Genomic DNA, 138,232 nt, shown 5'->3' with positions numbered 1-138,232 from the left:
GATAGTTTTGTTGCTGTTGCAGTACGGGGTGAGAAGATAAACATGGCACTGTTGGTTTACTTCAGAACCACACCTACGACTATGATGCAACTTTAATGCTTTTTGTAGAAAATGTCTCTCCCCTCCCCCAACTCATCTGAAAATCAACCCCTTGTTGCTGTGGGCTTCTTTCTTCTATAGATTGTTTGACTTGCTTCTAAGTCACTTCTTCTTTGAACGCACTTCATAAACATTACCATTATAATAGAAATCGTGCAGGATCTATTTACAGATGTATACATTTAAAAGGATATATTCTTGGAACGTCACACTGGGTTTCAGGTCTTTTCCCGTTTTGCTTCTTCATTTTTTCCATTACTGTACATTACTCTTATCACATCCTCCACTCTTTCATTCGACCTGCTGTTTCCATTGACCTTATTGGTATGCAATTGAATCGGAAAATGTCCATTTTCGAAACGGCCACTGGCATTCCAAATATGTCATGACTGATCGATTGTTTGATCTGAAAACATGCTATGGCCAAAAAATATAATTTTCAGAAATAACGAAAAATGCGAGCCACGTTTCCTTGTCCCTCTTCTCTGCTCCTAGTTTTCTTTTATTTTAATGTTTTTTCCTGTTTCCATTTCCCCTCCTCCTCCGTGTGTGTGTGTCAGATGGAGCAGCCGTCCATGGACCAGAAGGGCCACGCCAACGTGCCGTGGATTGTGGAGCCGGGTCAGGAGGCCAAGAGAGGAGTCAACACCAAGTACGAGACCACTATTTTCTAACATACACCCGCCTTGTCCACTCCTGTGTGTGTGTGCCTTTCAGAGGTTGCCCTGTACCGGGGCCCCGCCCCGGAGTTGGGCTCAAGCGACGCACGCTGCCGTGTCACCTCGCCGGCTGAAACATAAAAAACGAAACATCCTGCCACGCCCCCATTAGCCGAGCCTGTCCACTGCATGATGACGTTTGGCGCTGCACTGTCTCTTCTTTCTCCTGTCTCTGCTCTCCCCCTCTCTGGCCCGCGCCCTATCTTCTTGCCTGCAGGGCTGGCGCATGACCTTTGAATCCAGGGGTGTGGTGCACTTCTGTCTCCACCTGTAGGGGGAATGGTCAGCTCCGTTTTTCCACTTCCTGTTTGTCGGTCAGTCAGCCAGTTGGTTGGTCTGCTTTTTGTTTTTGCTTCCTGTTGACGGGTGAAACCCTCTCGAGTCGTCTCTCTCCTCCTGCCTCCATCCCTTGCTTTTATCTACATTTCAGCCCCGACAACTTGAAAGATTTGAAACCAGAATACTGCTAAGAGCCGTAACAGTGTTTTAGCTGTATGTTGAGCCGAGTGTGGGAGCTGACAATGTGGAGGGATGTTGTCTTACATGACAACTGGAGGAAAGCTCAGACTTTTTTTAATCAAAGAGGAGGTGATGTAGCACAGTCTAACTCTGACTGGTTCATCCAGCAGGCTACCAGAATGTATTTCAACTTTTTTATTCTTTATCTTTATTATTCTTTATCTTTATTTTTTTTGAATACTAACAAACTATGACAACTAATTTCTTTGATAAACAGCTTTAAACTTTGACAGGAAGATGTTGGTGATTTTGGGCTTTTATTGTACGTATGTTCAGAATTATTTTAACCACATTTTTTTCACCCCCTGGTCATAAACATAATTTTATTTTGGGGGAAAAAATCTTGTATGTTAAAGGTTTTAGCATGTGGCTTGTGAGACGCATGGTGGCCATTTTGGTTTTCCTAAGCAGGTGGGCCGGTGGAGAGGCAGGGTGTGAGGGCTCTCTCGATAAGTGATGTCATCTCATTTGCAGGGCAATGCCGGACGCTCATGTCTATTACTGTGGAATACAAAGAATGTAGCCAGCCCTAAACAAGGACCTTGTCACACATACAATGCAAAAAGGACTACAACGGACTACAAACATGGACGCTCCAGTGTTTAAGGTTGACTACAAACAAAATTTACATCCATCATTCACATGATGCTCGACACAGTAAACGTTGGACCAATAGACACACACTCACAGGACTGCCTGCTCTGAATGTACACTTATCTGAAGCAGCCTCAACTTTCTGCAACTACAGCAGCATCTGTTTTATGCAGCCAGCTGGGAGGCATGACCATTGAACTTTTGGAGAGGTTAGAGGGCATCGGTTGGTAATATACAATGGGCTCTTTAAGGGCACCACTGGGCATGTCAATATTGGAATGGGAATGTGTTGGAGGATGTCTGGCTGGCTCTTTTTGTTTTCTTTACAGTCAGAAAATAAGAGATATATGCACAAGCGTGTAAATGTGATTGGACTAGCTGCAACACGCTTCAACCGCAACAGGTGCGTCGTCGTAACTGACGATGAACCTATGTGAACAAAACTGCATCTGTTTAAAAAAAGTATTCTATTCGTATTGCCCGACATTTTAATGTTTAATATGAGAGTATTATCTGATGATTATGTTTATTCTTGTGCAATTCTTGTCTACTGTTGTCTTAATGTTACATTATTTTTCTATGATATGCTGAGATGAAAACTGTTGAGCTTGAGAATGATGGCCATCCTTTAAAAAAAATAATAATCTCAAAGTAGATGATAGTCCTTGAGTGAATGTTACAGGTGGCTCGCTAACTCGTCAGGTCAACCCTCCGTCATTTCTCATGGGGCTCTACTCTTATCTAACAGATCTACTATTTTAAACGCAGTATTACTGTATCATTTGGATGACATGTCATCCAGTTATAAAATGTACATAGATATTTTGCCAACTCATTGTTCATATGTGTAATGTAAAAGAATAAAGGATTTGCAGTACATGGCACTGGAAACAAGGTACCAAAATAAAGGTTGAAGATAAAAAACAAAAGAGAAGTGTTAGATTGTATTTTGAGTGAAAACTGAAATGGGTTACATGGTGACATCACTGCTGACCAACTAATGTACATAGGCTTGGGCTTCCAGCACACTGATTTTTGTAATTTTGGCCATTATTTATATCCTTGTAAAGCACATGAAATAAAATACAACTTGTACAACCATTATTTATCCTCGAGATAAAGTTGTCATCAGTTATTTTCTTTCCTCCGCCAATACATAAAAAAGGTCTTATAAACTAGAGTTTTTTAAGGGAATCTTGAAAGGATCTTTTCTACCAAAGTAATTGCAGAAATCTGCAACCATGTCACCTTGACTGTAAACGGAGCTGAACGGTTGTAAACTAGGCCTGCGACTTAACGCTTAATCATTTTAGTTGATAAAATATATCCATCCTAGTTTTTCTGAATACAAGGTGAACGACTTCAAAAGTCTTGTTTTGTCAGCTTCACGAGCCATGTAATGACAAACAAACCTTACTTTCAACAGTGTATGAAGGGATGTTGTGAGTGTCACATACCTCATGTTAAGTTTGACACTGATGACTCCTCGACTCGCTATCCCAGCTCCTTGGGAGAAAATCTTCACAAAGAGAAAGAGACAAAAAGGTTAAAAATAATTAATTTCTACTGCTCACATCAAATCATTAAGGATCTGACATTAAACTCTTTTCTCAGAAGTTTCCTCCGAACCTGTAGGTGTGTATTTGTACCGCTGTGAGGACACGTTTCTTCTTTTCACCTAAACTGACATGACAGAGACATCAGTGGTAAAACTTTGTGACAAGCTTTACACACTGCTGCCATACAGCTAATATGAGGTTTTATGGTAAAAAAAAATGTCTGTGATTAGTTTAAGGAGTATTTATCTATAGGATGTCTACACAATATATATAATGAACTGATGAAGTAAAACCTCACACACAGCAGTACAATTTGCGACTTAATACTCTTTTACAGTTGGACAGCTCAGGAGTACATGGACTCTGACGGAGAGGTCTCCACAGGGTCAGCCTTCTTGTTCGCTCAATCAACTCTCTCCACTGGCCACCAGACAGCTCGACTGATACTTTTCATACCCGTGGTAATGAAACCTGGTGCTAGTTTCCATGGCGACCAAATCCCTGCACGGTTTGACCCATAGGCCTCTACGTGACATTGAATAAAGCACAAACATACATCGACGCTGCCATTATAAATAACAGCAGACCATCACAACAGCCATTTATTGACCATATACGAAACAAAACAACCCCAATCTCAATCTGTTCCACTGAACAGGCAGATAATATTACGCTTTTTCGAACACTGCACCTGAATCGACTCATGTTATTAATATCACAATAGTATGTCATCACGAATCCAACTTCCATTGCTCATCGTTCCTCTATGCTTTGTAAATCTGACACTAAAGCACACAGGTGTGAAATGAACCAAAGGTGCAACACAAATGTATGAATGAAATATTAAATGAGTTTAAGCTTCAGATGAAAGCTCACATATGAACATTTAATCAGTTATCAACAAACATTAGCCAACTGAATGGATCTGTTTATGCAATTAAAGGAAAAGAAAAAAAATAATCAAACAAAGCTTAGCCATGCAGGATTTGATTAAACAAACATGAAGAGGCTGGCAGCGTTTGGGAGCCGCAGCCCCTCTGGCTCTTCTCACCACACGGTCCGCCCGGATTTGACTGACGGGGCTTCCAGCCAGATAATAAACCCAAACATGTTCATAGTTTAAAAGGATCCACAATGGCAAGTGGAAAAAGTTAAGAGCATGTCAGGTCAACAGAGGCTGCTACAGTCATTTAGAATGTTTTCATGTCATCAGAAATGTATATTAATTTATCCTCCATTAGTTACTATGGGGCCAGGTTCTGTTAGAACTGTGTTCCTGGTTTGCATTTTTACTGAGCTCTAAGGAATCTCTTTCCAAACCATTTAATGAATCCTACTTCTTTGTATTTTTTCCCCACTTAGACTGGTTACAATGAAAAACATATGAGCGTAAACAAATTTATACCAATTCCATCAAGGTTCCATCGAGGATTAAACTTGAATGGGGCTGCGACTTCAGTTTAATTGATACTTGATTAATTGTTTTAAGTAAAAATGTATTTTTCCCTCTGCTTTTTACTCAAATCAGAAGACGTCTAGTTTTGACTAACCCTTTAAAAGCCAGAGATATGATATATTTTGTTCATGATCATTTTAAGACGTGGAGGCCAAAGAGAGTCTGAAATTTGCCTTTTTTTTTCTTGAACAATTAATTGTCTAATCATTGCAGCTCTCAACTTAACTGTGGTATGGTTAATGTGTTCAGAGTTTTTACTTAATTTCAAGTGGAGTTACTCAAGACACTAATTAAAAGCTAAACCTAATTTTAATCACCCTAATTAACCTACTGTCTAATTAAACTACACTATGCTACACAAATATCTCTGGTTTAAACTGGTTTCTCTCCACAACAACTCTGGTGTTACTGGAGGAGACACACCATCACCATATTTCACCAAGCCAGAATAAAAAAACTGATCACGTGTGGCAGTGAGGACGAGCGCCTGTGGTTGAGTGTCTACTAAACTACAGTGGGCTGACATTAACAGTGAGTATCTGAACGGCTGAACAAGCATTTGTCATGAACCATAAACCACCGAATGAAAAGACTCGTGATCCGTTTTGCGGGCCGGACAGTTACAATCTGCAGCCAATGGAAACGACCACGAGGCTGTTTTCTGAGATTGGAGGAGGAAGGCTGCGGTTTGGTGCATTGTGTAGAGAACTGACAAAATATTATACTGTTGGAAAAGAGCAGACCACTGCGGGACGGGAGTGGGAGGTAATTCAAGACATTATTTCTGGAAGATTAGACCACAAGTGCAGAGTGGTCCAGCGGCTGCTGTATTTAGACTCCCCCAAAGCTCCAACAGCTCGATTTTATTTTGAGTGCTGGCAGAGGTGGAGCGCAGGACTTAACAAAGCAAAGAGAGGGGGGGCACAGTGAGGAGGGAAGACGTGAATACATGCAGAAAAGCTGCAGCGCCGTGAAAAGACAACAACTGGCATCGGCATGATGGTGGTGTGTGAACAGATTTCTAGTGTCTGCAGTACACGCTTTGTCTCTCCTAGTCAGACTGCGAGAGACGGGCCAAACTTCCAGATGGTGTGCGCTGGCCATGGCTACCGGCAAAACGAGACAGCTATGCAGAAAACTGCTCATGTAGCGACAACAGTAATAATCATAATAATAATAATAATAATTGCCATTCATTCAATAGGGAAAGCTTCAATCAGAGAGCTACTAACTACTTAACACATTTGAGGGTAAAAGCAGCTGTTCTGTGATCACATTTAGATTCAGGTTCATGCTGTTCCTCCTGTGTACACTCCCACATCATATTCCTGTTATACACAAACAGGGACAAGAGATGGGAGGAGGATCTGCACCGAAAAACCCTGTTTTACATAAAGACAATTTGCTGCATTTGGTAATTGAGTGGCTGAACAACAAAACACTGTATTTGCACCTGGCAGATGTGGTGCAACAGCTCTCGCATTATCATAATGTACTGAACGAGTCCAACGTGAAAAGTGACTGGCCGGAAAGTGGGTGATCGAGGAAGAAACTGCCTCTGCAAAAGACTTGGAACAAAAGGTAGGCGGGCACACACACATACTGCTGGGCTTGGCTCACAATGTGCAAAAAATAATAAAAGTTATAGACATAAACACTTGGGCATACTCACACTCGCAGTACAGATTTTTATCCCTGGACAAAATAATTCTGCACTGTCCTCCAAAAAGAAACTGAGACACACGCTTGGTTACTGCAACAATTCATTGATCGATGAGTAATTGACTATTAAATTAATCACCAACTACTTTGATAATATATTAATCAGTGTAAGTAGTTTTTTTATGAGGAAAAAAACTCAAAAACAAAATGTTTCACTATTTAATGACATTTTATGGAGCAAAAAACGAATCGATTAATCAAGAAAATAATCGATAATGAAAATAATCGCTCAACAGTCATAGCAACAGAAAGATCTGCAGCGGACAAACAAAGAAATTGTTCATCAATAGTCTGTGACAAAACTGCTCCAACTTCCAAGTCCAATATCTGTAACTCCGCTTAAAACCTGAGGCAACAAAGAGGAAATAACCTCAGCTGAAGCATCACCACACACACCAGCAACTAGTCCCTTCAACCCAGCAACCTCCAGGAAATTCCCCAGTTCCCCTCTGCACTGACTTCCACTGTGGCTCCAGCTGCGTGACTCTGAACGTTTAAATAAGGACAACTAGCGCTTCTGGCCTGCGTTCAAACCCACGGAGAATTGGTCGAAATAGAGTTGGAACGAGGGTGGAAACTGAAAATCACCTCAGATGTGCGTCAAGTTTTTTATTCACTGATTGTGCACATTTGTACAGAAAGCCTGCATCAAACAGAATTTAAGTCTGTTTGCCCAGGTCTGCTCAGAGTGCCAAATGAGACGGGGGATAAGCGTGTAGGTTAAGTGCTGCAGCAAAATGAGATTTGACAGCACTGCAAAAAAGGCTCAGAGGAGGCATTTTACATAACGGCAATTTGCTGCATTTTGTGTAGCTGAATGCAGTGCGGAAATGTAAAGGTGGGTGGTGTTACAGCATGTGGGAAAGCTGCATGATCATCTAACCTGGAGAACACAGAAACTTCAACTGGCATGACTGCGATAAGAGCTGACGGGCTCTCGCCAGCCGTCCTGGTCCAAAACACCTCGAGCTAAGACGACGCTGCAGGCTCATGGCGAGTCGTCTTCCAGCAGTCACCCAATGTGACAGTGGTGAAGCCGAGCCGTCGCATAAAGCTGCTTATGTCACCTTCCCGGTCGGTACGCAAGAATCACCAAGGCAGAGATCACAAACAACTTATGAAGAGAAAACGCAGATCAAATATTAATGCCAAAGAAGAAGAGCAGAAGCTTAAGCTGCATTACGAAAGATGTTAATATAAAAAACACTCATCTTTTTAGCCTTAATTGCAACAGAGAACAGCATCCTACCTGTTTTGCTACACAGTTTACTTTTCCATTTGTTTCACTCTGAATTAAAATGTATAAAAGAGAAAATAGCTTTCGGCTAAACACATTTCTTTTTCCCACGCTGCAACATTTAACCGTCCTGTCGCACCATGAATACAAACAAATACAAAAGCTCATGTCAAATAATAAAATGGAAGAGAAAAGCAAGGACACACATGATCCAGGTAAAAGTTGATCTCAGCATCATCATCTACTTATGTCGTCCCCTTGCTGATGAGCATTATAAAAAACATACAGTTTGTAGTTTTCTGAGTATTTACATGTTAATAAAACCACAAATTGTACACTACAGATGTTCAGCTGATCTTCTCATCTACCGCTAAGCTACAGCATTTTTTTATTTTACAAAAAACACCACTGCTCTGTGTCCGACAGGCCACAGTCCGCTGACCACAGCAGTGCCTGCTTCAAACTCAATGGCACATTATTGTGCTCTGCTTAAAGAGCAACCTTCATTGAAAAGACAGAGTAGCGTCTTAGATCAGAGCCATTAGGCCAAATTAAGCCATCTGTTGTCAAAAATGGTTAAATCTGAAGACACGAGAGAAAAACATCACCGACTTTTCCTCCCAGTCTCTAGTTTCCGTGTGCATGTGGCTGAACAAATATTCTTTTTGTTGGTGTTTTTTTATTCCTTTTTAAGAGGAACATGGAAGATAAGCAGATAAACTGCATGAACGCACAGACACAGACGCTTCCTGAGGCGAGACAGACTACGCCGCTCATCAGCCTGCTCCAGATCTGTCTGCCTGCGTCTGAGCGCAGCAGCACTAATTGTTTGGGACAAACAATGTTTAATGTTAAATGGTGCAAGAGCGCAGGCACAAGTTATTACAATAGTGGCTTCCTCACAAAACCATGTTTTAAAATTTAAAAAATGACTGTTTGTTGCTTGGTCGAAATGAAAGGCGGCAGAGAGACAGCCTTGAAGTGGGGACCTATAATTAGCTTTTTTTGTAATGTTATATAAAGCAATTCATTTGTGATGTTTTAATTTTGCTACAAACCAAAATGTGTCCACAGGAGCAGTCAGCTCCTGATTAAAATCACAAATTTGCAACGTCTGTGACATCCATCAAGTTTCTACTGTTCAGGAACTAAACAAACATTTTGAATTATTTTATAGCACCTGAGGTTTATGTTTTTTTATATTTTATGGTGGTAACCACAGCAGCATCAATGGCTTTACCAATTTCTGAGGAAAAAAAAATAAAAAATATATTGCTTTAGTGTTGGTGCTGCATCAGGGTTAACATTGAAAAAAGTTAAAACAATACCAACGCCTGGATGTGAGCTATTATACACAAAATACCCTCCACTCACTGATATGTCCTCATGTACAGTATAATACAATATTGTTTAATTAACACGAACACAAGGAACAACAGCAGCACCAACTCTCAGTTCCATTAAAACAAGCCTGTATGCCGTTATGTGAGGTGCAGCGAGACTCCGTAGGTCCACAATATGTCATTAAAAATGAAGACTCCAGTTCAAATCTGCCCCACAGCAAAAAACTACCTCAGACAGCAGCTCCCCCATAGCAACATTAACAAGACGCAGGTCAACAACACCAAACCATCTCCTCGGAAACTTTACTGAGTTTGCTTGGATTGGATTCGGAGTTCCATCTTCATGAAATCGAGTACAAAAGCCTTCAGAAAGGCCGAAAGTCCAATCGTGCGTTGCTACATTCATAAAAACTAATCTTGCAGGCTGCCAGTGTGCCCACAGGCAGTGGAGTCGTTCCAATGAAAGTCTCTTATGGCCCCACGAACAGACGTTTGGCTCTATTGATTCTAGCCTTCTAAATAATTAGAATTAAATGTCCCAAGACAAAAGACCGTATTAGATTTATTCCAGACTGAAATCCAATTTGTACAGGCCCCGTCGACCAGAGTGATGGCACAGGGAGTAATGACGTCAACCCCTTAAATGCATATCAAGGGTCTTGAGGATCCAGGATCATATTGTCAAAATGCTTTATGAAACTAAGCCCACAAAAAATAGTTTTTCATAATAATTTTCTTGAAAAGGTATTTGCACAGGCTACACGTTTTCCTACGATAGCCAGTTCCCTTTCAGATGCAGCTGTCGAAAATACCTGGATTTACTATGAAACAAATGACTTTTACTCCTAATCCACCTTTTTTTAAGAACAAAGACAAATGTGCCCTTAATGTCAGAAGCTTCTCCTTCATAGGATCCATTAAAATGCCGAACGTTGCCAGAGCTAGATTAGTAGTTTTTTGCGTGCTTCATAATTCACCTTTAACCTCATCCTTTAAGTTCCTCTGAGATGATTTTTATCTTCCCCCCGAGAGCTCTTATATAACTACGATGAAGAACTCAAAAAGCCAGGATTTTATATTAAAGTGTAGTTTTGCTAAGCTCTCCGTAAGACGACACGTGTGCTAAACATTAGGAAATGCATCTTGGGACCTTATAATCTGATCAGTGCACAAATATGCATATCCCAGCCATAATGTCGGTAAGACAGAACTGACCATCAGCCCACTGAGCACTAAGAGGCTTTTAAAAGTGCTGCTGAACTTTTCGGTAGCCTGCACTTTCCCTGCCGCCACGAATATTGTTTACGGGTACAAAACCAGATTAAAGCATAGCGCTCTGTCTGGAGGAGTTTGTGTGTGTGTGTGTGTGTGTGTGTGTGTGTGTGTGTGTGTGTGTGTGTATCTGTGCATTTAAAGTTTATCTGTTGGGAGCAGCAGCACCTTGCGTCATCCTCAAAGCTGCTGCCGTGATGGTTTGTGTGATTCAAGGTTCATAATTCTTCAAGCGCATCTGAGCCGACGTGTGTTTGGTGCCGTACTGTGGCCTGATCAGCCACAGTGACTGTGTGATTGAAGAGGCTGATGGGACACAATGCGGACAAATTACTTGTCAAGCAAGACATAATTGCAACTATTAACTATTATTTGCAATTATTTTTCTTTTAGTCAACTAACTGATTTTTCGAGTTATAGATTCAGCTCAACTCTACATTAACACCTCTTGATGATTTTACTGTAACATTATTGTACTATTAGAAATAGACAACAGGAATAAAAATGTTTTGTATATTGTGTTGGCAAGTTCGAACGCATGCAACCACATTGTTTCTAGATTATTCAATGGACGTGGACATTATCTATTCCATTCATTTATTCCGTCCGGCTGGACAGATGAAGACGAGGTAAGCCATCACCCCGTCTTCCTGTGGCGTGTCAGTGTGGGAGCTGCTGGCCTGACTGGGTGAGCTACAGGACGAGGTGAGACACGGGTGACCACATGCAACACCCGCTCTTTACTGGGCCTCCTTCCACTTTCATTTCCACTACACTTCCTCCATCTCCCATGGCGATAAGTGGAGTTTTTGTTTTGCCAGTTCTCACTCCGGCTCCGTGTGACGTAGCCCAGGCTGCGTTACCTACACGGACCCCAAACCATCTGGGCAGATGGGTGTGGGAAGGGAAGGTGAAGCGGCAAAGGAGAAATGGGAAACGACTCAACCTGGAATGAGTTCTGGCTTCCAGCCTTCTGGCACGACGAGGAAAAGCAATAAAGGTGGCGCGCAGCTGAGCCAACAGCTGACAGGAACAGAATCCAATGTTTGGCCAAGGTCAAGGGAAACGGTGCACACACACAGACAGACACACAATCCACATGGGGTGAGGATGTAACATCAGAACACGGTCAAAGGACACAGAGGAATGATATTGTGGCGACCTGCTACTCAAGGGGTGTCAGAGACTCACTCTCTCTCGCACGCGCACACACGCGCACACACACACACACACACACACACACACACACACACACACACACACACACACACACACACACACACACACACACACACACACACACACACACACACACACACACACACACACACACACACACACACACACACACACACACACACACACACACACACACACACACACACACACACACAGGCCTTTTTCAGTTTGCCTGGTTCAATCAGTTCTTTTCTTGCCCACTGCTCCTTTAACGTATACCTTTGTCTTTCTGTGGGACAAAAATAAGAACTAGGACTGAAAAGTGAGTGTTTCTCATTGATTACCTATATTGTGGCAGTGGACTATATAATTCGATTTGCCACAGTTTCATAATGAAATCTTTTTCACACCAACTCTCATTCCGCCTCTCCGTCTCCTCCTCTCTCTCTCTCTCTCTCTCTCGACAGTGCCGGGATAAATCCCGCCGTGTCGGTGGGCCATCAAAACATCCATAAAGCTTTTTATCGTCCTCGCAGGAAGCCAGACCTCGTCCTTGTTTCAGCGGTAGCTGTAAGCGTTCCCGTGAGGGGCGAGCGGTTCTCAGCAGGCGGGCAGTCATTCAGGCTCTGTTGCGCCTGAGAGGGAAACGCGTGCCGTCGTGCAACACATGGGAGAGAGAGAGAGCACATACACACAAACCCATTTGAGGAGAGAAAGGACTTTTTTCTCTCTGTCATGGGAGTGGGACAGTTCAGGAGTATTCTTATGGGAGTGGGATGGGACAGGAATGAAAATCCTCAATTTTACAAATACTATCATGCTGTAAGTATGAAAATATGAATCCATAGGTGAAAAGAGTCCCAAGAAAATGCACTACTTTCTTCTGTTTGAGGAATGTTTGCTTAAAAACTAAAGAGATCAACTGTTTCAGGAAATTATCAAGCCATTTTTTTAAATGAAACTAGATATTGTGACCTGGTTTTTACAGACTTACGTTTTCAGCAGAGGACTGAAAGGAAAAGACTCGGCCAGGGAGTCAGAAATAGGTCAGAGACTAAAAAGAATATGGGATTTGGGACAAAGATGAACATATAGAATAACGCCAGGCTGATTCATTTTCAGGGAAAACTAACAAACACTTATTCTTAAATAACCGCCGCCGTATTACTCCTCAAATATCAATTTCAGCCATCTCTAATCTCTACCATGCAAACAGAATCACACTTACACTCCCTTTTAAGGACAAGCTGACAATCATATCATATTCACGGCCCCTCACTTTTTTATAATGTGTGCCAACGCGTTCGCGTTGCTATACCTGAGAACCTGCACATCTGCATGCGCACTGCGTAGCCACCAGCTTGCAAAAGAGAGAGGTGAAAATCTAATGAGAGGAAAGAAAGAAGAGAGAGAAAAGAGCAGAGAGAGGGAGAGAATGAAAACAAAAAGAAAGTCCTAGACAGCAGACAGAAAAGCCGGAGGGGAGCTTAGTTCTTTTGAAACAGAACCTTTCTCTTTTTTTTTTAAATCTCCTGGGAGTCCACATGCGACCGCAGACCTCTGACTGGGAGACTGTAAAGGCTTAAATATCAGGCTCGCATTAGCTTGCACTTCACTTTTCAATTCAGGACGTTATCTCTTACTGCGACTTCATTTTTTGCAATATTCACCACAACAATTCACTATTCTTAAATCAACACTGAGGCTCAGATAAACACATCTGAAAACAAAACAAAGAGTATTTTCTTTAAGGCAGAGAATATAGAGGAGTTCAAAGGACAAATCCTCATGGCATTTTTCTTTTCTTTTTTTTTTACTCCCGGCCACGCCGGGTTGAATTAGCGCGTACAGTATGACAGACATCAGAGACTGCGGGAGAGGAAATCCTGCAGCCGAGAGGGGAAGGTGGTGTCAGACAGTGTGTAGACACTCAGACAGCCAGATAGCTGTAATTACTCCAGCAGCAGACAAAGATTAATTAAGTAGGAGAGAGCAGAATTAATGAGGTTAGTGCACACCTTTAAAAACTTCACACCATCCCTGTGGAGGCTGCAGGGTGTGTGTGTGTGTGTGTGTGTGTGTGTGTGTGTGTGTGTGTGTGTGTGTGAGCGCGTGCAGTGATGGAGATGCACTGGAAAAGAAGTGGAAACAAGTCGTCAAAGTCAATAGTTCCCCGTTTTTCATTTGAAAAAGCCACATGGGAGATGTTGTTACACATCTGCACTCAGAGGAAAAGAAAGATTTTTTTAAAGCAAACAAATCCAGACGATTTGGCCGTTTCAGACCAAACCAGATACTTGAGACTAATCCCACCTTCAAGCACTGAAAGTATCAGATATGTTTAGTTTTCACTCGAAGGCAAACGGATCGCAGCTAATTAATCTGAAACTTGGCAAAGCCGTGTGCACAGGTGGGAATTTTTGGAAACGGATGAAATCGGCAACAACTTAAGATACTCATTCCTTCCGCACATAGGCCCACGGCTAAAAGCATCTTTAAATAAGACAGCAGAGCTTTCTTTGCGTTTATGCAAATGTGTGTGTGTGTGTGTGTGTAATCCGAGCTGGAACATGCCTAAATCCTCCACTCAGCAGACATTCAATCCTCCACCTATGAAAGACAACACCCTAAATTTGACACAATCTTTTCTCTCCTCTTGTTTCCAGCGAATGGAGAATATACAACCCAATACACAGGCTTGTGCAACAGAAAAATACAGGCTGTTTTTCACGTCAGCCACTGAACGACAACATATAAATAGAATGTACTGAAGTCCGGCGGACGGCTGGCAACGCTGCATTACTGTCATATGTCATATGGCTGCTCGGAAGTCTTGCACCACGATTGGACCACTTCCACAATCTGACTGGCAGCCACGATGCTCTGCGGCGCCCAGTATGTCTGAAAGACCCTGAAACAAACGCTTTCAAGTTTACTGTCAGAGGATAAGTAGTTAATGTCGTGCTGTTCTGGCCAGATAACAAGGCCCCTTGTTGTGCGTGCTGCAGCACACCATTATTCTAAAGTAATATAAAGGGACAGTTTTACCGCCGGTATTCAAAGCTGGTCCTCAAGATGACGAGCAGGTGGGGAGATCATGAAAGCCATATTTTACCCGGGGAAGATCTTGGGTAAAGATGGAGGGGGGTTAGTACTGGAAGCTCTACTGCGATACTACACTTCCTTCAGGAGGACGTGGTGACTCTTCTGACAGCCGGCAAATCTCTCGTTCGTCCTCCACACCTGCCTGTCATCGCGTAGAAATCTCATTATTTACGCGCTGATGAATCACATTACAGCTTCATCAATCACCGCTGCAACACAAACCTGGGCTGAAAAAGTGACTAAATCAAGTTTTTACTGATAAAACACGATTTTTTCAGCAGACCAGATGTTCACAGATCTACGTTCAATGGTGCACGACTTTACAGGCGAGGCCGTTGCAGGGTGAGAACCGTCCGACAATGTGTCCAGTAGTCCAATAACAAAACTTATCGGAAACTATTTTGACTATCCATTCATTTAGTTCAACTAAAAAGTTTAAAGTCGTTTGCTTGTGTTTGCCTCTCAAGTGTGAGGACTTCCTCTGTGACACATTTTATAGACAACAACAAATAAAATAAAAAGTCAGGAAAATATTATTTTTCTTTAGCCTAATTAATAGATTAATTCATCATAAATGATGAGCACTAAGCCAGTGTTAAGTAATACTATAACGTATTCTTTGACCATCTGCTCACAGGCTCACTCCAATAATAAGCACCTACATGCATGAATACAGGCATACAGTCAAATTTAAAGCCAGCCACAGAGGAACAACAGCAGATTGCATCGCCACGGAACTTCTTCACTGTGCTGGTGACTTCGTCGGATGACGAGCTTCTGTTTACACTTCAGTTTAAACCATGAACATTAAGGTAACTGGCCAAAGACGTCTTACCTTGAAACCAGGTGTTTGTTCTGGGTCTTCCTCTGGTCCACCAGTGCCACCAGGGCACATTCAATCCTTTCTTCTTCTTTTTTTCACACAGTAAAAGTATCTGTTGGTTTGTGTTTGTGTCTTTTTTCTTCTTCTTCTTCTTCTTCTTCTTCTTCTTCTCAGTTCGGAACAGGAGCGCTCACGCAGGTGTCCACAGGTGAGCTAATTGCCGCCCAGCGGACCAGGTTAGCTTCACCTGAGCTAGCTTGGCTAGCATCAACACTTTCACAGTTAACAGGTCTTCCGTGTTGCCCGCCGTCTTCCCCCGCCTCCACGTTGTCCTCGGAATGTATGTCCACCTCATTTGAGCTTTCCGTTTTTTCACCTGCGTCTCGTATTTTTCCAAGATGTGAGACGTATTTATCTATTAGCCTGTATTTCTTCTTGCGATCCCACCGGAACAGGCGCTATGAGCGACAGTGCCCCCCTGCGGCAGGGAGAGGAAAGGCAAGAGGATGTGGCGCTCATTATATAACACGCACTCTGTGTTCATCTTATTTGCCAATGAAGTGCCAGCATATAATTTATTATTTGAATGTATTTTAAAAACACATTTTATTACTGCCTTTTGTTATCTGATATTTTCTGCGTCTACAATCATCAAATTTCCCTGCGCTAAAAATAAACAGCCCTGTGTTTTTTCCCACTTTGTGGCAAAAAATTGCATATTTTGCCTAAGACGCAGGGAAACACAAAGAAATGCTAATACTTCAGCTCTTTAAAAAATTTGAAATAAATAACTATTTATTAATTAGTATAAAAATTTGAGAAATACTGGAACCAACTGATAAAATGTCCACCAATGTTCAGCGTAAACTCCCAAGATCGACCTCAAAACCCACAGCAAAAATAAATTGGGGCACGATGTCAGTGGTGACTGTATGGCTCTGATTAAGATTGAGTGCGCACTGATTAAGTGAAATAAGCACCGATGACTCACACGACACTTTTATCAGTCAACACATAACTAATCCATAGCTGAGGTCAGAACTGGATATCTGTATTCTTCAAGTTTAATGAAATTCTGCTGATGGATGTGACGACAGAGAGACATTAGACCAGAGACATAAATCTGCAACATTACCTCATTCACCGTGAACGTCATTATGAATTGTGGTCCACGCCGTCCTCCTCCCTTGTGTGTAAATCATTGCATCGAATGCTACGTATGCTGTACGACAAACAAGAGGCCTGCTGTGTCTTTACTTTCAAGAGAGGAAAGTCACTCTCCAATTTGAATGTGATTTGAATATATGAATCTGTCAGATACTGTGGACTAAACAGGAGAATGGCAGCTGTCAGAACTGTGAAATGAGCTTGATTGATCCAGATGTTTTGATTTATTTCTGTCTGCGTCACATAATTCACATCGTTTGGCTCGTCTCGATTGAAACAACTAACCTTTTGATCTGTAGTGTCAGATTTAGACAACAAAACAAAAGAGGAGAATATAAAGTTTTATTTCCATCTGGATTATTTTTTTTTAAGTAGATATTTTTGTCACCTAACTGGAAATAGCTTAGTGGTTCAAAGAGTGGAACAAATTACGAGGATGAAAACAGAGACAAGTTTAATCTTGTTGTCATGGAACTGCTTATATCAAAGCAATATGTTTTTAAAACTACTTTACAGTACACTAGCACAATTCCACAAACGAAATATTTATTTTAATAATTTGATCACTTACTGAAAACATTTAATACCCATATGCAAACAGCTCTGAAAATCTTTTCTCTATTCAGGTTATCGAACATTATGTAACACATTTGTCTCGACAACACTCACTTCAATCCCAGGCGTGAAGAAATGTTCCCAGGCGCTGGGTGACATCTGGAGTGAAAACTGGAGGTGATGCAGGACACGTTGGAGATTCAAATTAACGTAGAGCAGCAGCCAAATCACTGCAGGAAGAGGAAGAGGAAGAGGAGGAGGAGGGAGGAGGGAGGATGTCTGCTAGTGCAAGACAGTTAAATTCACTACCATTACACAAAGACGGCGTCATAAGAGAAATGTAATCGCTAAAAGTTGGGGAGGTTACCAGATGAAGACATGTATGTACGTATGCAATTTAATTTGAAATTACACTCACATTGTACCAAACCGTACAACAGCATCAATACATCCTGAGCAAACATCGATATCTCAACAATTACGTGTGACAGACACCTCCAACACAGGGAGGGAAATCTGTTGATTGAATTCATGCCAGTCTTTAAAAAGCACCAGTCAGGGGAGGGCACGATGTGAAAGTGGCAACAGCGTTGTTTATAAATGTTGAAACGCGTCCTTGCTTTTGTCCATTTATTGCCCCCTGTCCTTGCATGCTAATCACTCTGGAGCTGGAGATTGCATTATCACAAATAGGCGTGAAGAGGGAGGAACACACATTTGTGTTGTCAAATAAGTAAGACTCAGTTTTTTAAATGAAGCCATATTTCCAAAAGCTTCATTAAAGATCGCACTCCTGCTTCAAAGTGCACAGAACAGGAAAAGGCTCAGTAGTGAGACAATGTGCAGATAAAACTGTGTAAAAAAAAGAAAAAAGGTGGTATATAGAGCATTAAAAAAAAAAGAACTGGTACAATTTTTTTTTAACAATTAACAAAAAGCACAAAAAGTACCTCTTAACATGAGCAAGTAGAAATTTGATATAAATTATACATCACATTGTGCGAATTTTTCTTTTATAGAAAACGCTTACCTTTGATTAAAGTTCAAAAGTACAAAGGGTTCACATTTACAAATAGACTCTCAGGCTTTTCAGGAGATTTTGGATTCAATTTTAAATGAGTACTCATTAAAACTTAACCATGCTACTAAATTTTTAATGCATTTCAAAGTGCCCCAGACTCCCATGCCAGTGGACTGGAAAAGGCGTAAGAGCATTGAGAGAGAAAACGTACACATCCTGCAGTACCAACAGTATTCTCACTCAGGCTCAGAGCAGTTTTCACAGTTTTACAACAAAGAAACTGACCCTCACGCACAAATATATCTTTTTAGAAAAAAACATCACAGCACGGACGAGTCAAATGCACTCCACGGCTCCTCGTGGATCGCCAGACATGCACGATAGCATATATCGATCACGAACAGTGGAGCGGAAAAAAACCCTCGCGTCACACGCTCGCTCGTTCAGCACCAATGAAAATATGGATTAACACACATTTGAATTGACGCAAGAATCCCACGTCTTTAGCCTGTAGATATTTACCTCTTCATTAGCAATGAATGATTCAGAAGTTCTACGCGAGAAGACACGGTCGATGGGTTCTGCTGGCTTTTGTTGTAAGTAAACATGTGGTTTTTTATAAGACATTTTTCTCTTGTTTTGAGTACAAAAAGCACATTTGCATCTTCTCTTCAAGTGTAAAAAAAAAATGAGAGACTGGAGTAGGAATCTTTACACCACAGTTGTGTTTAAGGCTGGTAGAAACAGGTGAAGTGAAGTTAGCAGAATCATTTGACTTTAAAGAACCGAAAGAGTATGTTTGTAATCATCTATTGTATTGCTGTTCGCTGTTCAAGTGTAGAAAGGTGTGCAGTGGTAAATTGTGTGATTCTGGGATGTCACAGCTGACATTCTCCCCTCTGTCGGTATCGTTAATCCAACAAACACTCTAATGTAGTGTTTGATCGCTTTGTTTCTGTCGTGTTGTCGGCGTCGCTGTCGCCCTCATACCACCCTCTGGAGGACGTAGAGGATGCCACTGCTGTCGATGGTGACGAAGGTGGAGAAGTCCGCTGACACGTGGATTCTCTTCAGGGCGCTTCCAGTCGGATGGAAGGTCTGCAGGGCCTCGCCTCGCTCCACATCCCACCACTGGATATGATACAGAGACAGAGGGAGTGTTTTAAAAGCTCTAAGCAAATGTCATGCTGTGTGGTGTGTGTCTGCGCGAAAACAAACAAAGCCAAACTGGAGATAATCTTGTGTTCAAACTCACAGATGCACAGTGCAAACGTAAGACACTGAAATGTCTGTTTTTTTTCTCGTGACAGATCAACTCTCCCAAAATTATAAAATGACATTTCTTGGCAAAACTAATATTAATATTTTATTTACAGTTTGAGTGAAAAGTCACTGTGTGTCTGTGTGACACGTCATCCTGTTGCACTGTCATTGGTTGCTGCTTATTCAGGGTTTCACACTTAAAACCCGCTGACATGTCTGTGACAGCTGCTAATGAGTTCACAATGTGTATGATGAGCCACTGTAACAAGCGATTAAGTTCTAATTTCATGCCGACCTGAGGGAGTTTGTCTCAGATCTCAACATTTTCTATGGGATGGATGAATCACCACAAAATTCAAGCAGTGCGCACTTGGCTTAATCTGAATCTGAATCCGACCCATACACAAACTGGTTTGCAGGAAGAACCAGATGGGATTTAATATGAAGTATAATATTATCAGACTCAGTCAAACCCCCCACCCAAACACTTTCTCTGAGTGATTCTGTTTAATCTCAGTTTATAACGATGACATTTTCCTCTGAAGGTCCATCTCACTGGGATGAACCGTCAAAGGCAAATCAAGTCAATTATTTATAGCCTGGCAGGGCAGGAGTGTGTGTTTGTGTGAGCGCCTTCAACTTTGACGGTATAATATAATAAAATATGAAAGACGACATGAAATTAATAGGTTGACTCCTTAGCGGTGTGTCTCTTTGTCATTAAAGCACGCTTGTGTGTGTTTGGGAAGAGGAAGCAGGCCAACATCTCAGTCTCTCAGCAGACAGGCAGACAGACACACAGTGACAAAAGGTGGAGGAAACAGATGTCGAGCTTATAGAAGAATCCCAACACACACACACACTTTTTTTGATTTGCCCAGATTGTCGTGCTGAACTGTAGATGTACTGCTGGGTGTCTACGTGTGTGTGTGTGGGTATGTCTGTGCCTCAGAGTACACTGAACACTGAATATTTCTGTTGCTGCAGGCAGGGGGTAGGCTACGCTCACTGGACCCCCTCCCCATGAAAAAGTTAGTTTGGACTGGGAAGAAAAGTCTAAAAAAATCTAATTTGGTGGAGGGATCAACAGAAACTGAGGCATCTACGAAACAATGATCTTTATGTATACATAAGTAGATTAAAAGATGGCTACTGAAATAGAATGTGATTGGATGGCTAACCTTTGCTCTAATACTCAAACAATGCTATTTTTTGTCTAATGTTCGCGTCAACTTATTTATTTTCTTTCCCCTGTTCAAAATAAGTCTGTCGTTATTCTCCAGGAATTGCAAAAGAAAAAAAAAGAAAAAAGAAAAAGTTAACAGTTAACTGGAGTTTCCTGGAGACACCATGATGATTTCATTATTGTCGCTCCATTTGCTGCTTCTCTCACTCCTGCTAATCAGCAGTGAGCTTACATTGATTTCCACCCTCACTCAGGTAACTGTCCTGTGAAGAATTTGGCGTGGACCGGTTTCTACAGGTGATGGATCTAAGACCCTTTTTCTTGCCTTTGACATTTTGACACAGGTCAGATCCAACAATAAACCCATTTGAAATGTTCTGTAGAAAAAAACAAAACAAAAAGGCTGTAAGTAACTGAAGAACTCAAAGGCCGGCTGACCCATTATTAATAATTCACTGTGTAAAGGGAAATCATTTCACTCCTCGTACAAGAGTCTTTCTCCGGCCGCCTGCCTAGAATCACCCGCGGAATCCGAGTGGAAAATATCCTACACCACATGCTACTAAAAATACTTCACAACCAGGAAACATTAAATTGACTGTAACTAATTCAAAATAAAGTGGCTTTACATAAGGGCTATCTTTGTTCTCTTTGTGTATACAACACCATGATGAAGCCGCAATGATATTTAATTTGCTGCTGCCCTCAAGGACAAATGTGGCCAGAGAGTGAACGTGACATTTCAGCACAAATTAATTTTTGTGTTTCTGTAAATACAAACATACAGAGACGGAATAACAGGGACTAAATGTACTATAACATAAAATATACACAAATCACTGTTTGGTACACAAACAGATGCAAAACAGCTGCGCGGTAGAATTTATAATCACAGGGACTAGCTCCCGTTTTCTCTCTGCAAACTCAGGCAGCAACTATACAAGCATACATAAATGAATACATGCATATAAATGAATTTACCATATCATGGTTTGCTCCTCCTGCTCTGACTGATTATTGCATAAATAAACAAATTGCAGGATCGATCAGTCCGTCTCCTGCTGAGCTGGATCACACACATCCGGATGCGACTCAACTCGTTTTCCGTTTAGTAATAAGATGATGGTTTCAACAGTTTTTCACTTACATAAGACCTTCTATAGTTTTTCTTCCAGGTACTTAACAACTGTAGCAGTTAACACTTATAATTAACACTAAATTTGCGTAGGCCTGTGTGGAAAAAACATGAAATTCAGTTAAATATCAGTAATTTTTTAGGAGCGTTTCCAGGAAATTAGTTGGATAATACAAGGCCTGTAAAATAAAGTGTTGCCAACTCAAATTAAATTAAATTTTGCCGGAAGGAATAATGGGCGGGTTTTTTTTCATACCAGAGCCACCTACAGTAAGATATCACCCACAGTTAAAAAAAAAAAAAAAACGAAATGAAGAGAACATCAAAGTCTGTGACGTACATTCTTTTTGTGCAGATCATTCATTAGAAAATGAAATCTGTATTTTTTTTGTCCAGGGATGAGGAGAGAAAGACAGAGAGACGCATGGCTGGATGAAGAAAGACAGACGAGATGGAAGGTGGGATCAATAGACAGGTGGAGGGATGAAACAAGGATACGGTGCAGATATCAGACGGGGGAACGAGACTCTTGGTTAGCGCGTGATTGCATCTGAATGGAAGGAAATGTGGCTGCTGGCAGCCAAAGAACTGACAGCTCAAACAAATAAATAATACCTGAACACACACACACACACACACACACACACACACGCACACGTACGTACGTATGTAAAAATACAATACGCATGAAAAGTCCACTAAACAAAAGGAACAAATGCAGATTAAAGATGCTGTAAATTGGTCAAAAATAAAAGACATTCATCATAACAACAGCGAGTCTGTTTCCATAAGGCTTTGTGTCCCTTATGGGAATACACACACAGAAAGTGTCTGGTATGTGAAACAGTGTCCACGTCCTCAGAGCAGATGGCTGATGTGCTGATATCAACAGCATCACTATGGGACCATTGATTTATGGGGGGAGCTGGTGAAGCACGTAGCAGCTAAATGACTGTACAGCAATACACCGCCGGCGAGAGGACAATACCCCCGGGTGTGTTTACTGCGCGTGTCTGTGGGACCATCTTGGGTTTTCTTTGCGGTGGCCTGAGAGATATTTCCAAATGCCCAACGCAGCATCCTCGCTTTCCTCTGTGCTGAGGCGGCTGAAATTAACTTGAAGAATGGTTGGAAAACAGAGGGGGGGTTGCCACAACGTCAGCTGCACATTACATGAATACTAATGCTGAAGCAACAGACACAGTGGGGCCAAGAGGAAATATGTTGAGGATCAAGACGTGAATGAATTAGCATTAAAATGACACACTCTTGTATTCAGTGTGTAGGTTACATTAATCTAAAATTCATACGGAAAATGTATGTTCTGTACTGTAGAAATTACTCCACACAAAAGCTAATGGATTACCCCGCATGAAATGTATATAGATAGAAATAAAAATAGATAGACAAGATATCATTTAATGTTTCCATTTATCAATTTTCAGATAAATGTAGTGTAGTGTTATTAACAACAAATTTAAAAAATGTAAGATTTTGTTTTACAGTTGCAAAGACTCTAAGACCTGCAATAACTTCACTTTCCGAACTTGGTGACTACATCTATTTTTATATACAGTCTATGGCTAAAGCACAACATAAGACCGACAGCATAAAAGGAGGAAAATTATAATAATACAAATAATATAATTATAATGCAAAAACCCAATCAACAAGGGATTATCTCTGTGTGTCTACGATAAAAGAGAGAGAAAAATAATAAAAAGGACAAAACAGCAACACAAAGCCCGAAGGTAACATGACGGAGCTGATCAGTCATCAGTCGGCCGATGAACATACGTAATAAAACTTTAATTTACGACAGAGCCTAACAACAGGGACAGTGCCGGCAGAACTACCAGAGTAAAGGGAATAAAAGAGCCGAGACACCAATCAATCCAAATACTGGGTTGTAGATTTTGGCTACTCGAGCAAGTGAAATACTGTACCTGACAAATCCAGAAGCTAAAGAGAAAGCTGCTATATTAATTCAAAATCGTTAAGATGGACAAATCAAATGAAGGCAGGACTGTTTTCACCCTCAGCATGGTGAAAAAAAAAAAAGACCAGAAACTTGATGATACAGAACAACAAGGGGCCACATGCGCCCTTATCTGTAAAGCCACACTACTCTGGGTGTTCAGATAAGCTTCCTCTCAGCGTCCCACTCACATACACAGGGGTCAAAATCTCTTCTGGGGATGTCGGAATAGCTGCCATACATGTATGTGTATGTGTGTGTGTGTGTGTGTGTGTGTGTGAGAGAGTGTAACCCCAATTCATTTCAGCTAACAGCGGAGGGTCACCAAATCTCCCCCGACAGGCCCTCGGCGGTAGCTCTGGTGAGGCTTAACAGGTTCTTCTTATTGAGACTACACCTAATGCAAAGTCAGCACCCGTTAGCAGCGCTTACATAACGGAGACAATACCGGGGGGGGGGGGATGATGACTGTGTGTGAGTGAGCGCACAGTCGCATCTTTCAGCAGGGGGTGGAGGGGAGTAATTAATCTTCCTCTTACATAAATAGCTCACGTACAGAGTCCAGGGGGAAAAGGTACGGTTTTCAAAGAAATGACAACAACAACAAAAAAGTCATAGAGACTCGACCAACAACCAGCAGGATGCACACAAAGGCAGGAGGGGGATTAAAGAAAGAAGGGAGACCAGCTGGAGCAGATTTGGGCGAGTTTGTAAGACCACCTCAATTTCACAAAGTAAAAGCAAGGGGATTGTGTATGTGTGTGTGTGTGTGTGTGTGTGTGTGTGTGTGTGTGTGTGTGTGTGTGTGTGTGTGTGTGTGTGTGTGTTAGTGTGCATGTGCATGTGTGTCTCAGACCAGGCCAAGAGTCTTGCTGAGAGGGAAACAGTGTGACACCGAGTTTGAATTATTCATCCAAGGTGTCGTCCACTGAAATATTGATGCTCCGACAATCCACTACACATTTATCGCTCACACACAGTTTCTTTTTTCTTTCTTTCTACTAATACTTAGATATACTATGTGCTTGGATAGGGGCAAATCATTCCACTTTCCATTTATTTATCTTGCTCTCACACACACCTTTCTTTTCTGTCAGTCCCACAGCATGCAAGAAAGTGGAAGATCCGCGAAGAGAAAAAGACATTTGAAAGAGGAAAACAGAACAGAGAGAGGACAAGAGACGTCAGAAGAGAAAGTGAGAGAGAGAAAAAATCAGCTGGTGGTGGAAAAAAAGAGGAGCTGGGAGGAGTAAGAAAAAGAGACAAGAAAAATCTAAAAAGAGGAGGAAAATGATGCAAAGAGCAAAAAGGACATTGAAGTACAGAGGAGTATTTTGTCTTTTTCAAAACCCAGATGAAGATCAAAAGATGAACTCCTCTCAAACCACTCGTGATCCACTCAGTTTTCAGTCTAACTCTGGTGATTTTGTTTGCAAAGTCTTTACAACCACGGGAAGGGAAACACATGTCATGACTTAAATCGTGGCATAAAAGCATTAAGGATACATTTTGCGCTCATAAGGTTGTGGGAAAGGTTGCTCACTTTATATTTTACTGTTACACTGAACAGGTGGTTTGTTCCCTGCAGAGTTTATAGTTGTCCATTACTCCTGCATACATCAAAATGATTAAATACACAAATTGTTCGGAGAAAAGGGTTTTACCTCATGGAAAGTCTACGTGAATGCAGTGAACAGCATAGTTACTGTGTGTATGTGTGTGTGTATATCCATACACTTTACATCTCCCATCTGCCTCATTCCATCTCCATGTGGAACACACACACACACGCACACACGCACACACACACACACACACACACACACACACACACACACACACACACACACACACACACACACACACACACACACACACACACACACACACACACACACACACACACACACACACACACACACACACACACACACACACACACACACACACACACACACACACACACACACAGGCCCTGCTTCTTCAGCGAGAGAGACAATTAACCCCGGCTTAATGAGCAGCGCAGGGGAAAGAACTGCCTCACAGAGACAGATAAATATTTCACCAGTCTGTGTTTATACCCCAAGCCTCACAACAAGAGCAGTGAAACCAGGCCAAGTTCGTTCCCGAGCTCGACTCTTTCAAAGTTCTCCATGCTTTGTCTCGCGCGCGTGAGGGAGAAAAATGCAAATACAAGTCAAGGACGTACAGGAAACGATATCTACTCTGGATGTACTTTGCCCACATGAAGAAGAACTTGTGCTATGAAAAAAAAGACCTCTGAAAAAGGAAAAAGAGAAGATGGTGGAAAAATAGAAGAATGGATTATGAAAAAAATGTAGATGCACTTTCAGGGGCTGTTTTGCATCTTATGAGAGTGTGCAGTTATTTTTAGAGGTAGGTCTGCTGCTACGCCAGAACAGCACTGCAGGGTGCCTACTTCTGAAAGAGCAAGAAGAAAGTAAAGTGCTGAATGAAATCAAAACTGCGAACGCCGCCTGAACCGACGCGGTGGCCTGTTCCACCGGCTCGTACACGCACATGTCCTCTGAGAAGAGCGCCGTCGTCAGAGTTGTGTTATTTCCATCAACTTTGAAGGGGGAGCAGTGAGCCTGTAAACCAACGTACTGTGCAGTTGCAATAATATCCGAGGTAAAAATGCAACAGGATCAATGTGCAGAAAATTGCTGCAGGAAATCGATTGAAGTTTGAATTGTACATGCAGTTTTTCTCGTATAGGTGTGTTTGTCCTGAGAGAAGGTCTGTGTCCTCTTTTTCTCTTTCCTGATTTTTTCCCCACCTTTTCCTCCTTGTCAACGTCTTTTTGAGGAATTTTTCCGCAGTCAAATTGAGACTCTAGGCTTAGAGGGTGTCACATGGGCTGCACATGGCCCTTTGAAACTGGGGATTATGGGCGATTTGAATAAAAATGCAGTTGACTATGTCATTCTTCAAGAATAAAAAATGAGCAGCTCATGGCTTCTAAAGGCCATTGATACCAAGGGACTGATTTGGAGAAAGAGTGTAGGGTCCAAATTATCAGGGATATCGCCTATAAGAAAAACCCCAACGGCAATTTAATACATTGCAGGAAAGTCGCAGGTCATTAGCTCTGTTCTGAGTTTTTTGATATCAGATCTTACCTCACGCACAAGCTGTCGCTAATTCCGTGATACGTGGTTTCAAAAATACTCTCTACTTACATAAGCTGGTGTGTTGTTTTTTCCAGCAATAAGAACCTGCATTTGCGGAAAAAATATATATTTATGACTTCTGAAATAAAAACAGACCTCAGGCAAAGGCACCTGCAGGCAACATAACTTTAACCTGAGAAATAAAAAATAAGTACTTGGACTAACTGATGTTTCCCCTTGATAGAAAGCCTGAACATCTGCTCTGCCGGCGAAGGAAAACGGAGACACGTTTACTTATGGCTCAGCCAGTGTCGTTTATACAAAAATCTTGACAGCTTGATTAATCCATCCCGTCAGGGAGATGGCTGCGTTTTCTCCACACCCTCCTTTTTCCTCACTGCTCCTCCGCTAACCGACCGCTTCTTGATCTTTGACAGATTGGCCGTCCATCAAACGTCTCCTAAGAGAAGGTCAGGGCAACTTTCTGCTCCTTCATTTCATCTTCGTCTCCCTGCCCTCCTCCTCTTTCCCCCCGGCGGCTTCGTTTTGAGACTCTTGCTTAGCGTGATGACAGGCTGTAATGGTTCATTGCCCGCCGAGGCCTCATTAGGACGGACTAAACGACGATGCCTCAGGCTGAGAAAGCAGGAGGGAGGCCGACTCAAAACCAGTTGGGTGAAAGCAATGTCCTCTGATCTGAGGAAGCAACATTTGCGGACATTTGCGTAAAGGTTCAAGAAAATGTCCGGACTTCAGTGCATGTTCAAAAGCAGCTCATGTCAGATATACTACAAAAAGTGAGCACCGTTACACACACAAAAACAGCACTGGAGTGCACAGGGAGTGAAAACTGAGCGAGTTTGCGAGTGTGAGCTCGCACCGAGGGAGGAGGGCTTCAAACATGAGGTCACCAAAGTGGACCGATGAAGAAATTGACAGCAGTAAGAAAAGAATAAAAATATAAGGTGTGAAACATAGAGATAACAACGAGGGAGAAGATGGAAGGTGGAGGTCCGGTGGGAAATGCAGAGGCAGGAATGAATGCGGCGAGGAGGGGGTGAGAAGGTGAGATAAGGTGAAATTGTTTCTCTCTTTCTCTTCCATCTCAGGCTCGGCTGATAAGTGATGTCTGACAACACTGGTGGCAGGGGAGGACTGTCATATAAAACACTCCCATCCATCTGGGGATACACTGCCTCGGAAGAGTGTGTGTGTACTACAAATGTCAGTGTTTGAACATTGGGGGGTGTTAAAGTAAGTGCGTGTGTGTGTGTGCATGACAGCGTACGAGACAAAGAACAACAATGAAAGAGAACAGGAAACTAAGTGTTGTTACAGTCCTGTTCTCGTTAAGAGTCATTTTGTTTTCTGGGTATTGGCCGTGGAAATTCAGTCAAAATTAAAATAACTTGAAACAAAGTATTTTCTGTTTCAAATGCTACTGTGATCAAGCCTTTACACTGATCAACAGTTGGTCTCCAACAAACATAGAATTGCACACACACACACACATTTGTAGTCACACAGTTATATCCAGGTAACTTCCATGTTCTATGGATTTATGGATAGAGAATATCTGTGTACTCCGGTGTAGAAGTTGATCAGTCGCTCCAGTCCCGTGTGACAATACAAATAAAGTAGACTGACACATATGACACAATGTTTGTAGTTTCATGCTTTGAAATGAAGAACGAAGCTCCCCCTGGATGTCACATGCTAGATCTGAATCTGAATTTACAACTGAGAGCTGCCCGAGCACAGAGGTGGGTTCAGTTCCCATGTTTTTCTCAAGGCTACCTACTCAAATCAGTGGTCTGTGTTTAGCGGTGTTCGCTCTTCGAATTTTTTCCCCCCATGGTTAAAAGAACTCACCAGTCAACAGCCGTGTAATGGATGTATCAGTGAGTCAGATCCAACTGAAACAGGAGGATTTACAGATCAGAAATGATGCCTGCTGATGAGATAGCCCCTCAGTTCGGCTTCTGACAGCTGGCTCAGTGAAATAGACCTGGGAGATATTGATTAAGGATAAGTAAGGACACTTTGGAATTCATAACTGTTCATAAGATTAAAAAGAGGTACAATTAGGAAGATCTGAGACAGTATTAATAGAGAGCCGTGCTTGTTTTTTGGGTTTTTTTCGTGACAGTTTGGTGTGAATTATTCTGGGCTGCTGGGCCTGTGGGTGTCTGGGTGTCTGGGTGTCTGGGTGTCTGGGTGTGTGTGTGCGTGTGTGTGAGTGTGTGTGTGTGTGTTTGTGAGTGTGTGTGTGTGGGGGTTCTTGCAGTAGGGATGAGCCTTTTCGCACCTGCCGCCTCCCTCTTGGATCATGGCACTGTGACAGATCGACTCATCGGCATTGGTGACTGTGTGTGTGTGTGTGTGTGTGTGTGTGTGTGTGTGTGTGTGTGTGTGTGTGTGTGTGTGTGTGTGTGTGTGTGTGTGTGTGTGTGTGTGTGTGTGTGTGTGTGTGTGTGTGTGTGTGTGTGTGTGTGTGTGTGTGTGTGTGTGTGCGCGCGCATCAAGGCCAGGTGTGAGTCAGGTACAGCATATCCTAGCAAGATCCGGAGCGATGGGAAATGGTGTAGGATGTAACAGCCTCTTTCAGAAGACTGGACGGCACCACTTCATCACACACTACACTACACAACAAAAAAAAACACGTTTATCTATCTTGTCACAAGCTTTAGGCTTTAGGCTTACCTAACTGAACAAGCGCGTAGGTTATGTTTTTATAATGTGAAGTAAAACGTTGGTGATAAGGAGCACAAGAAATGTTTAATTATACACTCTACACAGGTAAGTGCCTACAACGGGGGATTGGGCAAGCACATCCCCTCCCCAACACACAATAGCCCGCTGCCTTTAATTACATTCACACCATTCAGCCGACCATGCAGAGACAGAGGGAGTGAAAAACAAAGGAGAAGCTTGAGAGCTGATTAAGGCAGAAGTACTGACAGAGATGAGTAAAAAAAAACACTGGGAGAAACAAGAAAACATATTTCTGTAAGGGGAGCGAAAGACACAAATAGAAAGCGGCAAACGTTATACGCTACAAGCCTCGCGTTGCATCATTTTCAACTGATTGACTCGGCGAGAACCATGGGAGACATCGCCCGCTGTCACTTCTGCCGCTCTTATCCGACCAATAACAACATCATCGCGTTTAGCAACAGCAACACACTGAGTCATTGTGTGCAAAGAAGCCTCTGATGTTCAGAGTTGTGCTCGGAAAGAGGATCTGAGAGCTGACAACTCCCCGACGAATCATATCACGATAAGAAAAAAAAACATGCCTTCCCTGCTCCGTTCGGCCTATTTTTTTATTTGTTTTCCCAGTGATTCTCTTCCAGCAACACTGTCACAGCAATGGCAGTCAGATTATACTTAATAGAAACCATACAATCTGTTTTATCTGCATAAGGAACTGCTCTATGTATGATAAATTAAATTATCAGCGTGGTAATTACAACAACAATGCTTAGAGAGGGCCGTGTTTGTGTTATTACATAATCCATATTATTCTTATCTTGCCAGTATTCACCAAGGGATTCGTGACAGCCTTTAAATTCTTGTTGTTGTCCCGTATGTGCAAAACAAATTTCTGGAGCTTGAGAGCTGTGGATGACTAATGCCGTGCTGTCTAATAAAGTTGGGCTTAAATCCTCCATTCACATCACCGGAAAATAGTAAACAATAGTAAACTTGAACCATATTCATATGAAACATCACTACAACTGGATGAGTAAAGAAATCTGCAATTTCTCATTTGTCAAATTAAATAACAGCTGGAAAAATGTTGGAAACATAGTGTGAGTCTCAACAATTTCAGCCCATACAATATGTCAGTGGTTCTATTAAATTATGAGTCTGTAACTGTGACATGAATATGAGCACCAATCAATTATAAATCTACTATAATCATGTTTAATGATGCTTTGTTCATGTTTTAACTTCATTTTCAAACATGACCGAATATTTTATTATCAAGTTATGTGATTATGTGATTTTTTTTTTTACCACCCAGTAACGCCCTTGTTCGGAGCTTGTATAGTATCCAAGCCAAACTTCAATATCATCTATGACTCAAATACACATTATACACAATCCCACTGATCCTTCGTAGTGAAATCTCTACCTTTCGCCAGCTGAGGATGAAGACAAAACCAAATACCGTTATGAGTGTGTTCAGATGTTTGCCAAGATCCATCATTTGTTTTTAAGATGTCAGTAAATCATTTATTTGACCACACTGGTATTCCTGCTTCACATTTATAAGGAAACTCCACTCACTCTTTCATTGTCAGAAGTATGGGAGAGCTAACTAGTCAGTTCAGAGTGCGAAGTTGCCAAGTTTTCCTTTCAAGACATTTGCTAATTGTAAATCGGGCGAGCACGGAGACACGCCCTGCCAACGATCTATCAAATCAGATAGACAGTTAGATTATGATTGTGCTGCCTCACTCTGCGGGCTATGTTATCTGTCATTAGGGGTACACACTCTGTCATGGTAATTACTGTGACGGACAAGATGGCCTCTCATAGCTGCCCGAACGACACACAGTACAATTAATCAATCAAAGCTCCCGACTCAGGGGTTCATCCTTTTGGACAGGCATAATAATCCATCACAGCTCCGCACCATCCCCATGCCGATCCATCAAGTCAACATGTTTGACTGAGGGTCTGTGAAACGGAAGAATGGAGTGATCTGGAAGCCAATTCCCTGAATAATTATGATGACAGCAATGGTAATTTGAGTGTTGCACCCCTTCGATCAGAGCAGACCTGAGTATCAAGTTCCTATTGGCGATCAATACAAATCTTTATCATGTTTTATGTTCACAATTTTCTGCTTGGAAACAATCTTTGGGGTAATTCTATATATTTTGGATAATATGCTCATTGGCTTTTTCGCTGTGAGATAGATGTTAAAACTGAAACCACTCTCAAGTCTGTGGGCTAACGATGAACTCTGAAACAGCAAGTGATTATCTTATTTTAGCGTGAATGGATTAAACATATGAGATACATGTTAATTTGGTAAATGTAGACAAGCTGGTAGGTTGATTTTTAAAAAATGAAAACATACATAATTTTCTGTTCAAAAAGCCAGGAGAGGCAGGGCGACTTGATGTGCATCTTTTTACAATGATTTTACTCATTTGGTAAAAAATATATATATATTGAAAATGATTATGTGGCACTCAATATTAATATTGTTCATTATGAAACTGTAGCAGGTCAGAGGACGTCAGACTTCGTATGTGGACCACAACGCATTTGCATTCACACAAAAGTAGGAGGCCACATGCGTCCCAGTCCGACTCCAAATGTGAAATATTGACTTGATTAATTTTAATTTGTTATATGATGTATATATACATATTTACTGTATAATTACTGTGATACATTTCTTTTACCATATCACCCAGCCCCTATTAACAGAAAATCCAAAATCTGGAATACAGCCCAGAGTGGCATCGATTATCTAAATCCTCAGTAATTCCTTGTTTCCTTCGCATTGATTCACGTTAACTTTTACCCTGTTTCCTATTAGAAAAGCAGTGAAATCCACCCTCAGGTTTATATTCTCATATTTCACGCCATACTTCTGTGTCTGGTCTTCTTTCCAGCACTGAGATCTTTTATGCCGCCCTATAAACTGCATGTGCTATCTGTATGTTGAGGAAAAGACTTTGGGTCTGACAGCTGAGTTTTCTGAAAATCTTCACATACAACTAAGAAATATATAAACACTAAAGTTATAAAGTAAAAGAAACTCATGCGTGGCTCTCGTTGGGTTTGTTTGATAAACAGAAATCAGCTGTGGGGAGATTTGAATGTCTTTTTGTCCATCAGAATAGCATCCACTGCCTTTAACAGTAACATCTCTGTCGACCCACACAGGCAGGTATACACAAAGGCGCGCGTGCACGCACACACTCACGCGCACACACACAACACACACAACACAACCCCACACACGGTATCAGGAGTGATCTGAGATATAAAGCCTCATCGATCAGAAACGACTCTCTCTTGAGGATTACATCATTGCCCGGCAAATAGCCAATCAGAGCCCAGCTGAGACTGCCCGCTCTGTGACCCCATCCCCTGTAAAAGTAAAGGCAATAAGAGGCACACACGCACATGCACGCACATGCACACAGTATTCTGGTCACGTCACAAGGAGGCATTTATATCATTCTCCAAGGTATTGAGCATTTTTATATAAACCTGAGCCACTACAGTTCAGTCCTCCAGTTAATGTAACACTGGTGCATGATCTCCTCAAGCTCAGGTTCCTCCCATTACTCCTGATCATCACCGGGATGTTTCTACACCTCCAACTGTGGTAAATTCAATTGACTGGACGTGAAGTGGAAAGCCGCACTTCTGTCTATATAAGGTCTCTGCGAAAAACCTATACGTGAGGTCCAAGGAAACTGGCATCAAATCTCAGAGACTGTGGACTGTGTCGAGGCACAGATCTGGGAAAGGCTACAAACTTTTCTGGTTCCCAAGAGTCACAGCTGCCTCCATAATACTTTCCCATTCTGGGAATCGCTCATTCACTTTGATTCCAGCCATGGAGCTATGTCACAAAATATACCCATCAAAATATTTAAAACTAAAACTGTATGTCTTGCAGTTCACTGTAATTACTTGTGATGAACACATTGTGGCACTGGGTAAACATTATGACTCCCATGTGTTATCTTACCTTGATGTAGCCGCCAGTCGAGACCAGGAGAGAGTTGTCTGGGGAGAAGTGCAGGTCGGTCACCCAGCCGCCGTGGAGCGAATCCATGCCGTCTTTACCGTCCCGCGAACAGATCTTGAGCAAAGAGCCGTCTTTGACGCTCCACAGCTGTGATGGACAGCCAAACGTTAGAAAGCATGCAAAAAGTAAACATTTTAAGTTTGTCTGTAAGAGACAAATAAAGGTTTTGGTCAAATGAATAAATTCCTTTTGCAGGGTCCACGAACTTGAATTTTCATCTTGTGGCCTGTATCAGTGGATGGAATTTTCTCTGTTGCCAGGGAGATAGGTTAGCTGTCAACATCATGTGATTAAAGTTTTTTTGATCACTTGATATAGGATGTCATGTATGAGAGGACATTCTGACCCATGTCCCTGTTCAAGGAAGGTGCAATACCATTTGGTCACATACCTTTATGTAATATCGAAACCATCCCAATGGCAACTGAGAAAACGCCATTGGTTTATGAAATTCGTGCGATATGGCTGAAAGCTCCAGAAAGACACCAAGTAAGTCAAGGCTGAACCTTTTAGCTCATTAAAAAGAAAAATAAAGGGGCATTTCCACAGTTATTTAGAGTGTGAATCTAAACAAGAAATTGCCCAAAGTGATGGTTTGTGATCACCGCATCGTGTCTATTGCAGCTGTTACACAAGTGTTCAAATGCCATGATCCTTTGACAATGACACATCACATGTACAGCTATTTTTAACTCTTGGCGTGCTTTTGTGCCGAATGACTCAGATATGTTTCCATAGAAACAGGGGTGAGATTTCAGTGCGGTTTATGTAATTGGATCTGAGGGATCGGGGCCATTTCTGGATAATGGAGCTGGTTCAGCCCAGAGGCCACTCAAGGGCATTAACCCCTCGCTCACTGACGTGGTGCCACTGTTTGTCGATAAAGGTTGAACTGCGCTCAATGACTTCTCCTTGTCTCCCTCACGCAGTCTAACTTTTCATTAACTTTGTGTTTGTGTGCGCGTGCGCTTGCACGTGCGCTTGTAGACGAACTGTGCCAATTCCAAAACCTCTGGGATCCAATTTGGCAGCCCGAGTCCTTTCCTTCGCCTCCCACTGTCAGACATCTCCTCCTTCTTCCTGATCCCTTCATCTCGACTCCTTGCAAAAAACCTGCACCTCCTCCAGCAGCCGCAGCCCTGCCACCTTCCTCTCATCCCAGCCCTCCTCTGTGCACTGCAGCAATAATGATGCATTACGGAGCAGTTCATCGAAATGAGTGATGACATGTAACGATGGGAATTGCGTTTTTGTGTGTGTTGCACAGCAGCATTGATAAGTTGAAGGCATTTGAACTGGTTCTCATTCTAGTAGCAAAAATGACATCTGGTGTGTGAACACACTGACGCGAGTATCTTGAGGCAGGTTGCTCTGTAGGAAGTTTTTCATCTGCAGCCTTTTTTCTTTCAAATCACTTTTCTCTTTGCTACCTCATTTTCCACCTAAATCCCTAAACATTTTTTGCATTTAGGTAGTCATTTTGCTGGGTAGTGATTTCATTCAAACAGCAAAACAAGCCCAATGAGCCTCGCAAAAGTAACCTAAAAAATCTAATGAAAAATACAGTAAACGGCTGGTTTGCTTTGAACACACACCCGGATCTCTCCATTGTCGTCTCCAGTCGCGAGGCGTCGGCCGTCCCAGGAGAATCGGCAGCTTCGGACACAGTCTTGGTGGCCCCTCAGTGTGTGGACACACTGCCAGGACTCACAGTGCCACAACTAAGAGAGCAGAAGGTCATGCATCAAGAACACGGAAAAACATAAATCTGTATATCATTAGGGGGGGGGATTAAAAATATTAAGACAAATGTGCATATTCTGACATGGTTCATTTTTACACTCCACTAGAAGTGAAGTGAGTGACTCATCCGTGTTTACTCAAGAGTAACCCATTTAGAAGAAGATTTCTATTTCTGTGTGACACAGAGCATCTAAACTGGGTGAACTTTGCTTGACGCATTGCACTGTAGATGAAACATAATCAGAAAAATCAACATAGCAGTGTTTACCTGGGAAATAACAGATAACAAAAATAATCATCACTCATGCAGTGGAGTAATGAAGACATATAATCATGCCAAAGGCAGAGTTAATGTTGTTTAGCGCTGCATAACAACGATGCAACTGTTCTCTCCGCTCTCTCTCACTCTCTGCTGTTTTATTTCTGTCTCTAATCATTTGTTTTCTTTTCATTCCTTCCTTCTTTTCTCTTCCCATCCTAGTCTTTGTCTCTGTTCTTCTTCCTTTACCCCGGCTGCATCCTGTGCTGCACAGAAAATAACACAGCTCATAATTAGACACTTCGTTTGGCAGCCGGCTAACTGTGTCTGCACACAAAGTCCCATTCATCTGGAGGTCAGGAGAAAAAGAAAGAGAAAAGGGGACGGACGGAGAGAGCGAGGTGGAGGAAAAGGAAGAAGCGGAACAGCACACCGTCTCTATTTTTGTGGCCTTCAACAAAGACACTCATGGCCAAGCCTTCTGGTTTGACCTCTAGTTAGATGGAGTTTGATGTTTGATGTTTGTTTTGAGCTACCAAAGCCCCTCGGTCTGTGGAGCAAGGACTATGTGGCTGGCTGCTGACCAGCCACACAACACACACACACACACCAATTATCATCTTTGCCAAATCCACAAAACACACATTCTCTCTCTCATTACCATCCACTGACAGAAGCCAGGTTGGCTGGCAACCCCAGTGGCTGCAGTCTACAGGAAGTGTCGACCAAACCCAAATTCCCGTGTGAAACTCTACGGCAGTGGCTCTAGATGAACTGCTTTGACAAATGCCAGAGAGAGGGGCTTTGCGTTGTTTCTTGTGCCGGACCCTCAGAAACAACAGTTGGTATCCATGATGCCATAACAGCACGCTGAAACTGCAGTAATTTAGGATCCAAGAAAATGAATGACACTGAAAAGAAGCCAGATTCAAAGAGCGTACAGTCGCAGTGCAGCTCAACTTGTGCTGTGCTGCGCAGTTCACGATGAGAAGGAAAACCAATGATTTAAGAGCAGCTTGGGAGAAAAAAAACACGCAATATCCAGCCTACTGAGTCAGTGAAAGTCGGGCCAAAGTCAAGCACAGCGGTGTAGGTAAATGGCAGCCTGGCAAAAACTACATCCAGACAGGACAGTGGTTCAGTGTGCAAGTCAGCCTCCCTTTGCCTGCCAGGCCGGTGGTTCAGCGGGTCCACGGGCCGCCATATAGTCAGATTCAAAGATCACTGAACGTGGGTGTGTGGGACCAGCAGCTAACTCACCAGGCCTGAGGCAAGCTAGTCTCTATGGTCCCTTGCCTCCCTACTGGAGAAACTCTGAGTGGAAGGATATCACCCGCAGCAATGCGTCCATGTGCTATGTGCTGTAAGTAATAAGTTTGAAAGGAGGCTAGAGGGAGGATGCTGATGTGTAATAGGTCAACTTGTTACTGGCAGCACAAACACTTATGTCTCATCCTATGAAAATGACTATTACAGCACGTGTGGGTGTGTGTGTGTGTGTGTGTGTGTTGAACCTTAGCAGTTTTGTCAGCAGAGGTGGTGGCGAAGAAGCAACCCTCTGGTGAGACGTGACAGGACAGAATGGCTCCCCGGTGAGCCTCGATGTCCTGTAGCTTCTCTCCACTCTCAGTGTCCCACACCTTACAGTTAGAAAGGGAAGGACGAGAACAAGAAAAATCGCTTGATATTTGATTTCATGCCGCTGTCAGCTGTGTTTTTTCGTTATCTGTGTGTTACGAGCGTCACCTTGACGGTACCGTCGAAGGACCAGGACAGCAGTCTTGTGTCGGCCGCTGAGTCGGAGAGCAGAGAGAAGCATCTGACCTGCTCTTTGTGACCCTGAAGTACTTTACCCTCCCCAAACTGCCACCTCCACACCTACAGGGGGCAGCGGAGGCAACAAAAACAAACAAGGATTAGGAATTTCTCCGCCACTGTTGCTTTTCACTTCAGAAATGTACTACCCAATGAGTTCAAATAAGTGCTTAAGGACGCACATGTAGACTTTTTCAAGAACTTGTTGCATTATTTTCCTAAACATTTCCCCCTTATATTTCACCATCCTAGTAGGGGCCTCACACTTTACAGTGTGCTTGACAGAAATCCTGCTGTCTTCGTAACACGATGTGATGCCTGTGCTGTTCTATTCCTCAAACACAAAGTTAAGCCTGTGCATCTTTTCTCTTTCATTCCATACTTGCATTATCACTTGCAATTTGCGCTTGTAAAATTATCTAAAGTCTGCAAGGGTTCAGTGCTCAGAACTTGGCGTGGACAACTTCTGTGTTCATCCAGCAGTCGAGGATTACAGTTTTCTTTTACGTTTTAAGTTTGAGGAGCTGAAAAATCTTTCAAACACGGTTTACGTTTGGATCAAGGGCTTTGTGAAATCACCTTTGCAGGTAAGACATGATTAGTTTGGGGCCAGGTCACAAGAGATATTGAACAAAAATCCTGTAATTTTTTAATCCGTGTGTGTCTCTTTTCTCCCAATAGTAAATTTTTACTGTGGTTGGTGGTACCTTTGCACTTATCACCTTCTCTGTGGATATTCAGGTAACACAAGTTTACTATAAATCATGTAGATAGGACATGGAAAAAAAACATGAAAAACAAGATCCTAAAAAAAAGAAAATCTGCTGTCCAACAGGCCTTTTTCTTTTGCAGAAGAATGTAGAAACCACCATGCTGCAGTTCAGTGGCACATATATAGGTATGTAATAAATCGATGAGCTTCTGAAAGCAACTGTACAACACTGCTGATGATACAGCAGATCACAGTATTTCATTTAGTTCTTTTCAGATTTTTGCTTTTACATCTTTTGGATGTCCTGAGTTTATACTAATGCACAACTGTCTACATTGATATCAGTGTGCAGGCAGGTGAACGAGTAGAGACAGGAGTTCAACTGAGCTCAATGAGGGCAGGACAGACAGCATCATCCAGATCATCCTATCATGGTGCAGTGTTGCACCTTGTTTCTTCTGTCATGGATCCAAAGGTTACAATCCATCACCAGCTAACATCAGCGTCATTAGACTGCTTTACATTCACTCCGTGTCTGCATTAACATCTAAATACACACTTCCACTTCCTGGCGAGCGCATGTCAAACAGCATCAATTTGAAAAGCTTCCGAATAAGCAGCGAACGGTCCAAGAAATGTGATGCTGTAGGAAGCTGCAGCATGAATACGGAACTAGGCGCTGCACTGTCGGAGAGAGGAGCAAGTGCTGCAGTGGACAGGTCTGTCGGCAAAAAAAAAAAAGATGAAGGAGGAGGAGATGAGATGGGGAGAAGAGGAAAGGGGAAATGAGCAACAGAGCATGAAGGGTGGGGGTTCAGAGAAGGTAATGGCCCGGAATACACACACATACCCACACATAAACACAGATAGTTTGCACACGGTCATCACAAGAGAAGCAGGGAGATAAAGAGTTATCGAGAGCGGCAGAGCCGAAGGCAAGGAGAAGGGAGAAGAGGGAGACGAGACGAAAGAGGGGGATACGAAATGAGGAGGTGAAGAGGCCGAATAGGAAGATGGAAGAGTGTAACAGGTAGGGGAAGGTGAAAACACCACGAGAACCGAAGCACTGTGAGGTTGGGCGAATTTAGCAGAGCAGACAGTTTTACCCAAGGTGAGGAATGGGGATGAGGGAGAAGAATAATCAATACTAGCAGAGAAGAAAAATGGGAGGCGGGTTGAAGGAGGAGGTGAAAGAACGCGCCATGAATTAAGCAAGAAAAGGTAGCGTGGTACGAGGGAGAGAGCGTGATGAATGGGGGGAAGCAGGAGCATTAAAAACCAAGAGGACGGAGAGAAACAAAAAGCATAAACTGAGGAAAGGAGGAGATGCAGACCCTAATGGTGGTGTCCTCTGAGGAAGTGATCAGTGTTTGGCCGTTCTGGCTGAACTGGCAGTGCAGCACCGTCTTAGTATGTCCAAGCAGAGTGGCCAAGAGCCTCCCAGAGGGTACCTCCAACACCTGGAGGGAAGAAACAAAGAAACATTACAGACACAAATATTCAAGTCATTGGGAGAACTACGTCTCAGTTTCTTGGTCACAAAAAAAGGGCTCCACTGTTAAGTCACATAAGGTTCATCACTGCCCAGAACATCAAGCCTCGAATGATGGCTGAGTTTGCCGAGATTTACTCAGGGAGGAAATCTGTCCCTAAAGATTTCCTGAAAATAAAAATCCTTAAGTCACAATGTCAGGGAGTACTTGAGGAGGAGAGAGGTGAGGTGCCGCCGCCGCCGCTGCTGCTGGCTTGATGGTGATAAGCACATCAAAAGGAAAGTGGAGTTGGTGGAGGAAAGGTTTGAGCTTTGAGCGTGACCGTTCAGTCCAGGCAGCTGAGGGTCTGACACCCCAGCAGACGATACTGTGGGGGTTCGAGAACAAAACAGCTTTGATGCTCACAAGATCCAGCTGGAAGTAAAACAAAAAAAACGTCATCATGCGTTCTGACTTGGGATGCTGCTTCTGCATATAACCCTGTTATAATAAGACCTTGAGAACCTTTCACAGGCTTATTTTGACCACCGACAATGAGGTCAAAATAAGTAGAGGACAACATTATCTTCACTCCAGCAGAGCACCTGTATTTTGTAAAGTGTAAAAGAAGATCCTGTGACGCTTAAAATATTTACATCTCAGTGGACAGGGGTTAAAATGTGTGAGCAGAACAAGCCTTAGGGCACGGCAACCATGTTTCCTGAAGCCTTGAGCACTGAGACGTGTGATTCAAAGCCCGAGAGGGAAAACGTTTTGGCGAGCTTCACACATGCAGCTCAAAGTTTTCTGGGACGGTGCGGTGAGGAAGATCCTGAGGATGTTGGACAAAAAATATTTATGTTTGTATATATACATATATACATTTAAAAATAGATAAAAAAGTAGATTAATGTCTTAAATACCACTGTCAATGTGCATACTTTCCCACTCACACAGAGACTTTCTGTTGTCTCTTGCACATCTGTCATGAAGACGTCGACATCTACATGAGCAGAATAAAGGCGGTATGTCAGAGCTGTGAGTGAGTCCTGCGCTGATGAATTATTAGTTAATTTTTTTAAGTAAACTGGTGGTAAATAAGAGCAGATGAGGGAAGGGGAAATTAATGCCTTCCACTGCAGCACTAGCTCCAAATAGCACCACGGCTCCCTCTGGAGTTAGCTAAGGGGGACTACAACAGCAAAAGACAAATTAAGATATATCTGAAAAAAGGATGTGAATTATTGCTTAGAATTTGTATTGCAATGATAAAATGCAGCAAAACAATTTTAATTGGGACAAACACTTTCTTATTACCTAAATTTAAAAAAAATGTTCTGATTTCAGAGGTTTTTCCTGGGGAAATGAAAACATGTTTTTGTACACATCCAATTCTTCATTCAACAAAAAGGAGCCTTCATTGTCAAATATTGTCTAAACACAGGAAAACATGCAAGAACCTTTCATATGTAAAATTGTCTGAAAATTATATTGAATAATATATTACTGACTGCAGGAAAACCTCACAAAATACTATGAGTACTTCAAGCCTTTGTGCGCTATAAACCTTCCCTCTCAAATCTCTGGGTCCAGGAGACAAGACAAGAGGCCGATGAAGGGCCACAGAAGAGCTGTAATTAAAATCATTAACCGTGTATTCATTAAGACTGCGGGACCTTTTGAATTAATTAGAGCTGCTCTCTGATGTAGAGGGGAGGCCCCGGCCACAGCACAGATGTGTCAGGGGACTGAGAGTGAGCAGGTCTAAGTAAGTAAGGGACGTCCTCTGCCATTGACGCATGTGCTTATCATGCAACAGGCACATAGGTTCACCAACACACCCGCCATGACACACACACACACACACACACACACACACACACACACACACACACACACACACACACACACACACACACACACACACACACACACACACACACACACACACACACACACACACACACACACACACACACACACACACACACACACACACACACACACACAAGGAGTAGAGGAGCACAGAGAGCTGGGGGACAGACAGAACACAGGGAGTAAGAAAGATAAACAAAACAAAGGGGTGAAGAAAGAAAGAGCAGTAAGTGAAAGAGACGTGAGAGCAGGAGTGAAGACAATGGGGGAACAAATCACAGGGAGAAAGAAAAAGAAGAGAGGAGCGTGTATAGAAAGTGAGATGAAAGAGCTGACCTGCTTTGCAGCTGACAGGACAGATAAGAAAAGGGTGACAGTGCTCATGTCAGATCTCATGACTCAACATGCCCTGACAAACACGTCCTCCAGCAACGTGGGCCGGTGTTTCACTCAGATAAACATGCAAACCTGCTGTCACACACACATTTTGGAAAATTCTCTTTTTTTTTCAGACAACCAGCAAATGCACAGCATTTTCCCTATGAAGTAACCGTTTCTTTTTCATTGATTGATTCATGTATTAACTGATGACTCCTTTCAGCAAAGGATCGTCATGTTTAGATAAGGTAAAATAAAGAACAGAACAGGAAACCCAAACACTGTATTTAACATGTACAGTAACAGGTGTTCTCTACCTGCGTGGTGCCGTCCTCTTGGCCCAGAGCCACTGCAGAGGGCTGCCTGCACAAACAGGTACACCGGATCCTGGACGACATCTCTTCTGACTGGAACAGCACTGATCCCGTCCTGCCATCACGAACCTAATTAAGAAACAATCCAGCCTTAACATTCCTGCTTCAACCAGCCAACTGCCCAAGTTCATTCAAACCCTCTCCTCTGTTATTCTCACCTGCAGCCTGTTGCAGTTGTCTGCAGCTGATACAGTGATTTCTTCATCACCGAACAGAACGTCGGAGTCTCTCTTCAGGCAGACGGCAGAGGTGGTGTGAACCTTGTTGGTCTCCCATAACTACAAAACAAGAAACACAAGACATGCTGAGTTTTAGTAGAGAATCTCTTGTGCACTTGCAGCAAAAACAAGCATTACAAAAACGAAAAATTTTGCTCTCATAATACTTTTTTTTAACCTGAATTTACACCGAAGGATGGTTTTCATCTTGAGTGGGGAAAGTTAGTTTACTGGGAATAACCGCGGCAATAGCTGAGTCATCATAAACTGTATATTGATCCCAATAATTTCTGGTTATTCTGGGCAAGGTCACACGCCGATGCAGCTTTTTAATCACACACATTTCTTCAGTCTTACCCTGACAGTCTGGTCATCGGAGCACGAGAGCAGCTGCGAGCCGTCAGGGGAGAACTGAACACGCTGGACCCAACTCAGGTGCCCACTGCAATCAGCCATCTTTTTATTGGCCTCCAAGTCCCACAGCTGAAGGACACACACACACACACACACACACACACACACACACACACACACACACACACACACACACACACACACACACACACACACACACACACACACACACACACACACAAAAATACGAAAGAAATGCTAAATCTGCAATCAAGTATGATCAGTTGTTTACTCTTTTACTGTGGGTATATGATTTTAACACACCAGAACAAACAAAAAAAAGACACTAATTGTGTATGTGAAAAGAGAAATGTGTTGTACCTCCACGGCGTAGTTTGAGAATGCGATGGCCAGCAGGTTACTGGTAGGACAGGCGTGACAGTATTGCACGCTGCTCAGGCGATTTGTTCTGATCTCCAACAACATGTCCGATGTCTCCACATCAAACACCTGAGAAACGGCGACAGACAGACAACAGATCACTGTCTACACTGCCTTTGCACTTGGTAAATGTATCTTGTTTTGATTACGAAAAGAAGTATCGTCTGGTGCCTAAACATTAAAAAAACCTGAATGCAAATGTGCATCATCAGCCTCCTCTTCCTCTCCCTAAAGCCAGAGAAACAAGCTCAGAAATCCCCTGCGGCGCTTGCGGCGTTTCGAATGAATGAAGGCGTAGAGGACGCAGACAGACTGATGACGGGACAAGACTGACTGATTTTGGAAAGCTCGGGAGAGGGAGGGGGGGGGGGGGGGGGCTGCTCACATTGTCAACCAGGACACACACTCTCCAGACTCTCCAAAATACAAACTGACATGCAGACTCTCGACCCCGTCTTCTTCACTCAAATGGCACGACAACAGCGAGGCCAGGGAGGACGAACTGAACCTTTTCCACCCTCTTCGTCACACAGTTAACAATACCATGCGTCTCTGCTCTATAAAATATGAAAAAACCCCTGTCAATAAATATTCACATTCCAAAACGCTTACCAGGACAGCATTCCTCGCTGCACATATGATACGTTTGCCATCTGCTGTCCAGGTGCTGCACTTGACGAGGACGGCCTCATCGCTCTCCGCAAACACGCCACTCACATTGATCGTCTTCCACTCATTGGCGGATGACACCTGAAATAGCTGCATTCACACAACAACACACAGACGTTGGAGCATGTCAGCAGAAAATAAGAGCTGTGAACACAGACAACAACAATATCATGTATATTGTTCAGAAATATGGTATAATTTTGAACAGAGTTTAGGGAAAGTGCAGGTTTGGATTCCAGGTCCACAGCAGATTCCTGGTGAGGTGTCAAGATGCTTTCACAATATCTCATCAACAAGCACAAACCAAAGACATTAACATATAAGTTTATTCATTTTTGTTTTTTTTAGTTGTGTGGATCATATAATGGATTCACAGGTTTTGCACATCATCCTTGTGTGGATTTAGTGGCTGCAAAACAAATTGACCTCCAGGGACAATTAGTAATATTTTTTATACATATATCAGTCAGATGTAGAATAAAGACAGTAACTAGGCAAACTCCAAATTGTGCTATGGTGATATAGCTTTAATTGTCCTAGACATGTTTTAAAAAAAAAAGCTCTTATAATCATATAAGACTATATCATCTCCATTCAATATTCCAAAGAAAAGAGGTGTTTTAAAGTTTGTATAAGTATCCAAACAGCAGAATCCATGACTTCAGTACTGAACACTTTTTTGCACTGATGTTACATCAGAGGCAAATAAGGTAGGGTGCATCCAACTCTCATAAATGATGCACTGGTTAGAGAAGTACAGCTTTGCATTAGAAGAGAACAGCTTTACAAGTATCTTGTTAATAGCACTTGCCTTCACAGTGCCGTCATTGGAAGAAGTGGACAGATAGGTGTCGTCGGGGGAGAAACAACAGTGGTTGACTGGCTCAAAGTGGCCAAACATGGTGTTCTGGGAGGATGGCCTGTTGAGGTTCCACACCTACAGACATGGGGAGATTCAATGAGGAAGAGAACAGATCACACGAAGAAGGAAAGGTCACAAGACAGGCAAAAAAAAAAAACACACACTCACTCACTCACACACTCACTCACTCACTCACTTACCTTGACATTCATGAACTTGTCATTGGAGCAGGTGGCCAGCAGGAGTCGTCGTCTCGTGTTTGTAAACTGACAGTGGTTGACCTGCTCTTCGTGCTCCTCCGCAAACACCCTGAGCAGCATCGCTCGCTCCACATTCCAAACCTTGTTTCAGAAATGTTACGATAAAATTACGAAAAAGACATGTTCTACTTCCGCATTGCTACGTATTTTTTTCGTTGCTATAATCAATCGTCAAGGGGAAATTTGTCCGGTGTCGTCTTACCTTTACTTTCCTGTCGCTAGAGCAGGTTGCTAGGAGACGGTCGTCCGGGGAGAAGGCACAGCAGAGCACCTCGTCGTCGTGGGCCTGGATCTCCGTCAGCTTCTCGCCTGTGGTGCTTTTGAACACCTGAGCACACAGGTATGGTTAAAGCAGCCCCGTGACATTACATGAACGCAGAAAAAAGTAAAACGTCATCATTAGGAACAACAACTTCTGGACACGGTTTGGAACCTTTTCTGTTAAACTGGTGAATTTCGGAGTGAATGTGCAGATAAATACTTGAATCATGTTATTTTTTACAAAGACAATTCAGCTGCATTTTAATTTGTTTAATAAACAGATTTCTGGCCTTAAAAGTGTATCGCTCTTCATATTTTCCAGTTTTTTGTCACCATGGAAACAATTTGCCATTCACAATATCTCTCTCTCACACACACGTGTATATATATATATATAAATTCACAAAGCAACATGTCTGCTTTGATACCTTGAGTGTCTTACTGGCTCCACAGGTGGCGATCTTGGCTCCGTCGTGGGAGAAGCAGGCCGAGTAGATGGAGCCCTGGTGGGGGTGGATCACCAGACGGGACAGACTCTCTACACTGCTCTTATTCCTGAACAAAACACACACGCACAAAAACACACAAAAAACAGTCCAAACGACATTACACAGATATACAGAAATCTGACATAGGGAATTATAATATAACTGATCCAACGATGCAAAAAAATGCTCAATGCATTACTTGATTTTAACTTCATCATTTGAACATATACACGTCAAAACACCATGTAAAAAAATTGTTTGCTCGCGTGCATACAGCCAGTCAAAGTAGAGTTTCCCTGTGCGGGCGCGGTCCTGTGCCTGCATCAGAGCCTGTCTGTAGACCTCGGAGGCGAGCGGCTGAGACAGAGCGAGCTGCACCACGTCGGGGAAAGGACGCTGCTCCAGGTGGTGGCCGTTAAGAGACAGGAACTCCTGGAACTGACTGCGCACCTCGCTGTTCTGGGAGGACATAAAAAAAATCCTTACGCTCAATTTAAACTAGGAGTCATTTCTGATGCTGTTTGAGGATTTTCTTTTGCATAAACAAAATCCGAAAAAGACACCTTTCTCCTTTTTTTACATCCATAAATCCAATTTGTATGTGGTCTGTATTTAATGTTTAACTGCCCAATTTTTTGTAGAGAAGCACTTTGTCGCTCTTGAATAGTGCTATACAAAAAAACTCACTTATCTACGGTGGTATGGAGGACGTAGAACTCTTGGCATTATACACACTAATTGGACACAGGAATAAATGACTGTTGTCTCAAAGCAGAGCAATGCCTTCTTACAATGCATGTCCCAGTTAATCAGGTGTGTAGCCCCATGCGTCCCCACTTGCGTCTGATAAACCATTATCAAATCTTCTCTCTTGCAGTGATGGAAATTGGAAAGGGACCGGGGGACAGCCAAAACGTGGAAGGGCAAAAACACTTATCTTTGTAAAGGAGATAATCAAAAACAACTTCAGGGGGAAAATGACAGATGGACACACTTTTTTAATCTAATTCACAAAGTTTCATGGAGAGGGCAAGAAGGACACATGGACTTCTAAACTTGTATTTCCCCGAAGGGCTGTAAATCATATACAGTTCACATTTTAATGAAGGAGAATGACTGACACGCTTTGTTTCATACATAGTAAAGTTTAAGTTTCTTCTGACCTCTTTGTCCAGAATTGGTCCATACTCCACGTAGTCGTTAATGAGGTGTGCTGGACCCATTATCTGGGCCTTGATGCTGACCCAGTCCAGAGAAAACAAGAGGGAGTAGAGCTCCTAGACAGAAAGGAGCAAGACACCACAGTGTGTATTAAAAGATTCCTTTGAAAATCATATATCAGTGTGAGTGTGTGTGTGTGTGTGTGTGTGTGTGTGTGTGTGTGTGTGTGTGTGTGTGTGTGTGTGTGTGTGTGTGTGTGTGTGTGTGTGTGTGTGTGTGTGTGTGTGTGTGTGTGTGTGTGTTACCTGCGAAAGGTTGGCTTTAGCCATGTGGAAAGTCAAAAACCGGATCCAATAGAGACACTCTTCGTCTCCCGAGATAGGAGGACCATCTCTGTAGTGCTGCTGATACTGACGCACCACTTTAGTGTGGAGGCTCTGAAATTGATGAAACTATTAATTAATGACTTGTTATCTTCCCCTGGTTCGATTACACCCACTTCATATTATGCTCACCAACACATCTTAGCTGTCATGAGGCCACGTCTGTACATCAGCTGACGTGGCATCTCAAAGGTTCAACATAACAAACAAACAGATTGAAACCCAACTGCTTTTAGAGCTCACCTCCAGCTGGGTGCGGTTCTGCTCCACCAGGAAGTCCAGCTGAAGGTCATGGAGGTAATATAGACAGGGTTTATTGTGACCGTCCACGAAGAGCAGAGACTTGTTGACAAACTCCTCGAGAATGTCCTCCACCTCCTCCGGCTCCAGGTCCCACAGAACGGACAGCACCTGGATGAAGGAATAACATTTTATCCCTTGTTTTTTAGTGGGATCTTTTTTTGCAAAAGGTTGAATTCCACTCCTGTGGTGTAGCCAAACCTTAGCAGGGATTTTAATGTCCTTCTCCAGAACTGTGAGATCCTTGTAGAGCTCTCGATGTTCGTCGGGCAGGACCTCAATGCTCGCAGCCATGGCCTGGTCCAAGGCGTCGTAGTCATAAGACGATGACTTCCGTATACGCTTGAACTGCTTCTGCTGCAGCTGGCGAAGGTAGTAACGCCAGCGGTCAGGTTTCTCCTTGAGCAGAGCTCCAATCAAGGACACCACCAGAGGGGAACCTGTGATGGTGGCCACAGAGGATTAAAAAAATATATATGTGTTTGTTACGGCACAATTTGTAAGCAAAAGCAAAGGAAGAACACAACACAACAGTTATTCTTTCACAACACCAACACTTGTAAATAACTAAATCAGGTTTTTGCATTCCTTTATAATCCTCTATGAAACGCTCATATATTTTGAATATATATGCCAAATTGAATATGTAACAAAATCTGTAATTTCATTTGTGAAGGTTCACAGACCTTTACATTCTCTCACGATGCTGCGAGCCTCCTCGGGCAGTCCTGTGAGTTCAGTTTTGGTGTACAGAGCGAGTATCTCCATTCCCTTGTTTTCATCCAGACCGCTCTCCACTTCCACCTCATATTTAGCACCTACCAAAAAATAAGAGCATAAGAGTGGCGGTGTCCACATTTTGTAAGCACCACACTGTGAAGTCAATCACAGAAGGTTTTAATTGGTTCGAGTTTGCATATGTGTAGCGACCAGTGTAAAACATTAGGCTGCATACCGCTGACAGAATCAGTGAGGCTTCTATTTCTGGTGGTCAGAAGTATCCGACAGTGGATATCAAACGCCTTGAGCACTGTACTGTCCCAGATGTCATCTAGAATCAGCAGAGATCTAAAAAACCAAGGAGTGATCAGAGACAGAAGACAATGGAAAGTGTTTACCACAGCATCTATGAAGAGCAATTATTAGACTAAAGAAAGTAAACACTTTTATATGTTTAAATGTATAACCTGGCCTTCTTGTAGTTAGTAAGTCAATTAACACCTACAGTGACTTACAACAATAAAAAAATATATTTTTATTGGAACCCTTGAAATTTATTCAGCTCAGTAAATGGATACATTTATATATTTTATATTCTGACTATTTATTTGGACTAATGTCATCCATATGTAAATGTTTCTTATCCTTTCTATCACTTTTTTAAATTTGTTTTTAATCTTAACACATTTGGTTGTATCATTATTCAAATCCACTGTAATTTCACATTATTACATTTTTGAATATGTATCTTAGTCCTAACACGGCAAATAGTTTTTGTTTCAGCGTTTATCCTTTTTTACGACAAATTCTGCTGAAAACACAAATAATTACATACTTTTGCTTGTGGAGTTGTATTAGGTATTTATTGCTGTTCTTCAAATAGGTTATTTTGTTAAATATTTCTTTATCTGGGATTTACAGCAGATAGATATCAACAGTAATATTTAGCTAACTGAAAAGTTCATCAGGATTATTTGAGCATGACAACCTCGGGTATCTGCGGAGCATGAGGAAGCGTAGTCGCTCCTTGACTTCGTCCAGAGAGTTTGGGGGCCGGTGGAGAGACTGGGAATCCAGGTTCTGCTCCAGGCGGAAACACAATGACTGGATCTTCACCAGCAGGTCTGGTTTGTCTAACTGGCCGATGGACAACCAGTGGACACCTCCAGGGAAGCACTCTGTAGAGGGAGGCGGGAGAAGGGGTAGGGAAACCGTGAGAATGAAAATCAGTCCATGATTTCTTAAGATTTGTTAAATTTCTGAAAGTTCTTTTCTCTCTGTTATCTTGCTTCAAAGTGAAGTACGCTGATAGATAGCGTCAGTCAAAGATAATTCACCTTCAATGACCCCCTGGTGTCTGACGGCCTCTGCGGCCAGGACAGATTTACCCGAGCCAGCCATCCCGAAGACAGTGACCCAGCCAGGCTCACTCTTCAGCCGGTAGAGTTTCTCTCTGACCTGGTTCAGAAGCTCCAGTCGGCTGACAAACACCACAGGCCTCTGTGGTACACCACCTTCACTTAGCACTGTCTGGACTGTTACACAAACAGGAAGGAGATCTTTATTAAAGGAGTAACTTTCCCACATGAATACGATACCACGTATGTGTTTAAGAATAAGAACATTTAGCAGACGTGTAAACAAAACAACAAGGTCACACGACCAGCACTTACTACACATTAAATTTATTCTCCCACACACTTACAAACCTCCATTCTCTCCACCCACGACTTCCCCATTCCTCACCATAAGGCGTGCAGCCATCAGAGGAGCTCTTCAGTGCATTTGGTGAGATCTGCGGTAGGTCGTCATGAAGCATGTTGGCCAAATCATAATATAACTCCTTGACCAGGGCGTTGTAGAAGGAGATATAGGCACGGTTGTCCTTCCTTAGCAGCAGCTCCAGCAGAGCCGCAGCCTGATCCTTTCTGGTGGGCTGGCAGGACAGAGATAGCAGAGATTAGACGTGGACGTCGGTATAATATATATTTTACATTCCGCTATTTCGAAGGGTTCTCATTTGAGCTTGTGAAAAGTTTCATGATTAGCATAACTAAAATAAGTATTCTTTTAAACGATATGGATAAAAATCAAAAGAACAATCTTAACATTTTCTTCAACAAGCCGCCAACAATAACTCTGCTGAATCCTCATAACATCACGCTGGTGAAGTGTCTGCTAGGGATTAAAACTTAATCTGAGAGCGGCACCAGGTTAGGAACAAGTTGATGAGACTTGTATCCAAAACTTGATGTAAAATAAATTCCCCTTCAGCAGCAGCTCACCTGAGACATGATCCTCCCCTCCTCATCGCCACTCATCACATCGTCACTGATCATGTGGTCCATCAAGTACTGGGGCTTGATATCTTCTTCCAGTCTGTGGCGAAAGCGCATCAGACAGCTCCGCGCCCCTTCCTCCAGCGCCATCTCGGCACGACACGCCAACCATACAGGAATGCCGCTGCATTGGAAATGAATGGAGGCAATACAAGGAAAATTGATGGAAGTGTGGTAAGTATAGGGGAGTCCTAGTGGTCTCAGGGCCTAAAACTTAGTTTGGTTCGAGTCTGAATATGCTTGACAGTGCATCTGAATACAGGAAGGAAAGATCGCAATTGAGATTGTGGGTTGTGACATGATTCTTTTGGGAAGACCACTCTCGACTACTGTTTACGATATAACGAAGGCCGATAATGGGGCCAAGACCTAACCATGGGAATGAAGCTGAAACAATTAGTCGATTAAAACGGGAAGTTAGTCTGCAATTACAGAATTTTGACAATAAATTAAGTTGTTTTGGGGTTTTTTAAGCTATTAATTTACAATGGGCTCAGGGAAACATTAAGGGGCCAATTGTATTTACTTGTTAGTTGCGAAAACTAGTTGTGAAAAACTAAACCGCCAAAATACACAGAATATGTGGTAGTTTCCGTCTTAATAGTGTTGTAACTCAGTGACACGAACACAAAGGAAAACGAAACGATCTGAAAAGACAAGTTCTTATCAGCTGTTCACAGAGGCCTGACAGAGGGGAAACCTCGACGATACGGAAGTGACATTTAACAGAGTTTATGCAGTTCACTGAACAGTTTGCTCTAAAGTGATGCAGTCAACGTTTAGATATCTCAATGTAATGTTAGTGGACTTTCTCCTCTCTTTCGAACAGCGTCTGATATCAACAAGACGGCGTGAGAGGTGCAGCTACTCTTTGATAGGTGACACATTCAGGGACACTTTGTAAAGTAACACTGCGAGACAGGGGCTAAATGCAAGTCTACAGACTTTAAATGCCGCTCACTTTTACTGGTGTCACGCAGTCACGTTTAGGCCGACAGACTCGGCTGCTTTCCACACCTGTCTGGACAAGTTCACTCATTCAGACCCCACTGAAACGAAACAAAGAAAGGAACCACTGGCAGACACTTACGAATATCTTCTTCCCCTTCAGCGACGGAACTGCATATTGCCGGAAGGTGACGTTACGTTATAACGTATCCAAAGTGTTAAAAATAAAAGGCAAATCTGTGTTTACGTTACATCCACCACACGCCCAATTTTGAGAGACGGGGAGCTTCCTGCTTCGCAACAAAAACAAGTACCCCGGTGTGCGGGCAGGCCAATGGCGCGGCGAGATTTAAACCACGTGACCAATGAGCTCATGCGTTTAAAGAATCTGTAACCGGGCAAACTGATGCTGCCTTCACAGACCATTGCTATGCTCGTCGATATGCCTTTTCACTCATTTGAACGCTTTCGGAACGGTAGAAAACGAACATGAGCTCAGTGAAAGCGTCGGTTCCGCCAAAAACACATATTATCTCTGATTGATACAATATTTTTGGTTTGCGGCGCTGTTTTTTTAAATAATTTGGTAATGGTAATTGTATGATTTCGGGACCGTGTTTGAAGGTAACAGTGCTGCCTGGTGACAAGATGATGAGAGAGTGTTTATTCTACAGTGTACTGATGCACTGATGATGTGGGTCGAAGTAGCCAAATTTTGCCAAATAAATAACATCATATATCAATTTGTGTTACTTTTTTATTTCATTATATTAACAGTGGTACATAGCAAGGGACCAAAAACTTCCCACATTCTGAGTGAACTTAAGCTTAAGTACATCATTTCTTTGTCTTTGTACATATTTGGGTCTACTGGAAATTCTGGACACAAAATCACTTTGAGCTGAGTACCTGTCAGCTCCAAATGAGTTCCAACAGCCAACATAAAAATACTGAAACAACCACAGGACCTCAAAATGTAACAACAATCGCAACTAAAACTATGTGGCAAATATTCCAAAATCAGAATGCGAGTAAAAGAGTACAACATACAACTTGACAAATACTCCCAACACATTACTCAAGTTACTAAAATGACAAAATCCTAACACAAAGCTACTCATGCAGACAACGGTTTTACATTATTTGAGGTCAAAATTCCTTTTCTCCAAGAATTTTTGTTATTATTTATGTAGCATAATATCAGTGGATTACTATGAAGAGAGAAACTTCCATTTATGTGGCTGATAAAAGAAAAAGAAAAAAGGAGAACAATCAAAAGGACTAATAAAATGGGAAAAGGGCTGCCTCATGAATGTTTAACGGTATTCATAAGTAAATGCTACTCTGCTAATTATCTAAATATATATATGCTTGAATTTAATTCCTCTTCGCTTCATAAAGCTCATTGTATGTATGAGACACACTAGGTTTTCCCCTTGTTCTCCTATGAACTCCCTCTGAAAGAGCAGCAGTTTGACTACAGACAAACTTACAATGTAGGGTTGCTATTAGGATCAGATATGAATCACTTTCTGGTTTGAAGCTGTGAATGTTCATAGGAGAGCATACAGAGTACATTTATTACAAAGGACGCAGGTCACATTAAATGTTGACCGCATGGAGCGTCTACTGCAGTGTCTTCACTGCTAAATGTAGGGATAAAAACTACATTTATGACACACGGAAGGCAGCTCCAACTACTGGAGAACGCTGGCCGACCAAAGCAGTAGTACTGCGTAGCTGTTGTAGTACCTCCATAGCTTCAGGTAAATCTAGTGGCAAATAGGCTCCTTGGACCGCCTGAGCCAAAGTTTGGTTTCAAGCGGAGGTAACGGAGTCCTGAGCCGTGTCCTGAGGAGCGGTGTGTGCTGGTGGGCTGCTGCTGCTGAACATGAGCCTCCTGATGATATCAGCATAGAAAGGTCCATAGACAGACTTGTTGTAGTTGACCAGAGAGATGAACCTTGCTCCCATCAATGCTAGTTCAGGTTTGATTGCAGTCAAGCCAGTTGGTACCTGTTCGAGTTTGGCTTGTGGTTTGGGATCACAGATGAGCATCATGAAGTACTGCTGCACACGGTCCTCTGCGGAGCGAGTAAAAGAATGACACAAGGTTAGAAACTCTCAGTTGCATAGATTTCTGGATTCATTATCGTTTACATTTTTTTTTTTTAATCTTCATGCTCTACTCTCGCCGCCAACAATTTGTACCAATAGAATGGGAAAAACTATTATTTATCACTCCTGCTCACCAACTAGAGATCGGATGGGATTGTCCCTCTGGGTGATGCTGCAGATCTGGCCCATGAGGGTGGCCTGCAGCGCCGGGGACAGTGCAGGGTAGTTCCTCTCTGTGAGAGATTTGTTGAGCTCGCAGCAGATCTGAGCACTGACGCCCACTAGTGCCTCTTTTAGGTTAAAGTCCCTAAAGATGAAGAAGAAGAAACTAAATAAAGTTTGAGCCACAATTTGTTGTGATGTAGACAGTAGATGTTCGTATGTTTGAATACAGATCGAAGATTTAAGATGGAGGGTAACGTGAACTGACGGGCTGTGCATGCCATCCAACAGCACGCTGGTCATCCTCTTCAGGCGGTCAGACAGGGAGGGTAAACCCTGGATAGGCCCTCCAATGGTGCTGTGCACAATGAGCAGCACCTCATTCACCGCCTGGTACTGCTGGAGCCGCCACTGAATCTCACGCAGACGTGTCTCATCCGTAATCCACGTCTAAAGGGGAACCAAAGAAAAAAAAAAGAGACTTAAATAAATAGTTTGACATTTTATATAAAGCCATAGCCGAGAGGTGATTAACCTAGTTTAGCATGAAAACTGGATGCAGGGGGTGGAACACCTAGCGTGGATTGATTGGCGGCCTAAGCTAGGTAGACATTTACAATAAAGACTTAGGTAACAATTTTGTGTGTTATCTTAAACTGAAGAAAGGGAGTTTGAAGAATTCCACAGGATTTTCCACAAAAAGAATTTCAACCTAAACAAATAATGAGTAGCTACAGAAATAAAAGCTGATAAAACCTTACTCCCTCTCTTACAAACACGAATTCAATACAATCATACCTCAGGCAGTGGACTCTTATTGTAGTCCCACGTGAGGATACGGACGAAGGCAAAATTGAGAATCTGGAAAGGGCCAGGCACAGCTTGCTGTCCTTTCCGCTGAGTCTGTCCTGTGGGGATGGTGGTCGGCAGCAGCTCCTCCAGAACTGACTTAATCCAGGAGGTGGTGTGGTTCAAAGCATCTGAGCAAAGTAGACATGATAAAAGTGTTTGACAACATGATTGGTGAAACAAAGGTATAGTGAAAAGTGTTTTCCCGATTCACTTACTGGGTGTTTTTTCCAGGATGCTCTGGAACGTGGCCCTCTCATATTCAACACTCTGTCTCTGCAGCACAGGCCGCAGATTATCAATTGTAAAGTTGACCATGTCTGCCTTCATCAAGTCCAGCACACGAAAAATCTCCCTAGTGTGAAGAAATAATAAAGCCGCTGTGATTTGACAATACAGTCTCTGGTAATAAATGTTTGATGTCAGCAATGAAATGCTTTTAAATGCTTTACGACCAAAGTATGTGGCTACTGTACCTGAACAGTGTCACAACATTATCTGTACTTTCCCGCAACTTCTTAATTTCCTCATCCCTGACAGGTGCACACATCTTGCCCATAGTGGTGATAATGTAAGAGGCAAGCCCCTGGATGTCTACAGCATCGTTGTCAGCCTGCTGACGAATCAGGTCCATGTCCAGCACCTCCATGATCTGGATCCTCATTCGGTTGGCACCCGGATTAAGGAATGACAGTAAGATCTGGTAAAAGATGAAAATCATCATCGAAGCATTATGCGTTAATCTGTGACATAATGTCGCAAACTGACGCAAACTGTGTGTGTGCTGACCTCTCTGATCTCTTCCAGTAGTCTGATGGCCTGGCCATACTCAGGCGGGTCATCGTTCAGCTCCGCCGACAAGATGTCCCAGAAAGCCTTGTGGACATTATCTCTGACTAACTTCCATATACTAAAAAAAATGGAGGGTTTCGTTTAGTTGAGTATATCATCTGTCAGGAGCAAAGGTCAGTCAGTCCTGCGGTAAGGAGGTTGGACCAACATCTATATAACTGTGGCAAGAAATTATTCACTTGCAAAGTGGCCAAAAATAATGGTGGCTCTGCATTTCTGCTATCTCGTGTTCGTTCGAAAAATCAAACATCTACATTTTTGTAAACCCCTTACCTGATATTTAGATTCACTGTTGAAAAAAATTTACAAAGGGTGAAGATATTGAGATACAAGATCTTGTGCCGCTGGTATACCTGTCCTGAGGTAGGTCGACTGGCTCCAGATGAAATTTGTGGTCCACAATGATCTCATGGGCAAGGCTGAGGTTGCTAACAGACTCCATGACTTCGTCCAGGGTTGAGGTTTTGGGTGGGCTCGCTGTGGAACACAAATATTGAAGAAACATTGTAAACTATTAAGTCGGAGGTTGTCCGGTGGGCTCAGAGACAAAAGAAAGGGGTGTGTGTGTGATGTGGGGTGGGGGGGAAACTCACAGGAGGGCGTGCAATGCTTGCTGGAGCAGTCGCTAGTGAAGCTTTCACGGGAGCAGTCCAGGTCGCTGGTCGATGTCATGCTGTCAAAGCGCTCCAACGTTGACTCCACGTCGCTGCCTTGGTCCTCGCCGCTGGACGTGGAGGTGGGTCGCTCATTGTTTAGAGGCATCTTGGGTTGCAGCTGCTGCACATGAGAAGTTGGTGTTAACCCTTGGCTTGTAGGCTATATCCTCAACAGAAAGCCACTGGATTTCCTGACACGTTTGCCTGTTCAGAAAGTTTACTACTTTCACATCTAGCGACATTCTATATTTTTCACTTGTTACCAATGAATCCCAAAACCAACACAGTATTTTCTGTGTTGCGAAACCCTGATAGAATTTATTTCTCTCAGCCATAGAGCTCCATTGTTACCTCTGCCAAGGAGGTTATGTTTTCACCCCTGTCTGTTGGTTTGTTCGTCTGTCAGCAGCAAAAACTCCAGAAAGTATTTCAACGGAACTTGCAGGAGGGACATGTGCCAAGAAAGAACACAGATCTAGACAAACAGCCATCTCTTTCTTCAACATTGCAAGATAGGGCGTTTAAAAAAAATCGTCACAATTTTCCCAGGGAATAATGCATGGATCTTGATGAAAAAGCTGTCATGAGCTAGCTACAAGGCAATGAGCATAAGGCTTGACTGAATCTAAGTGGGCCATGGCAGATGTATTTGTTCTACTGAGTGCCATTCTTGTTTTCAATATCAAAACAAGTAAATGAGGCCAACTGTTACACTGGGTGACGTAATCTGCCCTGGTACCATAAATACGCATCCGAAAAACAAATGTGTTATTAATCTGTCACTAGTCCTCAACATATGAACTATCGGTATTGGGGAGTTAGTGAGCATGAGAAACAATTTGGCTTTGAACTTAGAGCCTTACCTTAGGTCAACCTGTGCTTGTATGAGGGATAAGGACTGTGTGACCTACAGTGAATGAGGGCTCGTGCATTTTACTTCAGCAATGGTTTCTGTTGCCAAGGCAATGACCAGAAAAACAAAAACACCTCTCACACGCAACAAAACAGTGTTGATGTTTTGGTTTGTACCTCGGGGTCACGTGCGCCCACTTCTTTCTATGCATGTGCGCAGCTTCAGTAGCCAAAGATGTTTCACGTAGGGATGAGAGACAGGGCGCTGCAGCCAATCACGAGAGTCCCTGGGTAGTGGGACGGTCGCTATAGAAACGGAGATAGCTGCCTCGTTCAACAGTTCTGACATTCAACACCTTATTATACTCATTCACGGTGCATATAGTAATGTTTGGGAACAACACGTCAGTGTGTTTGGGGTGTGTGTGGGTGTGTGTGTTTACTGACAGAGGGGGTCGACCAAAGTCACGACACAGACCCAGCTTATTTAACAACTGGGTTTAAACAAAAATGCCATGTTCCTTCAGTGAAGGGAAAACTGTGTCCAGGCCTTTCTCATTGTGTCTCCAGGGCAACATGGGACAACAGAGGGTTCTCAACGGTCGTAATGATCCTGTTACACCGGTCCCTGTGTTGTCTGTCGTCCACACAAACAAAAACATATTTGTGTAAGAATGAAAGCTTTCAAGCAAACAGAGTTTGTGCCTTTCTAATACTATCAAAGTCAAATAGTGCTGAGAGAGAGTGACCCTTGGGTGTTGCTGCTCCTGTCTCTGGTCTCACTTATCTGCTGCCAAAAATAAAAGCACACTCCCTTGCTGCTCTTTTGGTTTAAAGATAGCTCATGGGGGGTGAGGAGGACGGGTGTGGGTTGAGTCCGACTTCTGCGTACCCCCCCAATCATTACATCATCTGCTAGACTTGACAGCTAGGTCACGGCAAAACGCAGCAGGCCAATTTTTCGACAGATTATCTTGGGCGATGGGAGCCGGCGCTGCAGTCCAGAGAACTGATTACAGCTTAGGTCTACTCTGTCACCCGCTGCTTCGTTATGAGAAATCCTCTTTGAGCAAACTGAACGTTGGGCAGAGTAAAATGCAGACACAACACATGAAGGTGAAACCCAAACGTTCAGGAAATGCTTAGTGTTTGTATGATAAAAGACAGTGATTAAACTATTTTATATACAAAAAAAAGTATTGAGTGTAAAGTACATCATTATAATGTGATGGGCTGATCATCCCAACCTGCTGGATTATACTAATATTAAGTACATTCTTTATGATGTCATTCATTATATTTTTTATCTTATACCTTTCGCAGGTGTATCAATTTTTTTTATATAAAGTACATTTGCTGCTCTGTTACAATAACTCCTGCAGAAAAACAACGACAGCCTTCTCTGGGATCCGCATTCGACTGCAGCAGCAGCAGCAGCAGAATGTAAACAGAGCAGTGGCTCGGGGAGGGGGGCGGGACCACTACCCAGGGACTCTCGTGATTGGCCGCAGCGCCCTGTCTCTCATCCCTACGTGGAACATCTTTGGCTACTAAGGCTGCGCACATGCATAGAAAGAAGTGGGCGCACGTGACCCCGATGTACAAACCAAAACAACAACACAATAAGAACATCATGTCTGTGTCCGGACCCAGGCGACACCTGCACAGTAAAGACGACAGTGCATTAAAGTCGTTTGTTGTAAGCTAACCGTCGAACTCGTCACTGTTGTTTTGCATCGCGATGTCGCCTCTTTGTTACACAAGCGGTCGCTTTGACTTTCAGCGGCTACATGTCGACACTAGCTTTGACACTCGAGCTGTTTGTTGTTTAACAAACCTCCTCCTCCGACGACGACGACGACGACCGCGTTTCCGGTCTCCGCTTTTCCACAGCGAAGCCAGACATTTACGTCACTTTTTATTTTATTTTTTTTTAAAGTTGCCAACAGAGCCAGGCCGAGTGGTTCATAACTGTGAGCTGGAACAACAAGGACTTTACCTCATTCGAGTCTCCAGGAGGAGGAGAAGGGGGAGGGGGGGGGGGGAGAAAGAAGGGAGACTGACACCAAAGAGTAGCCGAGCTGTGGGTGGAAGGTTCTCCGTCGCCCTGCGCCGTTCGTCACTCTGTGGTTTAAAGGTCCGTCGTCCCCCAGCTGGCTGTGAGACGAACAGGCGAGACCATCTCACAGCAACGGGGGGGGGGGGGGGGGGGGGGTCCGCCACCGAACAAAGACGAACACAAGACTAAAAGTTGTGAATATAACTATTTTTTTAAATCAAAATAGAACTCATATTGACTAACTTGAATCTGTATTTATTTTTTGTATTTATTATACGTATATTTCAAACTGTACCACATTTGGTTGAGATGGTACGCTCTGCTTCACGTGGGACGTCTTTGTTTACGGATGTGACCTCAGAGTGCGTGCGTTCCTGTGTGCGCGTGCGTGCGTGTCTGTTCAAGTATGTGCGCGCGCGTGCGTGTGCGTGTCTGTTCAAGTATGTGATATGTGTGTGTGTGTGTGTGTGTGTGTGAGAGAGAGAGAGAGAGACAATTTCCCTTCATGGTTGCAAGGTCTTGGGTCCACAAAATGGGACAAACAAAGGGGGCCAATAATCAGTTTTTTAAATGTATTTATTCATTTCCAACATGCTTCAAGAAAGTATATCAATGACAACAAGAAGTTGAAAATAAAAAACAAACTATCAAAAACATCAGTAGTCATATCAACGCCCTTTTGAGTGCCATTAACCCCAGAACCACTTGTTAAGATTACGAAAAGATTGGTATCCTCTGTTTTGTCGTAAGTATCTGCAAGTTGTGCAGGCATGTTCCAAGCCAAATTTTGACTTTCGAACTGTATACTTGTTTTTCCAGTTAAAGTAGGCCATGTATTCAGAGTCAGTTTCATCAAGGTAAAGTAGCCTCTGCCAGCGCCATTGGAGTGGAAAAGTCCTCGACATGAATGAAAGAATCAGATGGGGTGATGTCCTCATAATCTTTTCTTGGAGGGCCCAGAACAATGGGTACAGTTCCTAGTGTCAAAGGCCTAAACAACTTCTCTGAAATATAGTGATCGTACACAGAGTTTTCAAAGGAGAGGTAGAATTTGCAACTAGATACTATGTTTATATAGTCTTGATCACTTAAATGTTGGCCAAAGGCATTCCCAAAAGTAGATATGTTGATATGGTTTTTCAGTTCCTTGTAGTACTGAACTCTTCTGTAGTTGTCGTGCCAGTTGCTCACAATCCAACAGACCAACTTGTCCTTTGCTGGCAGTTGGAAAGTCTCCTCGGTTGTGCGTGGTATCAAATACCCATAAGGCACAGGAATATTGGAATCGCGGCGATAACTGCATGTCAAGTTGATTAAGTTATCGAGTTGAGGTATTCTAGCTGTGTTTGCAGGTGACTCCATATTAAACCACACCCATTTCTGAAACCAGGGACGTGGCTCTTTAGGAAGGTTTGCTAGATCTCCCCGAATGTCCCTGTGGTGGAGGAGAACCCCGTGGGCTTTATGGTAAAGAGACTTGTCAACTATCATTTGGCATCCTGTGATATTGTACACATCACAGCTGAGGCGAAACTGGTAGCCAAATGGCCACATCCAAACCAACAGAATAGTGTCGGGCTCAGCCTCCACCTCCGCAGCCTGGATCTTCTGGGTGCCATTGTGAGGTGGGCTGATGTGAAACTCAGACGAACAGTTCTTCTCCATGTAAATGCCAAAAGTTGGCCACTTGATTTCTGGCTTGTAGTATGCAGAGAAAACAAGTACAAAACAAAACACCACCAGGCAGCCGAAGGCAAATTGGCGCAGAAAAGTCACCTGGCAGCCCAAGAAGGACATGGCTTGCTTCTGGAGAGAGAAAAGATCTGGTTATTATTGTTACTACAGCTAGAAAATCAGTCAGAATAATATCTTACTATAATTCTACTTCAAAAGTGAATGAGTTTATTTTTTTATTTTTTTATTTGACATTTCTCAATATTATCATTCCTGTTGAAAAAAAGACAATGACAGCCACATGGTGATATTTAATAATAACCTATCATTCTTTCTCAGAGAGCAGGTATCATGTGTCAGCTGTCCCCTCTAAAAGACCTGTTCACGACTATTTGAACTCTTTATTTCCTGCCTTATTATGACATATCATATCCTTGCTTCACTTGCAGTTAACCCTGTCTATATCATCCATGCCGAACTTAACTGATAATCTGAAATGGTTGCACATTAACCACAGCTTTGGACAGCATGATTTACAAGATATGTTTAAAATTGCTCTCTGTTCTCTCCATTTTAATTTCAAAGAAAGAAATATGGATCAACAACCTCACCTTGAAATTGAAAAACACAGGGAAGAAAAAAAAAATCAACTAAACCTTTTATATTGGTCCAGATCCTGTGATCGCTGCATTCACCGGGAAAGTTCACCTTTCCCTTTCCTACTATTACTCTGGGTAATGCAAATTCATTTCGGTGAGACGACACTTCTACTGCTATTCTTTTGACAGTACCCAAATGAAACTCATTGGAATGAGGGCAGGGCCAACATTTGACACCAGGTAGGTAACACTTTGAGATCGCTTTTAGCAATGAAAAGTGCTCATTCATTCATTCATCGTCTACCGCTTTATCCATTTAAGGGTCGCGGGGGGTCGCTGGAGCCAATCCCAGCTAACATTGGGCGAGAGGCGGGGTTCACCCTGGACAGGTCGCCAGCCTATCGCAGGGCCACATACAGATACGGACAATCATTCACTCTCACATTCACACCTACGGTCAATTTAGAGTCTCCAATGAACCTAACCCCATTCTGCATGTCTTTGGAGTGTGGGAGGAAGCCGGAGAACCCGGAGAGAACCCACGCATACACGGGGAGAACATGCAAACTCCACACAGAAAGCCCCTGGTTGAATGAAAAGTGCTCTATAAATGCAATTTATTATCATTTATTTAAGGTTATAGTAGGATAGGATTTTGTCACTTCGCAATATATTAAGAATAAAGGACAAGATCCATTACAAATTATTTGATGGTATCAAAGGACCTTTGTTTCAATACTAATATATGCAAAACATTTTCTCCTGAACATCTCACATACTTACATTGCCCAGTGCATCACACTGTCTTCCCTAGCCTGCCCTCCTCTCACTGTGGGTCTCATTGTCTTTTCCCTCAGTAAACGACGCACCTGCACCCAGCCATTCACATGAGCCAAAAAAAAAGATTCTTCAGACCCGGCCACCATCTTCCATTAAGGCAAGACAAGATGAGTTTATTTGTATAGCACATTTCAACAACAAGGCAATTCACAGTGCTTGGCAAAAAACATTAAAAGCATTGGGAAGAAACACATAAAATGACATCAAAATACAATCAATAAAAAGAGAAAATAAAAACATGTTAAAGTAGAATAAGACAGGGAACAGATTTTGCGGTGCAGTACAAGGACTGAATTAATAGTTTATTCACTGAAAGGGAGCGGCAAACAGAAAAGTCTTCAGTCTTGATTTAAAAGAACCAAGAGTTGCAGCAGAGCTGCAGTTTTCTGAGAGTTTGTTCCAGATCTGTGGAGCATAGAAACTGAACGTGGCCTCTCCACGTTTAGTTCTGACTCTGGGGACAGAGAGCAGACGAGTCCCAGACGACCTGAGACGTCTGGAGGGTTCGTAGCAAAGCAGAAGATCAGAAATGAGTTTTGGCCCTAAACCGTTCAGTGCTTTGTAAACCAACAGTAGTATTTTTATATCAATTCGTGGACAAACAGGAAGCCGGTGTAAAGATCTGAGGACTGGAGTAATATGATCTACTCTTTTGGTCTTCGCAAGGACTCGAGCAGCAGCGTTCTGAATTAACTACAGCCGTCTGATTGACTTTTTAGGGAGACCTGTGAGGACACTGTTACAGCAGTCGAGCCTGCTGAAGATGAATGCATGGATTAGTTTTTCCAGATCCAGCTGAGAACTAAGTCTTTTGATCCTTGATATATTATTTAGGTGATAGTAGGCTTACTTTGACATTGTTTGAATGTGGCTGTTGAAGTATAGAAAATCTGTCTCGGCTAGTGTTTTCACGACACCAGTTTCAGGTTTAAGGTGGAGCAGGAATATTTAATTTTAGAAGGGAATGTGCCCGTGTAACTTCACCTGTCAGGGAAAATCCGCCACAGATAATAACCGGTTAAAGGAGAGCTATAACTGTGTCTCAGTTATTCATACACACCTCACCTCACCACACCCTGTCAGTTACGTTTAACAGAAGAAGAACAAATCTTTGACACATTCACGGTGTATAAAGTTATTTGTGGGAACAACACGTCAGTGTGTTCGGTGTGTGTGTGTGTTTGTGTGTGTGTGTGTGTGTGTGTTTACTGACAGAGGGGGTCGACCAAAGTCAGGACACAGACGCAGCTTATTTAACAACTGGGTTTAAACAAAAATGCCATGTTCCTTCACCTACAGCTTCGCCATCGAGGGAGGCCGCCACAGGCAGACGTGGCTTCCGAAAGAGGACAGACCGAGCTGCACATTGCGAACTGTACCAGGACATCAGAGACACATACTTCAGATTGCACACACCCAAAAGGATTTTAAGGACATGAACAATGATCAAACACTTTTGTTCCTGCTCGGTGACATTCCACAATGTACAGACACAGCAGCACATTGTGTGAACTGCTGCGACTGCTTTTCACGGGCTCTGGAAGTGGCGGTTGGCAGAAACTGGTTTGTGACTGGATCGGGTTGATGAGTCAGGTAGATGATGACGACGGCGACATGGACTCTGACAACTGGACTAACGTAGGGAGCCAACAAGGAAGGGGAAATGGTGGACTGAGGGCGACTAGCCTAAACACCAAAAGTTGTCTGGAGGAGAACAGCTCGGATGAGGGAAGGCAGGTCGTTCGGAAAAAGGTAGTGAGAGAGGGATTTAAAATAATTATCAAATTTAAGGCGGAAGATGTTCATATACCAATTAGCCCGATAAATCTGGCAAAGGAGGTAAAAAAGAAGATAGGAGATGTAGAATTGGCAAAGATCCTGAGGGATGGGAGTCTACTTGTCAAAGTTAAAACAGAAGAACAAAAAAATAAAACGATGCGAGTAGAAAACATATGCAAGAAGATTGTGAATGAAAAAATAGTTCTTGGAGAAAAGAAAGTGACAAGAGGGGTGATAACAGGTATTCCGGTGGAGGAGGACTTGGAGAGGCTCAAGAAAAGCATGGTGGGGGGAGAGATTAACCGAATGAAGAGATTGCAGAGAAATAGTGATGGGGAAAGGGTGGACAGTTTATCTATTCTAATAGAATTTAATGAGAGCGAATTGCCACAAAAAGTGAGGGTTGGACCAATGATATTTCCAGTAAGACCATATGTCCCAGCCCCACTTCGCTGTTATAAGTGCCAGAAATATGGACACATAGCAGTGGTTTGCAAAGGGAAACAGAAGTGTCCTAAATGCAGCGGGGACCATAGAATCGAGGAGTGTAGAGAGGGAATGCAGGACAAATGCAGTAATTGTGGGGGGCAGCATAGAGTCACATATGGAGGATGTGAAGTCAGGAAAAGGGCTGTGGAAATACAGAAGATAAAAAGCGCAAACGACATCAGTTATGCGGAAGCAATCAAGAAAGTACAAGGACAAAAACCCAGACAACAAACGGAAATAGAGAACACAAGTCTGACACCAGTGGTCGAACAAGCGAAGGACAAAGAAACAGCAGCATTAGTAGATAATATTATTCTGTTTGTGACTTACGTTATTAACTGCACGGATCAGGTCAAACACAAAACAGAGAAAATTAAAATTATAGCAAAAGGAGCAGAAAGATTTTTGGGGATCAAGAATTTGACATGGGAGCACATCAACAAGAGACTTGAAGCGGAAGGGAAACCAGGAAGTCAAGCTGAGGGGACATAATGAAAATTCTGCAATGGAACGCACGTAGCCTTTTAGCAAATGGACAGGAGTTCAAAGGATTCATTCAAAACCTCTCAAGAAAGCCAGACATATGTATACAGGAAACATGGCTAAAACCTTCATTAGAGTTCATTATAAAAGGTTACATGGGTGTCCACAGGGATCGAGGGGAGGGTAATGGAGGAGGATGTGTGATATTTATAAAGCAGGGACTGCAGTACAGATTTTTAAAAAGAGGGGATGAACTAGACTATTTATTGATTGAAGTTTGGACAAAAATAGAGAATAGAAAAATAATGAATTTTTACAATCCCTGTAAAAAATTAACAAGTAATATAATGGAAGAAATGGCAAAAGAGTTACAAGGAAAGGTAATATGCTGTGGTGATTTTAATGCACATAGTACGTTATGGGACAAAATCAATGACAATAATGGTATAGTTGTGGAGGAATTTAGGGAAATTAAAAATTTAGTATGCTTGAATGATGGAAGTGGAACAAGAATAGATGCGAGAACAGGAGTAGAGACCTCCATTGATCTGACACTGGTATCTGATACGCTGGCAAGTACTTGTACATGGGAAGTTATTACAAATACAACAATTGGCAGTGATCATTACCCCATAATGGTAGATATTGGAATTGAATATGAGGGGGAGGTAACAAGAGTGGAAACATGGGCATTCAAGAGTGCAGATTGGGATAAATTCAAAAAGATAACTGAGCAAGAAATGGGGAAAATTCTGGTTAATGAAAATGTGAATGAAGTAAATGAGTATGTTTGTAAAGCCATCTTAGAGGCAGCAGAGAAATCTATAAAGAAGAAGAATTGTAGGCATAATATTAAGATTGTTCCTTGGTGGACAAAAGAATGTAGCAAAGCAATAAAAGCTCGAAATTCATTCATCGTCTACCGCTTTATCCAGTAAGGGTCGCGGGGGGTCGCTGGAGCCAATCCCAGCTAACATTGGGCAAGAGGCGGAGTACACTCTGGACAGGTCGCCAGCCTATCACAGACAATCACGGACAATCATTCACTCTCACATTCACACCTACGGTCAATTTAGAGTCTCCAATGAACCTAACCCCATTCTGCATGTCTTTGGACTGTGGGAGGAAGCTGGAGAACCCGGAGAGAACCCACGCATACACGGGGAGAACATGCAAACTCCACACAGACAGGCCCTGGTCGAACTGGGATTCGAACCCAGAACCTTCTTGCTTCTTGATCGATTCAGCTCTAGTGTTACAGAGCTGAATCGATCTCTGAGGAAAACAAAGATGTCAGCACCAGGAAAGGATCAAATTAATTATATCATGTTAAACCATCTTGGGGAATCAGCAAAAGAAAAAATTCTGGAGTTGTACAACAAAGTGTGAGAATTAGGTAAGTTACCCCAAAGCTGGAAAGAAGCAATTATAATACCAATACCAAAAACGGAGAAAAATCGCTCAGATCCCAAAAATTACAGACCAATCTCATTAACGTCAAACATGTGTAAAATAATGGAAAAAATGATAAATGAAAGGTTAATATATCATATTGAAAAGGAAGGATATTTGTCTAGGTATCAGAGTGGGTTCAGGCGAGGGAGAAATACTCTGGACCCAGCTCTGTGCTTAGAAAATGAAATAAGGAAAGCTCAGGTTAATAGAGAGAGTGTAGTTGCGGTCTTCTTTGATATAGAAAAAGCATATGATATGATGTGGAGAGAAGGATTGCTAATAAAACTTAAGCAACTAGGAATCAAAGGACGGATATTTAGATGGGTTAAAGACTTTTTAAACAAAAGAATAATTCAAGTAAGAGTAGGAAGGAGAGAATCCGAAAAATTTGAAATAGAAAATGGAACACCGCAAGGGAGTATAGTGAGCCCACTAATATTTTCCATAATGATAAATGATATTTTTGTGGGGGTAGATAATGGGATGGGGGTGTCATTATTTGCAGACGATGGTACAATTTGGAAAAGGGGTAGAAATGTAGAGTTTGTGGTAAAGAAAATGCAGGAATCCATTAAGAAAGTGGAAGAATGGTCACATAAATGGGGTTTTAAATTTGCTGTTCAAAAGACTAAAGTAATGTGTTATTAAATAAAAGAATTAATAATGAAATTAAAGTAAAATTGTACAACCAGGAAATAGAGAGAGTGAAACAGTTTAGGTTTTTGGGGATATGGTATGATGAGAAATTAACATGGAAGGTGCATATTCAAAAAGTAATAGATAAATGCAAAAAGGTACTGAATGTGATGAGGTGTTTGGTGGGACTGGAGTGGGGGGCTGACAGAGCAGCGATGAAGGCCATCTACACAGGCCTGATCAGATTAGTTCTGGATTATGGGTGCATTGTATATGGGTCAGCAGCAAAAACGACATTACAAAGGTTAGACACGATTCAATATCAGACACTAAAATTGTGTACAGGGGCATTTAAATCAACACCATCAGCAGCGTTACAAGTAGAAATGGGGGAAATTTCACTTGAAATGAGGAGAATACAATCAGAAATAAATTATTGGGGACGGTTACAAGGGCACAGGGAGGATCATCCAGCACAGGTGTTAGGATAAATCGCTATATTGATTAGTTGTACTTCAAGGCAAACTGAATGAAGCCTGTAATATGATATTGTGTGCTACTCAAGGTCAGAGAAGAAACAGCACATGAGGCGGAACGGCACACCACGGCCTACACTCCTTTTTCTTTGATTGTGCGAGTAGTAAAAATGTTATGCAACCCCGAAAGGCGGGGACTGTTCGTCTGCTCAATAAAGAGTCATGCAGGGGGAAGTGCTCTTTGGAAGACGGCTCGGTGATGATCGAGTGGCAGTGCTTCCCCTTTGCAAAGTTTTTAACAAAATACGACTTGTCCGTGTCTCTCTTTGTTGCTCTAGATTGGTTGACTCGAGGAAATAATCCAACAACAGAATATTCTTAAACCCTGTTGGGAGAAGGAGAAGAGGAGAATGAGAAGTTTTGGATCGGAAATTCAAAGGAAATGTGAGAAACTACAAGTACATACATTGAATGTCAGTCCAACAGTACCAATGTCTGTAATTCCACCTTGGATACTCCCAGATGCCACAGTGGATTTAACACTTTTAGAAAAAGTATAGACAAAAGATTAACTGGTTCAGTGTACAGGAACGAATTGATAGTTATTATGGTTATGTAAAGATATATACAGACGCATCCAAAAGCTCTGATGGTAAAGTAGCAACAGCAGTATCAGTACCAGAGTTCAAATTTCACAAGTGGGAAAAGAATCAGTGATGGGTTATTAATATACACCGGGGAGATGTTGGCAATTCTTTTAGCAGTACAATGGGTGGAAGAAGTAAGACCAATGAAAACAATAATTTGTTCTGACTCAAGCTCATCATTACTCAGTATTAGTAGCAGCCACACAGACAGTAGGAAAGACATTTTAATAGAAATACAACAAACACTGTACAAAATCAATATGATGGGTCTCACAGTACAATTTCTTTGGGTTCCAGCACATTTGGGTGTAGTAGGAAATGAAATTGCAGACAAAATTGCAAAGCAGGCGACCAGAAAAACACAAATTGACATCACGGTGAACATTAGCACAACAGAAATTAGGGGAATGATAAAACAGAAAGTGAGAAGCATTTGGCAAAAACAGTGGGAGAAGGAAAGGAAAGGGAGATGGTATTACAGAGTGCAAAAGTAAGTAGGAGAGATGAGAAGTACAAGAAGAAGTAGAAAAGAGGAGACAATCATTACAAGACTCAGATTTGGGCATACTGGACTTAATAGTACACTATTCAAAATAGGAAAACATAACTCAGGAAACTGTGACAACTGTGACAAGAGGAAACAATAGAACACATCATGGTACACTGTCAAAAATATGGGACAGAGAGAACACGACTCAGTCAGAACCTGAGAAAGCTTAAGATGAAACTGAATATTTTGGACATTTTATAGCAAGATTCACATAATGAATGTTATAGTCACTTAATACAGTACCTCAGGGAAATAAAGGTGTTAGGGTGCTGTTAGAATGCTGTACGTAAAGAAACCAGACAATCTCGCACTTGGGGTAAGGGGAAGACAGAGCTTAAATACCCTGGGCAGGAACGACAATGAGCCACAGGTTCCACACATTAAGGCAGGGGCAGGTAATCACCCTGGCGAGAGAAAACAGGAAGTCTAACAAGTTCACACATAGGGGAACAGAGAATCACCAAAATAAAACAGAAAATGGAAAAACTAACAGCAGACATGACAAGAAGTAGTTAAAACACGAATAGCAGTCCAAACAAAATCCCTTATCAAGCGCTGACAGAGTTCAAGGGGAAAGAATCATATCATTTGATAAATGCCCCTTTTTGAGTGCTGTTAACCCCAGAACCACTTTTTAAGATTACGAAAAGATTGGTATCCTCTGTGTTTTTGTAAGTAAGCACAACTTCTGCAGGCATGTTCCCTTCCATAATCGGACTGTTGAGCTTTAAAACTCTTTCTCCAGTTAAAGTATGTCATGTATTCAGAGTCAGTTTCATCAAGGTGAAGTAGTCTCTCAGCCAGCTCCACTGGAGTGGAAAAGTCCTCAATATGAATGAAAGAATCCGGTGGTATAGTGTCCTCATAATCTTTTCTTGGAGGGCCCAGAACTATGGGTACAGTTCCTAGTGTCATAGGCTTGTATAACTTCTCTGTAATATAGTGATCGTACACAGAGTTTTCAAAGGAGAGGTAGAATTTGCAACTAGATACTATGTTTGTATAGTCTTGATCACTTAAATGTTGGCCAAAGGCATTCCCAAAAGTAGATATGTTGATATGGTTTTTCAGTTCCTTGTAGTACTGAACTCTTTTGTAGTTGTCGTGCCAGTTGCTCACAATCCAACAGACCAACTTGTCCTTTGCTGGCAGTTGGAAAGTCTCCTCGGTTGTGCGTGGTATCAAATACCCATAAGGCACAGGAATATTGGAATCGAGACGATAACTGCATGTCAAGTTGATTAAGTTATCGAGTTGAGGTATTCTAGCTGTGTTTGCAGGTGACTCCATATTAAACCACACCCATTTCTGAAACCAGGGACGTGGCTCTTTAGGAAGGTTTGCTAGATCTCCCCGAATGTCCCTGTGGTGGAGGAGAACCCCGTGGGCTTTATGGTAAAGAGACTTGTCAGCTGTCATTTGGCATCCTGTGATATTGTACACATCACAGCTGAGGTCAAACTGGTAGCCAAATGGCCACATCCAAACCAACAGAATAGTGTCGGGCTCAGCCTCCACCTCCTTAGCCTGGATCTTCTGGGTGCCATTGTGAGGTGGGCTGATGTGAAACTCAGACGAACAGTTCTTCTCCATGTAAATGCCAAAAGTTGGCCACTTGATTTCTGGCTTGTAGTATGCAGAGAAAACAAGTACAAAACTAAACACCACCAGGCAGCCGAAGGCAAATTGGCGCAGAAAAGTCGTCTGGCAGCCCAAGAAGGACATGGCTTGCTTCTGGAGAGAGAAAAGATCTGGTTATTGTACACTCCAGATTATTTGACATTCAATTGTGTTGTCTGGTGTCATATGGACAATCATTTATGTCTGCACAAGTTGTTACTACAGCTAGAAAATCAGTCAGAATAATATCTTACTATAATTCTACTTCAAAAGTGAATGAGTTTATTTGTGTTTTTTTGTTCAAGCCTGGTTATTTACATAAACCACCTTCATTGCTGCAAGCTGCCAATGTCGAGTGTTGTCGAGAGGTGGCAAAGGAGTGAATGATCATAATATCTTTCATAGCACTGGTGTCAAACATGTTTTGGAAGTAATAAGGAAAATCTTAAACTCAACTCAAATTTTATCTTAAATCTGAAACAAAATTTTAAAAACGTATTTTCTTTCTTTCAGATTAGTACAAAAGATATCTGTTTCACAGATAATCTGTAATGGTTGAACATTAACCACAACTTTGGACAGCATGATTTACAAGATATTTAAAAAAGTGATCTTTACCAACAAAACGAGGACCGACAATCTCACCTTTTAAGTTTAAAAACACAGGTAAGAAAAAAAAACATCAGCAAAAACGTTTCTATTAGTGCAAATCCTGTGGTCGCTGCATTCATCAGGAAGATTCACCTCCCATTTCTATAAGGACTCAGGGCAAGAGCTTCTGAGCAGTATAATTTTATTAAGCGGACACATCATTCTGTTGCCAGTAAATTTCCAACAGTCATAAATGTAAAGTCACCTGACAATATTTTTTTTGGTTGATGCCTTTTATGTGGTTCATGAAATCTTTGCCTGACGCCCGGAGAGGGTAAGAAAAACATTGATCTCTTTGTTCAGCACAATTTACAAGACAAGTTTAAGAATTTTTTTTCAGAACAGTCTGTGCAACACCTGTGTGAGTCCATTAAGGGAAAAGCTGATATAAGAAACAGACCAACAATCTCACCTTGAAGCAGGAAAAAACAACAAATATTTAATTTTTTCCTCCTTACCTAGCATGACCTATATTCAACAAGATGGTACCTGTACCGACAGGAGGTGCAGCACAATAACCTAGACAGAAGAAGGGCACAGATTTATTGTAAGGGAGGTTGCTACACACTTTTATAGTGAGGCCAAACCACCAAAGATTGATGATTACAAACTGGATAAGAGAACAAGAGAAATGAGAACAGAAAGAATGTGAACGGCTGGAATAACAAGGTGTGGCATAATAGTAATAATAATAATTAATAGAAAGGGCAATTTATGCAGCGTTAATGCTGGCTGATGAAAGGCTGATACTGCTGGCTTAAATTTGGATGAAGAAGCTGAAAGAGTATTAAGAGTTATGAAAAAGTTGGAATACAAGCCGGGACTTCCTAATTGAGCTGAATGTTTTGATGAGTGAAAGAAGTGTCTAGGTTGAGTAATGTGGAAGTAGCAGAGGGACACATAAAAATCCCGGAATACAATAACATAGGTTTGCTTCTAGCATTCGCACCAATTCTAATTAATACATACAAAAAGGAAAAACAAAGGCCGGCATCCCCTTAACTGTAAATTGCAAAAACGTGCCTGTTGTTGCCTGCAGGGGGCAGCAGTGCGCAGCCTTGTCTTACGTTTGGAAGAAGCAGCAGCAGAAGAAGAACGTGCCTACGTCACACGCAGAGCTCATGATGGCGGTTGATTTGACTCCTCGCTTCAGGAGGCTCAACAGCCAAACGAGAAGTCTTCGTGACAATGTGCAGCACGGTGAGTCCCGAATATTAACGCGGAAGAAACCTCACGGCAGCGTACATCGTTTTGTGTGAATGTAACTGAACCAACAGAGCTCGCTGTTGTGCTGTATAGAAGATATCATGGGCAGAGGCGATTCTAAAGTATGTTGGGGCCCTAGGCGAAAAATCCAAGGGGGCCCCTCGAACCAGCATTCATCACCATTATGTTATAAATAATCTATCTATTTAAAAACGATTCATTGTTTAATATTAACATTTCAGGGACAGTGTAATTTAACATAGTTCCAATACAGACTATTAAACTTGTGGGCTGGAGCCTGCACTATGGCTACTAAGGTTTTTACATTTACAGCGTAACAGTAATCAGTTTGTCTAGCCCTCAGGGGGGGCCCTACTGACCTGGGGCCCCCAAGCAGTTGCCTGCCTTGCCTGCTGGCAAGCGGCGCCTTGGTTGCGTTAGCTCCATGTTTAGCTCCCACCGCCGTGTTCTTACTTCTGGGTTTTAGGAAGAGGAAAGCAAAAAATATTGTAATATTTAATTATTGTTAGTATTTTACTCCTGGAGCTGATACAAGGCGGAGTTGGTTTGTCCCTACTTTAAACCCTGTTGGTTAGTTTTAACTAACAATGGCTATTATTTTACAAGATCATATGTTTTTGTTATGTAACATCTTTCTAATGTGAGTAGAGCTATATGTAATGGAGGAGTGTGTAGTAGACATTTTTTATAGATTAGTAATCGACTACTAAATTAATCGCAAGCTATTTTGATAATCGAGTAATTGGTGCAAGTCGCCTTTTAAGTCAAAACTCTCTGATTTCAGCTTCTTAAATGTGAATATTTTCTGGTTTCTCTGTGACAGTAAACTAAATATATTTGGTGTTTGGACAAAACAAAACACAATTTTTGACCATTTTAAGGGCTACATTAAATCCATCAGAACATTTTTAACTTGTCAAATTCCTTTGACCCCATTTCCTCTAACCATGTGTTGTTTCCCAACAGTTTTCTCGGGGCCCTTTGGTGCCACTCATCTGTGGCACAACATCATCCAGGCCCTGCAAACCCAGGTGGAGGTGCGCCGCTGCAGGAGGCATCTACGCGTTCATGCCGATTGTTTCACGGGCTCGGACGCCGTGGACGCCGTCCTCAGCTATCTGATGCAGAATGTGGTGTTTTGCACGAGCGAAGTGTCTCGTCTCAAAGCTGCCCGACTCTGCCAGGCTTTGATGGAGGCGAAGGTGTTTGAGCCAGTGGGCACAAAGCTTTTCCGCAGGGACAAGGAGGCGGCCTTTGAGGACAGCAGCTGTAGCCTTTACCGTTTTCTGGAATACAAAGCGTTGCCGGGCTCCTCCGTGAAGGAGTGCAGTAGTGTCACAGAAAACATGCTACCTGAGGAGCTGGAGACTAAGAGGAAAAAGAGCTCCAGGTTCCCTTTACATTCAAAATATTATAGTGGAGCCTCATTCATTATGCTCAGTATGGAGGATCTGTTATAAAAAGCAAATCTATGTTAAAAATGTCATAATGTGTCTTAAGAGTTATGAGAGTCAACTGAATGCAAAAAAACAACAGCAAAATGGACAGTGATGATCTCTGTATGGTTGAATGGAGTATAAGGATAAATAAGGATTATATTCAAAATGATTCTCTCTGCAGGTATGAACTGAGAACAATCTCCAATCCTCTTGCTGTCGGACCATTAGATAAGAGGGTTGAGAGGCTGCTGAGGACCATCAACCTGCGGCTCTCCATGTCACCAGCTTCAAACACAGCCCTGACTTCTTCTGCCTTTCTTTCCAAGGCTGGTAAGACGGGGCTCACCTGTCAGAATTTGACAATACAACAAGTGTCCTTTACCAGGGGAACAGTCTGTACAAGGTTTATAAGAAATATCATTGGATGGATATTCTACCAAATAGTTTAGAATTGTCTTCATTTTTTTTATTTCTCTCTCAGTGGTGGATGAGGTTTGGAAGCAGCAGACGCTGCTGCTGCTGCTGCAGATAGTGGAGTTGCCCATGCTGGACTGCATCCTGACCTCTCCTGCCAGAGCTCAGCCTCAGGCCTGCAGAGGTCCACTGACCAGCCAGGACCTGGTCATCTCTAACACATGCCTGGAGAGAGAGCTGCCCGATGCCCTGAACCTGCCGCAGTTTGTGTTAACACTTCAAAGCTTTTTGCACATTTCACAAAACCCAAGAGACAATTAAATGAGATCACAGTTAAGATAAATGTTTGACCAAATGTTTTGACCTCCTGTGACAATAAAATATATATATTTTGTCATGTTTCATCACCCTTCCATCTCAGGTTGGATGGCTGGCTGTCGGCAGCAGCAGACTGCTTGGAGCTCCTCCCCGACCAGCTGATTGTGTTTGCAGGGGAACAGCTCAGCCAAGGCAGTGATTCCTTTGCAGAGGAGGAAAGTGCAGAGCGGATGGCGAGCCGAAAGAGACTGCTCTTTGACACTATCTCCAAGTACTACAGTGGACAGGAAAAGGCTCCACTTCTCTCAGGACGCTACCTAGATATACACGTTGCTATTCTGAATCTACTGGGTGAGAGTTGAAAATTTCTAAAGTGATTTTATGATTTCAAATTTAGGGGATATATTTGAGAACCCGTTCGGGGCATCCTTGAATTTGCGTGACTAGTGTTTGTACATATGAATCATTAAACCTCAGTGATTTTTTTCTCTCTGTGTGAGAATCTTGCCCGTTTGCTCTGCCTCTTGACCATGTCTGGTTTCTGTCTAGATGGAGGGAAGTTGCAAGATGCCATCAAAGCATCCCAGTTGTGTTTGCGGCTACTGGAGACAAGTGTGAGAGATGAACTGCGGAGACTACTGGCCTTCATGGCCACAGCAGCTCACCCAGATGCCACTCGTCTGCAGAAACAAGTAGTAACATCAGCTACAGCTACTTTTTGCAAACATTATAGAATAATAAAGTAGAAACACAGTTTATTTAATGTTATTATAAAAGCATTCATTTAAGCACATTGCTTATTTATTTACTATTTCCTGAAGCTCTGTTGTTTTCTGTATCTGGTGGCTAATTTCCGGTGTGTTTCCTTTCAGATTGACAACAGGGCCTTGGTCTGCCGCACTTTTCAGAGAGCAATTGTCCAGAATCATGAGCTGACTCGATCTCAGAGCGAAACCCTGGTTCTGTTTCTCGTGGACATTCACACTGAGCTCTTCAAGGTACACTTCTGTTCTTTCAGCGTTGAAAGCGTTTCAACTTTTTTGTTAAAGTATTTTTTCTCTTTCTTCCCGTAACGCATACAGACTCCCACATCCCTTATTGAAGCCGTGAGGAGAACTCTGAGGACTATGCAGCAAGGAAAAGACCCTAATTCAATTGCCAGTAAGTTAAATGCAACTATAACTAAATATGCACATTACATAATCATGTATATAAAACATGACAGTATCAGTCCAGATGATGGTTAATTCTCTAATCCGTCAAACTGCATCTTAATGTTGATTTTGACATTGTTTAAGGAAAAACATACAATTAAATTATAAAACTATCTTGTGCGATCCTCAAAAATGATTTTGAAATAGTAGTTTTTATCTTCATGTATGTTGTATACCGATTTGCAGCACAACACCTGTATTGTTTAATCTTGAACCAGGAAATTTCATACAATGTTATGATGCAAAATGAAAAGTGCTTTGCCCATACGGTGGCACTGTTGCTCCAGAATTGCGCCTTCTTCTTTAACCAACGTGCCGTTATGCTCCCGTCAGTCACTTTCCCCCATTGTGCTTTGCAGCGTTCACCTTCTGCCACCAGGTGACACCACAGGAGTACGATGACCAGCGCGAGGCGACCACCCTCGAGAGTCTCAAACAGCTCCTCTGTGATATCTCCTCCAGCAAGAGCATGTCTGCCAAGCACAGGAGGAGGCTGCTCAAAGAGTTTGAAAAACACCACCCTGTGGTTTTCCTCCAACATTTCTCCAGCACCTTCTGAAACCTGCACCTGGAGGGCATCGATTTGATTTTCAAACTGCACTTGACAAAGCCAGTCTGCTGCAATGGTACTGCACTTACACTGAAGAATGATAGTATTTTTAATGCACAAATGGATCTTATAAAAGACGCTGGCCTTATAATTCTTGAAACTGGCATACTGCCATACCTTTAATCCTGCCTAATGCATTTTACCTGTAGATAGATTAGATAGATAGATAGATAGATACCATTGGTGACCGTCAGTGCAGCTTCTCCTGTAACAAATATAAGTGTTGCTGCTGCAGCATTGTTGTGTGGCTGTAGCCTCCCCACATTCCTTAAATAGTTGAGGATTTATTTGCAGCTTTGTTTTTAGGTCTAGATTTTTAAAATAAAAACCAATTATGTCCCATAGCAGTGGGTTTGTTATCTGATGAAGCGTTTTGAGGTAAACCCTGAACTATGGTTTCATTTGAGATATTACAACTCTACACTGGTGACACAAATTTTTCGGTTGCGGAAATGAAAGGTTTTTTAAACAGGGAATCTGTCTAAAGTACCACTGATTCTACTGAACTTATCATGAAATAAGTACATTAATGAAAGGGCTCACGTGAACGAAATATTTCCTTGAGTTCTATCAGTTTGATAAAGGTAGTGCATTATATACATATATGAGCTATTTAAGTTGTGTTGACTGGAGCTTTGGAAATATAGGTAATGCTGCAGAAGTAATGCTGTGCACTTCGATCATGCATTAATGTTCCTACATATCAAGTGAAGAATAATACTATAGCTGCAATGTTGTGTTTTGGTTTTCCTGTGGCATGCTATTGTGTGGTTGAGGATACTTGACAAATACCTAAATGATAAAATAATAAAAATCGTTGCAATAAAAAAGAATATTTCTCAGCCCTATAAACAACACAAATGTAGCTAAAGTTTGACACAGGATGTAACTTGTTTTTATTAGAGATGAAGCACATGCAGTTTTTTTGTTTTGTGAAAATTGTAACATAAAATTTAATATGAATTGTTTGTGTTAGGCTAACCATAGCTCAGGTTAATTATGCAGTATTTTAATTGCATTGACATTAAATGTTTTGATTGCCTGAAACTTGCCACTAAATATCTGTTAGTGGATCAGTTGGATTTGATTGTTTTAACTGATACATGTAAGTTAATCAAATTCAGAAGTTCAGTCAGCACCGTTTTTTCTTGGCAAACACTGAAATCATGTTAGAATGCACTTTATGATGCTGAAACATGCTTTATTTTATGTACTAATAAATTGTTTAATTGATCTCACAAGTTGTGGTTCATATTCTTTAGTGCAGTCATTTCATTTTTTTTCTTTATTTCAAACTCAACAACAACTGGTTCAAAATCAAATTCAGAAAGAGTTGAAAATCACCAACAACGAAAAATACATAATTTAAGGAATAACACACAAACAAAAGGAAAAACAACAGACACGAGTAGAGAAAAGAACGTAAAGACATGTTGCATACATTAATTGCTTTAACTGCTTTTTGTTTTGTACAGGGTGAAACTGTTGAGATGTACTGCTAAACTTCCTCCATGAACAATTCGTTTTTGTTTGTTTGTCTTATTGCTGTGATCATAACAACCAAATATAATATCTCTACGGTAAAAAGCAGAGCCAGAGTAATTGTTGTCAACTATAAAAGACCAAAATAAAAATGAGAGAAAGAAAAAGCAATTTACAGCCATGTCACTATGTTGTGCAAAAAAAAAAGTAACGGTAAAAATCTTTGTAATAATAATAATCATTTTATTTATATAGCACCTTTCAGAAGTAGCTTTACAAAGTGAATCACAGACAATTAAAATCAGCATTCCCACAACACGGGTTTTCAGGACACATCTGTATGTCGATATAAAAATACGACATCACATAAAGCAAGTCCATAGAAATGGGTTTCAGGATTTTTTTCAATGGATCAACTTGAATGAGACTAATTTCACTTTAATTGTTAAAAGGGAACTCTCCCCCCCAGCCAATATTCTAAAAACAAACTTATTCCAGTAGAACATCTCTATGGGAGCAGGAACTAAGCTCTGAATGCTGCGGAACATAAAGGTGTAAAGAAAACAAGTCGGATGACGTCGACGCACCTGACGCCCAAACCCGGAAGTGGGCTTGTTCGTTCACTAGCGTACTGAGCTAACTCATCCCGTGCGCGCTGCCGGAAGACATGGGGGGCTGTGTTTAACAGCCACTACTGATAGCGCTGCTGCGGAGAGTCCACCGATCACAGCAAGTCCAACTGAGAGCCCCGTGCAAAGGAAGGTACGTGGCTAAAGGGCGCGGGAGGGATATTTTAATGACGACAACGCAACTGTCTCCTTGTGCGTTGTCGGCTAGTTAGCTTTGGGTCGGGGACGGCTGACGACAAGTTGGCTCTCATCGAGGCATTTCACCTCAATCGGACGTGACAGTCCGCGACGTGAGTAACATTGAGCTGCTTGAGTTCGGAGCTGCGGTGTGGTTTCATCCTCTTGACGCGATTGTCGTGTCGAAACGCACCAGTGATCGTCAACCCGCCCGGTGTCCCGGCAGGCTAACGCGCTAGCCGCGGTGCTAAGGCTAGGTAAGGCTCTGTGGTGCAGGTGGTTCCTGTTGAATGTCCGACACGCTGCTCGTCCGGCCACTATGATGTGGACAGCTTCGTAATAGAGCGTTATGACAATGCTGTAGAAATAATCGCACTCTTCAAACGTTGTGCTCATTGGAAACCTTCAAACCGCCTCAATTCATCCCTTTGGTATGTGTTGTTTGCATTGCCCTTTTGTTGTCATCACAAAGAAAACACACAGTTCTGCCAAAGTGTTGACAAATGAGGAGCTACGATTTCCATCACAGGAGAGGGAGTCAGGTTTAGAAATCCTGCAAAGCTGCATGCTCTGTGGCTCCAGTAGATCTGTCTGTTACTGAGACATGTACATATATACAGTACAGATATGGATGCTCATCAATATAATTGATTTGGGTGGGTATTGGCAAGGACTTACAAATTTGGATGTGTATATCCAGTGTGCTTCGATCCATGAACATTTGTTGGGAAGGAATGTGTAAAGCATTAATTATGCAAACTAATGTTTGCATCCCAGCTTTTATGATGATAACATATTGTTGTATATTTAGTATAAACTTGGTCAGCTTGGTTTCTACGTATATGATATACGAAATACAAATGGAAAATTATAAGGACTGCAAAACTGTAAAAGAATAAGGAATGTGCAGGAAATAGTGCATCCGTGTGCAATCAGTTACCGGTAATAATGTGCAAATGTGCACCCCTAACCCTTAATGCAAACGTGCCGGGTTTTGTGTCAAACAGGGAGTCGAGAGTGTCTCTGTCAGACAGAGGCGAGGTGTTTTGAAAGGCTTGTGGCTGGAAAAGATTTCCTGTAACTGTCCTTGTGACAGCAAAGCTGTAGGAGCCTTTTGGAGAAGGAGCTCCGCTGTCTGTCCAATGTGTGGTGGAGCCTGCAGCCTATAACAAATCCAGCTTTCTTAATCACTCACTTGCTTAATCCGTTACTGTCCGCCATGTTCTCTTGTCTGACTTCCTGTTGCCTTACATGCTTTCAAGTAACTGAAGTATTTTGAAAGACGGCCTCACTGTGGAGTGCATGAGTCATTTGAAATTTCTGGGGACAGATTGTGCTTTTATGGTGCAGATTCTCCTCAGCACGAGCAGGACGCTGGTTGGTGCTTTCATGTGCAAATTTCCAAGCAGGTGCATCCGAGTGCATGTCTAATGGATTGTTGAAGGCCTTTGCTTGGCTCCAGCAGTCTCTTTAAGTGATTGCAAAAACGTAATGTTTTGACACTTCTTTTTACTGGTCTATAACTCTTAGTTAAAAACTTTTTGAATTGTTCTGCCCCTCTCTCCTCAGCTGACAGGTCCAGCCTGAACATGGAATCCATGCTGAACAAGCTAAAAAGCACTGTCACCAAGGTGACAGCAGATGTCACCAGTGCTGTCATGGGCAACCCGGTGACACGGGAGTTTGAGGTTGGACGACACATCGCCAGCGGCGGTCCCGGCATGTGCTGGAGAATCTACAATGGCACCAAGAAGTCCACCAAACAGGTGAGTGTTAATAATCCGCCCCCTGATCAGAGCAGCTCCAATTCATGCTCAGACTTAAATGGATAAATAAATGCTGGCGCTTGTGCTGTTGATGGAGTCAGCTGAAATAACTGGGGGACTTGATGAAGCTAGTTTCATCACCCGGTTGTTTTTCTTTGACCCGGCAGGAAGTGGCAGTGTTTGTGTTCGATAAGAAGATGATTGATAAGTATCAGAAGTTTGAGAAGGACCAAATCATTGATTCGCTGAAAAAAGGGGTGACACAGCTGACCAGACTGCGTCATCCCCGTCTCCTGACCGTGCAGCATCCTCTGGAAGAGTCACGGTGATTAATGCACGCACAAACACAAACACAAGCGCGTATATATCAAGGAAAAAATTGAATGAGTCACAACTCAAACAAGGGGTTGACATTCAAGGTGAAATGAAAAGGCAACAAAGGTATTCGTCAAAGTTATTTGATGTTATTTCTTGTGTGTGGCCTTCAGGGACTGCCTGGCGTTCTGCACGGAGCCAGTTTTTGCGAGTCTGTCCAATGTGCTGGGCCAGTGGGACAACCTGCCCAGCCCCGTGCCCAACGACATCAAGGAGTACAAACTCTACGATGTGGAGACCAAGTATGGTCTGCTCCAGGTGAGCACACAGAGAGGTTAAGTTGCTTGATCTAGCTATGTATTATTTTTTATGATTGATTAGATGCCAATGTCTAGCAGGTTCTAATAACACAAGGCTACGTATGGAAGTATTTATTTACATGCTGTTGTTTGTTATAGCCAGTTGAACCAGCTCAATTCCACGCCTCGCCTTATAATTTAATTGTGTTGTCTGCCCGGCTGCAATGTCAGTTCTCATTTTTCTATCTCTTCAGATGTCGGAGGGCTTGTCCTTTCTCCACAGCGGGGTGAAAATGGTTCATGGTAACCTGTGTCCAGAGAACATCATCCTCAACAAGAGTGGAGCATGGAAGATCATGGGCTTTGACTTCAGCATCTCCTCAATAAACTCCTCAGACGCTGAGGTTTGTTGAAGATCTTTTTTTTTCTCCCTCAGTCCAGCCTGTCAGGCAGCGTTTACACTCAAGCCTACTGCCTGCAAGAATCTTTACCGCATCGATGTCTTGCAGCATGGTCACATCTTTACATTCTCATTCTGTCTCTCTTCCCCTTCAGCCCAAGTACACGTGTAAAGAGTGGGAGCCCAACCTCCCTCCACTCTGCCTCCCAAACCCTGAGTACCTGGCCCCCGAGTACATCCTGTCCGTCAGCTGTGACGCTGCCTCCGACATGTACTCCCTGGGTGTGGTCATGCATGCCATCTTCAATGAGGGCAAGCCCGTCTTCCAAGTCAACAAGCATGACATTTTTAAGAGCTTCAGCAGGCAGCTGGACCAGGTGAGTGGAGGTGTGCGAGATGTGGCCGTGCTGTAGCTCTAGAGAGTGATTTTGACTTTGAACAGAACTACCGTCAACCACTGATTTTTATTATCTCCATGTGTTAGCTTTCCCATCATTTCTGTGTTTCTCCCCATTGTAGCTGAGCAGCATCAGTCCAACAGTGCTGAACAAGATCCCAGAGGCGGTGCGGGAGCACGTCAAAATGCTGCTCAGTGTCACGCCCAATGTCCGGCCCGATGCCGACCAGATGACCAAGGTCTGTGATTCAGATCCATTAAGATGATCATGTCAAGTCACATAGTATACTGTTTGCACTTATGCTGGAGTTGGTATTGGAATTTTTTAGGCCTTATTTTTTACCTCTTTTTTTGTGTGAAATTCAGATTCCATTTTTCGACGATGTGGGTGCCATTACTCTCCAGTACTTTGACTCCCTCTTCCAAAGGGACAACCTACAGAAGTCTCAGTTCTACAAAGGCCTCCCCAAAGTCCTGCCCAAACTACCCAAGGTAAGTGCCTGTACATTTTGTAAAGGAAATGCAGTGTACATTGAAGTTACGCAGAAATTTTTTCTCTGTACCGTAAAAAAAAATTCAACCCATCCTCATTTCCCTCCCTGCAGAGAGTGGTGGTATATCGAATTTTGCCGGCGTTGACCTCTGAGTTCGTCAACCCGGACATGGTTCCCTTCGTGCTGCCCAATGTGCTGCTGATCGCCGAGGAGTGCACAAAGGAGGAGTACATTCGTCTCATCTTGCCCGACCTCTCACCTGTTTTCAAGCAGCAAGAGCCAATTCAGGTACACATAAAACACTTAGGCTACTTACATCAACTGCTTGTTTAAGAGACTGTACAGTTGTAGTCACGCATTTTTTGTGAAGTCAGCAAAGTAGTTTTCTCTGGCAGTTTCATGTTTGAAAAAACTGAGGTTAATCAATTAAATAGAACCTGACATGCTCTATTTGTTGTTCAGTCTGTTACTTTATCAAGACCCGTCTTTCTCTGTATTTTTCTTTCCATGCCTCCTCAGGCGAGTAACATGGTGAGTGGGCTCTGTTGTGAATATGCTCCAGTTACATCAGCTAGTGAATGTGTTATGTTGTTGGTGTTGTCGCTCCAAAAGCTGTACTAAAGCCACTGAAATCAGTCTCCACTCATTCCACTTACCACCGCACACAGGAGTAGAAGATGGGATCTTTTTACTTTTTTTAGTTCCTAACCCCTGAGTCCCTGTGCTGTGCAGATCCTGCTGATCTTCCTGCAGAAGATGGACCTGTTGCTGACCAAAACGCCACCAGAGGAAATCAAGAACAGTGTGTTGCCCATGGTCTACAGAGCTCTGGAAGCACCTTCTGTACAGATCCAGGTACAGTATAGGGGGGAAATGGGGCTGTTCAGTATAAACTCAATTACCCAGAAATCCAGAAAGATATTTATTTTTGTGTTGCCGGCTTTTTGACTTTTTTTTTTGAGAGAACAGTAAAAATGGATGCTGCTTTTTTGCATCATAAAAATTTCATATTTCATAACGTCTTGTCCATGACTGAGCAGGAGCTTTGCCTGAACATCATCCCGACGTTCGCCAACCTGATCGACTACCCATCAATGAAGAACTCCCTCATCCCTCGAATCAAATCGGCCTGCCTACAGACCTCCTCACTCGCTGTGAGTCTATATTTTTTGTTCAGTAGTTATGTGCTTCAAGTGTCTTAACTTCTTTCCTTGTCCTCTTAAAAATGTTGACTTTATATTTTCCTGTGTTACCGCGCAGGTACGAGTGAACTCTCTGGTGTGTCTGGGGAAGATTTTGGAATATCTGGACAAGTGGTATGTCATTGATGAGATCCTGCCCTTCCTACAGCAGATCCCCTCTAGAGAACCAGCAGTGCTCATGGGCATTCTAGGTAATGACACAGGACCTTCTCTCTCCACTTCCCACTCACGTGACTGAACCAGTCGAGCAGCCTCTTGATTGCTTACTTGACTTGCTTTCTCCTCACCAGGAATCTATAAATGCACCTTCAGCCACAAGAAGCTGGGCATTCCCAAAGAGCACCTTGCCAGCAAGAGCCTGCCCCACCTCGTATCTCTTAGTATAGACAACAACCTCAACCTGAATCAGGTACTGCACATTTAAATTATTGCGGGTGAATTAAATCCGTGAAAAACATATCCTATTATCTTTTTTTTGTATCATCTGCATAAAACTATTTAATGCGAGTTCCCTCTTGTCTGATCCGTTCTATGTTTCAGTTTAACTCGTTCATGGTGGTCATACGTGACATGCTGGGTCGCATGGAGGCTGAACACAAGACCAAGTTGGAGCAGCTGCACATCATGCAGGAGCAGCAGAGGTACGTGTGAATTTGATTTTTAGACTCTGATTAATTCACATTGACTTTTAATCAAATAGCCATAAATATTAATGGGAATTGTGATATGAATTAGCCAAGGCGCCTGGGGTAATTGGATCTCTGATAGAAAGCAATGAATAGTCAATATTGGTTACATGAATATGATAACTGCTCGACTGGCCAGCCTCGTATAAATGCCTTCAAATATTTTCTGCTTTTTGTTTTCTAACAGGAGTATGAACCCATCCATTTCAAACCCAGGGAACAAATCCGAGGAGACTCAAAGTCCGCCACGCTCTGGCAACCAGGTGAGAGGTTGATTACTAACTGTGGAAGAAATATTTTCTTTTGCTTTAGAAGATCATGGAAATACCAACAGTGTTTATTATTTTTATTTCTTTGCTGCAATGATTCCATCTGTTTTGCTTTCCAGGTTGAAGATATCTTTGGCAGTACGGGGGTTAACGGAAAAGAGAATGGGTCTGTAACAGCAGGGGCAGCATCACAGCCTAACAGAGTATGTAAACGATTCCACACCTCATTTACACACTATTTCTCATTTTGCATGTAGTCCGGGCGGTTCATTGGTCTCTCTCCGCTTGAACTCCTTCTAGATGTCCCTGACTCTGGAGGAGAAACAGCGATTGGCTAAGGAGCAGGAGCAGGCGGCTAAACTGAGGAACCAGCAGCCGTTGGCACCGCAGACTATCAGACCAGCCTCCACCGCCAACTCACAGGTAGAAGCTGCATGCTCCTGTGTACACACACACACACGCACACGGTTGTGATTCATGGTTTGTGAATATTAATCCCTCTATATTTAATGTTGCAGGCGAAGGATCTGACCAGCAGCCTTCTCAACAACATAACATCACTAAACAGCCTGTCCTTGGCCAACACGGCACGACCAGCCCCGGTGCAGGGCGCCACCATCGCTGCCTTCCCCGCCTCCAGCCCCATGGTCTCTAATGGCTTCAATCCACCTATGGGCTTCCAGACGGGAGGCATGGGGATGGGCATGCGGCCCCCAGGCGGAGGCCTCTATGGCGGCATGGCCACCACCACCAGCACCCCAAACTTTGGCGCGCTCACACAGAATCACGTCTCCGTCGGGCAGACGAATAAAGCGCCCAACATGGCAGCCTTGGACAGTCTCTTTACACCCAGCAAGCCCAAAGTCAGCCTCAACCAAATGGGTCCCACGGCTGCACCTGGAACCAACACCCCCTGGCTCAATCAGTACGGTTCCGCCCAGACGGCTCAGACTCAGTTGCAGGGTGTGTCAGCAGGTATGGGAGGGGTGCCCACTGGGTTCGGGATGCAAGCTAACCCTTTCTTCAGCCCACAGAACTTTTCTCAACCTGCCGCCACCCCTAGTATGAACCAAAGTGGAGTCAAACATAGCGCCTCCGTCAACAACGATCTGAAAGACTTATTTGGCTAAATCCAAGGGAAAGATGCCCCGGGTTAAGTATATTGTTATAATAACTTTGGACAGAAGAGCCAGGAATTCTCACAGAAATAGACACTGATTGAATGTGAAGATTTGAAATCCCTTCAAGGATGTTGCTGTCTGTATTTTTAAATGCGATCCTGGTTTAAATTCTGAATCTCTCTAAGCTGCACCTGAATTCCATTTCTACCCGACCAGAAGGACAAAAAGGTTGTGGGTGGGAACTTCTACTTCTATACTGTGTCCTATAAACGCTGGGGGGCTTTCCTACTGTTTTGTACTTGACATTCTTGGGAGTCCAAATGTCATGGGTTGAGATGAATCCCAACTTGGCTTATTCAGGAAAGGCTTTGTGTTCATATCATGAATGATTGAGTGGATCGAGTGTCTGTCACTAATCCCCCTAACAGTCAGAATCACCCTCAAGAAAAAAAAGACGGGGAAAAAAAACGTTGCCTCCATGCCACACATCTGCTCACTTTCAGGCTGCTGTACCTTTTATTGTTTCTCCAGACTATTTTAGATTTTGCTGCATGTCTTGGCTGATCACAGGGTTGACTTAAAAAAAACAAAAAAAAACATATATATACAGCATACACCAAAATGCCTGAGCCCAGTGGGAGGTGGCTTGAAGTGTAGCAAGCTTGCAGTTACTGATGTGCATCCCTCTGCAGTCCATCTCCATTATAACTGTTTCTCTGCAGCACCTCCACTTTGAGAGCACAAGTTGGACTTTCTGGTCTGCTCTTCATTTTCCCCCCTTTGGTTCCAGTGAAGCAAAGGGGGGAAGCGTCATCTAATTAATTTAAATAATAATTTAATTGAATATTAAAGTGTTTATAACCACTTCACCTCCATTGTTGGCAAAAATTACTTTTGTATGAGTTTCTGTAAATGTAGAATGAATGGACGTGTGTGTCTGTGTGTTAGGATGTGTTGCGTAGCTTTTCATAGCAACAATGGAAGAGAAGATCATTATGCGCTTGCTTAGGAAACTGTGCCTTATATGGGCACGTGAAACTAGACTGACGCCACTCATCTGTTTCTCAAGTGTTAGCGTTCTTCCCTGTTAAATCTAGCTGTCTGGCATTGGCTTTTCAAATGTACATGCTTTGCTGCATGTTACTGAACTCGACCACTTTTTCTAATAAGCGTTCCCTAATTATGTCACCGACCAAATTACATTTTTATTCCCCACATCCAGCTGGACTTGCTCTCAAGTCCTTCAATGTACAATTGCTGTTGATCTTGTACAGTCGAAGAAATCGTTCTATATTTAGTTTTCAGCACTTTTTAAGGGGACCCCTGCTGGCGACATATGATGAAGTGTAAATATATAGTTATTTAAAAAAAAAAGCTATAGCTCGGCGAGGGCCCTGGCATTTTTTTATGTTTTGGTGATAATGGTTAAGAGGCCTTAGATGAGTCGTGTGCAATAATCCGTCTCGGTTGTTGAGGGTGGATATCGATTGACTCAAGCAGCTTTGTCCTGACGTTCATCTCCCACGGCAAAGTTGAAGGTCTTTCTGATTTGCTGTTCTCACATCAAATTCTCTATTTTAAGGTTCCTAGATGCACCTTGGCCACTGCTGACAGCGCTCTCTCTTAACACTCTGAAGCGTAACATCTTTCTTTTTGGATTAACTTCTGTTTTTGTGTAGTGATGCCACCCACACAAGGTGAGCCTTCTCTGAAGCAGCATGGCAGTGTTATACACTTTTGTGAATTTGGGTCTGGTGCATTTCCACTTTTTTTTTTTTGTCATACGACGACGCGTGCATCTGTGATTGGATCTGTTTTCACCTGTAGATCGACTCGCACTGTGATTATTGATTTCATCGCAAAACGGATGTGACCTTTGGCAGAGCACCCCAAAAGCTGAAAACTTAAAAAAAAGAAAAAAAGAAATCTTATTCTTCTACAAGATTGTTTGTATACCACTGCTGTCATGTATGTGTTGTGTGGCCTGTGTTTTATCTGTTGAGGTGCTGGTCTCTGAGGTGGAAAATCTGTACATATAAAGGAAAGTACACAATCTAACACTCTGGAAGTCACCGTCATTATTTGTACAAACCATTTCAGATACTGGAATATAAATCACATGCCCAGTGATTTAAAAATAAGCCATATCTACTGATTAAAAGGCAGCATTAATGAACATTATATGAACATGCACAATTTAATAGACAGCATTATATGGTACAATTAGGTCAAGGTTTTAGTTTCATGAACAATGATACGCAGGCATAATAAGGCAGGGTTATGATAAACATTGGTAAACATTTAGGTTTGAAGTTAAAAAATAATGGACGACGCGCATTAAACTCATGGAACCTGCTGATGTAAAGATGGAGGTATTCTCATATACCTTTTTATATGAAATATCCCATGATTCATTGGCTGTTTTGCAAGATCGTCCACACTGCAAAGAGAAGATGCAGCTTGTGCGGAGTCATACCAGTTTGAGAGTCGACCTGAGGCGGGTAAAAATAAACGTATTCCCCCTAATCTGTCAGTGGTCAAGTCGTCGCACTGGTCTGCTGGTGTTGGTGGACAGGTTCCTCTGGGTCATGGCTGCAAAAGACATCAGTCAGAAACGTCAGATACACTTGGATTAAAAACCTCGTAATTGCAGCTCACCTGAGAAGTCCAGCTCATAGCTGAAGTTCTTGGTAGTAAATGACATTTTGCCTGACTGGTTCTGAGTGTAAAGGAGCTCGATGTCCCGACTGGAAACACTGCACCGATGATTTGCCTGCACGACATAGAGAGAGCAACACATTCTTGTTATTCTATATCGTATTTAACGCTTATTTACTGCTCAACATTCACAGCATTTACACACTAACACAATGACGCGTCTTACTTTGGAGTAATCTTTCCATATTCCACAAATGTCTTGGAACTGCCACCGTGGCGTCGCACCAGAACTGAAGAAGAGAAGAAGTTGAAAACATTCACAGAAGAAAACACAAAAGTTTTACAGATACACTTCTCACACACACATCTGCCTTGCTACGCAGAATTGGTGACAGATATGAAACGGGAAATACGTCAGTTATGTAAGTATTGCGGAAATGTTTTTATGCAGCAATGTTTTTCAAGTTAAGGTGTTTATGTTAATGTTTGAAATTCAATTGGGGGGAGAGTCATGTTCATCTTAAATTATGTTAATTTTGGGGGGATTTAGATTTCACTTTTCAAACGAATGGATGAATTAGGGATATCTTTCTCCAGACATGCTGCTCTGCTGGCTCCCGGCGACAAACGTCCTCCTCACTGCTCTCTTGGTCCCGATTTTGTTGTTGACTTGACACATTCCTACGATAAAACCAAAGTCGAGAATGCGTAATTATGCTTAATTAAAACAGTTGCACTGATTTGTTTGGTCTGGCTGAAGAGCCCGCTTTAGTGGTTGCGCAGCGTGAGTGCGTTATACTTGAAAAATCCAGCGCGTATGAGAATCTCTTGATCATGAACTGTAGCTGCCCCCCGGGGTTCAGTCGGTAATGCCCCTCGATGGCGGTGCTGTCATACGAACATACCTGCACACAAATACATCCACTTTAATACATATTGTCTCTGAAATGTACAACGACAAGTGCACAGGTACATACTTTATGTTGAAACTATTCAAGAAAATGATTCATCTTAGACGTATTTTCTATTTGACCACCACGGATGACTGAAATGATTTACAAGGTAAATTAATAAATACCACAATATATTGAAAGTTATATTGATTTAAATTTAAACTCTTCTTATAGATATTTTGGCACGTTTTGTTTATGTTCTTGTGCCGCAGCTACTTGAAAGAGTTGATGCCCTACTTACGTGTGCTTGGTATTCTGTCCACTCCCCCTCGTCTCCCATGAATTCCCACCTGTAGCCTCCTCCAGCGAGCTGGGAGGAGGAAGCCGTGGGCAGGACTGAGGTGGTGTTAAGGCTGCAGAGACATGAGGAGACTGTCACGCATGATCAGACCTACATACCGGGGCTTTTGAAGGGGGTCTCTCTGCAGTGCGGATTCCTATACAGATCAGAGGTTTCACTTTCCTTACTGTCGTCTATTCGTCTACACTCACTTCAAATTCTGTTCCAAGTTACACTCGGAGATAAAAAACCTCCAAGGAAAGGGCTGTCTGTCTGCGGACCGCTCTGTGTAGATTAACGCTGATCTATTTCGGGTGCATCACATGCGTGAATAAAAAATCGTCTTACCTCCCAGAGTTGGGAGTGAATTTTGGTCGCCGGCGTATATTCCTGCACAGGCCTGTGATGCAGTTTGTTTGGGTCATGGCTGCCGAGTGAAATGGCGTCAGTTAGATTTGGCACATTTGCTTGAAATTACGCGGCTGCCAAAAGTTTAAAAAAATCAACGTACCGGAGAAGTCAAGTCTGTAGCCTGTAGAGCCGACCGTGAATCTGAAGGTTCCCTGAGGGTTGAGAGCAAACTGACGCTCAACGTCTCCGCTGCTGACCGATGAGGCCAACATGCTGGAGCCCTGAAGACGAGGACGAGGAGGGTAGAAGGGATGTGGTGACTGTTTGTGTGACGTTAATCAAGATTGCACATGGGGAGATTCAAAACCTTGAATGACAAAATGAACCTTGGGCTTCGTTGCCCTGGATCCTCCTCACCTGGGATCCATATTCACGCCACAGCTGGTCATCTCTGAAGTACCAACCCACGTCCTCGGTCTGACCCTGAGGAACGACGCTCAGTCTCTGAACACTGAGAGTAGAGGTCCGAGTCTGCAGCTTGTCAAAGTCAATGAACACCTGCCTGGGAAGACACAAAAAATAACTTTGATTCATTAAATTTGATCAGTAGATAGAGTGGACATTTTGCTCCGAATTCATCAACACAAAAATCCATCCATCCTTCCATGTAATATTCATATTAGAACTCTGTGTCCCCATCTGTGTCAGAGGTTTATCCATCGTTTTTTTTTCCTGCAACTGTCGAACAAACGTCAGAGGGGTAAGAGCAGTTATAAAACCACACCACTGACCCTTGGATGTCAGTGTCGATGGTGATTCCTTTGGCTCCAGGTTGGCAATAGTGGGTCTCGATCACATGGTCATTATCAATTGTCAGCCACTGGCGTCCATCGGACAGCTGCCACTCATAATGTTTCCCGCTGACTGTAAGACAGGAGGAACATTGGTTCCTGTTACACACATGGGTTCTCTAAAGTAAGCAGCCCCGAGTCCAGTTAATGTTTGACACCGACTGCTTAGTTCTTTGCAGCCTTCCTTGTTGTATACTGTAAAAACTATCACATGACAAATATTTTTTCGTATACATTACATACAAGAACTTTTTCTAGGCCAGTAACAAACAAGAAGTATGGCGGTAAAATAAACGATGGGTTAACCCACTTGACTAATCTGTTATGGTCCCACAAAGTCAATCTGGCATCATACCCAGTCTGGTATTCATTTTAATTCAGTGTTTGAAACGTAACATGATACTAACAGGGACTGATGTAGAATTAATCAAATAAGTGAGCATTCAAAAAATAATCTATATTGTTTTCTCTCAACTTTTTCTTTTCATGCTTTCGTTTTGAATTATTAATTTGACTTGTCAATCCAGGTGAGAGTAAAAAATAAAAAATTGACCTGACTGACCTGGAGTTTCCTGCAAATCCATGATCTCCTCTTCCTCTCCCTGTAAGTAACAAATACAAAAACTAAAACTGAACAGTTCACATTAGAACATCACTGAAAACGTTCCGTGGCTCAGCTGATGACGAAGACTCACAACGTGCTCTGGTTGAAAATACACTGCAATGACAAGAAAACATACACATTATACAGACATAACGTGGGCTCAAATCGAATGTGCTTTTTCGGTTTGTCTTATTAACTTACATCTCTCTATTATATTCATTACTCACTCGTGCCAAGCCGTCGATGTGCTGTATAGATTCCACTTGTCAACTCGTCTTTCACTTTCGAAGCAGAACGGGGACACCTCCCTGTCAGGGATTTTTTTAAATAATTTTTTATTTACATATGAAATTCTTTCTCAATTTTTAAAAAAAATTTTTTGGTGATACTAATAAAACAGTTTAATTGCAGCCAGCACACGTTATTAAAATTGCCTGTTGACATGGCACATTAAGACAAGTTATGTATATTTTGTACTACTTGCATTTTGTTGCATCCGTAGTGAGACAAAAGAATGAAGTGACAGTGAATCATCTGCACTGAGTTGTTCCGGTTGTACCTGTTTCTATACAGTCTATGGGTTGTACCCGTCACATAGTGCAGCCCTGAGTCACTGGACGTGGCCTTGTTGACATTGTCATAACACTAAACGGCAAACGAAAAAAAAAATGTGGGGAGGAGGATTTTTTTTAAATCTTACATTTCGAGAATAAAGTTGAAATGTCGAGAATAAAGTCGAAATGTAATTTCGAGAATGAAGTCGAAAATTGTGACCCGGAGGCACTTTTCGGCGACACCAAACAACCGGATGTTGACGTTTTGCTAGCCAGTTCGCTAAGCTAACGCTAGCTGCTAACCAAGTTGTAAAGTTGCGATATAATTATTATTGACAGGCTGAATCTGGAAGAAACGATGCGGTGACTACGGGTGTTTGCACACGAACGTCAAGGTGTTACCTGACACGAGAACGTTCAATTGCAAAAAACCGTGAATGAATTTCGAGAGGCGTGCAGTTACCGGAGCTAACGTAGCTTTGCTAACTTTAGTTCACGTCGATGTGTGACAGCTGAGCTGGTACGACAACGCGGACGGTTGAGGCTGTTTCGACATTGTTCTCGAAATGTTAAATGAATAAATAAAATCTTCCCCCTCATTTTTCTTCTTCTTATGCCTGGCCCGCATACTCTACTGTAGCAAACAGAGAGTGTGTTTTTAAATATATATATTTTTTTATTTGCAATAATATTCAGTATTTCCAGTCCAGCAGAATACAAAATACCAAACACTGGAGGTCCAACATTGAGCAAAAAAATAATATGAATTTGACAGAAAGATTGCACAGATTGGATTGCACTATGCAGATTGCATTCATCTGAGTTATGGCTTTAGAGGTCAGATAAAAGGTAATGTTTTGCAAAGTGAATGTAACATCAAGTATTAATTTCTGGAGTGACTATTAAAGTTTATTCACTCTGTGCAGGTATTGATGTAGTACTGTGAATGAGACAAGACAAAGTGTAAATCATTTACTTTTTACTTGGAGTGTTACTTTTTAAGATAAAATCTAAAAATCTTTTAAAGGCAAGGTGGCACAATATAGTATCTGAGTGCACGGTTGTCAGGCAGGATTTAGGTGCGTGTGTGTGACAGTAAATACTTTTTAAAAACAACACTTGTTGTTATCCTTCAGGATAATTAAATCTGATCCTGAATTCATTTATAATGTAAACACAATATTCAATATGCCATAACAAGACCAATATAAAAGTATGTAAAGTAAAGAATGCTCCCCAAATAAATTAATCTCTCCTCTGGACTTTCTTCCGGAGGTCAAAATCCTCGATCGTGACTTATACCAGCACACGTCTGATCTTGCGTGTCTTCTTGGTCACGAGGTTGGTTTGCATCATTGCTGTAGGAAATAACAGGGAAAAAAACAAGAGTTTAAATGCTCCATGTCGTGTCTCAGGATATCCATTTAGGAACAATTTAATTTGGGTCTAATAATAGTTAGAATCTTGAATCTTTTAGCCAGTGCACAAGGTCAGCTCAAAATGCAAAAATGTGGACTCTGTCTCCACGCTAGCTATAACTCAACTTACTGTACATGAGGTATTACATTTTCTAATGCTAAATTAAAACAAATATTTCCGTAAACAATTCTTTAAATTATAATAATGGAAACAACAACTGCATGAACTCATTACAAATTCTGACAATTAATTGCATGAATTATCTCTAGAAATAAGTAGGAAACAATGGGCCTGTAAAATAAATTGCTATTTCTTCGTATGACAGCATTTGAAACAACAACTCAACCTCTTAAATCTAACTTGTAGGACTCTCCCTTCACTGTGAAGCTCATGCTGTCTTCGGAGTTTTGCTGGTGCACCCTCTCAATGTCATCACTGGTGACTGAGCATTCAGTCGACGTGCAGCTCTGCAGAAACAAGACCATCCAAGTGATCATGGACTAGAAATTGGCACTCTTATTTAGAGGTAACTGCCAGAGTGCCCCTCTGCCGAGATAACTCACCCTGTGTTTGAAGTCGTACCATGCTCCACCGGATCCCTTGAACTGCCATTGTGGTTTGGTGCTCAGAGAAACATTCTGCAAAGCTGAGGCCGCTTGAGAAACTCTGCAACAACAGTATTTTGGAAATTCGTTTAGTTGCTCTCTTCCTGAGAGTTACAGTAAAAAGTAAAATTATAGGTACGTCCAGCAGTTAGCCTAGCTAAACATAAAGACTGGAAATGTGGGTTATTTCTTAAGAAGCTGAATTCTGTTGCCCTCCTGCACAAGCAGTATTTCTCTTATGTTGCCCGCCATGCTTGGGATTTACGCCACATGGTGTTAGGGAAATTTGATCAGTCTGGATAACAAATTAAATCTAAACTCACCCAGCCCCGGCCTGGCGCTGTCGGTAAAGTGGTCGACGAGCGACTTTCCGCACTCTGTTCGTACTCACCTGTCGCATTTCTAATAAAAGACGAAAAAAAAAGAAACAATGAGTACGTTTTTTGAAAAGAAACCAGTGATGTACATGTAGATATTAGTTGGAAGGTTGTAAAAATGTCAGGTCATGTTAGTTTACTTCACCTCTGAATTTAATCTCAAGGGTATCAGCACGGACGTTGAAAGTAAAAGAGCTTGATGGGTCACTCTGGAACTGCTGCTCTATGTCAGAACTCTTCACAGGAATTACATTGCCCTTGGAATCCTGTCAAATACATCTAAATATATTCAAAGTGGGGCTTCAAACCTCTTTAAGTGTATTTTTTGACACACAAACAAAGCTGCAATTGACCTTGTCTCCGTACTTGATCCACTTATGACTCAAAGTGCAGAACCAGGTCCACACGGTGTTACCGTCATCCAGACGTCTCACTCTCAGGCTCTTTCCACACACTCGCATCCTGTCAAGATCTATGGTCACTGCTCTGAGAGACACGGTGGTAGAATACATTTGTTTAGAATACCCTCTGCCTTATCCCTTCAAATATTGGCTCAGATGCTTTTATAATCTTTCGAGGTAACCTTGAAGCCTTGTGTACCCTGGTTTTAAAAGTTGCTACTGACTGGACTATAATCCAGCTTATGTTTTGAGCTCTTACCCATATGGCGTGTTGTAGATTTTAATGCTTTTACTATGGGGCAGGCAGTACTGGGCCTCGATTATGTGATCATTGTCAACATCCTTCCAGTCAGTCCCATCATTCAACTGCCACTGGTAGCATCGGCCATCAGTAATCTTTATTTCTGGTGGAAAATAAAATAAATACATACACAGAGCAGGCTGACAGAATTTACAGTGATTATTATTTTATTTTTCAGCTCCAGTGATTGCTGGTGATTTTAAAATTTTCACATAAACAATTGATGAAATGACTAATTGTGTGTAAGGTATTGGTCAGTGACCAACCCACAGAGAACTAAGATATTATACTCAAAAAAATATTTAAACCAACAAACTTCTTCCTCCTCACCTCGAGATGTCGAACGCTCCGAAGCCCCGCTGCTTGTAGGGGAGGACTGCTTTCGACCCCTGGGGTGTTTCAGCTTACATCTGGACCCGTGTCGACAGTTTCCTCTCAGGGCAAACTTACAGACGTGCAAGTAAAGGCACCTGTCTCCCTCCCGACAGTGACCTTTGTTGTAATACTTGCATGGCTCCGTTACATTCAACTTTAATCAAAAATTTAGAAGTTATGTGTGCTGTATCAGTTTAAAAATGCGTGTCGAGAGTGTTCATGAAACTGACGCCGATTCCAACATCCTCTGTATCAATAAACAAACCTGAGAATCGTCCGAGTCATCATCTGAGTCTCTGTCATCGGTCGACTCATCACTGGCTTTCGATTCACTAAACGCAAAGTCGTCTTCGTTGTCAGACTCTGGGGGGGGGGGAATAAGCTTTAATTTTCACGATACACAATGTTTGATATGCACATGACATCAAAATGATCTTTAGCCTAGAAATGTGTACTATCCAATACATTATTCCTACATTCAATAGGAATAAACACTATATGGCCAAATGTATATGGCCACTGTGTTCTTTGGGTCTGGGAATGTTTTTACACAGTTTAGACTTGACCCCTTAGTCGCAATTAAGGCACTTCTTCATCCCACCAAATCTTAGACAATTTAAATAAACAAACACTATCTATTTGCTCAGGACTGTATGTGTATATGTCTATAAATCTATAAATGCCTATATATAGCTGTAAATTAGGTTTATAATTCCCTAATGCTTCATGGCACCGTTGGTGGTGGTGTGGTTGGACAGCTGATAATACTTCACAATAACATTTCCTGTTATTCTTGTTACTGTTGAACTACTTTAAGTTGCCACACATTTTTCTGGTACATGTAGACACACAGTTCAAGAGGAAGTGTGTGTGTATGAGTGCAGGTCTACAACAGCTGGACAAATTGCTGTATATGGCCATAACCTACACGTTGGAAAATAGTTTCAAGATAAACAACAACAACAACAATATTAATAATAATTAATATAGTCATCAAAATAAAGTCTGTTTGGGCCTCATGAAAACCAAAACTGAAACTGTAAAACTTTCAAATTATACATAAACAATGATCATAAATCTGTATTAACTAATGAGAGCGTCATTGTCATTACATTATGAGGTATTATCCCGGTTTTGTTTTAATTTGATCCACCGTAAGACACAAAAAAGCCGAAAGTGTTATTATTATTATTTTTTTTAAGGAAAGTTGAACGAAACATGAAATGAGTAATATCAAGCCGCATAAACTCAATCAGATCAATAATGTCACACGGTCAACGCCGCAGAGACCAACAACAAAACATACTAATGTGTAGTTCGAGGATACTCACGGAGAGCTGTCGCCATGTCTGCAGCTGTTTAACACGCAAGTACTTTCGTTTTCCTTTCTGGTACCTCGGCCCATCACACCCACACCGGTTGTTTGTCAGTTGCTGGTCATGCTCAAGGTTTTCAATATGAATCTGATGCGACACGAAACTTTATTCATTTCTTTATTTTTTGTCTCTAATATTTGCTTATTTTGATTTATTGGATCATATTACCTCTTAGGGTAAAAACGTCATTCATTTTCAGCTTCATAAAATGGAAATACTTTCATTAAAGAACCAATACGGCAAAAATATATCGTGTAAGAACCCCTGTTTGTTTAATTAAATAGTTATTGATTAAATGTAAACATTTGTATTATTTTCTTAGCTCCATAATACGTTGTTCTGATTTTTGATAAGTGAATGTGATCAATGCAAATGTAATGTCTGTACGTATTTTTTGTAAACGTTTGTTGGTTGATTAATACAAAAATAAAAAGAAGTCAAGGGTTATTGTGTAGTGTGATAAACCCTCCGCAGCGCTGGGTGGCGACAACGAGCGGATTCTGGCGAAAAAAACGCACACGTCTTTTTTGAGACAAGAGAAGAAGAATGTAGGACCCCCTCCGAAGGAGACTACGAAGGACACTTGATGAAAAGGGAAAAAGACCATAACAAAGAACGGAAAATAGGGGAAAAACATGGAATTCCACAACCACGCCTACACTTGCACCACTTACAACGATGTCAGGCCCTTGGAGTTCATATATAAAAGTGAGTATACGTGGCGGGAAATGCGGCGGAGGTGTGTTTTAAATCAAGCTAGCCACATGTGGCGTTAGCCCTGTAGGCTGCAGAGCAAGCTGACGACGACAACAACAACAACAACAACAACAACAACAAGAAGCACGCGCCAGTCACTTCATTCAACAGGAACAAGTGAAAAGAGTTAACTTACATTTTCCAGTCCGCCTACGCTGTCGGTCGTAGTTGTTGTGTAAAAGTGTGAATCTCAGACGAAGTGTGAGGCAACGGACCAAACTAAGTTCACGAACTAGTCCACTGAGTGTGACACACTGGGAACTTCATCTGACAGACTCCTGCCCGAACTAAGAAGGGAAGATAGTATTCAGTGCACACTTTTAATTAAAAAAAAAAATCACATTTAATGCAATTCAAGAAAGACACACATCCACACTGTATAATCATGGACATATTAAATGCAGTTATCTAAAGAGTGCTTATGCTTTATTGGACTCATGATTATTATTATTTTCTCTCTCTCTCTCTCTCTCTCTCTCTCTCTCTCTCTCTCTCTCTCTCAGTGAGTTCCAAAGAAATTCAAGACTTTGTGCAGCTGAGGGTTTCAAATGATTCCCTCTTCTCTGGCAGAAGCGACACTTCCATGGGCGCATGGAGGTAAAGTCACATTTCTTAGAGACTGTAATGTGCCATGATGGAAATGTGTAAGATGCATGAATAAATGATATTATTTTAACATTTTTACTCAACTTGTTCCAGTGTTGAATCTCAAGCAAATGGGATTGCAACACAAGATGACCCATAGTCAAGCATCCAAAAAATGGGAAAACTTGAAGAAGAGGTACAAGGTATTCCTAATTTTTATTTCCTTTTTAGATTCATAAAACATTCTGAGAGGTTTTGTTCTTGTTTTTGATGGTGTTCTTGTCTCCTCAGGAGCTGAAGAACCCTCCTGATGGGGTGAAAGCGTTCCCCGAAGCGTGGCCCCACTTCACACTGATGGACGATGCCATAAAGGGTCGACTGGTAGGCAGTGCCCCTATCCTCGAGGCTTCCCCCTCGCCCTTCTCCAGAGCCAAGAGGAGCTGGCTATCCATGGTGATGACATCCCCTGCAATTTCAGTCGCAGACGGGATGGAGATCGAGGATTCATTGAACGGAGAAGAGGAGGAGGAGCGGGAAGGAAGCCGTAACATAAATTGCATCATGCGAGGGGTGGAGGACGAGCGGAATGTGATGAACGGCGAGAGGCAGGCGATGGAAAGGGAGAAACAGTTGACAGAAAGGGAGCGGCTGGTACTGCAGAGGGAGAAGGCGGCACTGGACCGGGACGTCACCACTCTGGAGCGAGACCGAGCCTCGCTGGAGAGGGAGAGGGCGACGTTAGAGCGGGAGAAGGCGGTGTTGGAGAGGGAGCGGGCGATGGTGGAGACGGACAGAGAGGCCGTGTCCCGGGACCGACTGTCTCTGGAGTGTGAGAAAGCCCGGATGAAGAGACTTTGTGCACCGAAAGCGACGACGGAGGAGGTCGCTGAGCAAAGTGGCAATGTGAACGACACTCACGTGATGGACATGGACCGGAAGGAACGGTTCCTTTATTTGTTTGAAAAACTCATTGAAAGTGTTTGAATCACAAAACTGTCGATCGCATTGTCCGAGATGTCGTCACTTGGGCTATCAGCATATACCCTGATTCAAAATCCCGATATACTTACACCTGTGTGCTGTCAATAAAACGTTGAGCCACCCCTAGATCAGAGAGGTCTTCAAAACAACTTTATTCACTTGTGGTTATTCCATACAGAGCACACAATAGCAAGCTATTAGCATTATTCTTGACCCCCATCCACAATCAAAATCAACACCCCCCGCCCAAATCAAACAATAGTCTTTAGTTGTTTGACTCTAGACATTAGAGTCTTTGGTATAGGCATTGATGTTTTGGTTAAAACATCACTTTGTGAAATGTAATATACCAAATATTGCAGTTCATGTAAAAAAAATCTAATATTTTTTCAGAATATATATTTTTATTTTACAGTACAGACTTTACAACAAATGATTGTATTCAAATGCTTCTTTTATTGCATTAGATATTCAATTCACCTTTAGTTAAGCTCCAGCTTCAATATGTGTACGCTAGTAAATATTTCCAAAAGTGTTAGATTTGTCATTAATATTAATATTACATTTTTTTTTACAAAACAAACATCTTTAAACAATATTACTGGTCGTTGTTTTTTTTCTTCTTTTCTTGCCAGTCTTGTACAAACAATAAACAGAAACATACATGTTGTTAGAGGGTTTTTTAATAAACTGATTTTCTCTGAAGGTCAACTTTTGTTGTCACTTAATCAAGGTGCGGAAAGAATTTGGCTTTTGACAAAGTTCTTGTGTGTATGTGAGTGAGTGTATTTGTATGTATGTGTGTGTATACATGCATTGTGGTCGGTGAGGGAATAACATGGTCGAGTCACTTTTGTGTTATACCTGGCAAAGAAGTCAGAACAACAGGAAAAGGAAAAGGAGCGGTAAGAGCTGTGTATATGTGCTTGATCACCAGAGTCTGACTTATAATTTACATGTTTATGAAAATATCCAAGCAAAGTTCGACTGATCTGTAGTGTACATCAGCAGCATGTTTGACACTTTAAAATTTGCTGTTGTAATTGACTTGATTGGAGAGTGAACAAATGGTACCTGCATGTGTGTGCGTGTGTGTGTGTGTGTGTGTGTGTGTGTGGTCTTGTGTGTCATTATGTACAAAGATGTGTGCATGTGGTTGCATTCGTGCAAGAGTGTGAGAGTGTGTGTCTGTGTGTGTGTTAAATGAGATCCCCGATGGGTATGCGGGGCAGGCAGATGTAAGCCTGCGGGGTCCTGCTGAGGTTGATGGGGTTGCCGTCCAGACGGATGTCCTCCAGCGCGTTCCTGATGTAGTTGAAATCCTTCAGGTTGCAGAATGTGTCCTCGTGCATCATTTGAATATTGTTACGCTGCGGGAGGAGATATAGCAAAAGACACATGATGTGATATAACCCAATTTCACTTTTAGTTTTTCAGTGGTGGGGAGTGATGAGACATGAGGCCACAGCAGATATACCTGTAGGTGTAGAGATCGCAGGCTGTCTGGTAGAGGCACGGGGACGTAGTCAACGTGGTTGTCTGTTAGGTACAAGTACAGCAGGCCAGTCATATCCTGGATACAGGGAAGAAAAGATATTGATCACCTTTTTTTGAAAGAAACCTTAAGGAATTTACAACATATTTTATATTGACAATGCGTCTCTATTTATCATTATCAGTATCACACAATTTATTTTTCAAAATACTGGGTGTGTAATCCAGTTTAAGCACCAGTGTAGTGTGTGTGTGGGAGCCTATGATGCAATGCAAGATATGCATTGCAAGACTTAAGAATAGACACAGTGCTCCCTGGTGTACAAACTATGTAATGTCTGTTTCCAAACCACCTCAAGAATATCTCCAATAGTCTATTAGTTATCGCCCAATGTCAGCCGCCACTGGCTCCAGTTACACTGCAACTGATGAATGGATGGATTCATTATTTCATCACTTTCTAGAAAATTCACCCCCACAATTCAAGGCTTTACTGTGTGACAGTAATCGTAAGTAAAGACGGCGTGCGTACTTTGAACGCCTCTCTGTGAAGACCCTTGGTGCCAATGTTGTTGTGGCTGGCATCGATCAGGGTCATGGTCTCGGGCAGAGCAGGCAGCTGTGTGATGTGATTTTCTCGGATCACCACCTCCTCCAGCTCGGGCAGACCCAAAAATGCTTTGTCATCAATGGTCGTAATCTCGTTGGCGGTCAAGTCAATCCTCTTCAGCTTGTCTGGAGGGAGACGAGAGCAGACACACTAAGACACTTGATATCAGCGTTCACTAATGGTTCACACCAACATCAGTCAGGAAAATGCATTACATTCACCTTTACATGTGCTTCTGAACACCCCTGGTCTAATATTCATACATTTTCATTCAAACTTGGTGGGAACATACTCATGGAAGCGAAGTCGGACTTGTTGATCTTGGTGATTCTGTTGTAGCGTGCGTAGAAGTGAGTGGTGTCTTTGGGGAGAGGTGGCACACTGTCCAGCTTCAAATCATCACAGTAGACCGAACCACCAAGGCATGTGCACAGCAAGCAAGTGGGCATACCTGGAGCACACGGATAAAAAGTAGTAGAAGAAGAAGAAGAGGGAGTAGAAAAGGAGAGGGATGGAGTCAAATATGAAAAATAGGAGGGAAAATGGATGGTAGTTCCTGGAATAAGCCTTAACCTCCCTGAAAGCCTCAAGACTTTCTAATCCACAGGGCTAAGTCAATCAAATTTAGGATTCAGGACATCAGGATCTCGCAGACAAGTTAATAAGGGAACCTGAGGTTTTATATGATGCCTCTTCGAATGCTGTCCCTGTTTTGTTCAGTACTGACCTCGTGTGTCAACCACAGGCTCATCAGGCTCGTCTGGTTCATCAGGCTCTGGCAATCCAGAGCTCACTGACCCTTCTACACCGCCAGCACCCTCCTGAGGGGTTTCTGGTGTAGTCGGAAGCAGCCCCTCCTCTTGTTAGAGACAAGATTAGGTGTTAAAGAAACAGGTTAGATGAGCATGGACATGGAACAGGAAGTCTGGCAATCAGTTGTCCACCGTTTGCCGCAGTGATAAGTTGCATACAGTATATCATCAGTTTAACACTGCTAATATATTGTTTTTTTAAGCATTTAGTTGATGAATTGAGGTTAAATGGAATTGTCATTTTGGTGTTAATGACATGAAATGTGATCTGCAGGGTGGGTACACAATGAAATGAGTGTTAGAAAAGAATAAACATCCCTTTTAAGGGAAGTCGTTCCAAATCAGTTTGACCTTTGGAGTTTCAGTTGCTGCATGATGGGCTACAAGGACAGGTCACCACACTGGTCTTGGTATAAACATTTATGTAAAAGTATTTCTTGCAGTGAATATCTCAAATAATTGCTCAAAAAGTTGGAATCTCTTCTTCAGTTGCAGGCGCCAGAGCTGGAGCTGGATCCTGTAATAAATCTTGACCTGTTCAAACCTTTCCATTTCCAAAATATATTAAGGTGCCTGTTGCTCATTGCGCTCTCGTGGTAGCAATAGTCAAAAGGTATTTTTTGGCATTTGAGATATGGAGTTTGATTTCTTTTACACTTTCTTTAAATCCATCTCACATAAAGCTAGAGTAAATACTGACCTTTATCAATATCAGGGACCAGAACTACCTCAGGGACCTCAGCGTCTCCAGAGCCAGAGACACCAGAAGCCCCAGAGGCTCCAGAGATGCCTAAGTCTCCAGAAACTCCAATATCCCCTGAGGCCCCTGAGATTCCTGAAGCTCCCGATAAATCCCCAGAAGCACCCGATGCCTCTTGGGGGATAGTGTCGGGAATGAGGGGCAGCTCCTCCTCTTGTTAGAGCCAAAGGTTGGGGTTAGGAGACACGACGTTAGGAGGTTGGGGGTGAGATAGACAATCAATCAACCAATTAATCAATCAATCACACTCAAACAGGATGTTAGGAGGAATGAATATGAGCAAAACGAATACAATGAAATTGAGTAGAACCAATAAGTAAGATCGACATTTAACTACATTTAAAAAGAAAGCAGTTAAATGGAATTTGAGGCAATTAATCAACATAAATCACACAGTGAAACAGGTTATTACCACACAGATCATCACAACAGACATCTGCTCTGCAAAGGTACTAACCTCCAGAAATCAAAGTTATTCCGAAGTCCCCGGACTCACCAGAGACCCCAGAAGCCCCAGAGCTTCCAGAGGCCCCTGAGATCAAGAGGTCTCCAGAGAACCCAGAACCAGACTGGTCCCCAGACCCTCCAGAGCCCAGAGGGAGTTCAATGGAAATCCCAGAACCTCCAGAGCCTATGTCCCCAGAGGCTCCAGAAGTTGTGGATCCCATGGTATCCCCAGATCCTGAGAGATCCCCAGATATCAAGAGATCCCCAGATAATAAGAACTCTCCAGATCCCCCAGAGCTAAGGAGCTCCTCAGAGGCTCCAGATATCAGAACAATATCACCAGAACCCCCAGAGCCGCCAGAGACCAGTAGATCTCCTGAGCCTCCAGACCCAGAAGCCCCAGAAGCACCCGAGGCCCCAGACCCAACGGAACCCCCAAAATCCCCGGAGACATGAAGGATGTCAATGGGCGTCAGACGCAGCTCCACCTCTTGTTAGAGACAAGATTAGGTATTAATAAACAGACAGATGAGACAGAAATTGATCATTAATCAGGTTTGGAGTTGACAATCGTGATTAGGTTCAGTAGTAGGTGACACAATGATTGAACACAACACATTTAAACATGAACTGCAAGTTAAATGGAAGACATGCAATGGAAAAGTTTATTGTTAAGGATGCAGACATTTTGAGGACAGATTAGTGTTGCTTTGTTTTGTTAATTATGGGTAATGCTGCTCCCACAAATCCATAGGCCCCAAGAAGAGCAGGTCCACCTCTCAAACAGAGTGAACTGGGGTATGAAGTGACATGATGTTTATGGGTGTGCAGACCTAAATGTATGTGATTTTTCAGACCTTTCTGTGTGTCTGGGCCCATGAGAACCCCAGATCCCCCTGAACCCTGAGGGATGAGCTGGGGTTTCAGGGGCAACTCTGCCTCCTCCTCCTCCTCTTCTTCCTGTTCCTCCAAAGAGGCCTCTGGGACAGGGTAGCTATAGTCAGGCGGGGCCAGCGTTCCAATCTCTATCTGAGGGAAAGACAGCAGCAGTGAGTCAAAAATGTAGGGAATTCTGATTTGAGCACTGAGTAATAACTGAAAAATAAGATTTGGTCCGAGAAGGACGTCCAATTTCGCTCATCCTGATTGCTGATTTTCCAAGAAGCAAGAATATAAACCAAGAAGTGTTGCTCTTTTACAAAATAAAATAGTTGACACTTGACTCCCTCGCAATCTCGAATTTATAAGTGTGCCAGTAGTTTTCAGAGAATGTTCAGAAAACTGATTTTTTGTAAAAACATTATGTAGTTTACCATCTCAAGACTGTTTATTAGAAAATTACAGAAAATAATGTAACTTAATAGACATTAACACTAAATACTGAGTCATGGACACGATATAAAACCTGCTAAAGATCAATTTGAGCTCTGGACAGCTACACGTGAATCATATGAGGCACAACATATCTGTATATAACTATAAAATTAATTCCCATAGTTCCCACCACAACTAGTTTAAAAAACTCAGTGAACAGCCAATATGTTGTGCAGCAAGACTTCTGCATCAAGTTGTCCCACAGCGAAGTCACTTCACAAGACAGACATTGGCATTTATGTGTGCATGGTGTTGACAGTCAGTAAGTAAACAGGAAAATTAAACAGGAAGCAGGAAAATGAAATGTTTAAAATCCAAATCGCTCACAACACTACAGTTACAATACTTGATTAAGAATTTAACACATTAACATACTTTATTTATTTATTCCCTGCAAGCAGCAACAACAGAGCCATTCAGTCCAGCACTTATGTTCCCACCAGTCTCTCTGATCACATTTTCTATTTGGCACCAACCTAAGCAAAGTGTTAAAGTTAAAATAAATTTTTGACACTTGTCACCATTATACTGGAAACAAGAAACAATATGAGCGAAAACAATCAAAATTTTATTTCAAGAGTTAGGTGCTGGATTCAGTAAGACAGTGTCATAAACCTAAAGGATATCTGGGTAGTCTAGTGCTCAGTGGCAGGGTGACATCCTTGTTTCAAATCAATTTTGGGATCCTGTATATCCTTTTCCTTTGCCCGTTCCCCTCTCTTCTACCTCTCTCTTTTACAATGAATAATCGAAAAAAAGGAAAAGAAAATGGATGTTCAACTATAGCTGACATGTAACTGAAACAACAACCGAGGGGAGATCAGCACTGGTCCCGGCGCGCCAGGTTTACAGTATGACCTTCCTCGCTCCACCAGCAGATGACAGCAAAGTGTTGAGACTGTAGCAGAGACAGCAGTGACTACTCAGATGGAAACTCTCAAAAAAAGTCACAGAGGACCTTTATGGAGTAGCAACAGATGACCACGGTGACACTCAGGATTGATGGGCCAATACCAACAGAGAGCACTTTCTGCACGAAACATCTTCTTTATATGAAATATCATATATCATATATATGTCACAGAGAAAAATAGCTTTGTTTTCAAACTTTATCTCTGACACAACTAAACAGTAATGGATATACTTCAAGTATAACTTCTCGACAGACTCCGATTTCTTAATCTTTGTGAAAGGTTTTTTTTCAGACAAGCTGAAGATGGTGCATATTTAAAAATATCAAGTAAATAAAGGCTTGGCACTATTGTTTATCAAATGGGCTAGCATTTAAGTATCATGCCGGATAATAAATTAAAAGACATTTCTTTTAACCCACTGAGCTTTATGAATTACAGAGCTTTTTTTGTTCCTTCATTAAGAGATTCAACTATATCCGTCTGCTGTTATAATTGCATTTACAGTCATTGCATTTTTCTTCTCCTTTGATGTTTCAGTGCAGTTTTATCATCCTCCAGACGAGGGCAATGAACCCTCACACACCACCACAGGTAATACCTGACACTCTCTCACGCCCAACAGGGCTGACTCAATCCTCCTGAAAGGGAATGGTCCTTGTGGAACCAAGAGACACATGGTAGCTGCAAGAATCCATATTTGAGTCTTTTCAGCTACTTTCAACCAAAGTGATCAGATGCAATGGAGCCAAAATGCATCAAAGTGAACGCAAGTCCAGAAGACGAAGTCAAACTGAGAAGAAGCTTCAAGTCATCAGAAGTAGAACTGATTAGAAAATGTAATGCAGACACATTAAACTCAGCAATGAAGAGATATTTTACACTAAAGCGAGGCAGGGGCACAGTTTGGGATTCAACAAGGTGGGCCTTTGAAATGTCTTGCACAGAGTTAGCTCACTGCAGCTCTCCCCTTCATTTCCCCCCCTTTCCCCAAAGCAAATATTTACACCCGAGGGGAAAGAAGCGGCGAAAGGCTGGCCACCAAATATACAGGGGGAAAAAATAAAATAAATCTGGAAACTGCACAGGAGTACAGAACGCATAGGGAGAGACCCTCAATGTGAGCATCAAGCGTCAAGCCTAAGCCGAATTGAGTTGTTGCCGTGTATGTTGCATGTCAGTCAGTAGATGCATTCGGCAAAGTATGTCTGGTATCGCTGGTTCACCAGCTGCATCTTTAACAGCAAACAAAAGAAAAGAGTTATTTGCTAAAGTGCTGGTCACACCCACAAATAGCACCAGCCTGGAGTCCAATGAAAAGGCCTGGCTAATCTGGCAAAGCTTTGGAAACGCCGATCGGCAGATTTTGTCTTGACAGAGAACAGCTGTTTCCCCCTGTTTCCGTTCTTTTGGCTATTCTGAGCGAGCTGGTTGCAGGTTGTAGCTTCATTTTTAATACACAGTCATGCGCGGGGATTCAATCTTCTCCATCCAACTCGCAACAAGACAAATGCAGGGACAAGATTCCCCCGAGTGAGGCGTTCCGATAAGGCTCAAACATAGTGTTTGACAAAATAACTCAACGCAAAATAATTCAACACAAAAGCAGCGCAAAGAAGACGTCGCCGATCATGTCAGCGACGTCTATTGTGCGTGTGTAAATTTTAACCTGTCCAGCATCTGTACGGAGCAAGTTTAAAAATTCCAGGTCAGCCGCTGCAATTGACCAAACCAGTTTGTTTCAGCTCTGACTCGAGGGACAATGACGAAAGGCAGTCTGAATGTCTGCATCAAACTAAAGAGATGCTTGAATAAATCTCTAAAGTCTGTGATTAAAGAGTTTGCAGAGACTTTGGAAAGCGGCAGTCTGAAGACACTTTGCTTACATAACACGCTCGATCAGCCTCTACTCCCCTCAAAGGAGAGAAGCCTGGAGGAGAAAGGAGAGACACACCAACAAAGAGCTGGAGGTGGAAAGTGAAGTCTCAGCATTCCAGAGGCACAGAGCTCATCATCGCTCCATTTCTCCCCTGACATCTGACGTGTGAATGAAATCCAGTTTACTCTTCTCAAACAGCAAAGTCTGTCTGGAGATGTGTCATCTGCCACCTTTAACTATGTCTTCAACCAAACAAAATGACAAGAGCTTTGCAGTGTGCTTATTATGAATGCGTGTTTTATACAGTGTGAGAAAGATTCGAGTAACTCTAATTATCGTCTCTCCTCTTCCTGCTGCCACACACTCTTATGCAATGTGCTGTGTCATGAACGGAGGGACACATGACAACTCTCCCACAGAGAGCACTGTCACGTACAACACTCAACTGCAAAGCTCTGCGTAGTTTAAATTCAGTTTGGAATTGAGGCACAGGACTGCGGTTGTCACATTTTATGACTGTGGAGGAAAAAAATCCCCTGCTTGATGTTGTCAGTACTACAGAATCCTGTTATATCTTTGTGGGATAGATCTTAAGATAAGAGCAGCAGCGTGAGCGCAATCCATATCGGGTCTGACTTGAGGCACTGGCTCGAAGGAAGCATGTTGAATATCCTACGTGGACGGTGCCATTTGCCTCGTGCCATCCTGCCATTGCTCTGCCATCCCAGCATGCCCTGCAGACTTGCCACGTCACACTCAATGTGAGCGTACTGGAATCCATTTTTCACATTAGTATCCCCCTCTGCCACGTTCATCTTGTAAAAACTGCTGTGCAGAGCAGGATCTGGACAGACTGACAGAAGTATTTAATAGCCGGAGGGCACTGCAGTGTTTGGGTTTTGCTCAATTCGAAGCGGGCCATTCCCTCTGTGCAACACATTTCTACTAAACAGTAACAGCAGGTTACACTTACAGAGGAACCATCCCACATGGCAGCTATCTAGCAAGCAGCTCATTGACATCTACTTGCTAAAGGATTATGTGGAAACTAATACATGCAGAGGATGCTCCGTCTGTGTTTCTTCTTTATCTGTCACTGCCAGAAATATACATAATAAATAAATTGTGTAAAATCATGCAGGCAACTGTTTTGCTTTTAAGAGTTGACCACACCTAAATAACGAAATATGTGAATGAAAAAAAAGGCCTTTTTGATTAAACGATGTATCCCTTCTTGATTCTTTTAAAGGCAAATAATGAGGCAAAAATAAATATCCACGCACAGAGGGACTCAGTCAGTGGAAGATTCTAGGGCATGTGAGTTAAAATGGAGTCTGGCCCAGGTATGAATGTGGAATGTTTTGGACACGATAGTGGGTAAAATTGCAGTTTGTCCTGATTTCCAAATGGCTCCTTTTGGTATCAGCATGCTACCTGTCTGCTCCATGAACCCGGTGACCTCAGATCAAAAACCCGCCAGTTCACAGCTGTGATTTGTGAAACCTGAAGAAAATCTGTATTTTGGAGGAATTTATTTGAGCAGCCTGTATGGTTTAAGAGGTTCGTAGTAAATTGTGTTGATGTGATGTCCTCTGTATTTTCTGTCTGTCGCCGCAACGTTTCCAGAAATCATTCAACATTACGTATATTTCCTGTAAAGTACAATAATGACCATGTCAAACGACTCAACTGATGAATGGATAAATGTTGCATAAATCTTACATCACAAATGTTATCAGTTAAATCTGCAATAACAATTTTGTGACTACATATAACTATAAGTTGATACGGCAAACCTGTTAGCAAACAGTTGCCCACTAACCCATCTACATTAGCGGTCATACAGAAGTCATGTTTCTAGTGACTGTCAGGACAATACTTACTCTCTGTTATCTCTGCTTTTGGTCTCTACCAGTTCCCGAGAGAAATATCTGACTTTTAAGGGACTGAATCGTAGATATCCTGCTCTGCCATTCCAGGCTTGGCAGGTAGCAAAGTTTTTTCTTACTGAGTCGAATAAATGGCAACAAACCAATGACCCATGAAAACTAAAATGAATCCACAGGGACTCACTGATATTCCCCCAAAAACCACCAAAAGGGTCTCTGACCTACACGGTTTCTTACCTGAGGGTCGTCGATTGTCAGCCCATCTTCATAGTCATAGATATCCGGGTTCTCCAAATTTAAATTGTCTAGATCCACATCGTAGTTGGTGCTGTCGTATGAGTCCAAGTCCACTTGTCGGGAAAATCTAGGGTTGGCCTCCGCCGCTTTGAGGACGAAGAGTCCCAACACGAGCCGCACGAGCATCCTCATAGTCCACCTTGACATGGACAGAGAGGCGTAAAATCAAAGAGGGAACAACCATTAAAAGACTTAGAGCTGTGAGACACTGTATGGAAATTTACCTTCCAGCAGGTGAGTTTTAATTTTTCCAATTTGTTATTTTTTGCAATTTATCTGGCAAAATATTCACTTGAAGCAAACTCTGTGGAACTGTTTCAGATAATCAGCTTTAAACAGGTGTGATTTTAGAACATAGGACATTACATAAAGTTCCACACGGATGCACTTCAACAGGACATGTCTTTATGATATTTTCTTCATAGACAGTCTATAATATTGGCAGTATAACATCTCTATAGTCCTACAGACAAAGGTTTGTCTAAGACAGTGAATTCATTACTGAGGTGCAGACAGCTCAAGGGATCAAAATATGAGGGCCTCTTGCCTCTCTGAGCCAGATGCTCACCGTTCTGGGTAGCAGCCATCTTGGCTTAAATCGGTGCTTTCCTGTGGCATGTCAAAGGTCAGAAGTCACAGCTGATCTGATAGGGAACCATGGGGACGGTTTCTTTAGTCTGCAGAGCTAAACACCTTTGAAGAAATTGACTTTTCTGTATTTTTTAGTAGAGGAGCAGAGATTTTGTGTTGCTCCATCGCCAATAAAACACTGTTAAAGGAGTGTTTGAATTCCTGTGTCTTTGGCTGGGACTATTTTTTCCAATCATACTAAAAAGGCTTTGGCAGAATCCTGCAGCAAAAATTTTTGGCAGCAAATGTGAAATGAGGGCACAGGCGAGAGTTTCCTCTTCTACATGAATGTAAAATTAGCAGGTATGACTTTCGCTGAGTTTCGTGCTGCCCTGACCTCTATAGTTGCTCATTATCCTCAGCAGCACAGATCTGCTAAAGCTTAGCGAGGTTGATTGAAATTCATAAAGTGTGAAGAACAAGTGCGAAGCGTTAATAAGATTAGATATTTAATTGTCACTTAATTGGCTGGCATCCCAGACATTAATCTTGGGGATCAACGATCAGCAGGTGTAGCCACAACGCTGCAGGCCTGAGAAACTGCAGAAGAGTTTGAAGAAAGTCCTCTAGGCCTGGGCAGAGAAATGGAGAGCAAGGGAAGGGTAGACGAGGAGGAAAGAGCTAGATGGAGAGAGGGGTGGACAAGACGTTGGCCCTCAGGGTTAGATGGAGAGTGTGAGGAAAAGAGTGAGGGAGAGAGAGACAGGGAAAGGGAGAGAGAGAGAGAGAGAGAGAGAGAGAGAGAGAGAGAGAGAGAGAGAGAGAGTTTGTAAGCTAAGTCGACCCCTCGCCCTTTACAGAGGGGCTTTATGAGGCCCGGTCGCTGCATGTCTCAGCACTCAAACTCCAAATTCCACCGAGGTTTGTGGACAGGATGGCAGTGAGTTACGGCTGCGAGGAAAAGCTTCATTCAGCAGTGAGGGTGCTCACGCTCACACACACACACACACAGACACACACGCGCATGCGCGCGCATACAAACACACACACACACACACACGCACGTGCACACACGCACACACATGCATACACTTGGAAAGACACATCCTCTCACAAACTATCTTAACACACCTATCTTTTCAGAGAGAGAGAAGATTGTGTCACCTCTGCTGCTATTTCAGGACAGATAAAAAAAACCCCACCTTCCCTGAGTTATTTAAGTCATCAATCTACTCTTTGTTGATGTGATGGGGTTACAGTAAGCATGCAAATCAATTCCTTCATTGTCACTTTAAAATGCCCAACATGAACACAGTGAACCCGAATGAAAAAAGGCGAGATGACCACTGAACTGACTTTCTATCATGAGGCCATGAAGTCCAGCATGGCCACACTGAGAGAGGGACTATGCTAGAGACAGAGGTGTGCTTTTATACAGACCATCACAGTGTGCAGTGTGTGGACACTGTGTATGTGTGTATGAGTGTTGCCTCCGGACTACCTCTGTGTTATGTTTGGCTCCACGTTGGGCATTCCTGATATCCAGTGATTCTACCTTTTTCCCTCAGAAGCCACGAGCAAACTTGACAGACGTCCCTTTGCTACTTGTTGCAAAGCAAGTTAGTACATTTGTCCCACAAGAAAGTTAAAGGAATTTGAAACCCCTCCACCAAAGAAGTTGACAAAGAATTTAAATTGGTTAGAAAAAAAAGTTAAACATATGACTATTTTTTAAGAGTGAATCTATGACAACAAGTAGGATTTTCATCACTTTTTTCCTACATTTGAGGAGGTATTTTGAACAGAAAAGTGCAAAATCTTTAAAACAGAAAAACAAAGCTCTGGCTGGCATAGATGAAAAATAAGTCATGATCATTGAGATTGTCACAAATCCAAAAACCACCTGTCGGAGACCCACACCTACTGAAGCTCATATTACCACCAGCCAACATTTCACAATCACAACTATTGCTGACGGATAACAAAGACATCCAGATTTCAGACACCTGCAAGCCCCCCAAAGCAAATCCTCAAGTGAAAATAAGCAGCCGCTTCACCGACCGATTGACCAGAAGCTCCAGTGCAAACCCTGAGCGGCACTTTTTGGAGGGGTTAGTTGAGCTCGCCTGACTAATCCCCTTCACCAGAGAGCCATTGAACCAGCTTAAAGACAGTACCAACAACACTTACCTCTGTCTCCTGCTTTCCCGAATGGTCCCTTCAGCCGTGATGGAGATGCTGAGGGCTCCGGGACTTGGCCAATGGTGAGGGGTCGTGCAGGGTGCCTTGAAGAGGGAGGGTATGTGTGTGTGTGAAAGTGTGTGAAAGGTGTGTGTGTGTGTGAATGTGACAAATGTGTTGGTGTGTGTATGTGTAGGTCTGTGTGCTCTGGCAGACCTGAGTGCCCTGCCGCTTATGTGTGAAGGTAGGCACTGAGACTGATTGGACCAGAGCAGATTGCTTTTGGTCACTCGGAGAGCACCCACCCCACACTGTACACCGGCATGCACGACCCTCTCAAACACACACACACACACACACACACACACACACAGAAAGAGAGAGCAAAGGCCGCTCCAGTGACAAAATACCTTTTTTTTTTATCCCTAACAAGAGTATCCTTTATTTTCATAAGAGTGCGGCTCAATCAGACTGAAATATTTGTCCGACTTTTCCTGGGGAGAAACTTTGGCATGTGTTGCTTTCATGTATGGGGGGATCCATGGGCCCTAGTACACAATGGGATCTCTGTGAGGAGCCTGTGTTAGCATGGTGCTGAGAGGAAGTCCCTACTTGGAATAAGGCCTCCGCCCTCCCTTTTTGGTTGAAGCTACTTTCCGTTTGCACTGTCACTTGCTAAATGTTCTGCGACAACTACAGATCTGAATTCAGTTGTGGGATAACATAGTTTGACATGTTGGGGAATGAGCTGATCTGGGGTCAGAGCAAGGCAAGCGGTTCTTTTACAGTTCTGTAAAGATAGAGTTAATTTCGAAGAGATGCACATACACAGTGCACAATCTGTCGTTAGTGACCATTGATAAAATGAATAATAGGACACACAGGAGGCTACTGGCTACCTTCATCCCGCCAGCTTTATTTGGCCACAACTTTGTCTCAACCTGCCCACCTCTTCCTCTCACTGCGACGGTAACTCTAGACCTTTTGATGAGTGAGGGGAAAAGGACTGCCAGAAATTGTCTGCACCTGCATAAAATGGGATTTATTCATGCTTTTTCTTCTGCCAAGAAGGAATTGAATAACATTTTGCCTTGACACAATGATTGATGCCCACAATATATGACAGAGTGCATTGTGCATGAGGAAGACAATTCATGTGATAATAGACAATGGTATGGGATGCCATGTTTGTGCCAGCAGAAACATGGATTATGTGTTGAAAATCTTTTGCCCTTTCAATCAGCCTAATCTGGACTCCACAAATATTTGAGGAGAGGAACAAATGACTGCGAGTAGGAAGAAATCTTTGCATAATATTTCATGGTAATGTTGCTTCATAACTCTGAAGGGTGTGGGAGTCATTCAAGACAAAAAATACTAAACATTTCTCTCATAGCTACACAACTCATGTAATGGGACTCCACTGATCATGGATGATGTTCTATGAATGATGATCTGCTGTATATTCACTATCTAATGATAATCAAATATTTCCGTGTTGGAGATGTAAAAAAACCCAAAACATTTTCATTTTGTAGAAGTTTTATTCAAATTGAAGACAAATTCAAATTAAATCTCTTGTTCATTTAATTTTCATTCAAGAATTTAAAAAAAAGAGAGATGGCATTCTTCAGCATACAAGACATTAAGGAATATTGGCCATGGATATTGACAGGACTCTCAGATTTGTATTTTTGTACAATTCTTCCTCAAACAATATTAAATAGAAATAAATTACCTACAGAACATATGTGTTATAGTAAAAGAGAGTAATTTTGTAAAGTTAACAAAAACACAAGACCATTAATTTGGTTTGAAGTCTACAGAAATAAACCAAACGGTATAATGACAATAAGTCCTCGAAGAAATCCACATGCCACAAATACATATTTCCCCCTAAATCACTGTCATGCTGTGTTGTAATAGATTTTGGTTCTTTATTCTACATGCAGATGTTCACAACAACATAAGGCACAACTAGTGGTCAACAGATTGCAGGTCCTAACTCATCAGTTCCTTAAGTTGTTACGTTTGGATTTAATTCAAATTCTACTGAACATTTAAAATTCCCTGGAACTTTTTTCTCAAGACACAACAATAGAGTAAGTTGATGCCAACTAGTGTAAAATAATTCACAAAAATGCAAGTATTACTCATGTCACTATTTGTTATATCAGGTTTTCCAGGTCTTTTTTTCAGACCAGTATTCAAATTGCCAAGTCATTGATTGTGGGAAATTTAAATTTGACGTTGACATGTAGATGTTTTTCCTTTCCTTATATGACAATGGACGTCAGGAGACGGAAGCAGAGGATAACATCCCTCGAAATTGGTGGCTTAATTTCGTTGCCATCCAGTCGGAGGTAGCGCAATCGAGGAACACTGTCATTGATAGAGTCGTCAACAGCATCGATGGAGACAGGGCAGATATTGGAGCCACTTACACCTGTAAAAAAGCCAAAGGGAATCAAGGTTACAAGACTTACATCTACAACTAAAACAAATCACCATCATTTGTGAACAAGCAGTAGATGCTTTCAGAGAATACCACAAACTTACTTTTGATCTTGTTGTGGTCAAGGTGAAGGTGTTCAAGGCCTGGGGGGATGACGGGTACTTCAGTCAGCTGGTTATGGGACAGTTGCAAATCCAAAATGCTGGAGATATTAAATACATTGTTTGGAAATCCACTGCTGCCAAGTTTGTTGTGGTTGAGCCTCAGAAATGCCACTTTGGGCAAACCTTTAAAGTAGCCGGCAGGAATCTTCTCAATGTTGTTGCCATCGAGGAAAATCTGAGAGGTGGTGGGTGGTAGGCCAAGAGGCATGCTTATCAGCTGGTTCTTGGCTAGGTTGATCTGTACCAGATTACTTAGACCCTTCAGGCTCACCTCAGTCACAGCATCATCCATCAGCTTGTTCCCCTGGAGGTCCAGGAGGCTAAGCTTATCCAAACCAATGAAGACACCAGCAGGGATCTTTGAGATACGATTACGAGAGAGACGTAGATGCTCCAGGCTGGCTGGCAGCGGTGATGGCACAGAAGACAAGAGGTTGTCATCCATGTACAGGTGTGCCAGGTGAGACATTGCTTTGAGGACACCTTCTTCCAATCCTTCACTTGTGATTTTGTTGCGGTTTAGGTTCAGCCATCGCAGCTGTGTGGCATTACGGAGGGCATCAGGTGACAAAACTTCTATTAAATTGTTCTGCAAGTAGAGATACCATGTGTTTGGGGGGATTTTGGGGATGGTCTTCAGGCCTTTGTTGTCACAGTAGACAGCACGGGGAAAGTTGGGGAGGCAGCGGCACTCTTGAGGGCAGGCTTGGATCTGGGCCATATATTCCTCATAAGGCATGTCCTGGCCGATAACTGACCCAACCACGAACAGGATGCAGAGGAGTCTCACGAGATGTGCCATCTCGCTATGAAATCTACGATAGAAAAGGAGAAAAAGTAATATTATAGACAAACACCTGCATAAGTGTTACAGTAGCCTTAAGACAAACAGTAAATACATCTGACATCTGAATGCTAAATATCAAAGGTAAAGAGGATCAGATAAGACGATATAATTCGGAAAGGATAGGGGACATTGAAGAATTAGGACGATACTCTAATCGATGACCCATACAAGATATAGAGTTCTTTTGTATATATAGAGTTTGCTGATAACATCCTGTTTCTGTTTGGTGATTCTAGGAAAACAACTCGGTTGGTAAGGCCTACCAATCTACCATTTGCCAAAGAAATGGGCTACAACCAGCTTGTGTCGCATACTCTACCACTAATGTCATAATCATTAAAATCCAGTGGTAGCTGCCAAAAGATCATGGTAGCCTACTTTTCCCAGATCTTTGCCTGCCAGTGACAGGTAAAGCTCCAAAGCCAGGATGCAGACCCAGGTAAGCTTTAAATGCATTAGGCCAACCTTAAAGTCTTTGCACGTCATGCACACTGTTCATCAGGCTTAGAGTGCAAAGTTTACACACAACTCTTCAATCACTTTAATGTAAAATGCATGTATACAAACATTTCGGCTAAGCATTGCACATATTAAATTGAAGAGTGATGGATTATTTCCCCAGTTCAAAAAAGGCAAATAAGAAGGTAATAATCACTAACAGGGGTAAAGGAGGAAAAGTGAAATAACAGACACGATAGTACAAAAACCCAAGAAAGGAGAAAGGAACAAAATCCAAATTCAGCTCTACTTCTACAGTATCCATCCACCTCTTAAACCTCTTGATTCCTCTCAGCCGCCATCTGGTGCTTGTTAACATTTTTGATACACTCCACATTTGTCTGGATCTCATTTTGTGAAGGTCATGGTTTTCCATGGATGGGCACACCTCAAAGACAAAACAGACACATCTGCTTTGAGATGTGTGCCCTTGTTCTCTCATTGTGCAGGGGTCAAAGCTTCTTGACCCAACTCAAGAGAATGGGATGTTGCACAGAAGTGCGATTCATGCTTGCACAAATATTAAACAATGTCACCAAAGTACCAGGACAAATGCCTACCAAATCATCCCATACCAACTCTATCACTCAGACATGACTTCTAGTTTCCTTCCAGAAACTCATCTTACCTTAAGCGTTGTAAGTTTCCTTTTGCCTGTCCTTCAAGTCAAGTTGATGCAAATGATGTCGCTGTCCCTCTCACGAACCTGTATTTGTACCACTAGCTTTTTCATTTAACATTGCCAGACGGTCAGTCATGATGACACCAAAGCTTCTTTTGACCAATCAGATGCTGCAAAGATCAGAGGTCATAATCCCTTTTATAGTGTACTAAGCCTTTTCAGCGCTTGAGACTTGGCCCACTTTGAAGCAGGCTAATGCAAGCCTACATGTTATTTGTATGCTGACTTCCACAAGTACAACCATTCCACCATTGGTTGCATGCTTGATCTCGTTTTAACCCCACTCACAAATCCCCAATTCCTTGCTGACCTTTGCGCTTCTGTGCTAATTTTGTGCGGTTGCCATCAATTAATTAATCTAGTTGATTGAGTCTTACAGACCACATCCTGTTGACCACATGCTCTGACTGCAGACGGTGTGGATAAACAAAAATAACAGAAATATTGTTCAGCACAACTCCAATGTACAGAAGATTGTTTCCAAATGCACAACTTACTTGAGTTTGGAGTCTATTCGGTAAGAGTCCATCTTTGCCTGCATGTCTGAGTGTCAAATAAGTAAACTAGTGTAGACTTTTTTATTCGGAAGAAATTTTAACGCATATATCCCATAATGGGGAAAAGAATTCAGCTGACACAGGATTTTTATATATATACTGTATAGACACAGTATAATAAATATGTTTGTCCTTTCATGGCCACAGTTGAACTCCTTTCAAGTAGTTCCAGCAGCATCACCTTGAAGCAGGGGGAAGGCAGCAACGCAATGACTTCATTGTACTCGATACTGGAATGAAATCATTGATGATCATTGATGTTTTGCTAAAAAGATCTGCAGGAACTGGAAGATGTTATGAAGGTGGCAAAGTACAGGAAAAGTGTTTTCGATTGTGATGAGTTTACATTATTAAGAGGGAATCTAATTTGTTCAGGCTCTAAAGGTAAAGCATAAAGCACGAAGATGATGTACTATAGGTCCAGACATGAGAGGTAATGGTGTTAGGGGAGGGAGGTCAAACTTAACCTGAGGAGATTTTACTGAACGCTGGTCAAGCAAATTGTTTTTGCAGTAGCTAGCTAGTGTCACGCTTGGTGACCTTTCAATTTGCCGAATGAGATTGTGCTAATTTCCAGCAATGACGGCAAAGACTTGAATGCAACAGGATAATCCTAGCTGACTTGTGTGAGGATAGGCGCAACACTTGCCATCAGCCAAGAAAGCCCATTAGCGTTCCTCCTGTGTTCTGCCAAAGTGCATTTGTGAACAGTGACCATTCCCCTACACATCATTCCTGTGATATTTATTTGAACTGTAAGTCAAAGATAAATCTGTGTTTAGATGAATAGACCCACATTTGCATCAGTCGCTGTACTGTCCTAACAAACTTGTCTGTCACATTCTATTTTTTACCAACCATTTTTCTCATAATTGTCTTTTAATGACAGCATTTCTGGTCATTTACAGATATGTCTAATTCTAGTTTCTTAAGTATAGAAATATGATTGAGCTCATAGTAAAGAAAAAAAGGCCCTTTTCTGAGCATGAGGCTGGTTGCTGTCAAACTGCTGAGGCTTTTGACCTCACAATTACTTAGCATGCCACATGTTAAGCAACAGGACAGAAGGCTTGCAACCTCTACACTGAGAATACGCCTCCACTCAGCCTTTTACTACTACTACTGGCCCAGCAGCCTAATAAAAGCTCTGTGCATTAAATAAAGAAAGAGTCAAGTTGTCCATCTGATAAGAATCTAGCGCAACACTTTTAATTGCATTGGGTGGGCCCATCTATCTTTTTACAAGCACTTGAAAAGTGAGAGTAACCAAACACTTATCCAAGGTGTCAGAAATGCGAATAAAGTTGGAAAGTACAATTAACAATGTGTGAAGAAACAAGCTATGTTTTTGCCTTTGTTCGATTTAACTGAAATTGGCTGTGATCTGATCGAAATCATTTATTTGCCCACACACACGGGACACTCTTACATTCTCATTAGAAAAAAACAACAGCCATTAATAATCTTTTCAAACCTTTACAATTAAATATCCCAGCTGCTGAAAATGAGTCAGGCTTTACAGATCTCTGCAGAATGGAACATTTATAACTGAAAACAAATGTTGGTCACAATCTGTCTGACAGACTGAAGGGAAACACATGCAGAGGAATATGATAATGCTAATTTCCTGCCAGGGGCTTTGTGTCTGAGCCAGCTATGTTAATTACACCACGGGTTGTGTTTGCCCTGCATTGGTTTTGCAGGATGACTTAGAAACATTTGGGAGAGCATGGGTTTCTGCATCCAGTGATGAGAAAGTAACTGTGTTTATGGGTAAGTATTGGGGGGAAAAAAAACACGTCTGGCATAAACTGTGACTTTCCACGATGTGTCATTTTGGAAACTTTTAACACAGCAGTTTATTTTTTCTTACCTCAACGATTTCCATGCGTGAGCTTGTTTGTCAAATGATTGTGAATTTGCCCATTACAAAAGTGTCAAATCTCGATCCTGATTTCAACCATTGTAATTCCAAGAATAAACTTAAACAACAAAAGACAAAAAGATAATTTACAGTGGATACACTAGCATTCCACACCATCAAAGCCTTCTTTCAACCTCACTTCACAACTTTTTTGTATTACCTCAATGATGAATAGGTATCATTACCTTTGATGGTAATTATCCAGCCAGATCTGAAAATGCAGCTTTGTTCAGTCCCCCTTTCTCAAACCGATTTAATACAAAAGAATGATTAGATCATCTTTACCTGCTTCTCCAATTGGTGTCAGTGGTCTGCATGCAGCCAGGCGAGGACGTCTTTCTGCTCTTCCAGTGACTAGGTCTGATGATCGTCCACAGCTTCAGTGGCTCTGTATTTGTTCACAACAGTGCTAACCCGGTCTGGAAGTGTTGTCGGATTCCCCCAAGGCTGCACCTTGGACATTTACTGGTTGAACTGAGAGGATGGAGCAAGTGTTGTTGTTGGTTGGAGACCAATTGGGTACAAGTTGGGATGTCCTTTCAGAGTTTGTGTTGCCTACTTTTTTGCCAGCCCAGCAAGGTTTTTTTCCCCCCTTGTTCGCTATGCATCCTGTTTTGTGCAGAAGTTGAAGTCATGAGTGTGCTGCTGAGGGTTAAACAGCTGCCACCCCACCCAACTTAACCATTTGGTCTCCCATTGAGGGTGTGCTCTTTTACCCATCACTCTGGGGGATGAGGGCATGAGCAGTTTATGGCTCATTTCAGTCCACAGGACTCGGGTGTGTTTACTAGGCTGTCAGGTGAGGTTAGAGGGGAGCATAGAGGGGTTTCAGACATTCACACCCAGCTTTTTACAGGAGAATCCTCCCCCAGGGTTGGGTTTTTAACAACCCAAGTCTTCTTTTTGTACTTTTTTCCCCACCATGTCAATCAGTGATGATTCGTTACTCACTGACATCACCCTAGAGACTTTAAACTTGAGGTGATCGCCAGAACTGTGGAGCAACAGGAGCTTTATACCATCAAGCTTCCTACATATTAAAAGTGGTTGTTCTGCGGCAATGCCCTGTTAAAAACATGTGAGTCTCATTCTCAGAGCCCACAATGGACACACGATTATCAAGTTAGTTATATCAAGTGTTGCAAAGAAGACAAAGAAATTAAAAGATGGAGGGAAAAGAAGGAGGGAGAAATGAAATATCCAACAACAAGTAGGGGAAGTCACCAGATCAAGGGACAGGGGACCATGGATGGATGCAGAATGAGAATGAAAACAGATAAAGAAACAGAACAGCTGGAGACAGTCTGGACTGAAAGATGGTTGGATTTGAGTTGATATGCCTGGCCGCAACAGCTGACTATACTTTCACTCGCCATCCCAAGCAAGAGGATGTGAAGCTCAAGGCTTTATAAAAGACTTTATTGTCTAGACACGGGGCAGCAGACGCTTTGCTCAGGATTTCAATAAGGGCCACTCCGGAGGAAGAGAGGAATTCGTCTAAGATTGGGAACAAGTACAAGTAACCGTATAAAAACATGTGAAATGTGAAAAAAGGATTAAAATAAACATGTATGGTGTTGTAGTACTAGTGGCAGTGAAGTAGATTGCTAATGTTTTTACCCCCTGACTTGTATCAAGTTTACTTGGGCAATAATAGATAGAAAATAGACCTCTAAATTATTCTAGTATTGGAAGGCATGGGGAAGTGGTGGGTAATCAAAATCCCCCCCCCCATAGATTAACGACAGGACAGACAGCTACTGACTTTCATTTCGATAAGTGGGTCAGCTGACTTTTACAACTGGATTACATTACAAAAACACCTCGCAAGAATCAAATGGGACATCTGGAAACTATTTACGTAATAACTATTTGCCACGAATCTAATCAACTAACCTACTGGCTTCGAATAGTGTCTGGGTAAGGAACTCTTGACTAAAACTTGAAGCTATAATGGATCCAGCACATATGGTACACATCAGCCAGGATTAGTGGTTTTGTTACTTTTAGTGTGCAGCCCATTGCTATTGTACAACCAAGCAGCAAGTGAATGTCGAGCACACACCCAAAGACTGATGTGTTAGACTACGCTCCTGATTTATTACCCACGGTTTCAGTGCATTCATAAATCACGGGGGACATTTTAGAAGATGTAACAAGTGGTTGTTGCCTAAAGGAGTATCCAAGGGAACCTATATTTCTGTCATTTCTAGCAGTTATGTCTTTATTGTCTTTTAATATACTACAGTGGAGGGAGAGGATGAGAGATCTGAAAGAAAAGAAATTAGATGATTTCAAATCTTATGAGTGGCTACCAGACTTATTTGGACATTGATACCCAAAATAAAACATGACCTGACAATGAGAAGCAGACTTTTTAGGCTCTGACAGAATCCACAGTCGTCTTCTGGTGATGTAGGCACAATTTGGTCCAATTTACTGGCCATTATGACCAGTAAATGATACAATAATACATGCACAATTGCTTGTCTTGGACTACAATCTTGCGATCCTATATGTGCCCCGGCTTATTGACTTAAGCCAAATAATAGTCCAAACATATCACATCAATTTTAAAATAAGATCGACTCTCAGATTAATGGAAAGCTTTTTAAAATAGGTGCAGGAACCAAAAGAAATGTGCTGGTTTTCATGGTTTTCTTTCCCTCTGGCACAGACGTTTCTCCGACTCTTCCAATCGCCACAAGACTAAACGCTCTCGGACAAAAGATTCCCTGGAATTCTCGTTCCCTTGATTGTTTTCTAGTGAACTGCTGAGATGCAAAACAATAGAGAAAGAGAGATAATCTATGATTATCCCTGAAGGAAATAACCACGTTGATGCAAAAACATTTTTGACGTATTGTTCCTGAAATGGTTCTATGTTGGCTGTAAAAGAAAAACATAAGATGGTGTGTTTAGAGACATTTCACTCATCACGTTTGACCACAAACGGAGGCAGCAAGCAGATCCCGTGACCAGTCAAATATGCAGACTAATATTGACTTATTGGAAACAGTAAGAGAGTCTTATCTTAGGGAACTGTTCACTTTGTTTGTATTAAGCTCCACAGACCAAATAAAATAGTTTTTAAACTGTCATAGATAATTTGTGGTTTCTGTCTGAGACCGTTGACTTGGTAGATTCAGACAGAAAAGATCTTAAAGCTGCAGTATCAAGTCAAACCCTGCAACCCCTGCATCCCTCCAGGACCAGCAGATTTGGTTTGACTCTAGCTACATTGAAATGTGGGACACAAGAAAGATAAGTGCCTTTTTTGTGTGTGTGTAAATGAATGACTTGAGAGACACAACCTCACAACTGGGGGGAACCAAAACGCAAATCAAGACCACATTTTAGGGAGCGTCAAAAACAGCTGGGCCATGAAAGTGAACAATGTATCCAAAACACACGGACAGGCGTTGGATAATAAATAAGAGGCAAATATTATGACTTTCTCACAAATGATACAGACCAGAGAGGAAGATGGTAGCTACCCAAAGTAGTACGGCACACTCCACAGGGTAAAGCTGTCTGCAACCAATGATGTGATACTGAGGTCAACTGCTTCATCTACTGCATTTGTTTGTTGGCTCCTTTTACTTCAGCCTTTCCAAAATCAGACTTTTAAGACAGGAGTTTCTAAAAGTTAATCAACTATATTGTCACTGATGCGATCTGCAAAAAAACCCTTAATACTGTGTACAGTAACCAATAGTTTTAATAACACCAGCCATTTTTTCCTATCTGGCAACCCCACAGTTGTCTATATTAGTGGCTAAATACAGACGGCTGTATAAGATAACATGATATAATATAATATAATAAAAAGCCCAAAAAAAGAAAGCACATATAATATATTTTTAACAATTTGTTTCCACACATGCGTTGATTACAGCAGGTTTAAAAAGTGATATCGTACAAATATTTCAGAAACATCGTTTATTCAACTGTGTTTGGTTTCCTCACAGTAAATCCAAGAGCAGTTACTGAGTCAAAAGCCACACAAGAAATCATCATTAAACGACAAACCTAAACAAAAAATGGTATTCCAAGAACATAAATTCAATCAACATGGGGTTGCTGCCAAGTTGACTGTATTTAAAAAAACAACCATTTATCAATTATAACAAACAACAACAACAACAACCACAACAACATAACAATAAGAGAACCGTAACTGCAAAAGCTGTAGTTTATTATCAAAGAAATGTACCATTGGATGCATGCAAGTAATGCAAATGTTGTATACAAATCAGAAATGAACATGAGAGTGGACAGCTAGGAACGAAGTCAGCGAAGAGACAATTTGATTCATGATTTCTGAAAAAAGCATAGAGAAATTCAGTGAGAGAAGTATGTAATTTTGAGGATAATGCCAGTGTCTTGCCTCGAGTCATTCATTCGACGTTCTAACGTCAAAGGCTGCAGAAATATTCAAATCCTGCTTTAGTTATTCCTCGAAAGAACAGAGAAGTTTCTTCCATCATGTCAAATTTGCATTGAGGCATCAGGGGGAGGAATCAACACTGGTATTTTCCCTCATAAAATCATTTAAGATACTTAGCTATTTTACAATTTTCCTCAAATAGGCATTACACACTGAGTATGCATTCCTTATTAGCTGGTCCTTTGCACAGCAATGGATTATTTACTGTACCCATATTATATTTTACATGCTTAACACTGGAACATACAAGACAGAAAACAAAATGACGCTACAATCGAAATGAGACAGTGGAGACCTTCAGCTCTTGCTTACTCCTGTCTTTTTTTCAACATAATCAAATGCAAGTTTGGAATGTTTAAAGTGTGTGTTTTTAATCAAAGCATATGAATTAATTTCTATTCATAGAACTTTTTGTATTTTTTTGTATTACTTTTTATATTTATTTTAATTGTATTGCTTTATACCTTTTTTCACTCACGTTTGTTTCAACATTTTGAATTTTTCTTCATAAATATTTGTTACACTTGCTTGAAGCTTATTTGCTTACATTTTGCAAGATATGATACAAATTTTCTTTCAAATTTTTTCCAAATTTGCCCAGCTTTAGTTCGTTGAAGATACACGTACAATATCCCAGATTTGAATAATATCTATGTCAGAAGTTCAAGGACATGTCAGTAATTTAAACGGCGGGATATTATGACATTCAAACCCACAAGGCTTTGGGATGAGCTGTGTCACGAGAGTAGGGAGGGGGTCATGGACAGGTCATAGATGTGAGGGAGGTCCTTATTCGAACATGACATCTGAAGCTTGGCGCAGGCAGTTGGAGGCCTCAGGGGGCAGGTTGCTATGTGTGACATTGTTGGCGTCCAGACGCAGATGCTTCAGGTGGGAAAAGTTGATGGGATCAACGAACTTGCAGAAACTTGACAGGTCAATCTCTGCAAGGAATCAAAAAATGGAGAAAAGGTTATGGAGGCTGGTAGAAAAACTAAAATATATAATTTTACCTTTCAACCGCCTCATGCTGAGGATTAAAGGTACCATGGTGAGTTGTCCCCAAGTGGTTCCTCGGGTTGATAACTCATCTTGAACTCGGGCATGTAGCACAGCAATGTTGGCAAATGCTTTACGACTCCATTTTGCACTCTTTTCTTAGTCATGCCCACTTTAGATAAACTGTCCCCACATGTTCTGATCCGTTCATAAAACACCACCCATTACTGAAGTTAAAGCTCTAACTTCTGTTTCACTGGGACACCTGTAAACTCCATGGGGCACCTTCAAGAAACTAACCAAACAAGACACTGACATTGAGGGGAGTTTGTCTGAAAATGCCACTCACTGTTGATCTCATTGGCCTGAAGGTAGAGTTGCTCCAGCTGCTGGTTGATCTCAGGGATGGACTGCAGCTTGTTGAAAGACAGGTCCAGCTCCACGAGCGAAGACACATTGAAAACTCCGGCAGGCAGCCCAGAGTCCACCAGCTTGTTGTGGGAGATCCTCAGGTACTGCAGCGAGGGCAGCTTGTTCAGGTACCCGGTTCCGACGCTGTCAATGTCGTTGTAGTCAGCGTAGAGGATTTCCAGTGAACTGGGGACGCCGGCTGGGAGCTTCTTCAGCTTGTTGTGGCTCACATCCAGGGACAGCAGCTTCTTGGGGCCTTTGAATGCCCCCGAGATGGCATCAGAGGTTAGATGATTGTGCTGAAGGTTGACCGAGGTCAAATTTTCTTTGTCAGACAAGAGTCCAGAGGGGAACTTGGACAGCTTGTTGTGCATTATCTTCAGCTCATCGAGGGCCTTTGAGGGGGGGATGACTGGCTCCGTGAGGCCGTTGTTGCTGAAGAAAAGCTTCTCCAGGACAGTGAGTTTGTCGATAGTTCCCTTTGCTATCTTAGCATTGGTGATCTGGTTGTTGTCAAGCACAAGCCAGCGAAGTTCAGCAGTAACGTTATCAAACACCCCTGCCTTGATCTCATCAATCTGGTTGTTCTGGAGGTACAGGTACTTGATCCCTGTTGGGACTACCGGAACCGACTTGAGCTTGCGGCTGTCACAATACATGGCAGAGGGGAAGCTGATTGGGCAGTCGCATTCTTGATTACAGTTGGGCCCTGAGGGTCCGAGCATTGAAGAAGAAGGCTGGTCTTCGTAGTCATAATACTGGCACAGGGCCATACTGACCAGTATGGCCAATAGGGGTACACGTAGAGGACACATGGCTCCTGAGGATCCAACAGACAAAAGGGGAAGGGGAGGCAGGGAGTAAGGTAGAAAAGTTAGAGGTTGTATTTGCCAAGGGCAACAAAGTGTAAACTCCTACTCGTAAAACAGAACAAAGACAAATGCACTTGATTTATTGAAACCCCGGCTATAGTTCGAGGTGTCGTTCACATCAGGAATAATAACAAACATGTATTCATCACAAACAGAGAAATATATATATATAAAATTAAAATCACGGATGAAAAAAAGAGAAAAGATGTCAGTCCTGCCTCCCAACACAAATCACAACCTACTGCCACACCCACTCTCCAGAGTGAGTGTATATAATCACTCAGGAGCTCTTGTCAACTGAGTGGACGCCAATGAGTCATAGATTCCTAGATGCAGTTATCTGTTTCAAGCCACAGCAGCACTTCATCGATCATCTCGATAGATCTCTACATTAAACACCAATGGGAGCAAAAATGCAACGCAGATGTTTCAAGAATTCACGTAATATAAACGGTAGTAAATACTGGAGAATTCTTAAAGATATTCTTTATATATGAAACAGGGGGGAAAAAGGGATTTTTGGTCTTTGTTAGGTTTATTAAAAAACATAAGCAAACACAATGCAGGCGGACAGAGAGCCAGACCATGGCCGTACAAAAAGCAACCATGCAGACAATACAAAACCACGAATGATGAGTTCCAGATCCATGAAAAATGCGGAGGAACACTGGATCCAAGTGGAACACATCATTTTCCAAAGACTCAAGTCACCGAAACCTACGAAACAGACTCCAGATCCATATAAACATGTAAAATCTAGACTAAAACACTGATGTTTTTCTAAATTCAATATGCAAACCATTAAATCTTTTTGTTTTTTTGTGGTCCCGTGCACTGGTATTCTAGCCTCCTCTGCTGTAGCACTAGCCCAATGCCCGAAAGCCAAAAGTGACAGCTGATTATCCCATCCGGAAAACAGAGAAGAAAGAGGAATAATCAAACAGGAAATCACAAAGCCTTGCCTCCACATGCAAGCTTACCTGAGCTTCTCTCTTGTCCTGTGTGTGGGGTGGAGGGCCAGTAAGTAAGAACAGTGTGGCGTTCAAAAAGTGGAGGTCTCTGGAGAAAAACACAGAGGGAAAGAAGAGGAGAGGGGGAGGAGAGAAAGAGAGAGAGAGAGAGAGGTAGATGGAGAGACAGAGAGGGGAAAAAGGGAGGGGGGGGGAGAGGAGGCTTCTCCTTCCTGGAGTTATTCAAGTTGTCATATAAATTAAAGATGACATCAGTATAATGATATATAGACATAATATATGTCTGGGGAGCATCATCCAAAAACGAGTGTTCACTAACCAAGAGCAGGTGCAACAGGACTCTGTATAATGTATCATGTATGTCTAGTGTCCATGTCTCCTCCACCGCTGCCATCTTTCCTCACCTTTACAAATCGAGCACTTCTTTGGATTTGTTGCCCCCCCAACAATCCGCACAAAGTGCTTGCAGGTCCACCTTCATTGGCGTTGGGCAGATGGCGCATGGAAAAACTTTAATGAGCAAGGAGAAGCAGTGTGTGGAAAAATGTGAAAAACGATCTCTGGCAGCCATTTAACCCAGACGCCGGCTATGACGGAGACCAAATTCAGATTGTACCTCTTGGAAAATCTGACAGAAAGGTTATGAGGCGGCCAGAGAGGACTTACATAACACGTCTCTGCTGCTTTTGAACAAAGGCATGGCACTGTGAGGGGGGGAAGGTGCGTTGAAGCAGATCCAATTGATCCCATATGTCTTTGCTTTTAGTATTCTGCTTTTCAGCCTTGCACCCGCACATTGTTTTTGTCCCCCCCCCCCCCTCCGCGTCTCTACAGTATACAAACAGTGAGACAAACCGATAGAACGGACCAGGGGGGTTGTCCTATACTTCTCTGAAAGACGGGGTTGAGGAAGAATGGAGCGGGGGAGAAAATGGCCAAATGCTTCTGCCATTTGCCGCTGGACATCCGTCCTGCCGCCAGAGCATGCTGGGATTCGACGCCTGCGTTGAATTGGTCGCAGTGCGGTCTGTTTCTCTACTCACACACCGCACTAGAAGATCATCTCGTGGAAAAACGCCATCCTTCGCATTCTTGCTGAAAAAGATCCAATTTCCCAAAGACGTGCGAAAGAATAACGTGCGTCTTGATTTTGTAGGTTGTTCCCTTTTTCAATCCCCGCAGCAGTTGACTACTTTCCAGATTTGAAAGTGCAAGCGATTCTCACAAAGACGTTGTAAATGCGTTTTGATACTTTGACCTACGCTGACGAGCGTGTCTCTCACCAGAGCTGCAGCTACCGAGCCGCCATACCTAGTCGCAACTGGTTCACCGTCCTCACTGACCGCCAAGCAGACTTCACGTGGGGCTGGTCGAGTCTTTGTCGATCTCCTCTGGACTCCGGCTTCGCCCCTGAGCAGAACGGAGGACCAGGCTGAACCCAGGACTCCTTCCCAGCATGCTGTCCAACTCAGACACCACCTTTTTGTCCGTGCACGCTTCACGCAGGAGCCCCAGTCACCCTACAGAGTTGCGACGGCGCTCGCTCATTATTTATTAATTTAAGGCACGTGTTTACTCATTTGGGCCCAGAGATCATGGATTTGAGGACAGGGATATATCTCACTTGCTTGCATGAATGATCTAACCATCTTCTCAATCCATGGCAAGGGGGTGGACAAGCCCCTCAGATGGTGGAGCCATCGGCCCCATTGTTCCAGCCCTTCGTCAGCAAACTGCCCAAAATATTTATTTCTTTGAGGCGGGAGAGGTTTTTTTCCACCTCTGTTACGGGCAGTGTTTTCGTGTGAAGCCAGACTTAAGCTGTTCCAGACTCTTCATGCAGAGGAAGCTGGGAAACAAACATTCTGTCATTTTGCTTAGTCATGTGCTTCTCCTCGAAGATGTTGATGTCTGTCTTATGCTCTCAAGTCCTTTTCCAGTGGACCAGATGGTGGACGTTGGCTTTCTGCAGTTGTTTTCCCAAATACTTTTGGACTCAACTGTAACTTTTACTTTTAATTTTCCCTGTAATGACGTAGTGAATTATGAGAGGGTAATGTCACAAGCCGCAGACACGCGTTGAAGTTGACCAGCATGTGGTGAAGAAATGTGAATACTGTGTGAGCCAAAGGGAAAGTTGAAGTTTTTAAAACTGGAGTCCTGTTGTAGGTCCTGCGATTACATAAAGTTTTTTATTCTTATTTTCCAGTATCAACAAAGCAGGAAATGCATGAAACTCAATGGTAGAGTCTGGGTAAGAAAGGCATTGGTGTGTCTTGTGATGTGAAGTATGAGTGTAGTGTGCATGAAGCTACAGAAGATAAAAAAAAGAGTAAAAGTGTGAGAGATGGATTTAACAATGCTGCTTTAATGCACTGGTTAAGTAGATTACTACTATGTAACTTTTGAAATATTTGAAATCTTGCGAAATATCCACGTGATGCAATGTAAGGAAAGCCAATTACCAGTGAGATTCTCAATGTCTAAACAAGGGGAATATTCGTGAATAATGTTTACACGGATGAATAAACACAACCGATCCTCCGGCCAAACCCCCTCGAGTAATGCGACTCGAACATTTGCTGCTGAGATGTCTCTTGCCCTTTTCTGTATGAGGTTCTTTAAAAACATTTCATTTCAGGGTTTGATTTGATTTTTTGTATTCGATTGAAAAAAAAAAGAAGAAGTTCCCTGCTTGACTGAACTACCGGACTAGTGATTGGACACTGGATATACAGCCGACTGTAAATCAAGTATGAAACATAAAAGGTCAAATCTGGCCCGTGTGAAAGTGCAATGCAAACTGTCTCCCCTGTCAACGCCACACACACACACACACACACACACACACACACACACAGACACCGTGACAAGACACAAAAAATACGGGCGTGTGAGCAAAAGAGAAAAAACTCCAACCCTTACAACTGAGACACTGGTGCACATGCTCTGACAGGAGCACACAGACGGAGATCCAAGCACGCATATTAGCAAACAGGGATATTCTCGGACGTCCTGGCACGGACACACAGAGGCTTCTAATAAGGTCTCAGACGCCACCCAGACACCACCTTCTGTTCCCACCACGTGGTCATGTGGTAATCCCCGGGCAAGGCCGAGTGACTCTCTCGCCCCGTCTCATCGGCTCACATGTGCTGCAAGAGTGACTCGGCACCAAAAGTCAGTGGCGATGATCCGCTTCACTCAACACGCCGCGTCGTTTTCATCTAGCTACCGCATCATTCTCTCACAATTCCCTAATTGGACCAGCTAGAGTGTCCTGTTTTCATACAAAACCTCTCAGGCGCGTGGGTGTCACATCACACGCGTGATCCCACGTGTTCCGTGTGAAAGGCCGATATACGTTTGACGAGATTGAAACCACCTTCTGCACGAATCTGTGGCACATGCGATTTTTTACGGAACGATCTCAGCACTCTTGGCTTTGACACGGCGAACAACGCCTCGGGTTGCTTTGGTTGCATAAGCACCACGAGGCAGCAGCTTAACCTATACATACTCCACTATGCTTGTAAAAAAACAACACGCAGATTCACATAAATATTGGCACAGAGCCCAAAGAAATATTTCTAAGTGCTCCTGGTCTAGCAGATAGACCAGGAGATCAAGTTGCACCGTCCATATGTGATTCAGGTGGACAGAGAGAGAAAATAAAAGAGTGCAGTACTGATAACCACCACACGGGGGCAACGTGTTGAAGTACATTCATGTTTGCTGTGTTGAGCTCACTGAGTTGCTGGGATGAGAGCCAGAGCTCAAACACTGAGGCTTTTCAGTCTGTCCTTGTCCAAAAAACACACACCCAAAAGACCCAAGTCATATCAGAGGGGGGAAGATTTTAAAGCCAGTTATAACTGTTGAATGTTTTTTTCAAGAGGTTCTTTTTTTGGGGGGGGGGGGGGGGGGGGGGGGGGGGGGGGGGTATAAGCCTTTTTGCATTATATGTCATTTGAGCCCACACATTCTTCATTGTAAGTGAAGGAGGCTTATACGTGTCATATGGATTCCCACAAGTGAAAACATTAACAGCTCGGGTATCAGATGATTTAAAAGTTACAAAAGTTGAATTATTAAATCAAATGGAGTATATTTTTTTAAGTGTATCTTTTATTTGTCTCCAGTCAACCATTAAGTTTGCTGCCTGTTTCCACTGTTTCCACTTCCAACATCTTCAAATTGTCTCACATTTCTGCTGCTGCTTATACGATAAACAGAATCTTTTGATTGCTCTAAGTGCACGTCTCACATCAGTGGTTGAATTAAAAATTACGATAAAACAATAATAGAGAAATGGAATGGACTTCCTTGATAGCAAGAAAAATAAAAATTGAACATAAACCGATGAATTATTAGGTATGTGACAGGACACGGGAAAAACTAAAAAAAAGGATTTAATAAAAAAGCAAAAAGAGCCCCTTAAAGGCCTTTTTGACTCAATGTATTAATGATTTAAAATGTGCTTTATTTGTTGCTGCTGAGATTCCATACTTTACCTTATGCAGTCGTCTCGTGTGAGATTGGTGTAAGAACGGATAAAGTGAGAAAATCTTCATTTTTATGAGCATTGATCATAAGACTGTACAACACACTCTGTCTTTTTTTTTTCTTTCTTGAAACAAAAATATTCCCATTACAGTCACATAAACGACTGAAGGGCTATAAATCACTGGTGGCTCACAGGCCAGAAATGATCCTTGTGCAAATATTTTCTTTCTTAAACCTCAAGTCCACAAATCTCATCAAAATGAATTCGAGCTAACTAGAGGTGAAATAATGTTTTTCGGACCCTTCAACCAAGGTGTTTTTTTTTTTTGCTCGGCATGGGACCTGAGTGTGGAGGTGCAGTGGCTCAGTGATTGACATTGTTGCCCGTAGCGACAAGGCCCATTGTTCAACCTGCTGGACTGTGTGGAGTTTGCATATTCTCCATGTGTCCATGTGGTTTTCCTCAGGGAGCTCCGGATTCCCCTCGACAAACCATGGGCTCGGGGGACTGCAGACTCTCGACTGAATGCGTTGTCTGTCTATGTTTGTGTATATACAGACGCATATATAAGCCCCGCAATGTATACAGTACATCCTGTGATGGACCTGTCCAGAGCGGATCCTGACTCTTGGCCAAATGCAATGGAATGACTCCTTCCTCCAGAATACTTTTTTTTGTTTTGTTGAAACATGATTCTATACCGGGACTTAATTCACAATGCTGTTTTTAATAAAAGTCAAATTAGTCAGAGTCTGACCCATATTTGAAAGGACCAAGCAGTACGGTCTCCATGGTGTGTCGTAACATCTGGGAAACTATCGTTACCAGATGATAAGAAAGCAGCGCTCCGTTCAAAGTGTCTGATAGAAGTGGATATGATTCATGACCTTGAAAAGTTCCAATGACGCTGAAATATGTTTAAAGCCACACTTCTCTCAAGTGTTTTATTTCAGTCCATAACTGCAGCTGCACAGACCTCTTATGGAATATCTTTGGTTTGGGTGCACTTTACAAATCCTTATTAAATGGCATTAATATGCACAAGTATCCATTACAAATTGAGAGGCAAATGTCAAAATCTTCTAATCAGCCAATGTAGGCAGCCTGATTGCACATTCATTAACACGTACGTTGTTCGACGAAGCTCTTTAACATAACGTGTTTCTCGTGGGTGAAGGCCTCTCACCTGTTTCTCAGGACGTTTTTACCTGTGCCTCCTCTTGACCTTGTTTGCCAGGAAGCCGCTGAGCTAATTGCATTTGCGCCGTCGCTCCTGCGGTACCAACCAGCGACTGGGGGGCACAAATATCCACTCACATCATAGATAATTATGCAACGTTCTGGTCATTACATCCATCAAAAACTGCTACTTTTTCCATTAGTATTTTTATTTTGTTCAGGACACCGTAGCTGGAGCCCCTGCTCCGGAAAAAAAAGAGGAACACCTTTTTATTTTTTGCTGATATATTAAGTCTGCGCTATGGTAAGTGCTTGTGCCTTTAAGTGATGAGAGTTTTTTTTATACAGCATTTATATACAGCGTCTATACATACAACATTCATACCAGCATGGGTGCTATGGGCATGCCAGTCCACATACAACCGCCAAGTCTTCTGCACTCTTGAAAGAAAAATAAAAAAAAGAGATAAATGGCAGGGAAACAATGAGGGACATACATACACGCAATAACAAGAGATTCCTGAAAGCACCAGGTTCAAGTTGAAAAGAAAAAAAAAATAAGAGCATGCATATAAATCTTTGGGAATGGCTTCTGTTTAAAACATACACGGTTTATTCTACATTTTTTAGAAGCTATTTTCACCTTTTTTCCTACGGAACAACATACACCGGAAGAGGAACGCGGGGGATGGAATGTGACGAAGGAAAAAAATGTGTAAAATCACCCAGAACTAAATCAACACGGAAGTAAACACAAGAAATCACAATGCGATAGAAGTCACGGTTGCTTTTATCTCTACTTGAACTGAGCACAATACAAATAGAAATTCCTCCATGGAGTGCAGCGTGGTAAAGTTACACTCTAGTACACAGGTAATATCGAGCACATTCTAGTATACCGGTTGTTAAAGGTCCTGTAAAACACAGGTTGACCCCTGGCTGCCTGCTCTACAGGCCAGCTCTCCTCAAAGTCCTACAAAAACAGGGACATGTAACATTAGAATGCCTTATTCCACTGAGAGAGATTTCAAAATCTTTTTGGTTGGGGTTCCCCGCTGAATTATAATTCGTGAATTGCACACAGCGACATGTTACGGCACGAGTGTGCGAGCATATTTGCAAAAATGTTAATGCACTACTAAACTGGTCCTATTATCAATGTGCTGTGAGTGAGAGCATCACCGTCGTATGCTGGTGTTTGCTGCAAGCTTTGTACATACTACTGTCGCACCGGCCTCCCAAGCTAAATTCTGAAAATGATATGTTGCGTATGAGGTCCATGTCCACTAAAGTTTTGAGACGAGTGTGTGGGTTAATGACGTCGTCATTTGTGAGGGAGGCAGTGTTGGTAAGGGGGTCAGTGTTGTGGGGGGCTGCGGTCAAACACGCACACTTACAAAACGTTCACGCACTCATTTACAAACACACACTTTTTCCCTTGCAGAGGCGCGCGGGGAAGCGCTCTACTTCTTCCTGTAGTTGCCGAGCTGGATGGCGGAGCGGTCGAAGACGCAGCGGAAGGTGATCGGCTGGACTTCCCAGTAAGGCACGGGGTTGCTGAACAGGCTGATGCCAGAGTACATGGCCTTCTTGGTGTTGAAGCCGGGGGGACAGAAGTCCTCTGTTCCCACGGCAGCAATCTTGTTGACGTGGAGGTAGACCACCTGGAGAAAGGGATTTAAATAATGACAAGCTTGGGTTACTGCCAAGGAAGTGGATGGCAATCATTTAGTTTCTCCAAAGTAAAGCAGGAAAAGATAATAATAAGTCAGAAAGTGAATCAAAATACAGGCGCACATAAGAAGCATATACAGTATGAACATAAGAGAGGCTGAAAACATCCTGCAGTGCTTGGAGAAGAGTGGCCCTCGTCATTAAGCACTGACTGGGGGATGAGAAAGCCCCTAGAAGTAAAGAACAAAAGGAGGCAAGTGCCACAAACTCAATGAGACGGACGATATAAGTAGATCGCAAAAAGCCACCAGATCCAAAAAACACCAAATTACACTTGCAGAGAGGTCATAATGAATTACGTTTCACATCATATACAATGGAACAATACAGAAGAAAGCTGGAGGGGAACAAAGAGAGCTGAGAGCACGACAAGATCTCGAAAATGGCGAAAAAAACCAACCCTGAAACACCTCATTAAGTTGCTCTGGATGTTTAGTTCCTAAAATAAAAGCCCTCCCGAGCACCTGCTTTCACTCCAACCAGTTTGTGGTTTGACCTTCGTCTGTACTTTTTTCAAATTCATCTTTAATTTGGAATTGTTCTGTTCTCATAAGAGTTTCCATCTGAATATCTGTACTAGGAGAAACGTCAGTTTAGCACAAACTGTGCTCGACAGTTTGTTGTAGCTCGTTCTAGTGCACCAGTTGTTAAAGGTATACCAGAAGCCAAAAGGCCTGGGATCAGGTCTGTTTGTACTTTGGCCTGTGATCTGTGATCGTATAGTATGGCTACCAACACGCGCTACGCCATAAACAAACTAAACTAATCCCGGCAACTTTTGTTATGGAAGCCTTGGTTGACTTGTGATCGGGCAGCGTGAACCCCAAACAAACCAAATGCAAAAATGCAGCAAAGTAAACGTGTCCAGTATGGTTTCGATCAGAGCCGCGTGTGATCACGCCATAAAGAAAAGTGAGCAACACGTCCGCGATGCTCGAGCAGCAGTTCATTTGCCGGAACTAACCGGTGGCAGCAACAAATCATTGCTGCGATCGCGTTCCACGAGATGCACGAGAGCGCCGCACCTGGATGTACTTGTGGTCGGGCAGGCCGGCGGGAACGCTGGTCAGAGCGTTGTTGTCGAGGTGCAGCTCGCGCAGGTGGGGCACGTTAGCCAGTGTTCCATTCTCCACGGAGCTGATCTCGTTGTAGCTCAGGCCCAGTCTGCAGGAACACACAGTCGGCGAGAGGATGAGACGTGGAAATGTGGAGGAACACGAGAGCACAAAGTGCACGTGTGGAGAAACCGAGACAGAGACATTAAGGTTTGACTCCTGCTAAAACAAATCAACATACTCTACTCAAGCAGCACAAAGCCATCAGTGTTCTAACTTGGTACGTCTACACAGTGATCTAATAAACACTGTGTTACCAATTTTATGGGCAAACCAGTTATTTTGATTATCCCAAAACTACTGTTTTGGTTTTTCTTGTATAGTAAGTCAGATGAATGGTAATTTCAGAGCTAGCGTCCGTAACGAAGCAGAGAATTAAAACATGACACAGCAACAAACATTATGAGATAGACGTCTACATACATTTTATAATTTTTCCAAAGAGGAGTTTTCAAGTTAAACAATGCAACTTTTGTCAGATTAAATCACGTAGTTTTTTCTCTTCGGCAGAATTTAAGGGAAATGTATTGTTCCCTTATCTTGTAATTGCTACAGTAACCGCTGTTAAACAACACTTAGACATTTTCTAGCTTTAAAAGTAAAAAAACAAACAAAAAACTGTGAGCTAAATATGGCATGATGAAGAGAAATATGATTTTCAGTACTTAGCCAGGTTCTTCAGGCCTTTGAGGCTGTCAGCTGTCACCTTGGTGATCTTGTTTCCATCCAGATGGAGCTCAGAGAGAGAGGTGGGCAGACCTGGCAACCCACAAGACAAGGATTACCATCAATATAGAAATATATTTTTTTGGCTCTCGAAGGCTTATTTCACACTATTGAACAATTTTATTTCATAGAAAAGGACAATCGTAGCAATTTGAAACCTTAAATATCTGCCCTAATATTAAGGAGTTTCCCAGACGAGTTATAATTTCAAACTAACATGAGATTAGAAAGTTATGAAATACTTTGCAGCATATTTTCTCCGTAGACTTAAATCCAAGCATGCAATCTTTTGATAGGAGATGGTTGTTATGGCTGAGCCTGTCTGGAATCAGCGGCGTACCTTTGGGGATCTCTGTGATGTTAGTGTCTGCGATGCGAATGTAAGAGACTCTTTTCAGATCACTGAAGGCACCGGCTTCAATTCCAGCGCTCTTCAGAGGGTTGGAGCCGAGCTCTGAAGAAAAAGAGAGAAAAGAATGAATAGAGGACCACAGAGAAAAAGGAAGAAGAGAAGAGAAAAAAACAGCAGTAATGGATCACATCTAGGAACTTAATTCCCTTCCTGGTGTGTTACGGGAACACGGAGCTGAGTCACGAGCAAACAAGTCTTGAGCGAGAGAAAAGCTTGCGATTGCAACACAGATTCCCAGATTCATCACGGTGGATATTTAATTTGTGGAACAGGAAGTCTTACAAGTCGGATATAAGCGATCGGGTCTCAACAGGGAAATGCCAGGGAATCAGACTTTTCTTCTCCTTCAACTGCTTTGAAGAGAACTCTTATCAACACTGAACAAAGGCTGAAAGGGGATCGTTGCACTTGTCAAAACTATAGAAAGTATTTTTGCCCCAAGAACGAAACTAAGGAACCGACCACAAAGTCCAGTTTGTACAGTACCATTTGTGCTTCCACCACATCGAAGAACTGAGATGGTCAAAATTAAAGACGAAAAAACAAAATCTTGAAGATGAATCACAACAAGTCATCGTGTTGCAAAAGGAAGCACACAGAAGTGGAGAGCGACTGAGAATGTCCTCAGACATGTCTGTCCTGAGGAACTACTGGCCCCAAAACTAAATTTAGAACCGGGTTCCTTTGGTCGAAACACAGGTAGAGTTCCTAAAAAGATTCCAGCCTTTCCCGGTAAAATTATTGTGGAGGAAAGAGGCACTGCACCTAAACACAACCTTAGAGGAAGAAAGGGATATGTTTCATACAGCAGCAGATTGCATCTTCAGAGGCATCAAGAACAATTTTGAAATTCAGACCGTACCCATCAAACAGAACCCCTCTTGTTGTGACAACTCACCAGTCAGTGGAATATAACATTTCATCACTGGTTTCACCCTGAGTAAATATTTATTTTATCATTCCTGCTGAGCTGTTGACATCCACACGACCATGGACATACCTCGGAAGATGTGACCTACTGCTGGAAAATATGTGCCATCCTCTTGTCGCTCCTCTTCAAACTGTTTGCAAATATCCAAACAAATATTTAAACTCTAAAACAAATAAGGGAGTGCTTTTTTATTTGTTTCTATTTCATACCCATGACGATGACGTGGGACATGCCCTGAAAGGTGGACTTCTTGATCTTGGCGATGGCGTTCTCGTGGATGCGCAGCTCCTGCAGGCTCTTGGGCATGTTGGCCGGCATGTCCTTCAGCATGTTCTTGGACAGGTAGAGGCGTT

General features: G+C 42.4%; 14 protein-coding genes and 1 long non-coding RNA gene across 34 annotated transcripts in view; 4 read left to right on the top strand and 11 right to left on the bottom strand.

Annotated features, from left to right (window-relative positions):
• Positions 1–3,035, top strand: part of anks1b (ankyrin repeat and sterile alpha motif domain containing 1B) — a 157,448-nt gene extending 154,413 nt beyond the window's left edge. For 4 of the 5 annotated variants that reach the window (XM_047336143.1, XM_047336142.1, XM_047336144.1 and 1 more), the window contains 2 exons: positions 660–751; positions 1,812–3,035. In XM_047336143.1, coding sequence (XP_047192099.1) covers positions 660–751; positions 1,812–1,860 — 141 coding nt within the window. In that variant the 3' untranslated portion in view covers positions 1,861–3,035. Of the gene's footprint in view, positions 1–659 lie in introns of all 5 variants that reach the window. The other variant, XM_035650160.2, reaches the window with a different exon arrangement.
• The window catches only part of LOC118319711, a 38,339-nt gene extending 21,902 nt beyond the window's left edge, over positions 1–16,437 (bottom strand). Inside the window, exons 1-2 of the long non-coding RNA XR_004796079.2 lie at positions 15,640–16,437; positions 3,389–3,450 (exon numbers count right to left, since the gene is read on the bottom strand). This is a non-coding gene — a long non-coding RNA (uncharacterized LOC118319711). The remainder of the gene's footprint in view (positions 1–3,388; positions 3,451–15,639) is intronic.
• Positions 16,438–17,732: 1,295 nt separating this feature from the next.
• Positions 17,733–52,204, bottom strand: apaf1 (apoptotic peptidase activating factor 1). Its single transcript, XM_035613608.2, has 27 exons — positions 52,031–52,204; positions 50,887–51,064; positions 50,348–50,537; positions 49,939–50,136; positions 49,590–49,779; positions 48,837–48,949; positions 48,568–48,699; positions 48,083–48,321; positions 47,825–47,992; positions 47,504–47,635; positions 47,201–47,314; positions 46,312–46,496; positions 45,978–46,104; positions 45,491–45,616; positions 45,229–45,369; positions 44,978–45,103; positions 44,110–44,256; positions 43,438–43,566; positions 43,060–43,185; positions 42,643–42,762; positions 42,428–42,553; positions 39,720–39,845; positions 37,605–37,736; positions 37,373–37,498; positions 35,452–35,577; positions 33,797–33,943; positions 17,733–19,501 (listed from the first exon to the last, which is right to left on the bottom strand). The coding sequence occupies exons 2-27, from the start codon at positions 51,028–51,030 to the stop codon at positions 19,355–19,357; spliced, it is 3,777 nt and encodes a 1,258-aa protein (XP_035469501.1). The 5' UTR covers positions 51,031–51,064; positions 52,031–52,204; the 3' UTR covers positions 17,733–19,354.
• Positions 52,205–52,627: 423 nt separating this feature from the next.
• tcp11l2 (t-complex 11, testis-specific-like 2) lies at positions 52,628–59,511 on the bottom strand. Of its 4 annotated transcripts, none has more exons than XM_035614852.2 (10): positions 59,377–59,511; positions 56,463–56,646; positions 56,223–56,346; positions 55,807–55,927; positions 55,494–55,717; positions 55,236–55,372; positions 54,967–55,148; positions 54,437–54,618; positions 54,141–54,313; positions 52,628–53,972 (listed from the first exon to the last, which is right to left on the bottom strand). In XM_035614852.2, the coding sequence occupies exons 2-10, from the start codon at positions 56,629–56,631 to the stop codon at positions 53,707–53,709; spliced, it is 1,578 nt and encodes a 525-aa protein (XP_035470745.1). In that variant the 5' UTR covers positions 56,632–56,646; positions 59,377–59,511; the 3' UTR covers positions 52,628–53,706. The 4 variants fall into 4 exon arrangements, with proteins under 4 accessions (XP_035470745.1, XP_035470736.1, XP_035470721.1 ...); XM_035614843.2 differs by having other exon boundaries at positions 56,463–56,643; positions 59,377–59,500; XM_035614828.1 differs by lacking the exon at positions 59,377–59,511 and adding an exon at positions 59,215–59,298.
• A 625-nt stretch (positions 59,512–60,136) lies between these two features.
• On the bottom strand, positions 60,137–61,911 carry LOC118288601 (4-galactosyl-N-acetylglucosaminide 3-alpha-L-fucosyltransferase 9). The gene is made up of 2 exons (XM_035614876.2): positions 61,722–61,911; positions 60,137–61,242 (listed from the first exon to the last, which is right to left on the bottom strand). Exon 2 carries the CDS (start codon positions 61,231–61,233, stop codon positions 60,289–60,291), a length of 945 nt encoding a protein of 314 aa, XP_035470769.2. The 5' UTR covers positions 61,234–61,242; positions 61,722–61,911; the 3' UTR covers positions 60,137–60,288.
• Positions 61,912–67,853: 5,942 nt separating this feature from the next.
• depdc4 (DEP domain containing 4) lies at positions 67,854–77,795 on the top strand. 3 transcript variants are annotated; one of them, XM_035646577.2, is made up of 11 exons: positions 67,855–68,311; positions 71,198–71,350; positions 72,375–72,535; positions 73,529–73,952; positions 74,183–74,331; positions 74,483–74,678; positions 74,837–75,084; positions 75,283–75,425; positions 75,606–75,731; positions 75,816–75,894; positions 76,307–77,795. In XM_035646577.2, exons 3-11 carry the CDS (start codon positions 72,457–72,459, stop codon positions 76,504–76,506), a joined length of 1,644 nt encoding a protein of 547 aa, XP_035502470.1. In that variant the 5' UTR covers positions 67,855–68,311; positions 71,198–71,350; positions 72,375–72,456; the 3' UTR covers positions 76,507–77,795. The 3 variants fall into 3 exon arrangements, with proteins under 3 accessions (XP_035502461.1, XP_035502470.1, XP_047192495.1); XM_035646568.2 differs by lacking the exon at positions 71,198–71,350 and having other exon boundaries at positions 67,854–68,311; XM_047336539.1 differs by lacking the exons at positions 67,855–68,311; positions 71,198–71,350 and adding an exon at positions 71,464–71,609.
• On the bottom strand, positions 68,721–71,873 carry LOC118317708 (4-galactosyl-N-acetylglucosaminide 3-alpha-L-fucosyltransferase 9-like). 2 transcript variants are annotated; one of them, XM_035646637.2, is made up of 2 exons: positions 71,794–71,873; positions 68,721–70,798 (listed from the first exon to the last, which is right to left on the bottom strand). In XM_035646637.2, the coding sequence occupies exon 2, from the start codon at positions 70,787–70,789 to the stop codon at positions 69,680–69,682; it is 1,110 nt and encodes a 369-aa protein (XP_035502530.2). In that variant the 5' UTR covers positions 70,790–70,798; positions 71,794–71,873; the 3' UTR covers positions 68,721–69,679. The 2 variants fall into 2 exon arrangements, with proteins under 2 accessions (XP_035502530.2, XP_035502523.2); XM_035646630.2 differs by lacking the exon at positions 71,794–71,873 and adding an exon at positions 71,330–71,439.
• Positions 77,796–78,580: 785 nt separating the features above from the next.
• On the top strand, positions 78,581–87,852 carry scyl2 (SCY1 like pseudokinase 2). Of its 3 annotated transcripts, none has more exons than XM_035646507.2 (19): positions 78,581–78,801; positions 80,415–80,611; positions 80,779–80,936; positions 81,100–81,244; positions 81,480–81,629; positions 81,781–82,002; positions 82,145–82,261; positions 82,389–82,514; positions 82,628–82,804; positions 83,036–83,047; positions 83,249–83,371; positions 83,557–83,670; positions 83,777–83,909; positions 84,009–84,127; positions 84,259–84,359; positions 84,592–84,667; positions 84,793–84,876; positions 84,974–85,096; positions 85,192–87,852. In XM_035646507.2, exons 2-19 carry the CDS (start codon positions 80,435–80,437, stop codon positions 85,801–85,803), a joined length of 2,769 nt encoding a protein of 922 aa, XP_035502400.1. In that variant the 5' UTR covers positions 78,581–78,801; positions 80,415–80,434; the 3' UTR covers positions 85,804–87,852. The 3 variants fall into 3 exon arrangements, with proteins under 3 accessions (XP_035502400.1, XP_035502418.1, XP_035502408.1); XM_035646515.2 differs by lacking the exon at positions 78,581–78,801 and adding an exon at positions 78,836–79,102; XM_035646525.2 differs by lacking the exon at positions 83,036–83,047 and having other exon boundaries at positions 78,587–78,801.
• Positions 87,853–87,966: 114 nt separating this feature from the next.
• si:ch211-244b2.3 (uncharacterized protein LOC557230 homolog) lies at positions 87,967–92,213 on the bottom strand. 4 transcript variants are annotated; one of them, XM_035646608.2, is made up of 14 exons: positions 91,976–92,213; positions 91,719–91,799; positions 91,583–91,605; positions 91,450–91,489; positions 90,828–90,960; positions 90,454–90,598; positions 90,197–90,317; positions 90,034–90,112; positions 89,647–89,758; positions 89,252–89,357; positions 89,052–89,133; positions 88,679–88,742; positions 88,453–88,576; positions 87,967–88,386 (listed from the first exon to the last, which is right to left on the bottom strand). In XM_035646608.2, coding segments are annotated over exons 2-14 (1,092 nt in total). In that variant the 5' UTR covers positions 91,720–91,799; positions 91,976–92,213; the 3' UTR covers positions 87,967–88,324. The 4 variants fall into 4 exon arrangements, 3 of the variants coding, with proteins under 3 accessions (XP_035502501.1, XP_035502482.1, XP_035502492.1); XM_035646589.2 differs by lacking the exon at positions 91,976–92,213 and having other exon boundaries at positions 91,693–91,799; XM_035646599.2 differs by lacking the exon at positions 91,976–92,213 and having other exon boundaries at positions 88,453–88,567; positions 91,693–91,799.
• Positions 92,214–93,009: 796 nt separating this feature from the next.
• Positions 93,010–96,990, bottom strand: si:ch211-244b2.4 (uncharacterized protein LOC541512 homolog). The gene is made up of 10 exons (XM_035646650.2): positions 96,855–96,990; positions 95,789–95,886; positions 95,479–95,677; positions 95,107–95,251; positions 94,800–94,932; positions 94,592–94,712; positions 94,393–94,471; positions 94,028–94,130; positions 93,811–93,931; positions 93,010–93,403 (listed from the first exon to the last, which is right to left on the bottom strand). Exons 1-10 carry the CDS (start codon positions 96,868–96,870, stop codon positions 93,342–93,344), a joined length of 1,077 nt encoding a protein of 358 aa, XP_035502543.2. The 5' UTR covers positions 96,871–96,990; the 3' UTR covers positions 93,010–93,341.
• A 194-nt stretch (positions 96,991–97,184) lies between these two features.
• Positions 97,185–99,236, top strand: si:dkeyp-38g8.5 (uncharacterized protein LOC568385 homolog). Of its 2 annotated transcripts, XM_035646653.2 has the most exons (4): positions 97,185–97,606; positions 98,159–98,252; positions 98,355–98,443; positions 98,532–99,236. In XM_035646653.2, exons 2-4 carry the CDS (start codon positions 98,204–98,206, stop codon positions 99,222–99,224), a joined length of 831 nt encoding a protein of 276 aa, XP_035502546.2. In that variant the 5' UTR covers positions 97,185–97,606; positions 98,159–98,203; the 3' UTR covers positions 99,225–99,236. The 2 variants fall into 2 exon arrangements, with proteins under 2 accessions (XP_035502546.2, XP_035502555.2); XM_035646662.2 differs by lacking the exon at positions 97,185–97,606 and having other exon boundaries at positions 98,355–98,436.
• Positions 99,237–99,822: 586 nt separating this feature from the next.
• On the bottom strand, positions 99,823–112,707 carry epyc (epiphycan). Of its 3 annotated transcripts, XM_035646539.2 has the most exons (10): positions 112,455–112,707; positions 109,635–109,833; positions 104,202–104,373; positions 103,355–103,834; positions 102,838–103,050; positions 102,053–102,184; positions 101,618–101,776; positions 101,248–101,450; positions 100,699–100,794; positions 99,823–100,591 (listed from the first exon to the last, which is right to left on the bottom strand). In XM_035646539.2, the coding sequence occupies exons 2-10, from the start codon at positions 109,824–109,826 to the stop codon at positions 100,421–100,423; spliced, it is 1,818 nt and encodes a 605-aa protein (XP_035502432.1). In that variant the 5' UTR covers positions 109,827–109,833; positions 112,455–112,707; the 3' UTR covers positions 99,823–100,420. The 3 variants fall into 3 exon arrangements, with proteins under 3 accessions (XP_035502432.1, XP_035502442.1, XP_035502451.1); XM_035646549.2 differs by lacking the exons at positions 102,838–103,050; positions 103,355–103,834 and having other exon boundaries at positions 112,455–112,705; XM_035646558.2 differs by lacking the exons at positions 102,053–102,184; positions 102,838–103,050; positions 103,355–103,834 and having other exon boundaries at positions 112,455–112,704.
• A 1,262-nt stretch (positions 112,708–113,969) lies between these two features.
• Positions 113,970–117,140, bottom strand: kera (keratocan). Its single transcript, XM_035621389.2, has 3 exons — positions 117,038–117,140; positions 115,005–115,879; positions 113,970–114,891 (listed from the first exon to the last, which is right to left on the bottom strand). The coding sequence occupies exons 2-3, from the start codon at positions 115,864–115,866 to the stop codon at positions 114,722–114,724; spliced, it is 1,032 nt and encodes a 343-aa protein (XP_035477282.2). The 5' UTR covers positions 115,867–115,879; positions 117,038–117,140; the 3' UTR covers positions 113,970–114,721.
• A 6,359-nt stretch (positions 117,141–123,499) lies between these two features.
• lum (lumican) lies at positions 123,500–127,793 on the bottom strand. Its single transcript, XM_035618960.2, has 4 exons — positions 127,680–127,793; positions 127,285–127,363; positions 125,371–126,252; positions 123,500–124,966 (listed from the first exon to the last, which is right to left on the bottom strand). The coding sequence occupies exons 1-4, from the start codon at positions 127,776–127,778 to the stop codon at positions 124,812–124,814; spliced, it is 1,215 nt and encodes a 404-aa protein (XP_035474853.2). The 5' UTR covers positions 127,779–127,793; the 3' UTR covers positions 123,500–124,811.
• Positions 127,794–133,149: 5,356 nt separating this feature from the next.
• The window catches only part of dcn (decorin), a 77,711-nt gene continuing 72,628 nt past the window's right edge, over positions 133,150–138,232 (bottom strand). For both annotated transcript variants that reach the window (XM_035651534.1, XM_035651543.2), the window contains 5 exons: positions 138,089–138,232; positions 136,877–136,990; positions 136,476–136,569; positions 135,721–135,859; positions 133,150–134,625 (listed from right to left, as the gene is read on the bottom strand). The exon at positions 138,089–138,232 is cut by the window's right edge and continues 70 nt beyond it. In XM_035651534.1, the coding sequence (XP_035507427.1) occupies positions 134,425–134,625; positions 135,721–135,859; positions 136,476–136,569; positions 136,877–136,990; positions 138,089–138,232 (692 nt within the window). In that variant the 3' untranslated portion in view covers positions 133,150–134,424. The remainder of the gene's footprint in view (positions 134,626–135,720; positions 135,860–136,475; positions 136,570–136,876; positions 136,991–138,088) is intronic.

This window comes from Scophthalmus maximus, chromosome 12 (genome assembly GCF_022379125.1).
Source record: "Scophthalmus maximus strain ysfricsl-2021 chromosome 12, ASM2237912v1, whole genome shotgun sequence".
Taxonomy (NCBI): Eukaryota; Metazoa; Chordata; class Actinopteri; order Pleuronectiformes; family Scophthalmidae; genus Scophthalmus; species Scophthalmus maximus.
Note: the sequence above shows the minus strand (reverse complement) of the source record. Positions and strands in the feature narration are given on the sequence as shown.

Coding starts and splice junctions, on each gene's coding strand:
- apaf1 (XM_035613608.2), bottom strand. CDS start 51,030: ATGGCGCTGGAGGAAGGGGCGCGGAGCTGTCTGATGCGCTTTCGCCAC. Junction 37,499..37,604: donor CCTTCGACGGTACCGTCAAG/GTGACGCTCGTA, acceptor TCTAACTGTAAG/GTGTGGGACACTGAGAGTGG. Junction 33,944..35,451: donor ACGACAATGGAGAGATCCGG/GTGTGTGTTCAA, acceptor TGTCCATCACAG/CTGTGGAGCGTCAAAGACGG.
- tcp11l2 (XM_035614828.1), bottom strand. CDS start 59,283: ATGTCTGGCTTCGCTGTGGAAAAGCGGAGACCGGAAACGCGGTCGTCG. Junction 55,928..56,222: donor GTCGACCTACCTCAGGACAG/GTATACCAGCGG, acceptor CATTTTTTTTAG/TATATGGAAGTTAGTCAGAG. Junction 54,314..54,436: donor TTGGATGGCATGCACAGCCC/GTCAGTTCACGT, acceptor CTTCATCTTTAG/GGACTTTAACCTAAAAGAGG.
- LOC118288601 (XM_035614876.2), bottom strand. CDS start 61,233: ATGTCCTTCTTGGGCTGCCAGGTGACTTTTCTGCGCCAATTTGCCTTC.
- LOC118317708 (XM_035646637.2), bottom strand. CDS start 70,789: ATGTCCTTCTTGGGCTGCCAGACGACTTTTCTGCGCCAATTTGCCTTC.
- depdc4 (XM_047336539.1), top strand. CDS start 71,563: ATGCCTTTTATGTGGTTCATGAAATCTTTGCCTGACGCCCGGAGAGG. Junction 72,536..73,528: donor TCGTGACAATGTGCAGCACG/GTGAGTCCCGAA, acceptor GTTTCCCAACAG/TTTTCTCGGGGCCCTTTGGT. Junction 75,085..75,282: donor TGCTATTCTGAATCTACTGG/GTGAGAGTTGAA, acceptor GTTTCTGTCTAG/ATGGAGGGAAGTTGCAAGAT.
- scyl2 (XM_035646507.2), top strand. CDS start 80,435: ATGGAATCCATGCTGAACAAGCTAAAAAGCACTGTCACCAAGGTGACA. Junction 82,003..82,144: donor TCAGCAGGCAGCTGGACCAG/GTGAGTGGAGGT, acceptor TCCCCATTGTAG/CTGAGCAGCATCAGTCCAAC. Junction 83,910..84,008: donor AGTGCTCATGGGCATTCTAG/GTAATGACACAG, acceptor TCTCCTCACCAG/GAATCTATAAATGCACCTTC.
- si:ch211-244b2.3 (XM_035646589.2), bottom strand. Junction 90,318..90,453: donor GGCGTGAATATGGATCCCAG/GTGAGGAGGATC, acceptor CCTCGTCTTCAG/GGCTCCAGCATGTTGGCCTC. Junction 89,358..89,646: donor GGACAGAATACCAAGCACAC/GTAAGTAGGGCA, acceptor ATTTGTGTGCAG/GTATGTTCGTATGACAGCAC.
- si:ch211-244b2.4 (XM_035646650.2), bottom strand. Junction 95,252..95,478: donor GGAGCGTTCGACATCTCGAG/GTGAGGAGGAAG, acceptor ATTTTCCACCAG/AAATAAAGATTACTGATGGC. Junction 94,933..95,106: donor ATCTACAACACGCCATATGG/GTAAGAGCTCAA, acceptor CGTGTCTCTCAG/AGCAGTGACCATAGATCTTG.
- si:dkeyp-38g8.5 (XM_035646653.2), top strand. CDS start 98,204: ATGATTCCCTCTTCTCTGGCAGAAGCGACACTTCCATGGGCGCATGGA. Junction 98,253..98,354: donor ACTTCCATGGGCGCATGGAG/GTAAAGTCACAT, acceptor AACTTGTTCCAG/TGTTGAATCTCAAGCAAATG. Junction 98,444..98,531: donor ACTTGAAGAAGAGGTACAAG/GTATTCCTAATT, acceptor TTGTCTCCTCAG/GAGCTGAAGAACCCTCCTGA.
- epyc (XM_035646539.2), bottom strand. CDS start 109,826: ATGAGGATGCTCGTGCGGCTCGTGTTGGGACTCTTCGTCCTCAAAGCG. Junction 102,185..102,837: donor GGTCCCTGATATTGATAAAG/GTCAGTATTTAC, acceptor GTCTCTAACAAG/AGGAGGGGCTGCTTCCGACT. Junction 101,777..102,052: donor GCCTGTGGTTGACACACGAG/GTCAGTACTGAA, acceptor CGTGTGCTCCAG/GTATGCCCACTTGCTTGCTG.
- kera (XM_035621389.2), bottom strand. CDS start 115,866: ATGGCACATCTCGTGAGACTCCTCTGCATCCTGTTCGTGGTTGGGTCA. Junction 114,892..115,004: donor TGACCACAACAAGATCAAAA/GTAAGTTTGTGG, acceptor GCTTTTTTACAG/GTGTAAGTGGCTCCAATATC.
- lum (XM_035618960.2), bottom strand. CDS start 127,778: ATGCGCCATCTGCCCAACGCCAATGAAGGTGGACCTGCAAGCACTTTG. Junction 126,253..127,284: donor AGGACAAGAGAGAAGCTCAG/GTAAGCTTGCAT, acceptor TTGGATCCTCAG/GAGCCATGTGTCCTCTACGT. Junction 124,967..125,370: donor TCAGGCCAATGAGATCAACA/GTGAGTGGCATT, acceptor GATTCCTTGCAG/AGATTGACCTGTCAAGTTTC.